The sequence below is a fragment of the Heloderma suspectum genome, chromosome 3 (assembly GCF_057233095.1).
Source record: "Heloderma suspectum isolate Gila_16-S chromosome 3, 16-S_ref, whole genome shotgun sequence".
Classification (NCBI taxonomy): domain Eukaryota; kingdom Metazoa; phylum Chordata; class Lepidosauria; order Squamata; family Helodermatidae; genus Heloderma; species Heloderma suspectum.
Genome location: NC_139460.1, coordinates 124730268 through 124874446, shown reverse-complemented (window position 1 = coordinate 124874446; position 144179 = coordinate 124730268). Strand labels below are relative to the sequence as shown.

At 43.5% G+C, this 144179-nt stretch overlaps 2 protein-coding genes across 4 annotated transcripts; both read left to right on the top strand.

The window, feature by feature from the left end:
• The first annotated feature begins 10269 nt into the window (after nt 1–10269).
• On the top strand, nt 10270–45023 carry CHST10 (carbohydrate sulfotransferase 10). Of its 2 annotated transcripts, none has more exons than XM_084844416.1 (6): nt 10270–10984; nt 21303–21441; nt 34555–34652; nt 37720–37954; nt 39244–39349; nt 41963–45023. In XM_084844416.1, the coding sequence occupies exons 2-6, from the start codon at nt 21342–21344 to the stop codon at nt 42498–42500; spliced, it is 1077 nt and encodes a 358-aa protein (XP_084700542.1). In that variant the 5' UTR covers nt 10270–10984; nt 21303–21341; the 3' UTR covers nt 42501–45023. The 2 variants fall into 2 exon arrangements, with proteins under 2 accessions (XP_084700542.1, XP_084700541.1); XM_084844415.1 differs by having other exon boundaries at nt 10277–10984; nt 21306–21441; nt 41963–45013.
• Nucleotides 45024–64553: 19530 nt separating this feature from the next.
• LONRF2 (LON peptidase N-terminal domain and ring finger 2) lies at nt 64554–124612 on the top strand. Of its 2 annotated transcripts, none has more exons than XM_084844413.1 (12): nt 64554–65746; nt 99955–100073; nt 101434–101556; nt 102900–103061; nt 103976–104201; nt 105200–105299; nt 105938–106052; nt 109380–109501; nt 110793–110951; nt 113766–113928; nt 117814–117963; nt 120859–124612. In XM_084844413.1, the coding sequence occupies exons 1-12, from the start codon at nt 64978–64980 to the stop codon at nt 121015–121017; spliced, it is 2367 nt and encodes a 788-aa protein (XP_084700539.1). In that variant the 5' UTR covers nt 64554–64977; the 3' UTR covers nt 121018–124612. The 2 variants fall into 2 exon arrangements, with proteins under 2 accessions (XP_084700539.1, XP_084700540.1); XM_084844414.1 differs by lacking the exon at nt 120859–124612 and adding an exon at nt 119558–119768.
• Nucleotides 124613–144179: the final 19567 nt, after the last annotated feature.

The window sequence follows — 144179 nt, the reverse complement described above, 5'->3', positions numbered from 1 at the left end:
TGAGGAGTGCCTTTGGTGCCCTGCCCCCCTTGGTCAAATTTGCAGGGCCACCTAGAGGGTTTATGGGGCTTGCTCAATGACATTGCTCAAAATGTTGATCTCTCAGCCACTGTGCTTCAGTTTGCACAAGCCAAAGTTCGAAAAGCCACATGCTGAACAGTGGAAGTGCGCTATGACACACAGCATAACTATCATGGGTTTTGCTTACAATATGTTTTGTTTTGTAGTAGTTCCTATCTTTTGATAAGCATTCCTTATTTTAGAATATCTATTATTTTTATCTTTAAAAATAATAAAGAACAATTATAAATAAAAAAGGTATCCACCTTACACCTTACAGCTTTATTTTAGTATTATAGTGTTTATAGTGTTTACAGTATTTGAAGAGATAAGTGCTTGGTAGTGTTGCCACAAACTAAAGCTGTGTTCCACTGATTCTGACCTGGCGCAAATGACATCAAAGTGGAAATGGGAAAAGAAACATAATTGAAAGTTAAGTGAAAGACAATAATTTTTGTAGTTAGTACCCAAACAATCTGTAGAACCTTGAAAGGAGGGTTACAGACACTTGCTTTTTGCCACCCTAGCTCACTGCAGTTGGTACATTAAAAAAACACAGCTACTTGAGCTCAACTTGGCACCCCCTTCAGCTTAGCTTGGTGCTCCGGGCAACTGCCCAGCTCACCCAACCATAAGGCTGGCCTTGGTGATGATGATGACGACTAAAAAATTGCTGAAGACACCTCTGGAAGGCGCGATACATTTTTGAACCCCTCTGGGGTTACACAGATGGCCATGCCTCTTTCCCCTTGATCACCAATTGTTTGGTGGTTTCTTGGCTTTTGTGCAGTTTTTCCCCCATTCTGAACGCTTGAAATATCTCTCATAAGTTACTGGCACTAAGAACTTTAAACTACAATATGAGTGTATTTTTGGTATTTTGGCCTGTCCCTTTTGTCTTTGTCCCTGCCTAGCGCTGGCATACAGCCCCCAAAAGCTTCTCCAAAATGGAATTTGGCCCTCAGGCTGAAAGTGGTTCAACACCCTTGCTGTAAAGGAACAATGGAGACAGACTGCAGTTTTGGGGTAAGACAGACTGGGGGAGGCAGAGAGAGAGAGAGAGGAGCTGAACGCATTTGGGGGATGGGTATTGGTTGCCTTTCTGGAGATCTCAGATGGAGCACTGGCTGTCTGTTGGAGTGTTAAGCTGTGCATAGGTAGAAACATATGCTCAACCTGAACATTTGTAATTAAACTGAAATATTAGAAAACAGCATAAGCCTCCTGTTACCTCTTTCCAAAGGAAACCAAACCTGGGTAAGAGTTGGGCTCCTGGAACTTCTGATTGCTCAGGGAAGTAAGGCATGTATATTGGTATTGTCACAGGCAGTGGTAGCTTGCAGTCACTTAGTATAAAGTCCATCTGGAAGTCCCTAATACACACAAAGAGTAGATGAGGTGATAAAATTGTTTCTGGACTATTGGACTAATTCAGTCTGCAGATAGGAGATGGCATGAATGCATCACCATGTTTAAACCAACAAACTTCTCTGCACAAGATGGAAGATGTTGCTGAGTCTTGGACAGAGTCTAGAAGGATGTGGATAAGAAGGAGAAGGTGACTGTGGAGGATTACTCTGGGCACCTGAGGGTTAGAGGCCTAAGGAGAATGGATGGGGCTTAAGGGAGAAGCTGGTGGGCTAGATGGGGATCCCCCCCATGGGCCATATTTAGCCCATGGTTTGGAGGTTCCCTTCCCCTGTACTAGAAGATGGGTGAGCAGCCCTGGGACAGTGGGGAATGGAATGGACTGTAGCAGAATGGTCTTCCACTTATTGGGGCCCTCTGGAGGGTTTGGATTATTTCCATTCCACAAATTAAAGGGAAGTGGATTGAAGAGGAATGTTCACCTAAGTCATACTATAGATTTCATGTAAGGAGTTCTTGCTACACTAGTGCCATGGTTGAGGTTGCGTTCCATTGCTGGCACAAGGGGGTAGTTGTGCCTTTCCATAGCCTGATTCAATGAGGTGCTGTGATTGTGCGGTAGGACTGAGCCCTCCTTGGAAGTTTAGTTTCTTCAAGTTAAAGCAGGTACTTCTTCAGTATTTCAGCTTAAGCTGAGACTGCTATGGGACTGAACAATTAATTCTCTTATAGTTACTGGTTGATATATTTACTATCAAATTCTTGATTAAATTCTAGAAGAAAATGCTTTAGTACAAGTGCAAGTGAAAATACATATCTTTACTAACTGCACTCACAGGCTAAATGGATATTGAATACGCTGTCATGTTTTTCTTTAATTTTCTTTCTATGATGGATGATTGCAGTCTCCCCTTCAGACTGTTCCTCCTGCAGCAACACTGAGGTCATAATTTTTCTGCATCACCAAAAGCCTTGTAGAAGCTCTGCATGTTCTTAGAAATATGTGGTGGTTAAATTCAAGTATCAAGTACCATTCAGGTATCCATTTTGTTAATAGTCTACAGGATAGGGAAAAATGAAACAAAACATTACATTAATGCTTTAATGTAACCTAACCTTATTAATGCAATGAATATGAACTTGAGCACACTCCGGGAGAGAGCGGAGGTCAGGAAGGCCTGGCGTGCTATGGTCCATGGGGTCACGAAGAGCCGTACACAACTTAACGACTGAACAACAACCTTATTAATATCTTAAGTCACAGTGTGACTTCTTTGAGGGATTTCATCACAGGCAAAGGCAGAGCAGCACAACTGAGAAATCCAAAATAAAAACAGCAGAAGGGAATTCAGGAGTCCAGGTTTCACAGATGATCAGATCAAGGAGAGCCTAATGTAGAAAAATATTACCATTCTCAAATCAATGGTGTCTTTTGTATGATTGAGTACATAAATTTAACAATGACAACTGATGGGAGTTAAAAGCCAAACAGGTGCAAAATGCAGTAATATTATGCAAAATGCCCCAGATGCTTTCCCTCTAGCGTAGCTGCTGTGGACTCTCCCTTTGCTTTTGTGACTCCTAGATCACAGGAGTCCCTCTAGCACTTTCGCAAGCATATTATTTGGAACTTGAACCTAAAAGGCCACTTTATTATTTACTTTTAAATTCAGTTTTACAATATATGATACCACACCTCTGTTGCATCATACCCTCCTACCACTACCTACAAGTACTTCAAACAAGAACAATTGCATGCACTTGGGAAACTAATGTGGATGAACACAATAAGGAGAATTGTGGTACCAAAAAAACTAATTGATGTATTGTAACATAAGCTTTCAAGGACTTGGGTCCACAAATAAGATTCATGAAGTGATATTTGCAGTTGGAAGGTATATGCATATATGGTATAATGGAAAATTTGTAAACAGTGGCATCAAGAGGCCATGAAGTGCAAGAGATATAGTTTCTGATACTTCTATTCAGGACCAGTGTCAAAGGCCGGCATAGTTGGGCACCCTCTGAAGGCCCATACCCCAGCAGGGGGTCCATTGACAAAAGCCCCTGGATCTGCTGCTCCTCTTCACCACTGCAGCCTGCTTGTTCGCCCACCTCTCACTCTGGCCCAGTCAACAGTGGTGGTGTGAAGGACGAGCAGTGGATGCCACTGCCTGCCTGCTCAGTGGCTCTCTCTCTGGTAAGCAAGCAAGTGGTAGCAATGATGAGGACGAGGAGCAGCCGGCGATGCTGTTGCTGCCTGAGGCAAAGATCCCCATCCCCAATTCCATGTACAAAAGTGAACTGGACTGGCAATTGAATTTTACTTCAGAATTGGCAATGAGCAATGTCTTCCACCATGCCGGAGGGCAGCAGACTAGTTTAGGGAGTGCTGGACAGGCTGGGTGGCAGCCACAGCTCTGCCTCCAATGGAGGGGAATGGTCAGGGGACTCAGGAGAACTGCCCAGGGGCCTGCCACTGCTGCCGCCCAGCACCTGCTGCCTCAGGCAGTTGCCTCACTCTGCCTCATGGTACGGCCTGCCCTGCCATCTGGCTACTATGAAATCACCCAATTCTATTTGAATCTGGATAGCTTCAGCTATTGGGTGGTAAAGAAATGAAATAATAAATAAATAAACAGATTGAAGATCGGAAATTCTACAAATTTCATCTCCCAAATTAGGAGTGTGTGGGAATGGTGGATTAATTTGTTTAATTTTATCACGGGGATTCCCATAATGGAATTCTGTTAGGATGCAAAATCTTTGGAGAGAAAAAAAGCTTCAATTACTTTTGAAATTTCTGTGAAGGTCTACATTTCAGTAGTTTGTTGCTGAGATAAGTCAAACACAATGTCGTACTTGAGCAAGGGAGAAGTCTGAATGGTGCAGTGGCAGCTAAAAAATGTCAATTGAAATTTTGGAAAAGCAAATTGATTCTATTCAGCCATGAATTGTTATAGAGAATCTTTAGGTTAATGCCATGTGCAAGCTTGTGTAGTTCACGGAGGGAACAATCCTACTGGGATAGGTGGACGCCTCTGAACTCGGAGGCAACTGCCTATTCAATGCAGGGCAGGAGAAGCGTGGAGGGGATCGTCCCCTCCCCGCTTCAGCTGCCCTGCATTTGCGGCTAGACAGCCGATTTCAGCTGTCTAGCTGCAGGAAGGCAGAGCAGAGGAAGCGGCTGCTGAACGACATGTAGGATGTGTCGTACTAGCATTTCCGCCCTCCCCGCCCTGGAACGCCCTATTTTCACCGCTCCGCACTCGTATTCCGAGTGCGGGGCCGTTCCAAGCTGCCTGCGAGGCAGCATGGCGGGGGGGAGGTCAGTTCTCAGGGAACTGACCTCCGAGTGTGGGCTCTGAGGTCGGTTCCCGGAAACTGACGTATCTTATGGCTGTCTAGCCGCTGACTAGTGGCCATAGGGTTGCTCCCTAAATGAGGGTGATTATTTCTAACACAGTGAAGTTTCTAAGTCATTATCTTTTGCTGAGAAATTCAGTCCTAACACTTTTGGTCCTGTCATTGAAAGACTTGTCTATATTTCTACAAATCCTTCCCATCAATCTTTCATAGATCCTAAGGAATGCAATTGTAAAGGAAGATTATTGTAATGAAGAGAGGCATTATCTGAGGTATCTGGTGCAATACCACAGAGTATTGTCTGGATTATTGAGGAACCTTATATTTTATCCTATATTTTTGTGTTGTTATGTTGAAGGACCAGGCCAGTCCTTGAGGGAATAGGGCCAAATGTTCCCAGGAGTGACTGAAAAATTTTGGCTGCAACATTCCACTACAGAATACATCTAAAATATATTTATTATATTTTATATACTATATATACACGTGTTAAAATATTAAGACTAAAATCCATTGCACCCTGGTAGTTACAGTAGAGTCCTACGCATGGCTACTCAGAGGTAAGACCCATTAAGTTCAGTGAGACTTAATGGAAACGGTATAGGATTGTAGCTCAGTAAGTATGCAGTAAGTTGAACTCAGTAAGTATGCATAGAAACCACTTAGAATTCACAAAGTGATATTATTGAAGAGTGAGGGGGGAAATTGTCACAAATTGTCCTTAGTCATCCATCTTACTGCACAGCAGCAAGTAGTTTCTAGACAGTGGCCAAACTTTCCAGCTAGGAAGATTTAAAGAAGTCTGTAACTTCCAATTCACTGCACAGGGAGAGCTAATATAATATGTGCATGCATGCAGTGAACCTAATGTAATTGCACAGATGCTGCCTATTTCAACAATTTTCCATTTCAGCCTAAAAACGGACTTTTCTGTCTTGTAAATACTTATTGTAGTCTGATTTCAGATGAAACTGTGAAGTGCCCTGCTGATATCTGTGAATTTAAATGTTTTTATTTATGTATTTATGTTTAAACAGTGGCTGGAAGCGCTTCAAGTGCTGGACTTCAGCCACCTGCTGTCTTTATTCCACTGAATGCCTGTGTTTTTTGGGTGTATGGCATGTGTTTATGCATGTGAGAGGGGTGTGAGTGTGGTGGGGAATGATCTTGAAAAAAAGAAATCCGTGACTGGGTTGAGTGGATCTTGTGTGATGGGGGTCAGGCTGTGTTTGGGGGAGATCCAGAATGAGGATCCAAAGCAGTGGGTTTATGTTTTGGGACTCAGAGCCCACCTCTGCTATGTATTCAGGTTCTTGGGCTAGTTACTTGTCTTTTAGTCTCACCAGTTTGTTGTTGTTGTTGTTCAGTCGTTAAGTCGTGTCCAACTCTTCGTGACCCCATGGACCAAAGCAAGCCAGCCCTTCCTGTCCTCCGCTCTCTCCCGGAGTGTGCTCAAATTCATATTCATTGCATCAGTGATGCTATCTAGCCACCTCATCCTCTGCCGTCCCCTTCTCCTTTTGCCTTCAATCTTTCCCAGCATCAGGGTATTTTCCAGGGAGTTTTCTCTTCGCATTAGATGGCCAAAATATTTGAGCTTCAGCTTCAGTATCTGTCCTTCCAATGAGCACTCAGGGTTGATTTCCTTTAGGATGGACTGATTTGACCTCCTTGCAGTCCAGGGGACTCGTAAGAGTCTTCTCCAGCACCACAGTTCGAAGGCATCAATTCTTCGGCACTCAGCCTTCCTTATAGTCCAGCTCTCGCACCCATACGTTGCTACTGGGAAAACCATAGCTCTGATTATACGAATCTTTGTTGGCAAGGTGATGTCTCTGCTTCTTACTATGCTGTCTAGCTTTGCCATAGCTTTCCTCCCAAGGAGCAAGCGTCTTTTAATTTCATGGCTACAGTCACCATCTGCGGTGATCTTGAAGCCCAAGAAAATAAGATCTGTCAGTGCTTCCATTTCTTCCGCTTCTATATGCCAGGAAGTGATGGGGCCTGATGCCATGATCTTAGTTTTTTTAATGTTGAGTTTCAACCCAGCTTTTGTACTCTCCTCTTTCACCCTCAACAAGAGGCTCTTTAGATCCCCTTCACTTTCTGCCATTAGGGTGGTATCATCTGCGTATCTGAGGTTGTTGATAATTCTCCCAGCAATCTTAATTCAGACCTGTGATTCATCCAACCTGGCATTTCTCATGATGTACTCTGCATATACATTAAATAAGCAGGGTGACAATATACAGCCTTGTTGTACTCCTTTCCCAATTTTGAACCAATTGGTTGTTCCATGTCTGGTTCTTACTGTTTTTATTTATTTATTATTAAAAAAAATTATTAAATTTATTAATCGCCCATCTGGCTGGTCACCCAGCCACTCTGGGTGATGTACAGCGTATAATAAAATAGTTTAAAACAATAAAATTCTACAATAAAAACGTTTTCTAAAATACCCTAACCCACCCCAAATGCCTGCCTGAACAACCACGTTTTTAATGCATGATGGAAGCTCATTAAAGCTGTTTAATGAGATGGCAAGACTGAACATCGAAATCTAATACTGTTGCTTCTTGTCCCTCGTACAGGTTTCTCAGGAGACAGGTAAGGAGGTCCCTAGTTTGATCCCTAGTTCCTCTGCCTCTTCGAAACCCAGCTTGTACTTCTGGTAGTTCTCGGTTCACATGCTGCTGAAGCCTAGCTTGTAGGATTTTGAGCATCACCTTGCTGGCATGGGAAATGAGCGCAATTGTATGGTAGTTTGAACACTCTTTGGTATTGCCCTTCTTTGGAATTGGAATGTAAATTGACCTTTCCCAGTCTTGTGGCCACTGTTGAGTGTTCCAAATTTGTTGGCATATTAAGTGCAGCACTTTAACAGCATCATCTTTTAGGATTTTAAATAGCTCAGCTGGAATACTGTCATCTCTGCTAGCTTTGTTGTTAGTAATGCTTCCTAAGGCCCACTTGATTTCACTCTCTAAGATGTCCGGCTCAAGTTCAGTGACCGCACTATCATGGTTATCAGGGACATTCAGATCTTTCCTGTATAGTTCTTCTGTGTATTCTTTCCACCTCTTCTTAATCGCATCTGCTTCTGTTAGGTTCCTGCCTTCTTTGTCCTTTATCATGCCCGTCTTCACACAAAACGTTCCCTTGATATCTCCGATTTTCTTGAAGAGATCTCTAGTCTTTCCCATTCTGTTGTTTTCCTCGGTTTCTTTGCATTTTTCATTTAAGAAGGCCTTCTTGTCTCTCCTTGCTATTCTCTGGAACTCTGCATTCAGTTGGATATATCTTCCCCTTTCTCCCTTGCTTTTCGCTTCCCTTCTTTCCTCAGCTACTTGTAAAGCCTCCTCAGACAGCCACTTGGCTTTCTTGCATTTCTTTTTCTTGGGGATGGATTGAGTTGCTGCCTCCTGAACAATGTTACAGACCTCCGTCCATAGTTCCTCATGCACTCTGTCAATCAGGTCTAATCCCTGAAATCTATTCCTCACCTCCACTGTATATTCATCAGGGATATGATTTAGGTCATACCTGAATGGTTTAGTGGTTTCCCCTACGTTCTTCAATTTAAGCCAAAATTTTGCAAGAAGCAGCTCATGATCTGAGCCACAGTCAGCTCCAGGTCTTGTTTTTACTGACTGTATGGAGCTTCTCCATCTTTGGCTGCAAAGGACATAATCAATCTGATTTCGATATTGACCATCTGGTGATGTCCATGTGTAGAGTCGCCTCTTGTGCTGTTGGAAAAGAGTGTTTGCTATGATCAGCGTGTTCTCTTGGCAAAATTCTATTAGCCTTTGTTCTGCTTCATTTTGTACACCAAGGCCATGCTTGCCTGTTATCCTGGTGATTTCTTGACTTCCTACTTTAGCATTCCAATCCCCTATGATGAAAAGGACATCTTTTTTGGGTGTTAGTTCTAGAAGGTGTTGTTGGTCTTCATAGAACCGATCATCCTCAGCTTCTTCGGCATCAGTGGTTGGGGCATAGACTTGAATTACTGTGATGTTGAATGGTTTGCCTTGGATTCTTACTGAGATCATTCTGTCGTTTTTGAGATTGTACCCCAGTACTGCTTTTCCCACCCTTTTCTTGACTATGAGTGCTGCTACTCCATTTCTTCTAAGGGATTCTTGCCCACAGTAGTAGATATGATGGTCACCTGAATTAAATTCGCCCATGCTTGTCCATTCTAGTTCACTGATTCCCAAGATGTCGATGTTCAGTCTTGCCATCTCATGTTTGACCACCTCCAGCTTACCTTGATTCATTGATCTTACATTCCAGGTTCCTAAACAATATTGTTCTTTACAGCATCGGACTTTCTTTTCACCACCAGACACATCCACAGCTGAGTGTCCTTTCAGCTTTGGTCCAGCCGCTTCACTCTTTCTGGCGCTACTTGGAAATTCCGTCTGCTCTTCCCCAGTAGTATATCGGACACCTTCCGACCTGAGGGGCTCATCTTCCGGCGTCATATCTTTTAGTCTTGTGATACGTTCCATGGGGTTTTCTTGGCAAGAATACTGGAGTGGGTTGCCATTTCCTTCTCCAGTGGACCACATTTTGTCAGAACTCTCCACCATGACCTGTCCGTCTTGGGTGGCCCTGCACAGCATAGCTTATGGCTTCACTGAGTTACACAAGCCCCTTCACCACAACAAGGCAGTGAGTGTTTTGTGACTATCTGTGCCCACTACAGCAGCCATTGTATGAATGGGTACCCCATGACAGCCATTTTGGGATGGCAGCTATGACACTTCCTCAAAATTCCAAATGTACCCTATGGCCTCTAAAGGTTGGAGACCCTAAATGTATATAGGGCTGAGTGGCCTAGTCAGTGTTAGCTACAGAGGTGGTGGTGATGGGAGGAAGCTGAGGGGAAACCCCCCCACACCCCACCTTGGAAGAGTTACTAATGAAGGCTATGGGGGCAGGATGCCCCCTTATTATTGTGGCACCTGAAGGGCGCAATCCTATGCATGTTTAGGCAGAAAACGTCCTATGACTCCTGAGGCACACTGGGAGTTCTGGGACATTTTTCTGACTAAAGACGCATAGGATAGTGCCTTCAATGTTGCAACCACTTTTGTGGGCTAGATCCTGGTCTGTTAGACATAGTGCTTCATCAAAGAGAGAGAGAGAGAGAGACGTTTTCACTTCACTTAAAGACATACACATTTAGGCTATAATCTTATACACACTTACTTGGGAATAAACCCATTGAACTCAAGGGGGCTTGTTTTTAAATAGACTTACGTAGGATTGCACACGCTGTTATTGTAGCATAAGCTTTGGCTGGCCAAAGCTCACTTCGCAGTCCACCAGACAAAGCCGAGGCCACAATAAATCTGTCGGGCTTTCTGGCGTCGCAAGGCGCTCGCCCGCGCCCGACTCCCTCTCTGGGATTTGCAAGCAATGACTGAGGCGCCCATCGCCTTTTCTCCCTCGGCCGCCCCCTTTTGGGACTGAGTCCGCATTGCGCCCGGGAGGCGTTTGTCGTCGTCCCCCCGCTGCGCCGCGTGTGTGGCGGGCAAACGCCGCTCGCTCGCCCGGCCGCCCGCCCGCCCCGCCGCTTCTCTTCCATTCCCGCCTCCTGCCCGGGGAGGCAGCGCAGCTTGCGAGCCGCGGTGGAGCTGCCTGTGGGCCGGTGAGGAAATGGAGGCAGAGGCCGCCCGTGCTTCCGCGGGGCCTGGTAACGAAAGCTGAAGAGAAAGCGCGGCTGGGCGGTCCCGCTGCAGCTTGTCGCCGCGGAGGCAGGGGGAGAAAGGGGTAATGCAGCTGCCGCCGCCGCCGCCGAGCCTGGGTGCCTCCTCCTGAGGGAAGACGCTTTTCCGGCTCACGCTGCACCAGCAGGGCCCAGCGGGGCGGCCCCGGGGGCAGCAGGCTCGGCAGGCAATGCATGGGGCGGACGCGACTCTGGGTTGCTGAGCAACACGGGCCCGGGAAAGGAAAGGCTTCTCAGCGGGGCTTTCCCCTCGTCTCTCCGCGGACGGGGGAGGCGAAGGCGGCCTGCCCAGCGGCCCAGCGGGGATGTAACCAGTGAGCGGCGGATGATAGGACGCCTGCGCCTGCAGGAGCGCCGGTCTTTGGCCCTGTGGGCGTGCATGGCTTGTCCCCTCGCCCAGAGAGGCTTGCTCCTGTGACAAGCGAAGTACCCCTGGGCACTTATTACGGAGTAAGTACCTCGCTCTTCGAGCTGCATTTGCTGACGGGGGTTTAATCGGGGGCGGGGGGATAAGCCTGAGATTCAAGTCCCTGCGCGGGGTGGGAGGCTGGGCTGCTTCGAGCGTGACAAAATTCGCACAGGGAAAGCACCTTTGCCGAAGTGTGGGATCCGTCTGTACATTGTGGCATTCATCCATTGGACACACGTGTGCATTTTGCTGCATGTAGGATGCTGTCAACCGGGTGACTGGACAAGAGAATGGCAGATGGAGGAGGGCATCATAGCTAAGTGCGCACTCTGCCAAGTGATAAAAAGTGCTCGCTTCACCTTGGGAGGGCCAAACGTGCCTTTGGTTACTCCGGAGAAAAATCTCGAGGTCGTAGTGGAAGGTACAGTATATTTGTCAGCTCAGTGTGCTGCCGTAGTGGAAAAAGGCAAACCAAATATTAGGAAAGGTTAGGAAAACAAAACTGCAAGTGCTGAAATGCCATTTTATATAAACTGATAATATTGTCCTGTTTAGCGCAGCCACTGTGTGCATTTTTGTCATCCAAACTGAAGAGAGCAATGTGCTGTGCAAACATATGCATGTTTACTTGGAAATCAATCCTACTGTTTTCAGTGGGGTTGTCTTCCTAGTATGCGTGTTTAGAATGGCAGCCTAACGTGATTGGAAACAAAGGGTCCTGTGACACCTTAAAGACTAACAAATGTATTATGGTATAGGTTTTTGTGGATTGTAGTGCACTTTATCAGATGTATGAAGTTTGTCCTGAGACATCAGTACATTTTGCATGGAAAGCTTATATGCCATAATACATGTCTTAACCTTTAAGGTGCCACAAGTCTTTGTAGTTTTTGCTGCAACAGACTAAGATAACTACCCCACTGGAAATTGTTAAATGATCAGAGTATTGGAATATCTATATTATGGGTAACACTAAAGAGATTGGGAGCTTTTTATTTAGTTCTTTAAAAAAAAACAGCTAGGGGGAGGCATGAATAACTAGAGAGGGCAGACTAACTAGACATTTTTCTCTTGCATAGTGCTAGAACTTGGGATCATACAATGAAACTGACTGGTAGCAGGGTTGACACAGAGGAAAGGAAACATTTAATACAGTGCATAATTAACCACTGGAATTAATTAGATGTGGTGATGGCTACTTGCCAAATAGCTTTAAAAATATTTGACAAAAATCTATCCATTGTTATTAGCCATAGTAGCCAAATGGACCTTCCATGTTAAGGAACAGAATGTGAGTGGCAGATGTTTAGAACAAATAGTGGTGGCTGTTTGTCACCATTGTATGCTGCTTTGAGCTTTTGGAGGCATATGGCTGGCCGGTATTGGGTGGGAATTATGGGAATTGCAGACATCTAGAAGGCACCAGGTTGGGGAAAGCTGATCTAGATGAACCTTAGTTTGATCCAGCAAGGCAAATCTTATGTATGTACTGTTGTCAGATGTCACACTCTACATGTAGTTCCGTGATATTTCTGTATAGGAAATATGCTTACCATATGGGAGTTTTGTCACCCTTGAAATGTTCCTCAGCCAGAGGCTCAGAAGAATAGCATTGAGGAAGTCTGCTACTCTTTCTCTTCATTCCCTATTTGTAAAATAGGAATAGAAGGATCAAGGGTGGCTGTGATGAGGATGTAAGAGGGGCTTGGAAATCACTTTTCACATTTGAAAACACTGTAAGTACTATAAAAATAGAAACCTGCGAGGATACTGGTTTGGATGCAGAGAAAGTTAGTCGCAGTTTAGGTCCATTGAAATTAATGGGACTTGAGTTAGTCCTAGTCATGACTAACTGCTCTCTTGATTTCAGTGGGACTAAAGCACGACTTAACTTCCGCTGTATCCATCCTTCTATGTTGGAACTATGGATGCTTGAATTCAAGCCTTGGTTTATCCTTAGAAGTTTCGATGTGAAAGTCAGATTATATATTCACTTTTGATTCCTTCCTGTTAAAATGGAAGTTGGGGGGCGGAGGGAAAAAGCTGAATTTGAATCAATCTAGCTTCACACAAATACATGCAAAAAATTGAAGTTTAATGTTGGGGAACTTGGTTTACAAGAATGTGTAAGGGTGCAATCCTATGCATGTTTAGACAGAAAAAAGTCCTACAACACCCAGCATTTCCCAGCCAGCCATGGGGAATGCTGGCTGGGGAATGGTGGGAGTTGTAGGACTTTTTTCTGTCTAAACGTGCATAGGATTGCGCCCTAAGTGTCTTTGGCTCTTTGTGACTATCCAGGGGCATAATCTCTGAAGGCCTGTTGTTTCTTACCAAACTATGGAAGCAATCCTATACCCTCTTACCTAGGAATAAGCCCCATTAAACACAGATTGTGCTGTAAATGAAACAACCTCCTGATAGTCCAGGCAGCTGTCAAACCGTAGGTTGCGATTTCCAGAAAGTAGCTCTCTTGCAGCAACAACAACAAAAATCTGTCATAAGCTTTTGTGGACTAAAGTGCACTTCATCAGATGCATGGGGTATTATGGAGAGTTTCAGTTTTTTATACAGTACATATGGCGCTGGTGGGGAGCAGATTGTAAACAGTGAGGTCAGAAGGAAATTAAATGCAGAAAGTGATTGCATATGAAAACTTTAAACTCTCTATAATACCCCATGGATCTGAGGAAGTGGACTATAGTCCACAAAAGTTTATGCCAAAATAAATGTGTTAGTCTTAAAGTTGCCACAAGACTCTTTGTTGTTTAAGCCATAGGTAGTGAGGATTCAGTGGAATAAAGTGAAATGAGTCAAATGTTCTTCCCAATAACTGTAGGAGTTCTGAATCTGACATTACTGGGAGGGGTCACCGTTTGTTCTTTAAATGTCTGTGCTGGTTTCACACAGCTTGCTAGTTTCACATTATGATCCCTTCACCATAGGCTTCATTTTTTCAGTTTTATACCAATTAGAGGACTCAAAAATGTGGGCCTACGGTGGAGGGATCATAACGTGAAACCAATGAACAATATGTCACATTTGTGCAAATCCCAGTTAATTAGTATCTTATACCAATTAGAGAATTGAAAAATTTGGGCCTATGGTGCAGATTTTATTTTGAAAAACTTTTGTAGAATGTAGTTGTAAACTTTTGTAATTAACCCCATTCCCTTGCTATCGAGTTGCATTTGCTTTTATTTGTAATTATTTTTAGGGTGCTTTTAAGGGTACAACCTTTTCAAGGCAGCTTACATATTAAAGCCCAATACTATACTAGAGCAACAGTAATCAAACTAGTAAACACCAATAATAATAATAAACAGACATCCAGCCCAGAAAATACTAAGGCAATTGCAGCTAAAACAATTGAATGTGGCTAAAAGCTGATCAACATAAAACACAGCTCAAGAGAAAGCAAAAGAAAACAAATGGGTCTCCAGAGCTTTCAAAGGCCTGCAAAAATGGGGTCTGATGGACCCCAGATGTAACTCATCCTACAGGCTTTAACGCTGCCCCCTTGCATGGCTTGCCACTGGTTTTATTTACATGTTATACTATTAAATACAACTTGCATTCTAGAAATATGGTAAGCAGTATCCAGTACTGCTCGCACCCTAATGGGCCCTACTGCCAACACAGTGGGAACCTAGGGCTCTTCGAATCTATCAGAAACGAGAGGAAACTTTCGTTTCTGGAATGGCGTGGGTCAGTGGAGCTCGCAGAAGGGCTCTGCTGAGTTGTCCCATTCCAGAAACTAGAGTTCCTGCTTGCTTCTGGGGTTGCTTTTGAAAGTGCTAGTTCCTGCTGCACTAGTGGTAGTTCTCGTTAGCGCAATTGAACCAGTGGAGGCAGAGTGGCAGTACTGGATACTGCTCAGTATTTCCTGGCTGATTCTGAAAACGCCTCCCTGTTTAGTCTGACAGTTGCTAAGGTGTGCAAAAGGGGAAATTCCACACGTGTGTGATTTTTCAGACTTATATTCTTGGCTGCCCCTGTAGTTCCCCTTCCTTCATGAAGACTGTTCATCCCTTTTAATTGTTGCCTTAGCTTGTTCTCTACTAGAATACCTGCTGCTGTTAACGAGGCAGACTTTGTATCCTGTGTTTTGAGAAAAAAAAGAATAAAATGTCTAAAATAAAAATAAAATGACAGCCCACCATGGCTTAATTTACCCACAGGGCTGTTGTGTCATGTGAGGTGCCCATGGGTGCCACTTTTTTGTGGCGACTGTGGATTCCTGGCTTGAGTTGTTTGAGGGTTAGACAATCCTCAATAACTCATGGCTTATTTTAGGGTTATTAGAGGGCTGTCCAGCCCTCAAACAACCCCTGCTACCTGGGTTGGGACTACACTCCAAGCCACAGCAAGCCGGGTGCCCAACATGATGCAATACCCGTGTGGGTAAATTAAGCCACATTGGGCTCTCGTGTCATGCGAACCAGGCCAGAGAGCTCTTTGAGACTTTACAAGAAGGAAAGACACAGTAGCTGCATCTTTTGTAACATTTAGGTAGATTCCTAGTTTCTTTATATATACTGTCGAGGCATGGTGTGGGATTACATCATGGGGGGAGTGGTTTGCATGTTGCTACATGTAAATGTGAATTGGTCCTTTGGCCCAAGCAAAGAGCTGTTGAAAAATAGAAGTGGGTTAAATATTTATGTTTTGATGGCTCCATAGTCTCATAAAAACTGGCTTAGACAAAAGAAGGCAGTTAATCTTGCTGGATCCTATCACTTTAAAGAAAAGATTCCTTGAAGGGAGACATGTAATTTAGATTGATGATAAAATGTATTTTCCAGACCCAACAAAGAAACCACAATATGGTAGATTCTGGTCTCCTTATTCTTGACTATATTAGAGTAATTCTATTGCATGGAGCAGAGTGTAAGGCAAATCTAAGACCAGAAATTTAATAAAAGACATTAGGGGTCCTCTATTCTACCTGTCTCAGGTTATTAAAGATCTAAGGCAGCTCCATGCATTATGTGACAAACTTACGTAATGTGTATACACAGATTTTACACTAGTGTTTCCCCCAGCACTCATGTAACGTGTGGATGAATAATGTATGTGCATCTGTCTCTGGGCTGGAGTCCCCAGATGTATTTACTTGGGCACCTAAAGATGTGTGCATGCATATAATCTAAAGTGCAGAACTCGCATAGCCACAGCAAACAAGTTTGAAATAAAAATTGTGGAGCTTCCCTTACATTTTGAGTTGTGGTATAAGTAGGGATGAGAACAATGAGTTGCTTTTGAAGGCTGGGTAGAATTCCAAAGACTAAAAAACAATTAAATTAAATCTACTTCTGTGATGTAGAGATATTTAGTAAAAGGACTGTGAATGGTTTGTTTTGTTACAATTTTAAGTATGCAGGGGACATAACTGTTTTTCTTCCTTGAACTGGCACTGATCTAAGACTGGCAAAAGTATTTTAGAAGTTTGAAAGAGAGTTCAGGTCCAAGCTTTTGTGATGCTGTCTTGTTCATGGCTTCTGTGTGCTCAGGCGTGATTCTTAAAAGCTCACACAAAATGTGTTATGGCATCTTGGAGTGTAACTGGTTTATTGTGGCATGACTGAGCTTTCATAGCCTACTGCCCACTTTATCAGATGTTTAAGGCAGTTTACAGCCTTTGCTTACATAGCAAAAAGTCTTGCACAGCCAAGTAAATGTAATAACAATATACAATATTCCTAACAAACAGATTATCTTTTGCCTTTTACTGTTACAGATTAGCATGGCTCCTCTTCTTTACTTTTATTTTACTACATCAAATCTAGTAGTTCTGAACCAGGGTATTTTATGCTAAAAAGTCTGCAAGGCTGTTTGACAGAAAAATTACTGAGAGTATAGACCACTGGGAATTTCCCCTGTGAAATCCCCATAAAATTAATGAATGAGAGTTGCTGCATAATTGTTGTGCAAGTTCCACTTATTTCAGTGGTGTCTGCTCAGGAGAAATTCATTGTGGAAATGTTCCCTGAGGCTCTACTGCCTTCCTTGCCCTAAATGCACAGCACTGTTGTACTATTACTTCTTTTTTTTTTTAGTTAAAGTTGCTTTGTGTACTTATTTGCTTCCTGAGAATATGTTGACGTTAGTACCTCTACACTCTTTCAGTGGCAGCTTTTGGATATCACGATAAGCTGTGGTTTATCATGATGGGAACAACCCTAGGTTCCTATCATGTATGATAAATCTTGACTTGAACTGACGCTTGTCAGTGCCCTATTCCCATTCAACACTTCCCCGAGTGTCCAGCAAGTCCAGAAAGGGGAGATACTGGTCCCCCCCTTTTGTGGCTCCATTTCAGTGCAGTTACTGCTGCAGCTAGTGTTAAATGGGAGAAGGAGACTGACCGGTGTCAGGTTAACACTTAAAAGTGAGAGGATTACATTGCCAAGTAGGAGACATTGTCCTCCCTACTTCTTCTCTCACTTGGGAGCTTCCTTTGATAGCTGAAACATACAAGGAAATTAACCAGGCAAGGCTACACATATTGCACAGGCGAAAGTAAAATGACCCCATTTGTGTACTTCTGAAGCAGAGAGGGGAAAAAAAGCTGGGAAATGAAAAGGGGTAGCGATTGGAACAGGGAGGGGATCAGGATGAGGAGACAAGACAGGTCTCTGGCACCTGGGACACATGCCAGAGCTGGCTGGAGGACTGAGGGGAAAAGAGGGGGAGAAAAAGCCACAGCAAGCTCAGTCATCAGCAAACAACCAACCCACTGTGGCTTATTCGCAGCGTGTCTTAGTCTGATGTGCGAACCTGCCCAATAACACTGTCCAATAGGCTATATGCTTCTCCTGGTCAGATAGTAAATCTTACCAGGAGGCATTCCTCACAAGGCATTTGCTGTGAATTGGAAGCATTTCAAGGTCATTGGCAGCAGATGACATCATGGCCAATCTGCAGCCACCTCAGAGATTTCCAGTGGAAAAGCTGGATTTTCTGAAACTACTTTTACTCTGTTTTATTTCTTTAATTCGCATTCTCTGCGCTTCTGATGCTGTGTGCCCCTATCCTCTGCATTTACTTTGGCATGATAGCTCTGCCGGGGGGGGGGGGGGCTCTCACCTGGCTGTGACCTCACTGAGCCTTTCCAGCTTTCAGAATCACCCTGCACTCCCATTTTGCCAGTCATTAGCCTTCGTGATGATGGACTTCTCTAATGTTTGCATTACTTTGCTTTTCCATTATTGTGTTAAATTGCATCTCTGATATTGTGTAAAGTCGCTTCTCCGATCTGGTGAGGTCCTGGGAGCCTGTCATTGCAAGTGGGGAGAAAGTGCCAAGAGAAAGGCGGGGGTGGGGTGGTGGTGGAAATAATAACTCTGCAACAATTTGCTGGAATGAGGTGAAATTGTTGTGACTCCTCTCAGAGGGAGCCTTCAGATGCTGCACTCGAGAACTGGGGCTTTTGGCTTCTCAAGTGCGCACATCAAGAAAAATGGGGTGGGAGCAATAACTCCATGGCAGATTGCTGGAATGTGGTGAAATGGGGTGGGGGCGGGGGCGGAGAGATGCTCTCTGGGGGAGTCTTCGGATGCTGCACTCAAGAGCCAGGGATTTTGGCTTCTCAAGGCAAAATTGCACACATTGGGGAACAGGGGAGAGAGGAATGATGCCTCGGTAGATTGCTGGAATGTGGCGAAATTGGGGGGAGGGATGCTCTCATATGGGAGTGTATTAATTGCTCTCCAGTCATCATAATGTAGTAGCAGGGGGGAGCCTGGACATAGGCTAGGAAACAAGCCTCTCTCATTGGTTGAGCAGCCCTGGCAGTTTGATGACATTCAGTTCTACTCCTCCCCCCCAACCTGGAAGTATGTTCCTTTCAAGTGCTTTGTGACCCCATAAAACTGGATTTTAAAGGTGTGGTACATTTGGCTTATCTTGCTTCATGTGTTCCTAATGGACCAAAGCTGATTCTGTGAAAATCCAGATAATATTGCAATGCACTTCTCAGTCCGTTGTCATGAAGATTCCCCCCCCCCCCCCCGGATCCATGACTCAGAAAATTGCAATATAGACCTGATACAAATCTCTCTCCAGGTGCCTTGTACAAAGGGCAGAATAAGATGAAATGATTACATTGTCACATTCTGGCCACCTGCGTCAAAGATGTCTCAAGCCATAGATTTACCAAGATTCTTATCTATTATCCAAATATGGTGTAGGCATAATTCGAAATCCCTGCTGTGTAAATAATTTTCCTCAGGATGTGAAATGTAAGTTCATTAAAAATACAGTTGTTTGAACACGATACATCATACTAAGCAGTACCCTTGCAGACAGTGAGTTTTTTGTATAATTTCTATGTCCGAAATCCTTGTTTATAATCAGGTTATTTTGTGGCCCCAGGATCTGCTCCAATCATCATATCCGCAGTTCAGTTGTAATATGATTTCAGAGCTTTAAATTGCAAGTATTTTACAGCTTTACCTTACTGGCAGTCCAGGAAGGCCATTCTTGTAAGGCGGAGCCCTGATGTACTTACTGGGCTAAGCCATAAACAGGTGATCTTTTCTTGGCTCACTTGTTCTGCCTGTGAAATTTGCTGTGAGGCCCTGGCACATGTTCGTGTCACACTGTGGACTTTGTTTCTAGCACTTTTGCTAATTCACTGTCTGGTCACTGGTTCATCACATATATTCTGTAGAAGAAGTCAATCCTAGGTGATACACAGACAGCTTCCATGGAAGTGGCATGTGATTGATGTTCCCAGAGTTAATTTGTTCCTCTGACTTAGTTTCTCTTCAGATAATAGAAATTGATCTGACAAGAACTCTGTGAAGCTTTAATAATTAAAGTCAGAAAAATGTGTGAATCAGGAAATGTATCAATATTGATTATATTCATCATCTGAATAAGGAGGCTCTGTTTAAAAATGAGTGGCTGTGTTGTCAGGGACCTCAGCTCTGCATATGACTTGAAACAGCAGCAGTAGCAATTAAACCAGTGCTATTCCGATGTGGTGTGTTTAGAAAAAAATGTAGTGTGTACCATTTTGAAAAGAAAAAGAGCTCATTAACAGTGCAATCCTATGAATGTGTATGCAGAACTAAGCCCCATTGGGTTTAGTGGGATGTTATCCAGGTAGCTGTGTATAATAAGTAAACTACCTGGGAGTAAGTCCCATTGAACTCAATGGGGGCTTACTTCTGATTGCAGTGTGATTGCACTTGGATGTTGTCAGTTAAAGAATACGATATTAAGTTCTGTAGATTTGTTCTGAGTGGGCTTGGTGAAAACAGCAGTGTTGATGGGTAACTCTAAAATTGGTGTATTCAGTGTCAGATTGAAAAGCTCACCCTACAAACACAGCACATTTATATGTGTTTTCAAATCTGACTGATAGTTCCAAGCAGTCTGTCGTCCCCTACCCCCAATTAATTGCAAAGTTGTAGTCCAGCTCATCTTGAGGGTACCATGTTGGGGAAGGCTGTTTTCGTGGTTTGATCACTTAATATCATAATTTCACATCTGGTAGATTAAAAAAACACAAACTACATCTGTACAGTAGGGGTAAGCAATGTTTTTAGACCCATGGCCACATTTCACATTTTGAAAAAGTGTCCTGGGCACTACCACAAATTGCCATGGGAGCCATGGCCAATCACAAAATGTGGGGAGCATCCCCCCCCCCCGGATTCTGGCTTTTCTTGCTATGCTTTCCTGTGGCTTCTGGTGTTCTTGTCTTCTTTCTCTTCCCTCCTCCCCAAGCTGTTTTTGGGGAGGGGACCTTTCCTCACCAATGGAGCAATATTGTTCCATTGACTTGAATAGAGGTGGGGAAAAGGGTGCCCTGCCCCAAAAAACAGTTGGGGGTAGGGAAGCTCACCACTGCCAAGGAGTTTGTTGCCCCAAGGGTCCTTGGTGGTGGGTGCCTTTCTCTCCTCAAGCCATTTTTTGTAGGACATTTTTTCTTCCACCTCTACTCAAATCAAATGGAGCAATATCGCTCAATTGATGAACAGAGGTGGGAAAAAGGGTGCCACCCCATCCTGTTCATCTTCCTTAACCTTCCAGATCAGGAAAAGAATGGTGAGTGGAGAGGAGGGCAAGGGGCCTCATGGGCACGCTTGGGGGTCTTGGCACTTGTGGGTGCCATGTTGCTGACCACTGACATAAGGTGGGATGAGGTCTATCTGTATTTGAACCTAGAGTTTTATTATTTTTACGGAGATATGAACACTATAGATTAGGTAGTTCAGAGTCTGCACTGTTAATCCTCGTAACCAAGTATTCTGCAATTGAAAGATGTTTCATTAGTTATAAACTCAGAAAATAGTAAAACAGTATGTATGTATGTATGTATGTATTTATTTATTGTATTTTGAAAAGCAGGAACCAACAGAAGCTATATGGCTCACATCTGACATCATGCACCACCGGTGGCTGCTGTTAGCTGCATGTTTTTGGGTAATATTCATGTTCATGGTTGCTAGCAAGTTCATCACATTGACCTTCAAAGATCCTGATGGTAAGTTTGACCTAATTTATTCTTTACTAATGCAAGTTACTGCAGTCTTAAAAAAAAAGAAAAAGGTCAGTGTCATGTCCAGAGCACTTCTTGGAATGCTACCCCTACCCTTGTTACAAACATAACAGAATGGAAAAGTGCACTGTATAAAGAATTGGTGAATGACAGTGCTTTGACTCTTACAATAACCCTTCTCACTTATAAATCATATGGTGAAAAATGACCTGCCTTCTCTTGTTAAGGACAGGCATAATTTTCTACGACTACTTTTTTTCCCTTTCTTCTTTCTTTTTAAGATAAAGGAATTTAATATGCTGCAATTCAGCATCTGGTTCTACATAAATTAGAGGTATGTGAGAGAAATAATATGAATCTTCCTGACTTTGCTTTCTTTTCCCCTTTCCCCATTGTATATGTTGATTTCAGAATGAGTAACCGCTTGTCTACATGAAAGATCGTTATGAAGCAGCACGCCTCTGGCTTGCAACAGTGTTTTGCAAAAAGAAGTTCGTGTCTAGTTGGCTACTACTTTATTTTGGGAAATTCTTTTAAAGCCATTGCTACGGAATGAATATTCCAACTCTTCCTTGCTTCTTTTTAATGCTGACGTGGGGCAGTGGGATCTCGTTGGTTGAAGGTTTTGGGGGATGGGAGGCTAATCTCCCCCAAAGGGCATCTCTTCACCAGCCTAGAATCCTGCATTTAAAACAGGGCTTTCTGCTTTCATTTTAAATGCAGGATCATGACTCCCTTTTTCACCCGCTTCCTTTCCCCCGTCCCCTTTCCCCTTCCTTCTCCCTGTATCTGAGTCTTCCATTATCTTTCATTGATCTCGCGCCTCTTCTTGCCGCTTTTCCTCTTTTCACTGAGGGAACTCAAGTGGAACACAAGGGTAATTTGATAGTTCATTATCTGTGATCCATTTAAAAATGGAACAAAGGGCATTTAGTGCAGGAGACGCCTTGGAGGTTCACGGCGTCATGTAAAGAGCCCGCAAACTTCCTTGAAGGATCTCAGTCACAGGATAAAAGCTCTGTGTGAAGAAAGCTTTAATCTACATGTGACAAGGAGAGTTGGGTACAAAGATTTTATATACATCATGGAATGTAAAAAAGGAATGTTAAAATAAGGAAGTACAAATTCTCTAACACAGCACTAAACATTTTGTGTAGCAATTTAAAGTGCTTCCTTTTCAAGGTAATTTGTAATGTATTGTTTGTGCTTAAAATTCCCTGTCTTGTTCCTTATTCATTTCTGTCCTCTGCTGTTTGATTGACAAATAACATATAGGTTTTTGCTTAGCTTAAGTAACCCAGATGTTATTAAACTGAGAATGAGTTGAAATCTACTTGATGATACTGCAGTGTCTCTGTTTTCTTTATCTGCTGATGTCTTTTGAGAGTAGGTTGAAGTCTTTCATGCGATGTGTAGTGTAGATAGTGTTGGGGTGGTCGTAGACATCATGATATCAGTTTTTTCATTTTCCTGTAATATAAAAAAAGCCTTTAAGCATAGTAATGACCGAGTTGATAAAAGACATATCACAAATCTGTCTTGCAATCTCTTTGGAGGTGGGTCAAAGAGGAAGACTAGCGCTGGTTAACTTGGGGCCTTTCTGCATGATTTTGGGGTTTTTTTACATACTAAATACAAATCCTCCTCCTCTCCCCCTTTCCTACTTAAAGTTCAATCACCTTCGCTTAAACTAGTCTTAATTGTTGAGGGAACTACATTTTATTTATTTATTAAATTTATTAATCGCCCATCTGGCTGGTCACCCAGCCACTCTGGGCGAAGTACAACACACCATAAAACAATTTAAAACAATAAAATTCTACCATAATTTTTTTTTTTTTAAATACCCTAACCCACCCCAAATGCCTGCCTGAACAACCACGTTTTTAATGCACGACGGAAGCTCATTAAAGAGGGGGCATGATGGAGTTCCCTAGGGAGGGAGTTCCACAGAGTGGGGGCCACCACAGAAAAGGCCCTCTCCCTCGTCCCCACCAGTCTAGCTGTCCTGGCTGATGGGACAGAGAGAAGGCCATCCAAGGCTGATCTTGTTAAGCGGCCTGTCTGGTGCTGCTGGAGGCGCTCCTTAAGATAGGCTGGGCCGGAACCATATAGGGTTTTAAAGGTCAAAACCAACACCTTGAATTTGGCCCGGAAAACAACTGGTAACCAGTGCAACTCCTTCAGCACTGGAGTGATGTGATCTCGCCGGCGGCTGCCTTTAATCAGACGAGCCGCCGCGTTCTGTACCAGCTGCAGCTTCCGAACCGTCTTCAAGGGTAACCCCACGTAGAGCGCATTACAGTAGTCTAAACGAGAGGAGACCAGGGCATGTACTACCGATGGGAGCAGATGGTCGGGAAGGAAGGGGCACAGCCGCCGTATCAGATGGAGTTGATACAGCGCTGTCCGGCTCACAGCTGACACCTGAGCCTCCATGGACAGCTGGGAGTCCAAAATGACCCCCAGGCTGCGGACCTGGTCTTTCAAGGGTAGCCGTACCCCATTCAACACCAGGTCAACATCCCCCAGCCTCCTCTTGTCTCCCACCAAAAGTACCTCGGTCTTGTTAGGGTTCAGCTTCAGCTTATTCCTCCCCATCCAGCCACTCACCGTCTTCAGACATTTGGACAGGGATTCTACGGCCAACCTTGGTGAAGATTTGAATGAGAGGTATAGCTGCGTGTCATCCGCATATTGATGACACTGCACCCCAAACCTCCTGATGATAGCCCCCAGCGGCTTCACATAGATGTTAAATAGCATCGGGGAGAGGATGGAACCCTGTGGCATCCCACAAGTAAGTGGCCACGGGTCTGAAACCTCCTCTCCCAGTGCTACCCTCTGGTACCTGCCGGAGAGGAAGGACCGGAACCACCGCAATACAGTGTCTCCAGTGCCCAACCCCTCCAGGCGATCCAGGAGGATACCGTGGTCAATGGTATCAAAAGCTGCTGAGAGGTCGAGGAGAACAAGGAAGGAGCATTCACCCCTATCCAGAGCCCTCCTCATATCATCCACCAAGGCGACCAAGGCCGTTTCTGTCCCATGCCCAGGCCTGAAGCCCGACTGAAATGGGTCTAGAGAATCAGTTTCTTCCAAGTGTGCCTTCAACTGCACCGCCACCACCCGCTCAATCACCTTGCCCAAAAATGGCAGATTTGAGACTGGACGAAAGTTGTTCAGAACTTGAGGATCCAAGGAGGGCTTCTTTAAGAGCGGTCTTATCACTGCCTCCTTGAGGGCTGATGGCATCACTCCCTCCTCAAGGGAGGCGTTCACCACCGCCTTGATCCCCTCACCCAGTCTCTCTCTGCAGCTCATAATAAGCCAAGATGGGCAAGGATCAAGTAAGCAGGTGGTCAGCCTTACAGATGAAAGCACCTTGTCCACTTCATCAGGAGGAAGAAGCTGGAACCGATCCCACAAAACCAGTTTGCCACAGGCCGCCTCTTGCTCACTAACTGTATCCACAGCGTGCAGAGTAACACACCTAATCTGATCAATTTTATCTGCAAAATGCCTTGCCAAAGCCTCACAGGAGGCCTTAGAATGCTCCAGTGGTTCCGGAGCCACAGGACCGACCAGGCTCCGGACCACTTGGAACAGCCTCCTGGGACAGCACTCTGCAGACGCGATGGAGGCAGCATAATATTCCTTTTTTGCTGCCTTCACCGCCACGTGATAGGCTGAAGATACAGCTCTAGCCCGTGTCTGATCGTCTTTGGAGCGAGACTTCCGCCACCGGCGCTCTAGCCGTCTCACCTCCTGTTTCAGAGCTCGTAACCGCGGATTGAACCATGGTGCAGTCCGAGCCCTGTTCAGGGGGAGAGGGCGTTTCGGAGCCACCCGATCTAATGCCCCAGTGATTGCGGCATTCCAGCCACCCACCAGGGTCTCGACCGAGTGGCTGTTGGCATGCCCCAGAGAATCCCCAAGCGCGTTCAGGAATCCATTTGGATCCATAAGACGCCTGGGGCGGACCATTTTAATGGGTCCTCCACCCCTGCGGAGGGGTTGTGGAACCGAGAAGTCCAACATCACCAGATAGTGATCTGACCATGACAAGGGGGTGGTGGATATACCCCCGACTTCCAGATCACTCCCCGCTTCTCCAGAAACAAACACAAGGTCTAGTGCATGACCGGCTACATGGGTGGGCCCAGTTAGAATATGGTGCAGCTCCCAGGAGGCCATGGTCTCCATGAAGTCCCGAGGTGCTCCTGTGAGGATGGCCTCCGAATGTACGTTGAAGTCCCCCAACACCAGTAAGTTAGGGGACTGTACACGCACATCAGAGACCACCTCAAGCACCTCGGCCAGGGAGTCAGTCGTGCAGCGGGGTGGACGGTACACGAGCAGAATCCCCAGACTGCCCTTCGGGCCCAACCTCCAGTACATGCACTCAGCAACCTTGGTCTCCCGGAGAGGGGGTCTGGTGAAGACCAAGGACTCGCGGTAGATAACAGCCACTCCCCCTCCCCGATCCCCAGCCCTCGGCTGCTGTGCATACGAAAATCCGGCTGGACACATGGCTGCAAGGGTTGGAGCAGCAGCCTCAGCCAGCCAGGTCTCCGTAATACATGCCAGGTCTGCACCCTCATCCAGGATCATGTCATGGATGAGGGAGGTTTTCTGGGTAACAGACCTGGCATTGCAGAGCAGCAAACGAAGGCCAGAAGATGGTTTCCATGCACTCAAAACACATTCATTGCTATTAATTTTTTAAACTAATTATCGATGTGTCAGAACGCCTCACTCCGGTACCTGTTCTATTTTGTTAACTTAAAAAAAAGTTTTATTGTGAGTGATTTAATTCTTTGAAAGCTGTGTACCAGGTTGTCCCCCTTCCAACCAGCCTTGCAGCAATGTCTTGTGATTTAGTGAGGCTTTATTTTTGTTTGCGTTCTTATGCCTAGGGCATTGTGCTCCCTTCCCTCACCTACAGTACAACCGTCTTCGTGAAATGACATCTTGCCAGACTTAGTTTAAAGACTTAGTTTATGGCACATGGCAGCTGAACTGTCTGTCCCTATAGCAAGGCTGTTTCCCTCACCCTCCTTATATATGTGCAGATGGAATATCACACGAATGTCTCTATTTCACAGTGGCTAAAATGAGCTTTTTAGGAACTGATTGTCATCACCTTCTGGAAATTACCAGTAAATCCACACTCTGTGAATTTGCTTGTAAAAATGGAGTGATGTATTTGGGTATTTATACAAGACTATGGATTGGATCCAAACCTGTCTTCCATTCATGGAAGAGGTTCAGTCCAACAGAGGCATCTGTGAACTAAAGTGGGGGAGGCAATTTTTCACCATTTCCTTCGGCAGCACCCAGCACCACCTCCCACACTGTTCTTGAGGGCCCTCCAACCCTCTGGAGCAGATTTTCAGGGACTGCAGGGAAAAGAGGAGAATTGGTGAAAATGGCCTCCTCACAGGAGGCAAGAGTGGCCCATTCATTCTGTGAGAGCTGGACTATAAGGAAGGCTGAGTGCCGAAGAATTGATGCCTTCGAACTGTGATGCTGGAAAAGACTCTTACGAGTCCCCTGGACTGCAAGGAGGTCAAATCAGTCAGTCTTAAAGGAAATCAACCCTGAGTGCTCATTGGAAGGACAGATACTGAAGCTGAAGCTCAAATATTTTGGCCACCTAATGCGAAGAGAAAACTCCCTGGAAAAGACCCGGATGCTGGGAAAGATTAAAGGCAAAAGAAGGGGACGGCAGAGGATGAGATGGCTAGATAGCATCACCGATGCAAGAACATGAACTTGAGCACACTCCGGAAGAGAGCGGAGGACAGGAAGGCCTGGCGTGCTATGGTCCATGGGGTCACGAAGAGTCGGACACGACTTAACGACTGGACAACAGCAACAACATGGGTTAATTAAGAGCAAACCATGGGTTTAACCCACAACCCAAGTTCTTGGGTTTGGATATCATGGTAACCTACAAGCGTGGCATTCATAGGTTGTTGCTGGAAACTGGAATCATAGAATAGTAGGGTTGGAAGGGGCCTACAAGGCCATCGAGTCCAACCCCCTGCTCAATGCAGGAATCCAAGTCAGAGCATCCCTGACAGATGGCTGTCCAGCCTCGTCTTGAACACCTCCAGTGTGGGAGAGCCCACCACCTCCCTAGGTAATTGGTTCCATTGTCGTATTGCTCTAACAGTCAGGAAGTTTTTCCTGATGTTCAGCCGGAATCTGGCTTCCTGTAACTTGAGCCCATTATTCCGTGTCCTGCACTCTGGGATGATCAAGAAGAGATCCTGGCCTTCCTCTCTGTGACAACCTTTCAAGTACTTGAAGAGTGCTATCATATCTCCCCTCAGTCTTCTCTTCTCAAAACTAAAATTGCCCAGTTCTTTCAGTCTCTCTTCATAGGGCTTTGTTTCCAGTCCCCTGATCATCTTTGTTGCCCTCCTCTGAACCTTCTCCAGTTTGTCTGCATCCTTCTTAAAATGTGGTGCCCAGAACTGGACACAGTACTCCAGATGAGGCCTAACCAGTGCTGAGTAGAGGGGAGCTAGTACTTCCTGGGATTTGGAAGCTATGCTTCTATTAATGCAGCCCAAAAGAGCATGTGCCTTTTTTGCAGCCACATCACATTGTTGGCTCATATTCAGCTTGTGATCGACAACAATTCCAAGATCCTTCTCGCTTGTGGTGTTGTTGAGCCACGTATCCCCCATATTGTAACTGTGCATTTGGTTTCTTTTTCCTAGGTGCAGAACTTGGCCTTTATCCCTATTAAATGTCATTCGGTTGTTTTCTGCCCAGCGCTCCAGTCTATCCAGATCACTTTGAATTTTGTTTCTGTCTTCCAAAGTATTAGCTATCCCGCCCAATTTTGTGTCATCTGCAAATTTGATCAGCATTCCCTGCACCCCCTCCTCCAAGTCATTAATAAAAGAGCACTGGGCCCAGGACTGAGCCCTGCGGTACCCCACTCATTACCTCTCCCCAGTTTGAGAAGATCCCATTGATAAGCACTCTTTGAGTCCGATTCTGTAGCCAACTGTGGATCCACTGGATCGTTGTTTCATCTAGCCCACTTTGAGCTAGTTTGCTCATCAGGATATCATGGGGCACTTTGTCAAAAGCTTTGCTGAAGTCGAGGTATATGATGTCTACAGCATTCCCATGGTCCACAAGGGAGGTGACTTGATCAAGAAATGAGATCAGATTCGTCTGGCAGGATTTGTTCTTGACAAATCCATGTTGGCTGCGAGTAATCACTGTATTGTTTTCAAGGTGCTTCCAGATGGATTGCTTTATGATCTGCTCCAGAATTTTCCCAGGGATTGATGTCAGACTGACTGGTCTGTAGTTCCCAGGTTCCTCCTTTTTGCCCTTTTTGAAGATAGGGACAACGTTAGCCCTCCTCCAGTCATCTGGCACTTCCCCCGTCCTCCATGATTTCTCAAAGAGAATAGACAGTGGTTCTGAGAGTTCTTCTGCCAGTTCCTTTATTACTCTAGGATGCAGTTCATCTGGCCCTGGAGATTTGAACTCATTCAAAGTAATTCGGTGTTCCTTGACCATATGCCTATCGATCTCAAGCTGCAATCCTGCCCCTTCAGCCTGTACTTCGCCTTGGCCAGGGGGGTCATAGACCCTCTTTTGGGAGAAGACTGAGCCAAAGTAGGAATTGAGTACCTCTGCCTTTTCTTTGTCATCTGCTATCATTTTGCCATCCTTATTTAATAGCTGAACCACCATTTCTTTCCTCTGTCTTTTACTATGCACGTAGCTGAAGAAAGCCTTTTTGTTGCTTTTAACATCCCTCGCTAACCTCAGCTCGTTCTCAGCTTTAGCCTTCCTGACACCATCCCTGCAATTCTGTGCTACCTGCCTGTACTCTTCCTTTGTTACTTGGCCTTCTTTCCACTTCCTATATGTGTCCTTTTTTGTTTTCAGGTCATCCCTAAGCTTTTTGTGAAGCCACATTGGCTTCTTCTGTTGTCTTCCACCTTTTCTTCTTGTTGGAATTGTTTGTGATTGTGCCTTGAGAATTTTCTTTTTTAAAAGCTCCCACCCATCTTGGACTCCTTTTCTCGTTAGCGTCACTTGCTATGGGACCTTACTGATCATTGTTCTGAGTTTGTTAAAATCAGCTTTCCTAAAATCCAGGGTACGCGTTTGACTAAACTCAGCTTTTGCTTCCCTTAGAACCAAGAACTCAAGTACAACATAGTTGCTTTCCCCCAGAGTTCCTGTAACTGCTACTTTATCCACTAAGCCATCTCTGTTGGTTAGGATCAAGTCAAGGACAGCCGATCCTCTAGTTCCTTCCTCTACTTTCTGTAGGAGGAAGTTATCTGCTACACAAGTCAGGAATTTCCTGGAGGGGCCATGTTTGGCAGAATTTGTCTCCCAACAAGTATCGGGGAAATTGAAGTCTCCCGTTACTACTACATCATGCTTCCTTAAAACGTTGGCTATTTGCTTTTCAAAAGTTTCGTCTTCTCCTTGATTGGGTGGCTGGTAGTAGACCACCAGGTTCCTTTTATTCTTTGCTCCATTTATTTTGATCCAGATGCTCTCGATGGGGCTACCAAGCTCATCCTCCTGTATTTCTTTGCAGAGATATGCAGTGCAACCCCACCTTCCTTTTTGTTCCTCCTGTTCTTTTTGAACAAGTTATATCCTTCAATTACTGTATTCCAGTCATGAGAGTCATCCCACCAAAACTCAGTTATACCTATCAAGTCATAATTTCCCTCCTGTATTAAGAGTTCAAGTTTGTTCTGTTTGTTTCCCATACTCTGGGCATTAGTATATAGACATCGAAGACCATGTGCTTCATAGTCTGGCTTTCTTCCTACATGTGTCTGAAGACTATTATTGGGTGCTATCAGAGCTGTTCTCTCCGTTGCACTGCATGCACCTACGTCCATTGTTACCCCCAACATTACATCTCCCTTCCCCGTAGGATTCAGTTTAAAGCCCTCCTGATGAAGTTCTTCATGCTGTGGCCAAACACATTCTTCCCATCCTTTGTGAGGTGCAACCCGTCCCTTGCCAACAGCCCATCTCCCAGGAAGTATAGCCCGTGGTCCCAGAATCCAAATCTCTCTCGTTGGCACCACCTTCGTAGCCAGTCATTCACCTGGAGTATTTTTCGTTCCCTTTCTATCCCTCTTCTAACTACTGGAAGGATGGATGAGAAAACTATCTGGGCCCCAAAGTTCTTGAGTTTCCTTCCCAAAGCTTCAAAGTCTGACGTGATTTCTTCGTAGCTCCGCTTGGCGGTATCGTTTGTTCCCCCATGGATGAGAAGAAAGGGATACCTGTCAGTGGGCTTTATGAGTGCAGGCAACCTTTCAGTCATGTCTCTAATCCTTCCTCCTGGGAGACAACATACCTGGCGAGTCCACAGATCTTCGCGACATACTTGGGTCTCGATCCCACGCAGCAAGGAGTCTCCCACTACTACTACTCTTCTCTTCTTGTTGTTGTAGGCCTGGGTTTCATCACCTCTGTTTGACTGACCTTCAGCCTCTTGCTCACTTTCATGCAGGTTCCCCTGTGATTCTTCCTCTGCAGGCTGTCCTCCAGTCTCATCCGCAAGTACCTGGAATCACTTCCACAGCTCCACTGCTTCCACTGGTGCAGAGTGGCGTCTAGTTCTTCTTCTCCTGTCACCCTTTTCCAAGGAGTATCCTCTACTTCATTTTTCCTCTTCTCTCTCAGCATTTTCCTCTTCTGCCTCAGCTTGCTGTTGCTCTTCTAGCTTCTGTTCTTCACTTTGCTGCTGTAGTTCCACTGTTCGTGTTCTCTTATTCCGTGGAGGGTCGGCAGTTGCCACTCCAGTCCTCTTACTTTTTCTTCCAGCAGTGTGATCAACTTGCACTTGTTGCACGTGTAGGCCATGTTGATCTCAGGCAAGAAAACAAACATTGCGCACACCTTGTAGGTCACCACCACTGGAGAGTCTTTTCCTTCCATAGTCTCTATTGCCTTTTTGTTTCTAGCTTTCTGATTGTACTGGAATAGCCTGTGCTTTGTCCTCTATTCAGTGGAGGTTAAAAACAAAGTCCCACTGGTATGGAAGTGTGTTACAAGTAAAAGAAATTAAAAAATAAAATAAAATAAATGTTAGGGGCCGCCCCCTTGTCCTCCCCTGCTGAACTCCCCCAGCCAGCTCTTGTTTGCTCTCCCTGTTCACTCGCTCTGATCGCTCTCTCTTTAGGAGGTTGCTTGCTTGTATAGCCCCTAGACCAGCTGGAGCAGCTTCCTCTGCTCTGCTCACATAGGAGGCGAGAAATAGACCTTCTCAATTACCTTGCCCAAAAATGGTAAATTACTTACTGGCCTATAATTATTGAAGTCTAGGGGGTCAAGGGACGGCTTCTTCAGAAGCAGTCTAACAATTGCTTCTTTCAGACACGATGGAAAATTACCTTCCCTTAGGGAGGCATTAACAATATTCAGCAAAAATTGCTTTACCACCTCCCCTCCCTGGACTACAAGCCAGGATGGGCAGAGAGTAAAGGGCAAGTTGTCTTTTTGACCAAATCAAGCAGCTTGTCCACATCATCAGGAGACACAAGCTGAAAATTATCTAGTTTAATCATGCAAGCAGAGTTGCTGGACACCCTACTGTTGATTTCTGTGTCTACAACAGCATCCAAGTCGGCTCATATCTGAGAGATTTTATCTGCAAAAAACTAATTAAAGATGTCATAGCGAGTACTGAAGGCTCTTAAGATTGGAGGGGGCAGGGGAGAGAGGCTGACTCAGTTCCCAAGCACCCTGAACAGTTCAGCTAGGCACAGGTTTCCAGACGCGATATGTGTAGAGTAGAAAGGTCTCTTCACTGCACATACTGCCACCTCATAGGTCTTCACATGATCCCTTTGACATGTCTTGTCAGATTCAAGGAGCATACTGAAGTCGCCCAGGACTAAAAGCCTGGGCGACTCCGAGACCAGCTCTTTGAGCTCAGTTAGGGACTATGCTAGGTAGCGAGGTGGCCGGTCCACTAACAGAATTTGCTAGTCCCAAGGCTGAGGTATACACACTTGATGTGAGCCAGTTCCTTCACAGTGAGTCTGGTCAGTGGATGTTATCTTTGTGGACCACTGCTACGCCACCTCCCTGTCCGCTTCTCCTTACCTGCTCTACCACGGAGTACCCAACCGGGAGAAGCTGTGTCCATACAGGCCCGCTTATCTCCCCCAGCCAAGTCTCCATAATGCATACCAGGTCAGCTTTTTCATCCAAGAGTAAATCATGGATTATTTCAATCTTACTCTGGACTGACCTGGCATTGCAAAGGAGCAGGCAAAGATTCTGCGGGTGGCTTGGCCCACTCCCCAAGGTACCTGGGCTTGACAGGGCAACCAGAAGGCTGGATAGGTTAAAATACCTGCCCTCCCTTCTATGAGTTTTTGCTGTGCCAGCACCTTATCTCCTCATGCCCCCCACCACTGTTATTGCCTCCCCTATACACATAATGCTGACTTTGTCTCAAAAAAGACGTCAAACTCAGCAACATTCAGCCGAATAAAACACAGTCAAGCCCAACTTCACATCTCTCACCTGGAATGCACACCTAACACTCCTCTCCCAACTATTACTGGGTGGGGGAGGGGGCACAATTCAATACCAGCAGGCTCTCACCCTAGGGTATAAAATCACTTCCATCTCACCTTCAATACTTAGGCCATAAAAATAATAAAGAGCCTAACTGGAAAAACAAATTCAAAGGCCACATACCCCCAACCTCCAGACAACCCCCCAAATCCCCTCCTCTCTCCCCATAAGGGGAAGGGAAAGAAGGGAAAAACAGAGAGAAGAGAGAACAACCAAGGGATATGACCCTTGCCCTCACTGGCCCCCCAAAGTGGCTCCTCCAAAGGGGTGATCCCCCTTTGGTGTCTCCCCCTTTGGGGGTGCTGCTACCCACATCGGCTTGCCTTAAGTCCAGGCCCCCTGGAGGGACAGCCCATGGCTGGATGCCAAACACTCCAAGGGAACCGGGTCCTCAGCTGTTTCAGGGAGCCAGAAATAATGAGCCCTTCCCAAGGCCAGACAGGCTGCTGTAGCAGCTGTGAAGGAGCAGGGAGCTGATGCTGGTCAGAGGAAACATTTTGTTTCACCCTGTATGGAATGGGGAAACACTTCCTTAAAAAAATGAGCACAGGAAACAAGTAGTTTTCCCCATTTGGCACGTTTTGGTTGGATTCACTGAAAAATACATTCTTCCACTGCAAACTCCCATTATTGTATTCTTCTGTTGAGTATAATTTAAGTTCATTAGTTTCTGCAATAATGTATAATTTGTCAGTTGGATTACATTGCATTCAAGTTGCTAAATTTGTGATTTATTTATTTTATTTTCTCTTTCAAGTACAGTTTGTTAATACAGGAATTTAACTGTTGGCTGGATTCAGATTAGGTATATGCAGCTGGACTGGTGGAAGCAGACTTCCCCGTCCCTCCTCCCAATGGCAGCCCCTCCAGCCCACCCACCCAAATGCTACACAGAGGGTTGGAAGACCCTGCTGAAAGGGTAGACTGTGGTGTGGGGGTATCCTGTAAAGTTGGGCAGAGGCATTTTCCTGATTTAAGAGGCTTCCCCATCCCCCCTTTTTATAGCTAGACCCTCTTCCTTTCCTCCTATATATAATCAAGGAACTAACAATGCCAAATCATTACCACAGTGGGGGGTCATTTCTCCTGTTGTTCTACAGCAGCTTTCCCCAACATGGTGCCTTCCAGATGTTATGGACTATATTCCCATAAGCCCCAGCCACAATGGCCAATGGTCAAGGATGATGGGAGTTGTAGATGGCACCACACTGGGGAAGGCTGTTTTTCAGAAATCATTGTCTGCACATAGTCTTTGAGAACCATGGTAACTATAGGTTTGTATTGTATTATTTTAAATATTTGCATTGTATTTTATATGTTTAACTGTATTACATTTTAGTCTTTTAAGTGTTTGTAATCTACCCAGAGAATGTTTGTTATTGGGCGGATTAAAAATATAAGAAAATAAATACATGTTACCAGAGATTGGTGATATTGCATGATAAAAAATAGTTGCCTTTTGTTCAATTCTTTTTTCTTCTTGTCTAGTTTATGTTGCCAAGCAAGAGCCATTAATACTGACAGCTATAACTGAAGTAGAAAAAATTCAAGTGATGAAAGAGAAGAGGCTACCTGGAGAGTTTCAGGTATGTGTTGCTGACACAGAATTGAAGCGGTAAAATGATGATCGATGGTATGGCTGTACCAGCACTTCCTATCACATTTCATTACCACAATACTTAAAAACAGTAAAAAAAAAAAAAATTAAGTGCGAGTGGTCGTTGGGATAATCCAAGAAACCTGCTATCCCTGGAATGCTTTCCTTGTATTTAGTGGGAAATGACTATTGCATAGCTTAATAGCAGAGCTGGGAACATATGGCCCTCCAGATGCTGCTGGACTGCAATGCCCATCAGCCATAGCCAGAATAGTCAGTGGTGAGGGATAATGGGAGTTGCAGTCCAACAACATCTGGGGGGGGACACATTCCCCATCCCTGTTTTATGGTGTAGCACTGTTTCAGGTGACAGTCTTTGCTTCAGAACAGTGAACTTCCTTGGGCCTGTAGATTCACTTCTAAACTGAAGTTGAATAAGAGGGGGTAAATGTGGAATAACTTAAAACTGCCTTGCCAGATCAGGCCAAGGGGTCCACCTCATCTAGCATTCTCTTTCTGGCATCAGCTATCCAGATGCTTCCAGAGGTTCACAAGCAAGGCATGGTGGTGATGGTCTTCCCCTGTCTCAAGCATCTACTATTCAGAAGCGCACCCCCTTTGAAACAAAAGCTTCCCTTTAGCTATCATGGCTGATACCCATAGATTAATGGAGGATCAATCCATTTCGGCTGCAATCCTATACCCACTTATCTGGGGGTAAGACCTATTGAACACAATGGTACTTACTTCTGAGTGGACATGTACAGGATTGCACAGTTAATCTTTTTTTAAAGCCATCTAAATTAGTGGCCATCAGCACATCTTTTGTGAATTCAAATCATAAGTCAAATTATACATTCTGTGAAGAATTACTTGGTATTTTTTGGCCTGAGTATACTGCCAATTAATTTCATTTGGTGGTGACTACAAGTTCCAGCCCAATGAAAAATGAGAGAAGTATCTTTTTCCATGCCATTATTTAAAAAAACGCACACACCAAGTTCCACTCCTTGTTTTTTATTTATTTTGTATTACTTTGCTAAAAGAAAAAGCTCTAAGTGATCCAAACATTTTGAGTCCCTTCTCTTTCATCTTATATATCCATTTTGAGGTGTGTCACTAGAACTGTAAGCAGTATTCCAAATCTTTCTTCCTTTTTTTTTTAGTTTTTGAAATGTGGCCTCACCATGAGACTCTGATACTTGCCATTTACACTCTTAGGATTTCTCTCTCAATGGGCTAGTTTGGATGATCAAACACACCACTGTAGTTTAAATAAGCCACAGTGGCTTGTTCTAATCCCTGGTGTGTGCTGGTAAATGCTGGGCACATTTTCTCTAATTACCTGCCTGGGTGCAACTTTGTCATCGAAACCTGGGTGGCATGGCTTGTTTGACAGGGAAAAAATCCTCAAATAACCTCAAACAAACCATGCTGCTTGGGTTCAGACAACACAAGCCATGCCTGAGTAAGTAATTAGGGAAATGGCCCCTGGCACACATGGGGGATTAAAACAAATCACCATGGCTTGTTTTGATGGTGCAAACTGGGTCTGTGTGTTTATTATTGCGATGAGTTTTTGTTGTGCAGGAGCTTAGCTTTATATACAAATAAATCTTTAAAATGGGTAATGCTGAATTATTAGAAGGCTAGGCTGAGAAGACTGAAGAACCAATTACAGAACTACTGATAGGAACATGGATCTAACAGCTCACTTTCTAATGCATGTGTTAAATACCATTTATTTAAAGGTCACTTGCATTTAAGCAAGTATACTCAGGATGGCAGCTTTTATGAGAGGATTGTGACAAACTTTCCACCTTGAAAAATAGCATTTTGCCTAAATTAATGTAGTGTTTCATATGCATACACAGTTGGTGTAAGTAACCATATGAAAGCAAAGAGAAATGCATTAGGTCATCACTATTTAGAAGTAAAGTACCTTTTCATTCATTCCATTTATTACATTTCTATACTGCCTAATAGCTGAAGCTCTCTGGGTGGTTTACAAAGATTAAAAACCATTATAATACATTATACAAAGTGTAAAAACCATTTACATACTAACATATAGACAGACAGCACAGACACACATATATCTAAAACCATTTTAAACAATCAACTATAAGAAAACTTCATATGTTCCCAGATGCCTGAGAGAAGAGAAGGGTCTTAACCTGCCACCGAAAAGATAACAATGTTGACACCAGGTGGGCTTTATCGAGGATATCGTTCCATAAAGGGGGGGGGGATGACCACCAAGAAGGCCCTCACAACTTCTTTGCAGTAAGGTATACAGCAGGGGGATGGTGGGATTGTACATTGGCTTAACCTATATGATCTGACAAAGGCAACAAGGGAGAGAGAACAAAAATGTTCTTTTTGTTTTAATGTTGTTGTGATTTTATTAGGTTTTATTGTACATTGCTTTGAGGGCCTTTGTGGGCAGAAAAGCGAGATATAAATACATTTTAATAATAAAACATAAATACAACAATAATGCATATTATTTTTCTAAAAATGTTGGTGTCAAATTCAAAACTACACATCCATAGCTTCATTGTACAATTGTACTTCACAGTGTACAATTGTATCGTAGAAATATTGTACACGTTAAGGGAAGAGGAAGATAAGAAGCTAGGATAATTTTTTTTAAAAAAGATGGAACTTTTACAAATCTAAAACTGTTCTCTTTCAACAGTTTTATTTGTTGTAATAATCTCATTTGTAATTTTGAAGCAAAAGCAAACCCCATTTGTGTTTCATGGTGCAGATAAAGAACATTAATTTTGGTCAGCCAACAATTAAAATGCAATTTGGTATGTATTTGTGTTTCTATTTCATTGTCAAAGCTATAAATTTGAATATCGGATGAGGATGTGTTTCATGTAACGCTTAGTTTTATTTCTGTACCATTAAGATCAAGCTACTTTGCATCACGTTGAAAGATATTGATATGCCTAATTTGTTTTAAAATGTGAACTGGAAAGTAAAATTTCCCCTTTTGCTCTTGTCTTCTCCTCCCTGCTCCCCCCTTTTTCCCATTTTATACTAAGATGATAGGAAGAGGTCTGTCTGATGACCTTGTACATCAACCTCTGGTCCATATGGAAAGGCTTGAGCTACTCAGGAACGTGTGCCAAGATGCATCACTGAAAAACCTCACCCACACTACTCTTTCAAAATTTGTTTTGGACCGAATATTTGTATGTGACAAGCAAAAGATCCTCTTCTGTCAAACTCCAAAAGTTGGCAATACTCAGTGGAAGAAAGTCTTGATTGTTTTAAATGGTACCTGTTCACTTTTAAAGTCTGAAGTATGTACTTGCTTGGATAGAAAAGCTTCAACCAGCAAAGTTTAAAGATCAATTGTTGCTGTAGCCTGATTTATTTTAATGCCAGTATTTCATTCCTTGTAATTTTATATTCTGTATTTTTTGGACATGTTCTTAAAAAATTCTACAAACTTTCAGTTCTCACTGTTCTACTTATATGAACTGTGCCAATAAAGGACAACTTGGCATGTATTGTGGGACTTGCTGCCAAGGTTATTGGAAATGATTCTTAGTTGGGTTTTAAACAAGGGAAAATTTAAGTGTCTGCTAAAGCAAAATGATCAAGTTACTCCTACTTGGTAAAATAAGACCCCCCCCCACTGCCCCCATGTTTAACTGAAATTACATCACATTGCCATACCTTTAACATTCCAGTTTGATTGGATTTGATTTCTAACATTCAGATCTTGCACCTTCAGAGCCACTACCCAGGACAGATTACAATCAAGAATAAAATCACAGTTACAAACATACTACTACTACTAATAACAACATACTAGAAACCACAATCGAACACAAGGGTAAAATTATAATTTATTTGAATGGCATTTTGGAAATCAATACAAGACAAAATAGAAAACAACAGAGAAGACTCAGTATTGTGTGTATTAAATTAGCTAAATACAGTGTAAACATCTTTTGTTTCAGTGCTTTGCTTGAAAGGGCAGTATTGCTTAGTAGTGGTGTGTGTCAGGGAATATGGGCTAGGACCTCACCTGGGATGTTTGTACTCAGAGTTATCTTTGGACACAGAAGGGTATGAGGAACTGCAATACCTGACTATGTGATGGGCAGATTGCATGAATTCTCTAGATTGGCTAGATAGCAATGCTAGGGCAGATATCAATGTCTTCTGTCCACATCTGGTCAACAAAACAGTATCTTCTACCCATTGTACTTCAGGCACCAACTGTTCCAGCTTCAGTAACTGATCTCCGGGATTCTCTGATTTTGAGAACACCTTCCAAGTCTAGAATCTGGTACAGCTGCCTATAGCCCTGGCAGTATGGATAACTGCCAGAGAAGATATTACATGTGGAGTCTGAATGTCTTTGTGTAGAACTCTTTGAGTTGCCAGGGGAAAGAGATTTTGCTAGAATCCACAGCTTTTTCTTTTTTAAAGTAACTTGTTTGTCGTCATGCTAGCAGAGATAAGCAATTATATGACAGCCACCAGTACAGAAGAGAGAATGGGACAATCGGAAAGGTTTCTTTCTAAAAACATGTCCTAACTTATTTCCTCAGGAGCTTTTTCTTCCATAGGGGACATCCCGGAGAACATTGTGCATGACCATGAGAAGAATGGTTTACCACGCTTATCTTCCTTCAGTGACTCTGAAATCCAAAAACGGTAAGAAGTAATTAATGTATTACTTTAAATTTCTGTCTTGCCTTTCCATCAAAAATGGTGCTCAAGGTGACTGTAATGTGTCTGAACCAAAGAGGAAACTTGTTTTGAAAACCCACACTTGACCAAATAAGAACTATGGTGTATTTTGTGTCTTCAAGATAGGCCACATGGAACCCTTGCAAATGAAGTGAATTCATATTAACTTTGTTTAAATTAATTAAGATGTTACAATGCTCCAGCCAAATGTGCTGGGGGTTGGGGAGAATGGAGAACAACCTTGAAATAAGTGGGGGTGTTGATGGGGGAAATAGGTTAACAGAATAATGGTAGGATGAAAGAGAAACTAGAGAAGAGGCTTCCTTTAGCACAGTTGTTAAAACAAGCATTTTTCATTTGAGCTGCAGTGTTAGTAAATAAAGGAAATGTGTGTTTAGGAAGCTATGTAGGAAGCGGCTAGACGGCCATAGGATAAGTCGGTTCCTTGAGAACCAACCTCCACCCCCTCCTGTGCTTCCAGTGGCCCCGTGCTCCGAAGAGGAGCGCAGAGTGGCAAAACTGGGGCGTTCCTGGGGGCGTGTTGGGGCGGGGAAGTAGGAAATGCCAGAACAACACATCCTAAGTGTTGTCCGGCTGCTGCTTCCTGCGCTGAGGTCCCATGGCTAGATGGCCAAAATCAGTTGTCTAGCCATAAATGCAGGGCAGCTCAAGCGTGGAGAGGACAATCCCCTCCACGCTTCTCCTGCCCTGCATTGGATAGGCTGTCGCCTCTGAGTTCAGAGGCGGTCTCATACCCCGATAGGTTTGCACCCTTAGTTATGTTATTTGTATATTATTTATAATATGTTAAAAAATATTCCAATAGCCAAAAGTAATTTTACTGAAATACCTGATTAGGAAGAATATTCAATGAAGTGTATTTAATGTGATTTAATGTTAAAAGCTGTACTTGGAAATTATTTTCATTGAAATAGCTGTAATCATTTTAAGACGTGATTACTCAATAGCATGCCCTTCCCCTACATGGTTCAATTATAAAGAAAAAAAATGAAGGCACTGAAAACAGTTAACATACTGATTTTTGCACACCCAAAGAACTGTGCATGCTGTATGCATTCATTATGTTACTAATTTTGAAATATTTATTCAGGAATTTTATATCCTACCTTCTGGTATCACCACTCCCAGGGCAGCTCACAAAATTAAGTAATAAAGACACCAACATGCCATAAAAAACCATTTTTAGAAATAGAATTTTTCCCAACCCACATCATGACTACACCAAGGAGAGGTGTACAATATAGCTGCTGGTGCTGTTAAAGTGTTTCTAAGAACCCATGAGGAACCTGCTTCCTTGAACACCATCTTCCCTCTGGTTTCCCCAGTATTAATATTTCAGGAAAATCCAGGAGAAGAAAAATCTAGATAGATGAACTATTATCTTTGTCACCTCTTTAAATAGGCTGTTTAAAGATCACATACAATTTTTAGTGTTTTAATAATTCGGTGTTTTGAAACGGTTCAGAAACTCCAGCTTGTGCAGAATGCGGCTGCCTGAGTATTCGTGGGGGCGAGGTGATTCAATCACGTAATGCCTATACTGCGCCAGCTGCACTGGTTACTGGTGTGTTTCCGAGCCCAATTCAAAGTGCTGGTGTTGACCTTTAAAGCCTTAAAAAGGTTTGGTACCAAGTTACTTGAAGAACCACCTTCACCCATATCAGCGTGCCCGCACTTTAAGATCAGAAAGAGAGACCCTTCTCATTTGCCCACCCGTGAGAGCAGTCAGGTGGGTGATCAACATGTGAGAGGGCCTTCTCTGCAGTGGCCCCACACCTTTGGAACAAGCTGCCATTGGAGGTCTGCCATGCTCCATCATTGCAGACTTTTAAGAAGGCCTTGAAAACATATTATTTCACCTTGGCCTTCTCTTGATATGACTGCTACTGTTGCTGCTACTGCTGTTAATGTTGTTGCTGGTTTTATTGTTTTTATCACTTTTAATATTTTAATTGTTTTTATAGAATTTATTGCTGTAAGCCACCTTGGGAGGGCTTCTGCCCTGAAAGGTGGCGAAGAAACATTTTAAATAAATATATGCATACATACATACTTAAGCCACTCTGGGAGCCTTATCAGCTAAAGAGGGAGGTAAAATGCTTAAAAATAAGATCAATAAATGCTACATATTTTTCCAAAACAAATATGGTCATTTAACTTTTGTGTCTGGAATAATTAAATAATTAAAAACGGTTTTTTCTTCCAGATGTTTGTGTGTTGTGTGTTTTTTAGAGAGACTTAGGGCTGGTTAATGGGTGCAGGTGTATCGCTTGATTACTAATTGCTTAGTGATTGGAGCGGAGTGTGTGAATGGATACCACTGAAAAGCTCGTTGTGGTATTGCATGAAAATGTAGTAGAGAAGTTTTCTGTGCTTATGACCACTACCACTGTGATGCCTCATTCACAGGTGCAAGTCACCATTTGCAGTCATCAAGTGAGGAACATGCATATGTGGACCAGCACTTATTTTATATCAGCATTGTGAATTCCAGTAGATAACAAATTCTTAACATTGCCATGTACAATGTCTTCTCTGTTTTTCTTTTCCATTCAGACTGAAATTATACTTCAAGTTTTTTATCGTGAGAGATCCATTTGAGAGGCTTATTTCTGCATTTAAGGATAAGTTTGTCCACAACCCTCGATTTGAACCTTGGTATAGGCATGAAATTGCTCCTGGCATCATTAGAAAATACAGAAAGAATCGCACTGAGACCAGGGGGCTGCAGTTTGAGGACTTTGTGCGCTACTTGGGTGATCCAAATCATCGATGGCTAGATATACAATTTGGAGACCACATAATTCATTGGGTAACTTATGTGGAACTTTGTGCCCCCTGTGAAATAACATACAGTGTAATTGGACATCATGAAACACTGGAGAAGGATGCACCATACATCTTGAAGGAAGCAGGAATAGACCATCTGGTGTCTTATCCCACAATTCCACCTGGCATAACAGTATACAACAAAACCAAGGTGGAGCGCTATTTCTCAGGAATTAGCAAGAGAGACATACGACGCCTTTATGCCCGGTTTGAAGGAGATTTTAATCTTTTTGGCTATCAAGAGCCAGATTTCTTACTAAACTGACAACTAGAAGCTGTGGATAAATGAGTCTAATAGATTAAACTAAAGTGTACAAATAATCTTCTGCATAACCGAAGCTCATGGTACTGTACCTTTTCTAGGTTTCAGAAGTTGTTCCCTATATCTGTTGAACATTTGCTATAGGAGCAACTAGGGATTGCAAATTGTTAGCTACTGAAAATAGTTTTAATATATGGCATTGCAATATGTTACAAGCAAAACCTATTAAGATAGAAAACGTCAAACATTCCTCTTTCCCTTTGTAATAGATAATGGACCAATAATCTATAAATGAACTTGAAAGTGAATGCATTATAAAGAACATACAGAAAGGGTGGCAACTTTCTCTAGTGTACATTGGCTAAGGACCTGAATATGAAAATTAGAGGTCAACACAGGACCAAAAATTGGTAAGTACTTTATAGTTAAGGAGAAGACTTCCAGATTCTAATGTGGATTCAATCTGAAGGTCTTTTTCTTGGTTCTTTGCCATAGCCTTGTGATAGTTACTGCTATTCATTCAGGCCATACTGTTGTGCATTTTTAACTGATAACCTCTGAGTTCATATGAGATCATAAATCTTCTGCAAGTGAAGCTGTAGATTCAACTTTTAAAAACAGACTGTTGGGAAAACTAAAAAGGTAATAATTTCTTGTATTTACTTGAGTGGCTTTAGACGCTAGCATCTACTGTACATTTTACCAGAGATTGGTAAATTGCATTTTGCCATGAGTTACTCTTTTTTTTCCAATGGTGCTGGTTATCCCAATGATCAGACAAGCCATGAAGTGATATGAGTTTAAGAGTTGCCATAATAAATTTGATCAATCTTCTATTCAAATAGGTCTTGGGACTGATTTTTAATCATAGAAATACCCATGCATGCAATGGGACAGTGGGACTCCATTCATATCTCCACTGCATGTGCAACACTAAGATGTTATGCAAGACATATGCCTCATTCCTATGATCCCTACATTGTAAAAAGAGGTGGAAAGATTGCAAAAAGCAGGCGCCTATGGATATATGCATATATATGCCATGTTGCATTATATGCACAATGCGGCATAAGTGGCTCCCTACCTGATAGCATGCATGGTAATTCATGACTGAATGTGTAAACTGGTCCTTCCATTGGGCAGAATCTGTCAGTATGGTCCCTCAGCTTTTATACACAAGATTTTCTCCATTATTCCACAATGTGATTGTTTGCCATATAAAACCATCAATGAATAAATGACCAATTCACCAGGAGTACCAAGACATGTTGTGTCTGTATGTATACATTTACTAAAGTTTAATAGCAGTCTTTAAATGCCCAGAACAATAATCTAATTTGTGCTTGTGTTATCTTTGTCAGATAAAGACAACTTTTCGTTTTAGTTCACCAGCAATAAAAACCTCCTGTCGATCAGCTTTGCTCCACTGTGCTGCCAGGAGGAAGGAATGGTTGCATTTTAGCTGTCAGTAGGTCAAAGGTTGTTTTTGGACAACATTTTTGACATTTGATGTAAATGCTGGAATCATAGTAGCGTCTTAACCTGCTTGGCCAAAAGTAGTCAGAATGGTAAGAAAATTAAAAAGAGTTTAATCTCTTGAATCTGGCTACTGTATAATTCTCAAGGACATGTTTTATATTTGTAAACTTGAAAAAAAAAGAATAGAAAATTAGTGCCAAAACTGCTGCTTCTCACAAAAATAAAGCCTATATGAGCCAGATCCAATTCCAGAAGGATCTTCAAAGACTAAGAGCCATTCTACCCATTATACAGGCATAGCTGATAGATTTCTAGACTGTACTACCACTTCAGACTGCTGGTGGGGAATGGTTATATTACTGAATGCTCATATACATAAAAACCTTCCTGAATGTAGCACATCAGGTAGAACGGTTTAGTTTAACCTCTTCCTGGTGATAGTTTTCTAGGTGACAGAAGTGCATTAAAAATAGGTGTCAGCACATTAACAATAGTCTCCTCCCAGCCATTGTCCAGATTTCTAGCACTTCATTCAGCATAAGGTGTAGAATGGCTCTAATTCATGTAAGGGAGAAGTACAAGCTGTTTCTCACATGGCAGTTTCCCTGACACATCTCCCGTCTGTGTAGGAAAAACATGTATAAATAGCTGTATATGCGGAGGGCAAATATGTCTGTATTGCCATGTGCACATGTACTTGCAATTTTCCTACAAAGAAATAATATCCATGCAAGGAAATCATTACATGTGAAGCTACACTTAGTTACTGTTGTTAGCAAGAGATATGTCCAAGGTGGCAAAGCTTGAAGTGCTTTTGTCATTCTTTTTGGGGAGGGGGTGCATTTACAGTATCCGGTATGTTTAAAAGATGTAACAGCTCCATTATTTTTATATGAAGTGTTAGAAAAGTATATTGTTTAATGCATTTCAGGACTAATGAGCTGATCAAGTTACCTCTCTGCTGAATTAAAATGTAACAATGTGAGAAATGTATAGCAAATTAAGGCCTTAAAAAGCGAATTCTAATAAAAAAGTTGAATATTTGCCCTCCCTTCTCTCTGTAATCTGATTGTCCATAATACTATTGGTGTTTCTCTGTGTTCTTGGTATAGAATCTAGGTGATCAAATTTATATTGGAAATTCCATGGTAAATTGTCTTTGTCTTTTGCTGATCCTCCTTCTTCTAATCTACTTATACCTTTTGATAGACTTCAGCGTAATGTTATGCTAAATGCAATTAGACTATCGTTTTCTACAATAATATTGTGATATAGCGTGTGGACACCAGGCACTCTTAACACATGGAACTCAATATAGTACATTTTGGTGGGTGTTTGTTTCTTGGTTTGAGAATTCTTGACTTACATATATAGGGAATAATTGATACATTCTCATCATTTCAGACTTTGGATTGTTGTGTTTTTGCTCTTATTGCCTTGACTTATGTATTGCTTAACACTGTTCATCATATATTTTGATATTTTTATTTTATGTATTTATTTGCTGCATTTGTATATTACCTTTCTGTCAAAGCACAGGGCAATTTACAATTGAAAAAAATGGCTAAGAGACATGATACAAAAGGAGAAAGGGAAGACGAGAATAAGCACATTCAGGGCACCAACTTTCATAGTGTTTATAGAATCAAGTTATAATGGAACTACAGGCGATAGTTCTGGGAGAGGAGGAGCTAAATATTGGTTCCAGCAAGGCCAGTGGAGAGGGTATCACTGTCTCGGAGGCAGCCAGGATTAGGTGCTAACACTGGGCTAAGGAATCATGTTTAAAAGTCCATTTCCAGTCTTCAAAAGTCTCCTGCAAGAAACCTTCAAAGGCAAGAGTAAGTTTTGTGTGCCTAATCAAACAGTGCGTGACCACTTAGATACCTTGACATTTTTATTCTTTAAACATCTGCCACTTGAACAACTTACACAGCTCTAAAAACTCCTACGTTGGTGTTGGCTGAATACTGTCTATGACAGCGATTACTGGTTCCTGCATGGCCTTCTGCCTTTATTGCCTTTTGAGAGCTTGTACTCTAAATATGGCTAACTCTTAAAGTCTAGATTAACCTTTTTGACAAGCTCCTTATTGGCATGAGAACAGCAGCATAATATAGGGAGAGGGAGCAAGTTTATATGTCTCCAGTGAGGTGACTGGAATGCCAATGGAAGCCCAGATGGGAAGCAGAAGTGGCACTGGGTGATAGCCAGAGATGGAGTGAGTCACAGTTTTATTCCCTGGAGATCCATTATATATTAAGCACAGAGTGTCATGGTAACCTCTGCACAAGCCCCTCATTCTGCCCTTCAAAGAGGCAGCTAGGCGCCACTTGGGCAAAGTGCAGAGAGAGTGATGGGGGGAAGGAACGCCAGCTTGTGTATGTTGAGAGAGGGGGCTTTTTCTCTTTCTAGCAGAGTCCTCTCTCGGGATGTTGACGTTAGAAAATCTGGCTCTTTTGGGGCCCAACTGATACCCGTTGCTTGCCCAGCTCGGCTTGTATTCACGAGCTGAGGTGTGTGGGTTTTTCCCGGAATCCGGGAATTTTTCTCAAGGGTTTTCCCCCTTAAAAAGCCACTTGCAGAAATTGCAGCAGTAATTTGTGCAAATTAAGCAATTTACGGCTGCAATTTGTGCAAATGTCTTTTTAACGAAAAAACAAACCAGAAAATCCATGAGCTGGCCCAGCTCAATGTACATCGAGTTGGGGAAGCGAGCTGAAGTCCAGGGGTGTGAGCTGCTGAAAGCTCAGCGTGCTTCACCCCCTGCACAGATTTCTCCAGCATCCCTAGGCCAATCTAATTTAAGAGCAGACCAGGCCTTAACAGCTACTGGATCATTCCTGCGGAAATCATTTGGAAAATTGGAATATAAATCTAATAACAGTGTATCTGTCAGTGCTTTACAGCACTACATCCTGGCAAGCACTCTTATTGGTTCCATGCCCCAGGAAGGCATTCCACAATCTTTTGATCTTTCTGGCCCATCATGTTTGGATAGGAGTCTGCACTGCGCCAGAACTGTGTATAAGCATCTTTCCTATATACAAGTTGCAATCCATCTGTTTAACTCATTGAATCCAATGGGTCTGAAGAGTGTTTGGTTTTCATCTCTACCTATTACGACAACTGATTTAACACATTTATATAACTTAATGAGAAACAGTGTGGTGTAGTGGTTAAGAGTGTTGGGCTGGGACTTGGGAGATCCAGGTTCTCGTCCCTACTCAGCCACTGAAGCTCACTGGGTGACTTTGGGCAAGCCTAAACCCACCTCTCAGCCAAACCTACCTCACAGGGTTGTTGTGTGAATAAAATGAAGAGCAGGAGGAGGCCTTCAGTTTGTAGCAAGAGGAAAAAAGGTGGGATATAAATGTAGTAATAAATAAATTTCAAAAAACTTACAACAACCAGTGCTAGCGGATGACTAGAAGACAATTATGTGTGTCCAACATACTGTACAAATGTTTGTATTTTTAAGATGGTTGGAAGTGCAATGTTTTTGTATATTATTATGCTAGCATCCACAACAGAACTTATTCAGAGTACTTGAAAAACCGATGAAACTAGAATATTTGCATTCTTGAAATGTCGTCTTAATGTTTTCAACCTGTCTTATTCCATGTTAGCCAGATTTAATGTTTTAAACATGTGCAGTCTTGTCAGGCCCATTTCCTGACTCACCTGATAATAATCTGTTGTAACTGCTCAAGGCACTGTCTCCCTGTTGCCACCAAAGTCAGACATATAGCTATGACTCCATCCTAGTAGCAGTTTGCCTTGTGGTGAAGGAGCTATCCTCTCATGGCAGACATTTAAGCAGCTGAACTGCTCATGTCAACAAGACTACGAAGTATTTTCTCTAGTTGCTTGCCAACAGAAATGATGCTGCAAAGTGCTCAGTAAGCTTCAGTCCTAATTTCTCTATATTGAGCGAAGCAAAGAGGAATAGAGAATTGTTCGGACCAAAATACTGACACAGGGTGGAGAAATTCTGGTGATGAACTGCAACACTTCAGTAGACCTGGAGATAATGGATTGGATCTAAATGTAGTCATACTTGAAATAGAACCCATTAAAATCAGTGGAACTGAAATTAGTGATAGTTCCATTGCTTTAAATGGGTTTACTCTAAATATGATTAAGTCTGGATCCAACCCATTATTCAGCACTTTCAAGCATGATATTCTTGCTCAAGGAACAGTTAAATTAAGTCACAAGAAAGTGCAGTCAGGTCATGCCTACTCCATCTGCAAGCTGTTTCTATCAGCAGTTCTCTATGAGGTTCTGGTGATTTTTTTTTTACCATGCCATTACAACCCTTTATTACAAACTGCAGATAGGCACCTATTGGTTGTAGGCAGTAAAAATCTCCAACACATCCAGGCAGGGAAGCTTTTGAAAACTGGATCAGAGTCATATTCTTGCTTACATTCTGGTCATTACTACAAATGACTAAGGCTCCAGTCCTATATCTACTTCTCCAGGTAAGACTGTTGAACTTATTAGAACTTTTAAGAAGCCATGTATAGGAGTGTACTGTGGGCTAATAACCTACACATTCTCTCTTGCTCTCATTGTGAGTTGTTACATTTTGTAAACATATGAGGCTGAGATTTCAAACTACTTTGAGTGCCAATTTGAGCAGAAAGCCAGGATTTTTAAAATTATATTTTAAAATAAAGTTTTCTCTTTTTGCACTTGCCAATTGTGAGGGTAGGTTCAATCATTTTCAAGTGCCAACCAGTGCCTTGCCTGTGTGAATTGGACCTAAAAGTATATCACCAGGTCGGAGCTAAGCTATTATTATTTTAGTACTTTGTTTCTAGAGGATTTTCCTTTTTTCTGCATAAAATGTGTACTTTCTAAATGAGACACAAACCTAACTCAAATTGGCTTGAATGGAACTCTTGTACTGTTCCTCACCATTATCTTACCCTTTCACCTTCATTATCACAGGCCTTTTATTTATTTTTTAAGAAAAATTAAAATATGGGATTTTCACTGAATATGCACCATTGCTGTAAGCATGTTTCTAATATCTTTTAGCAGATTCCCATCTCAAGGCCCTCTCCCCGGTTTTAGGCACAGTGTGTTTTTGATACACATCATTGATTGTGTGCAATTGTACACAGTTCTGAATTTAGTCTGATAGAAAAGTATAGTTCATTACAATCCTGCCTGCTGATTCCAGACTCAGCCTTGATGACCAATGTTTTCCAGGTTAGTAACTTCACTTTTTGTAGCATGAATTGCTGGTTGCAAAAATACGACATTCATGCCCTCCAATGTGGACAAGCGCTGCAGCACCCACCAGTGGCCAAAATGTGATGAGATTTTAATATCTAATTTTCAGAGAATGCTTCCATTTTATTTCTGTTTAATTTGTTGCTGTTTTTAATAGTGTATTTATGATTTATTTGGGGTGGGATGGTGTTGTGGAATGCCTGTATATTGAAAGGCAGTATATGTATTTATGAAATAAAATGAAGTGGCATTAAATCTTGTCAGTGGCATACAGTCAATTTAAGTATGGAAAGATAGATTTAGGGTGCAATCCTATGAATGTTTAGACCAAAAACAGCCCTACAACTTCCAGCATGCCCTACTGGATTTTCCATATCCATACTGCCAGCCATACTGGCCAGGGAATGCTGGGAGTTGTAGTGCTTTTTTCAGTCTAAACATGCATAGGATTGCACCCTCAGCAACCTTTATAAAAATCACAGGGTATCACTTTAAGCAATGATGATTCTCTTTTCCCTTTCTCTGTCTAGTATCTCTCATTCCTTTATCTAGTTCCTTTCCTTTCCTAGTATCTCTCATTCCTTTAACCCATGATGGTCATTCCAGATTAATTGCCCAGTTCAAGTATGCACACTGATGAGAGACCCCTTCCCCATCATTCAGGATTTTGGAAACTATAGTATGTGCTATGGATGAGAAGGTTAGAAGGTACATCTGCATGGTGTTTTTTTTTATGTTCTTGTTGGAATGCACATCAGTGTCAGTCAAGATTCCAACATCAACATGACCATGATCTTGAGAACACATATTGTAGGACTATGCCTTAGAAATGTTGCCTAGGTCTGTATTTCTTAGTGTCAACTGAACTGAATTTGCATGTTTATTTAGGTTCCAAACAAGTCCTTACTCTGTCCTTATTTGCTTCCTATTATGATAGTGTTGAAGCTGGTACAGTATTAGTCATTAAGGAAATTATTGAGGGGTACAGTATTTTATTTTTACTTATTTCCTTTCTTTTTTGCAAAATGTAGAGGCAACCGAGGTTTTCTAGGAACCCAAAAGGAAAAGCTACCTGCTTCCTAACCAGCAACCCAGGTGCTGGTTAGGAAGCAAATGTAATGTATTTATTACATTTTTATACCACCCTTCCTCCAGGGAGCTTAGAGGTATATACATGTTCTTCACTCTCCTCCCTCATTTTATTCTCACAACAATCCTGTGATGTAATTAGACTGAGAGATGGTGACTGGACCAAGGATCCGAGACCTTCATGCTTGAGCAGATATTTGAACCCAAGTTTCCCCTAGTCTGACACTATGACCCAGCCTTCCCCAACCTCATGGCCTCCAGATGTTTTGAACTACAGGTCCCAGAAGTCCTGGACAACCTGGCCTATGGTCAGCGATGATAGGAGGTGCAGTCTAAAACTTGTGGAGGTGACCAGATTGGGGAAGACTGTTCTAACCACTATACAAGGGGTGGGGAACCTCAGACCCACAGGCCAAACCCAGCCCTGCTGGGGTTCCAATCCAGCCCTCAGGGTGTCCCAGATGGACCCACCCCTGGCCCACTCCCTTCCACCTGACTGATTTTGGGGTGGCTTCCTGGCTTTTGCATTTTTTTTTTTTTTCGCATTCTGAAAAATTAAATGCCTCTCTTAAGGCTTAGTTACTGGCAGTAAGCCCAGTAGTAACGTATGGCTGTGAGAGCTAGACTATAAGGAAGGCTGAGCGCCGAAGAATTGATGCTTTCGAACTGTGGTGCTGGAGAAGACTCTTACGAGTCCCCTGGACTGCAAGGAGGTCAAATCAGTCCATCCTAAAGGAAATCAACCCTGAGTGCTCATTGGAAGGACAGATACTGAAGCTGAGGCTCAAATATTTTGGCCACCTAATGCAAAGAGAAAACTCTCTGGAAAAGACCCTGATGCTGGGAAAGACTGAGGGCAAAAGGAGAAGGGGACGGCAGAGGATGAGATGGCTAGATAGCATCACCGATGCAATGAATATGAACTTGAGCACGGTCCGGGAGAGAGCAGAGGACAGGAAGGCCTGGCGTGCTATGGTCCATGGGGTCACGAAGAGTCGGACACGACTGAACGACTGAACAACAACAACTGGCAGGAAGAGCTTTAAGCTACAATACGCTGGCATTTTAGCCCCACTTCTTTTGCCTTTGGCTCCACCCACCACTGGAACGCGGCCCCCAAGATTGTGTCCAAAATGGAATTCAGCCCCTTGGCTGAAAGAGGTTCTCCACCCTGCACTACACCACACTAGCTGGTGGGGCTACTGGCTACAGAGTACTTGGATTTTTCGCACTTCTGGTATGCCCCATGAGCTATTTCAGACCTCAGTTTAATCTTTAATTCACTGGTGGGCTTACTTTCTCTCCACCTTAACGCCCCATAATTAATGTGGGGATAATACTAATATTGGCCTACTTTACAGGGCTGCAATAAGAATTGTTATGGTAATGTATGAAAACAGCTATGAAAACTGAACAAAAGTGGTATATGAATAAATACTTATTATGGTGACTTTTGCACTCTTTTTCCAAGAAGAGAAGTGTATTCCATGCAAAGTATCTTGCTGTTCAAATGAGTAGGCATTACAGAAAATTTGTACCCCATAAATGTTGCTTTCTATCTCCAAAACAGTAGCAATTATAACAGAATCTTGGGCAACACAAGAGACACTACTCTTGATGTTTATGAAGAATTAAGAAGTAATGACTAACTTATGTTTTTGTTTCACCAGCCAAAAAACCCTTTAATTAATCTATGTCAGCATCCATTTTATTCCTTATATAGCCTAAGGAGGTTAACAGCTGTAGCACCCTACTTACGAATCAGCAAGGGTGTGAAATCTCAATTTGTCTCTTGCCTGTAGCACAATGCCAGCTTAGACACATCATCGGACAAATGCTCAGTGTTATATATGTTGGGTGATTCACCAGAATTAGCTGTTGTGTCTGATGGATTTCTTGGGCAAGTGAATTTGTTGCTGATGTTCCACCCTGTGAGTAAAATCCAAATTGCAGCCTCCTATGTTGGAGAGCCGTGTGTGTGAGTGAGAGATCACGTTTTTGGCTTTGAAGGAAGTGAAAAGAAATCCTAAATGTCAGGGTCATGCTAAACAATACTGTTTCTTCTGCTCAGCTTCTTCATATGAGTCATGATTCAAGAGGGTAAAAGCAAACAGGCAGCAGAAGCTATTTGGTTCACAGAGGGGAAAATAGATGAAGGAAAATAGATTAAATGATCCAAGTAAAATGAGTTGAATATTTGAGAGAGAAGAAAACCCAGTCACGACGGGGTGGGTGAGTGGGCACAGAGCAGGTGTCAGCAGTCCTGGCTACTGGTTTGAAGGACCCTGGTCATACTGTTCCTGATGGGTACATCCATCAGCACTGCCACCCCTCATTTACTAGTCCCTGATGTCACCCTAGCTGAACCACGTCAGCTGCAGTAGTGATGGCAGCAGAAATAAAACCTGCCAGGAAATGGTGCAGTTAGGGCTGGACCTCAGGACTAAGGCCCTGGGCCCTTCAGCCCTCACCCCTAGTGACCACCCAGAGAGCAGCACGTGGTTCTGGGCTTGTGTGCTGCTGCTCCCATCAGTACCTGGGCTGGCATGTGCAGGCTGGTCACCACCGGGGCTGATGTTGGTCACCACAGTGTCCTTACTTTTAAAAACATTTTGTAGTTGCGGGTCAACCGACTAGGCATCAGATGCTCATTTTATTACTTTCACTTTTAAAATAAACCATCCTTTTCTACAACAAAATGGTGCTTATTCCCAAGCAAATGTTTTTAGCGTCAGGGCAGCAGAGGCAAACTCCATTTTATTCCTGTAATCAAGATGGTGCTATGATTTAAGTGAGTTTAAAATATGAAACTGCAATGCTCAGGTATTCTTTTACCAGGGTTGGTCAATAGTTTTGTGTATGTGTGTGCTCTTAACGTATCAGGAATGTGGAAGCAGTTGTAAAGCATGGAATGACGGTAGCAGGGGAAGAAATGTGAGTTCTGTGCTTCACAACGGAAGTAATACACATGGCAGTCTAAATCCCCCTGCCCTACTGAATAAGACCATTATGTCCAGGACCTAAAATTACCTAGCCACACCACTACTGCCAGGATATGCGCTGGCCCTGGTGCTGGACATCAGCATTGGTGCGCCCTGCTGCAAGCCCAGTAGCTGCCTGAGGGTGGTAAGAGCTCAGGCAGTGCTCTTTTCTGGTCTGCCTTCCTAATATTTTGGACTTTCTTTTACTGGCAATAACTGAGATTGAACGTTAAACTTAATGTATTCAAAGCCTGTGCTCTATCAGTCTCCTTCTGCTAAAAATTACAGAACTGTACCATTTGATCCAGATTGCCATGTGCAACAAAAAGAAATTCAGTTGGCTACACAGTTTCATGCACAACAGGCTGTTTGAAAAACCTACATGCTACCATAGAAGCAGACATGGATTCTGCTGCTTCGAGACACTACAGTTCTGTTCACATTGCCTTGTGTCTTTTATGCTCAACCATCTATAATTCATTTATTTATGATGAGATGTCTACAGGCAAGGACTATAAAAGCAAATACTCAAGATCACTCAACATGCATTCTTTGCTCCTTAAGGTGCCTCCTTCATATATCTGTATTCATAATCATGATAATGAAAGGATTCATTCCCCTGCCCCACTGGGTTTCCAGTGCATCCTGAAGGACATCAGTCCTTCAATCAATCTAGATTAGAGATCCTGCATACAAAACTAAGTGGTGGTAATTAGTCAAAGGGTATGACTTGGTTATGGACACAAAAACTAAAATGTATTTTGCAGTTGTTTTGCATATAATCTTTTTTTCTTACTCTGCAAGGGATTGTAACTTTAACCACCGCTTTCTATTGCTGTGGTCTGGGGGCTTGTGAGCTGGACATGGATTTGGAAGTTTGGTTTTAAGTATCATGTCTACCATTGACACATTATGGGGCCTCTGACAAGCCACCATTTCATGCCTTCAGTTTTCATCTGTAAAATGGGAATAATGGTAACTGAATGCTGTGAAAATTGGTAGGATTAAGCTCATAACACAGGGAAAATTGTAAATAATGTAACATTCCTGTTTAGACACCTAGATTCATGTTTTTTGTCATGTAAGTATGCTGTGGGTGGAAGAGAGTCTACAGAGCCAGCAACCTTCTAAACCCATTTTCTAGAATGGGATGTAAGTACTTCCCATTCTGAACAAGGCAGTAATAGTGTAACACATTCTGGTTTCACCTCCGTGACCTCCTTGCTTGTCTTATGTACCTGTTCAAGTATGTAAGACCTGTTCATCTTGTGGGCAGGCAGGACATTTTAAAAAAACAATGTAATACTACAGCCAGGCTAGCCTCAAGAACAACATAAACGTACGATCATTGTTATTTGGAGCTTTAGAGAAGTTGCACCACACCATCTGGTCCAGAGAACTTTACTAGGCTGTAATTTACAGTGACACTGTTCTTTGTTCTGGGAGCAAGGTAGGCAAAACACAACTTTTTTTTTTTCGACCATAGGTATAACCACCAGAGGGTGAAGAGGACAGATTCTCTTATAAGCAGACAATTCTCATTCTATTAGCAGCTCTTTCCATTCTCTTTGCAGCAAGAGAACAGCTCTGGTGAATAACAGAAACAATACTAATCCTCCGTTCATACTGAAATATAATTTTCTGTTTCCATGAAGACAGTCCCTCTTGAATGCTGGTTATTTCTTCTCCCTTTACAAATCTTGACAAATTCGGGGTTAGAGCGTGCTTCAAATCCTCCCCCCGCCCTCCTCAAGTAACATCAACAGGGGCAACAGATACGCATTTTTGATGGTAGGTCTGGCCCTATTATGGACCACCCATTGGCACCCTCCTGATAAAAAGCCACTGATGTCAGACCCATTTGAACTTCTGTAAGGCGAATGAAGGACGGTGGGGTGTTGTTTTTTGCAAGCATTCAATTGACTGCTCTCCTAATCTTATATATTTTTCTTACATTGTTTTCTTAGTAATCATTGTTTGTTTGGGTTCTTTGTGGTGTATTTGGGTGGAGGGATTAATGCTATGGGAGAATTTCCCCCCTTCCTCGGTTTGATTTGATATTAGGCATGACAGACTGAGAAATTTCCCCCCAAACTGGAAAATAGCTTGATTTATTTGATGCCCGATACAGACCTCATTAGGAATGCAACTGGGGCTGAACATCTCAACCTCCAAGCCCCACTGTGCCCATCTCACTCACCTGGCATGGTGCTAGTAGTTGCAAAAGCAGCAGGGAGGCCTCCTTCCTTGAACTCTGCTAGGATGCTGCTATGTCCTCTGGGACCAGATCTTCTTTGTAGGAACTACATCTGAGATGCTGTTATAGCCAAACCTACTATCTCCACCGCTGCCCCCACCACCAAGTAAATCCGGGGTGGACAAATTGTGGCCCTCCAGATGTTTTGGCCTAGAACTCCCGTCAGCCCTAGCCTGCATAGCCAATGGTGACAAATCATGGAAGTTGTACATTTGGAGGGTCACAAGTTGCCCACCTGTGAGGTAAACGAACTAGAGAAAAACTTAAGAGACTATGATGCTCGTCTTGTATTTATGGTTAGTATTCACTAATCACTGAGGTTGTGTTCTGAAGCACGGAATTACAAACTTCAACAACACTATTGTAAACCTACTCGCTTGTCATCTTAGAGGTGGGACTGTACTTTATTATATAAATAAAAAATAAGATTGTTTTCAGTGTGCAAGGAAGTGCTGTGTGGGAGTTAACTGGGTCTGCATTATACACTGACTAATATCTGCAAAGTTCCTTGGCTTCATGGAAGCAGACCTACAAGTCTATTAGAGACAAACAAGCAACTTACCTAGCATTCTGGCTCGCGTGGAGCATCTCCACGGACAGAGCAGGTTGTCTTCTTCAGACAGTGGCCCTCCAAGAGTTCCGGGCAACAAACATGACAGAAGAGGGCAGGGCAAGGCAGGGCTGGAGTAGTTCTTCTCTTCAAACATTTGCCCTATTCAGGTTCAGAATATAATTTATCATTATATATGTATGAGCCTCAGGCTCGTCAGTTTCTCCCCTGGTGTGGCCATAAGGAAATCAGTAGCTTTCATTTCCATTTTTATCTAACCACAGTTTAGCATGATGTCTAACCCTGGACAAACCATGGTTTATGAACTGGGCCCTTTCAATAAACTCAAATTAAGACTAGCCACAGTTTAGGGTTCATACATTTCATACATTTTCAATAAACTGGTTTATTTAAAATGTATGAAAAACCTTCTGATCATCTCCTGGCAGCTACACTGGAGGACAGGGGAGCACATGAGCCCAAGGTTTGTTTACGTAACACTAAACATGGGGTCTCCAACGTGTCTCAGACATCTCTTGGTAACCAACAGGCTCCCTGCCCTTCCCGATTTTCCCTTTTGTTTTTATTTTTTTAAACTGGGAGGCTGGCATGCTGCAAAAGGACTGCCTTCCAGTACCATCTTTATTTGGCTTCAAAAGACTGATTTTGTGTTTTAGAACTCAGACTTCACCCTTGCTTTGCACATGGATTCCTGGTCAAGTTACTTTTTTTTTTAGTCTCACCAGTTTGCCTTCTGGGAAATGAGTATTTTGTCAACAGTCATGCACGTCATGGAAGCCATTTTATGAGTGGGCAAGCCCGCATGGCAGCCACTTTATGAGAGCACCCACAACACCCTCAAAATTCCAAATGTGCTCACTGACCCTAAAAGGTTGAGGGCTCCTGCACTAAACCATATGTCCGAATGCCGTCTGAGTGGCAAGCCCTTGCCTCCCACTAGCCGACCAAGAATATACAAGAGAACAACTGAAAAGAGTCAGGAAGCTATCTTAACAAGCAGAAAAGGTCTTTGAATTGGTCATGGTGACTAATCGGCTAGGGAGACTTGACTAAGGTCCTGTCATAGCTCTTGCAGCCTAACATAATCAGTCCATAAAACAGAGTAGCCCAAAATATGTTGGAAGGAATCCTTTTTGCCGACATTGGCCACTTCACCAATTTGAAAATGGAGATGAAAATTATACATGCTCAAGGAATAAATTCTGAAATACTATTCCGTACTCCTCAGTTGCAACTATTATTGAAATGCATGATACTATTGGGTAGAAATTATAATTACAATATTACTCTTTTTATAAACAGCTAATGTAACTAATATATTTCCAAAGATTTACATCCCAAATTGACAAGCTATTTTCCCCCAAGAATATTTTGATCCACCACTAGATGTCCCCAGCAAATAACTCTTATTAAAACAAAGTCATAATCATAGATCATAGGGTTGGAAGGGACCTACAAGACCATCAAGTCCAACCCCCTGCTCAATGCAGGAAGCCTGATCCCCAGGCGGTTCCCCATCCAAGTACTACTAACCAGAGCTGACCCTGCTTAGCTTCCGAGATCAGATAAGATCAGGCACACGTTTCTGCCTGTCATAATCAACATCTACTGGTCAATTTTGTACTCATATATATTAATGGAGTGCTTACATACAAGAGAAAATACATTACATGATTTGGTAGCACACATTACTATGCAGTACAAGAACAGCTAAAGTCACAAATATGCGTTGATATGCATTCTAGTAGTTTTAACTACTTCTAATAAATATAGTGGTTGGTGGTATGTATCAATAGAAGTAAAAAGAAAAGAAAAATACTGGTGGAATAACAGCAGTATTACAACTAGTGTCTGAAAATGGTTGTGTATATAAGGCTACTGACTGTTATACTGAGATATAAGGAAGTATTTCCCTCTGGCTTAGACTAGCTGCTGTATCTCTTTGATCAAACCTCAGTAGGGTTATATCAGTGTAAATATTTTAAAAATTCACATGTGCTATCTTCACACCAACACTACATATGTGTATAAATAACTAAAAACTATAAAAATAGAGCATGCTTTGACTGGAAAAAAATAAAGAACTTTTATAAAAAGGGAACCTGAGGATGCTATTTTATTACACCAGAGAAAACCCACATTCCATCTAAGATACTATTCTGCTCTCACCTCCATGCTAAAAAATACAATAACGGGTATGGTGGGAAGGAGAGACAAAGAGCTTTTTTTTTAATAGGATCCCTGAAGTCCTAACCCAATTAAAGTCAGTTACTTCTACAGGGCCATGATTTCACTCATGCAGAGATTATAGCAGATCCATGTATCCTACGCTTATAGCAGACAAGAGCCCACAGTGATCTTTTTGCCTTAGATTGCCAAAGGCCACAATCGTAAGCATACGGATATGTGTTTAGCTCAGTGATGGGAACACGTGTAGCCCTCCGGATATTGTTGGACTGCAACTACCACCAGCCCTAAGCCAGCATAGCCAATGGTGAGGAATGATGTGAGTTGTAGTCCAACAATATCTGGAGGGCCACATGTTACCTACCCCTGGTTTAGCTGAAGCCAGTGAAGCTTACTGTCAAGTCAATGTGTATCATACTGGGTGAGGCATAAAGCTAGAGTCTTGTTGTTCACACCAAAGTCAAATCATATAGTGTTTGCACCACATTTAGGCCAATAACTTGATAAAGAGTTCCTGGGACTGTATATTTTCAGACTGCAAGTGGAAAGGATCGTATTTTTCAGTTATTCCCACAAATCCAAATATTCTTGCTTATAGAAAGGTAGTTTGTTATTCCTGAAAAACTTCTAGCCTAATCCTCTTAATATGGCTATTTTTCTATGTGTGAAGAGGTTTTTTTGAAAAAATTAAGACATGCAGTTCCCAGCCCATTATCTGAAATGGTATAGCATCCCGGACATGATACGTCTTAATTTATGTGCACATGAAAATTGGATTTAAGATAAATATACTGAAGCTAGACTGACAGATTTTTATTTCAAAGTTTACCCACATGCAGCGCAATCATCTGCATATTTACTTGGAAGGTGTCCCATTGCATCCAGTTTTGGAAGTTGTACAACTGTGTTCAGTTTGGCTTACTCCATAGTAAAGGTGTGTAGAATTGCAGCAATAGTGATCAGGCAGTGCTTCTAAACACTTGCACAATTACAGTATGGAATTTTATGCCCATGGCACAGTAGGAAATGAGGTGACCAGCGCTAATCCTATCACTTCCCCAACTCTGTGAATCAGAGGCTCGCTTTTGCAAGACAGTAGGAGAACCCGCTCTGGGAATGGGTTGCAGTGTTTTTACTTCCCATGTAAGTAAAGCAAGAAAGACAAAGGGTGTTTTTAGACCTGGAAGATAAAGGCTCAAATCCCAAATTAGCAATAAAGGGCTTACTAGCAAATTGTTATTCATCTGATTAACCCACCTCAGAGAACTGGAGTGGGGCCAACAGTTCTGCCTGTGGTGGCATTTTTTGTATGTCCATGGGGCAACCCACTGTTTATGATGAAGCGATCATGTCTTGTTTGCTACAGACATAACCTGTAATTTTGCGAGTCACCACTCAACATCCTCATGTTTGTAATGACAAACAAAATTGCTTGTTCAGCTTGTGGTCACTGAGACAAACACTCCATATGCTGAAAGAGGGGAGAAGCAACCAATGGCTTAAGAAAAAAGGGGTTGCCATACAGGAAATACATGTTCAGCACTCCTTAGAGATTATTATACTGTAACTCAAGCTTCCCCAACCTGGTGCCTTCCAGATATTCTGGACTACAACTTCCCTCAGCACCAGCAAGCATGGCCAACTGGCAAAGATGGGAGTTGCAGTCCAAAACATCTGGAGGGCACCAGGTTGGGGAAAGGTACTGTAACCTATTCTTAGCAAAGGACAGGAAAGAAGACTAACAGTGCAATCATAGGCGTGTCTATTAAATGTGAGCCCCAAATCTGAACAATTCTAGAGTTTGCTTTAGCCTGTTTAATGGTGTGTATAAATAATCTTTTGATTAAAATAATGAAGTTAGTTTTTTAAATATTGTTATTGTTTTCGGTTAACGTAACACAAGTAGACTTTTTATACTGAGACCTTGTTTTGGGTAATAACTAGGCCCCAATGGAACTTACTTCTGAACAAACATGCACAAGATTATGCTACAAAGCTGAAATCCTAAACGTGCTTACTGGCTTGAGTAGATGAAACTCAGTGGGGCATACTTCTAAATATACATGCCTAGGATTACGCTAGAAAGGTGCACTCCTATGCATGTTGGAAGAAACTGATTATCTAGACCCATTTCAGTCGGGCTTCAGGCTTGGGCATGGGACAGAAACGGCCTTGGTTGCCTTGATGGATGATATGAGGAGGGCTCTGGATAGGGGTGAATGCTCCTTCTTTGTTCTCCTCGACCTCTCAGCAGCTTTTGATACCGTTGACCACGGTATCCTCCTGGACCGCCTGGAGGGGTTGGGCATTGGAGACACTGTATTGCGGTGGTTCCGGTCCTTCCTCTCCGGCAGGTACCAGAGGGTAGCACTGGGAGAGGACGTTTCGGACCTGTGGCCACTCATTTGTGGGGTGCCACAGGGTTCCATCCTCTCCTCGATGCTATTTAACATCTATGTGAAGCCGCTGGGGGCTATCATCAGGAGGTTTGGGGTGCAGTGTCATCAATATGCAGATGACACGCAGCTCTACCTCTCGTTCTTCATCTTCACCAAGGTTGGCCGTAGAATCCCTGTCCAAATGTCTGGAGACGGTGAGTGGCTGGACGGGGAGGAATAAGCTGAACCCTGACAAGACCGAGGTACTTTTGGTGGGAGACAAGAGGAGGCTGGGAGATGTTGACCTGGTGTTGAATGGGGTACGGCTACCCTTGAAAGACCAGGTCCGCAGCCTGGGGGTCATTTTGGACTCCCAGCTGTCCATGGAGGCTCAGGTGTCAGCTGTGAGCCGGACAGCGCTGTATCAACTCCATCTGATACAGCGGCTGCGCCCCTTCCTTCCCAACCATCTGCTCCCAGCGGTAGTACATGCCCTGGTCTCCTCTCGTTTAGACTACTGTAATGCGCTCTATGTGGGGTTACTGTCAGGATGGAAACTGAGCCAATAGAGCCCCAGAGCAGTTTTGATTCTGAGGAGGAACAGCAATCCGTGGGAGAGGAGCTCACTCATCTCTCACAAGCACAGCAGCTGGCAGAGATTCCTCCTGCTAGCATTCCTGGGATAGATAGTGACCCTGGCAGGGAGAGAGCGCTGGGGGGGGGCTTGCTGGACGCTTGGTGCAGACGCAGGGAGCGATGACAGATGGATGGCGCGGAAAGGAGGCGTAGCGCTCGTTTGGCGCGCAAACAACGGTCGCGTCCCGAGGACCCAAGGGAAAGAGGAAGGATCTCTCCCTAGCCCATAAGTTCAGGGTCTTCCCGTGATTCTCCTTCAAATGGGGACCAACTGCCTTACCTGGAGCTTAGGCTACTCAGCTATCTTTCCCCAGTGCTGTTCCTTGCTTTGGCGCTAGCAACTAGTATTCTGAAAGAGTCACAAAGTAATAAAAGAATAAAGTCTTGGAAAGAATTCCTCATCATCTGTGTCCTGAGTTGGCTATTGGTGGGGACTGCAAGAGATAGCTAGGGCACTCCTGCCAGTTACCCTTGAAGACGGTTCGGTACAGAGCGCGGCAGCTTGCCTGATTAAAGGCAGCCGCTGGCGAGATCACATCACCCCAGTGCTGAAGGCGTTGCACTGGTTACCAGTTGTTTTCCGGGCCAAATTCAAGGTGTTGGTTTTGACCTTTAAAACCCTATATGGTTCTGGCCCAGCCTATCACAAGGAGCGCCTCCAGAACACCAGACAGGCTGCTTAACAAGATCAGCCTCGGATGGCCTTCTCTCTGTTCCACCAGCCAGGACAGCTAGACTGGTGGGGACGAGGGAGAGGACCTTTTCTGTGGTGGCCCCCACTCTGTGGAACTCCCTCCCTAGGGAACTCTGCCATGCCCCCTCTTTAATGAGCTTCCGCCGTGCATTAAAAATGTGGTTGTTCAGGCAGGCATTTGGGGTGGGTTAGGGTATTTTAGAAAATGTTTTTATTGTAGAATTTTATTGTTTTAAACTGTTTTATTATATGCTATACATCACCCAGAGTGGCTGGGTGACCAGCCAGATGGGCGATTAATAAATTTAATAAATAAATAAATAATGTTTAGACAGAAAAAAGTCCCACAATTCCCAGCATTCCCCAGCCACCATGGCTGGTTGGGGAATGCTAGGAGTTGTAGGACTTTTTTCTGTCCAAACATGCATAGGATTGCACCCTAAGGGCATAACTATATGGATAGTTGCCAGCTTCCGAAATCAGAGGCTGCTGACTATCCTATGCAGGGCGACTGGAGTACAGGATCCTCTCCTTTGTGCTCGGGCCACCCTGCATTTTTGCCTAGATAGGCAATTTCACCTGTCTAGGCACAGCTTCAAGGAGGAGGGGAAGGGGCCTGGGGACCCAACTGGAAGCTGTGCAAAACAACTTCCACAGTCCCCTCTCCCTTTTCCCTGTTCCGTTCCTGAGCATGGAGATATAGCCAGTGCAGAGAGAACAGCGCTGACTCCAAGAGGGAGGGGAGCACCGTTTCTGGGCTCCGAGGGGGCGGGGAAAGGGAGCCCTGGTTCTGACCTCAGATCCCAGAAACCAAACAATCCTACATCCGCCCAGACGCTGTCTAGGGGGCAAAGGATTGCTCTCAAAATCATCAGCCACCCAATCGCATGTAGATGCCACATTAAATTACCAGCAAGAGTCTAAAGCACAGTTTCCGGGTTGTTTCAAAGTTGAGTTCACAGAATTGCTGAAAAATTACACAGGAGCCCAAACTGTCAACTGTATTCAATAACCCTCATGCCCAGATGTTACAACAAAACGACTGTGTGTGTAAAAAACAAGAATAAAATCCCATCAATGATTACACTGTGAAGTTAGTCATTTCTGCAATTTGGCAGGAAGGAGCCAACTGAAATGTGGGTGTGTCACATGCAGCCCAGAGCTTCTGGCTCCCAGCCCTCCACTCCTTTGTTGCAGTCTCTCCCTCACCCCCATTTCTTCTGGTGGTACTCTCTAGAACTTCAGTGGCTGCAGGCTCCTTAGCAAAAGGAAGCTAAAGAAGCTGTCTGCTTTGGCAATAGTGCTTCGCCTGAAGGCTAGTTCTCATTTTAGCAGTGTGGTGGCCGCTCCCATAGATGGTCACTTCCCTAAACTGATGTAGGGGAGAGAAGCAGTGTCAGGGCCTGCCCTACCATTGGGCAAAGTGAGCTTGGCAGATACTGGGGAAACAGCTGTAAGGTGTTGGAGAGCATTATGGATGCTCCACAGCCTGCCCTGCACCTAGCCTAGGCTACCTTGCTGACCTCGGGTGTGGTGGAGGGCACTGTCCCATCACCAGTGTTGAAGATTCAACTATAGCTGATTTCAAATTAAGGCTGCCAGTTTATTCTTCACTTTAGGCAGAAACATGTCTTGGGCCAGCCCTGAGCTGCATGACAGAACTGATGCCATTTTAAGACTGAAGGAGGTATGTGCCCAGCCATTTACACTGCCCCTTCTAATTTTGAAAAACTGGTTTCAAATACATGGTATTAAGTGCAGGTTATAAGAAAAGATGGATTAATGGCTTCTGTTTATAATGTTGATTAAAAAGGAAAGTGGTCTAGGGTGTGTGATCGTGTGTAGATGAACTAATCCTGTCTTAGTTTATAAAGCTGGTAATGAGAAAAATAGCTTATGGTGCAAACCTATATCCACGTACCTTTAAGTAAGGTACTTACTGAACTAAACAGATCTTACTTATGATTAGACCTGTATAGGTCTGCGCAGTAACTAATACTGTTGAAATTACGTTCCGCCGTACTTGGAAGCTATATAGCTGCCCCAACAGCGAGAGAGAAGGAGGAACGAATTTGGATTAGCATGTTTCCTCCCAAAACTTATCTTAAACTTTTTTAAAGGCCTCCACTTGTAAATGAAGTTCTTGTTTAAAACAAACAAACCCAAACGCGCACACAAGGTCCGTGGAATTTTACCTAACAAATTACCACGTATTTGGATCGGATTGCATCCTTATAGAAATGAGCGTTATATCATCACAGTTCGCCCTATTTATCTTTTACAAATAAATAAAACCCACCCAACTCTGCGCAATACCACGCTGAGCCTTTTCGGGTGAAGCAAGCACAGCGAGGATGGAGACGGAAGAAAAAGGAACCGGCGCGATGGCGCTTGCCTCCTTCCGTCCATGCGCCCACCCCGCTTGCCTGCCTGCCTGCCTGCGAGGAAGCGTCTAAACCGCCGGCCGACCTCTCTCCGGCCACACACGTGCGCGGCGGGCGGAGCGGCGGCCTGCGGGCATGTGCGCTCCGCTCACCAGGCCGGGGACTGGGCGGGCTCAGGAGGGCGGTGCTGCCCTCAGCCGGGGAGAATGAGTTATACAACTGCTTGGCGTTGCGTAAGCGCCCGAGCCCAGAATAGTCTCCGCCGCCTGCTCGCTCCAGGAGGGGAGCGACCGAGCGAGCGCCGCCCCGTTCTCCTCCCACTGACCCCGACGCTGTCTTCTCCGGGGACGCCCGAGAGAGAGGTGGCCGCGCTGCGGGCTCGCGCAAGCCCCGCTCGGAACGGGGTCCGAGCCCTGGCGGCGCGCAGGCTGAGGATGGGGGCGATGTAAGGCTGCTGGGGTGACCCCCCCTTCCTCCTCCTCCGCCTGCCCACGGAGAGACGGAGCTCGACCATGGAGCAGTAGCGGCAGCGGCGCCCACCGCCACCACACCCACCTAAGCCCGTCTCCCAGCGAAAATGGAGCTGGGGCCCGCCATCGGGCAACAGGCGCAGCAGCGCGCCCACCCCCAGGCCTCGTCGGGCGGCGGCGGCCCCTGCCCGGAGATGCTGCAAGTGGCCGAGGAGGCTTTCCGAGGCGGGCAGTTCGCGCTGGCGGCGGAGATCCTGAGCTCGCAGCTGGCCGAGCTGCCGCAGCCCGAGCGGGGCCTTTGCCTTCGCCAAGGGGACGCGCTGGCTCGCGCGGGGCGCCTCGCCGAGGCTCTGGATTCGTACAGCGCCGCCGCCAGGTTGGCCCGGCTGCGGCCCGAGGAGCTGCGCGAGCTGGCCGAGGGCTTCGCCCTAATCATCCGCGACAAAGAGCTGCGGCTGCCCCCCTGGCAGGGGTCTGGCGGAGATGGAGGCGGCGCCGGGGGCTCTCCGGAGGGAGCGGACCCGCTGGGGGACCCCACCTACTGCCGCCCTCCAGAGCCGCTGGGCTGCCCTTTGTGCTTGCGCCTGCTGTACGAGCCGGTGACTCTGCACTGCGGGCACACCCACTGCAAGCGCTGCGCCCAGAACAGCGGCGGGGAGTGTGTCCGCTGCGCCGCCCGGCGTCCTGCCCCCGTCGCCAGCCCGGCGGCACAGCCCCCCGCCTGTCTCCGCGTTAACGTGGTCCTGGGCAGCCTGCTGGAGAAATGGTTCCCGGCCGAGAGCAGGGCGCGCCGGCTGTGCGTCGAAGGGGACACCCTGTGGGAGAGGCAGGAGCTGGCGGCTGCTCTCGAGAAGTACAACCAGGCCCTCGAACTCGGTGAGTGCTCGCCTGCCTCGCCCCCGTGTTCTTAAGGATTTCCTTGTGTTAGCCAAAGGCCAGTAGCAGCAAGCATCAAAATGACATTAGCAGTACAATCCTATCCATGTCTACTCAGAAGTAAAGCTTACTGAATTCAGTTGGGTCTTACTTCCAAGTAAATGGGTAGAGGATTGTAGCCTAAAACTCTCTGATACTGACATAGCTGCGACATGGCGTGCGTGCGGGCCGTGTTTGGCTCACAAAGGAATAACAGACCAAGTTGGATTCTTGCATCCCTGTTCTTGCCTAGGAAGCGGATTAGAGACTGCCTGATGGGGAGGCCCTTGTGTAATGTTGTGTAATGCGGGGGGGGGGGAGGGGTTCTACCCAGACAACACGAGGTCCAGGCATTTTCGAAATACTTTTAATGGGCGGTTTTATGGTATGAAATACATCTCCAGGTTGTTAAAAACAACTGATAACACTAAGTCTTGTGCATGCACTACTTGCTTCTGATGATGATTTTCAGACATAATTTCAGATCTTGGAATTGGTCTGTTGTGGAGTGAAGTGTTCTGACACAGTACCCCCCCCTTTTTTTTTTTACATGGAAATGAGAAGGAGTTCTTCAGTAACGGGCCTTCTTGGAAAACATGGGTGTTTCTCCAGATGGCAGCTTTCTACACTATCTAGTGGTATTGCACTACATGGGAAATGCTGAAAGTGGGAGGAAGTGTGGCGATTTCTAAAATGAAGCACAAATGTATTTGTGGGCTTCGGGCATTATCTCTCCCAATGTGAGCAGGTGGGGATTCCTCATGTGAATGAATGTGTGGCCATTGCAAACTGTGGGACTGGGTAAGCATTGGATAAATATCTGTTCTCTTCCCCAACTGCAGTGTGATCATGCTTGGGATATGTGACAGCCCAAAGGTGAAATAATGTGTAAGTCAGAAGAGGGAACATGAGAAGTGGATGCCATCACAGTTCAAGATTTCATGGCATAGGCACAGTTGTGATTGAACTTTGGAGGGGATGTGATATTGGAAGAATGGAATGTATTGGGTAAAGGGTTAATTTGCCTCCTCAGTTTTGTGTTGCTGGGCTCCATCCATCTTCATGCCTTGACTAGCCAGAACAAATTGGGTTATTGGACCCACACAGTACACGGCAGAAGCAGGCTAGGAATTGCCTACAATGTATAGCATTTTTAGGTCTGGCAGATGCAACCCCAGGATGCTTCACTGCTAAGTGACTCCAGAAGAAGTAGACCAGGAACATGTCTAGTGTTTTGTGAGGAATGTTAACGTTCAGTGTATAATACTGACGACAAGGAATTAACTCTCAGTCTTGATTGGCACTTGGAAGGATGCATTTGGTTTTTTAAAAACAGTTTTTTCAAAATTTTACATTTTTTGAAACATAGCGGAAATGATTTCATTTTCTTTACAAATTCAAGACAATTGAAGAACTTAAGAATATATATATATATATATATATATATATACTAAATAAATAATTGCAGGTGACAAAATCAGAATCAAATAATGTTATCCACCTAATATTAATACTGATCGTAACACAATGACCCAGTTCACATGTAATGACAACCCATGGGTTGTTTAAACTATGGCTTGTCAGGGCTGAGCAGCAGCAAGCAAGTGCGCTGCCTCCTATGCGCTTGTTGCTTCTGCTTTAAATTAACAATACAGGAATGCCTGCTCTTGGGCTGTTATTGTGATGTCCAAATCCAAAAACTCTTGAGTTGTTTAGGATTAAACAATCCAGACTTAACCCGTGGTTTGTGGTTGGATTAACTTCATTGTTTAACCTGTAAACAACCCAGAGTTTCCAGGTTCAAACGTCACAATAACAACTGAATTCAAATAATTGAATAATTATTGAATTGAAAGAATAATTGAAAGCAGAAGCCACGTGTGTGCGGGAAGCAGTGAGCTTTCTTGCTCCTGCTAGATATTGGCAATTCTTAGGTTAAACAACCCAGAAATGGCCATTATGTGAGAACCAGGTGAAACATGAGAGAGTGAAACATGCATTAAGATAGTTTGGAAGGGCACAGTTCAAGAAGCTTTGGAACAGCTTATCAGAAGAGAATCAGCAGTGTTTCTACCTGTTGGCATTTCAAAAGGTCAGACTGACCTGTGAAAGTTTTAAAGTACAATAAGCATACTCCCAAGCCTGGAACCCTATACCTAGAATATCAAGGTCCTTACTGTAAAGACTAGACTACTAGAACTGATTACAAAATATAGTGAGATCTCCAATATTCTGGCCTTAAGTATCTTTGAGACCTTTTTAGAGTCTTTAAAAAATTAAGGGTGGAATCCTATGTATGTTTAGACAGAAAAAACAGTCCTACGACTCCCAGCATTCCCCACCAACCATGTTGGCTGTGGAATGCTGGGAATTGTAGAACTTTTTTTCTGTCTAAACATGCATAGGATTGCACCCTAAGAAAAGGAAACCTATTGAACAGAATGCATTTGGACTGGCAGAGTGAAATTCCAATAATCTGGTTGCTGCATGTATTACAGAGTCAGGACCATTCTGGAATGCCATGCTTCCGGGCTTGGGAGGATGCTTATTGTACTCCAAAACTTTCACAGGTCAGCCTGACCTTTTGAAATGCCAGCAGGTAGGAACGCTCCTGGTTCTCTTCTGATAAGCTGTTCCAAAGCTTCTTGAACCGTACCCTTCTGAACTATCTGAACTAGGTGATATTCAGCCTGTTCTGGAGGGGGTTGCACTCCCCCTAAAGGATCAGGTTCGTAGTTTGGGGGTGCTCTTGGATCCAGAACTGTCACTTGAGGCACAGGTGAACTCAGTGGCATGGAGCACTTTTTATCAGCTTAGGCTGGTATACCAACTACGCCCTTATCTGGACAGAGATAGCCTAGCTACAGTTATCCATGCTCTGATAACATCTCATCTGGATTACTGCAATGCGTTATACGTGGGGCTGCCTTTGAAAACGGTCCGGAAACTTCAGCTGGTCCAAAATAGGGCAGCAAGATTGTTAACAGGGACTGGCCTGCGAGCTCATATTACGCCAGTACTTTTCCAGCTGCACTGGCTGCCAGTCCATTTCCGGGCCCGATTCAAAGTGCTGGTGTTAACATTCAAAGCCCTTAACGGCTTGGGGCCAGGTTACCTGAAGGATCGCCTCCTCCCATATGTGCCTGCCCGGACCTTAAGATCATCATCAGCGGCCCTTCTCCATGAGCCCCTGCCAAAGGAAGTGAGGCGGGTGGCTACTAGGAGGAGGGCTTTTTCTGCTGCGGCACCCCGGCTCTGGAATGAGCTCCCTAGTGAGGTTCGCCTGGCGCCTACGTTGTACTCCTTTCGGCGCCAGGTGAAGACCTTTTTATTTTCCCAGGCATTCTAGCATTTTAGCTTTCTAAATATTTATCTTTGCTGTTTTAAATCTGTATTTTAAACTCCTGCACTGCTGCTAGGTTTTATTGTGGTTGTATTGTTATATTGTGGTTTTAATGTTCTATATATTTTAAATAGTTTTATTGTGTGTTGTTTGGTTTTAATTTTTGTGAACCGCCCAGAGAGCTTTGGCTATAGGGCAGTATAGAAATAAATAAATAAATAATAAATCTTAATAGACGAAGAAGGTGACTTATATGGGGAAGGCATTTTTGCCATCTTTCAGTAGCTTATTTTTATATTTTATATGTACAACTCCTCAGATGTAACAAAGGAAAACCTTCCTAATAGAGAGAATTGTTAGAGCTGAAGTTGTCTTTGAGCTGTCCTGTTGACTTTAGCCAAACCACTACTTTCCCCCAATTTCATAGTATTTACCATTTGTGTTATTGTGCAATGTATACAGCAGGGGTGGGCAACTTGTGGCCCTCCAGATGCTTTGGTCTACAACTCCCATCAGCACTACCCAGCATAGCCAGTGGTGAGGGATGATGGGAGTTGTGGGCCAATCAGCTGGAGGGCCACAGGCTGCCCACCCCTGGTATGCAGGTACTTTGGAAACTGGATTTGCATAGAAAACACAAGTTCTGATACAAGAAAATTTTCTTTAATCGGACGTCTCTGTGAGATGAACATCAAAATGACTTAAAGCTGACGCCCCCAAACAAAAGGAAGGAGAGAGTTCATCTCTGTAAACCCAGTAAAGGCAACTAGTATAATTGATTTACCTCCTTCAGCATTGTCAACCCACTGTGGAATAGTATTTAACAACAAACAAACGCTGCACTTGGCAGTTTTGTAATCAGATGTAGATTTTTTTTTGCAGTAACAACTTTTGGTATAAAATTTAAGAAAGCACTTAGTTAAAATCCAGCAGAAAACCGTTATCTATGAAATCCCTAGAAACTTATTTTAAAAGGAAGTTTCCCCCTGCCCCCCCTCCTGCAAAACTCACTTGATTAGGCCTGTCTCTCTTTAGCAATTGATTCTTTGATCAGTCTGTTACTGGAAAGCCGTTAGCTCAGGTTAGGGTGACTGTTCCATTGTTCAGAAGAATTGTGTTTTAACAGGCTTCTGAACAATGAATGGTGCTTAAATATTAGCAGTCCCAATGGACGGCAGGTTGTTAAAAGCTTTTAAAATGCTGTTGTGGCAAAGTGCTGATATATGAATGAGGTTACTCAATTCATAAACTTGCATCTGTTTTTGTACTGTTAAGTGGCATGTCCAGAAAATGTAATGCAGCTGAAAAATGTATTTCTGGAACTATAAATTGCTTTGGTCACTCTTGTTTTAGCCGTTCTTACTGTGGTTGAGGTCATATTGGAAATGTGTGGAAAAATTATAGATAATTTTGGAAGAGATTCACTAGTTAATCATAGAAGATGAAATGGCCAACTAAGCTGCTTCCAAGATGGCAGGGTCCAGAATCCAAGCTGGATGGTGTTCCTTCATCCCAGGATCCCTCCCGTCCATTCCTGAATATGACCAGGCAAGGTTAAAAGATTAGGTTCTTTGCATTTATACCAGGCCTGGCCCTTCCAGAGGCATCATAGGGGTCTGCCAGTTGCAGAAGCTGATGTTCGCTCTTTCCTTCTTTTGGCCTGGAGAGAGCTCTGGGGCCTGATCGGTCATGGCCCTAGATAGCTCTGTAGGTCAGACTAAACTTTAATTATAATATGTAGCACACAGCTATGCCTGTCCTTTTCCTGTACTAGAGAAGTTATGAATTGGGACCCTAGTGGGTGTGTGGGAAGGCAGTAGGGCTTTTTTTAACCCTTTGCCCTCACACGGTATCTTCAGGTAGGTGTTGTTGGACTTTCTGAGGCAGGCAATTTGCCCTGGTGGCTCAGATCCATCAGCAGCAGCTTTTTCTCCTATGCAGATTGTAGTGTGCAGTGGTGGTGATCTAAATTGGGCCTCCTGCGCTTGCTTTTGAGAAAGGAAAAAGGAACAGATGTAGCAGCATGCTATGTATGAACAGTAACATGCAGTTTGGCTTGAAGCCCCAGTCCCAACACTCCTGAGGCAAGAGTGGCTGCTTGTTAGATGAATGAAAACAGAGTCCTTCCTCAGTAGCAAGAACTGCAAACGGAATTGCTTGCCAATGGGAGAGATCTCCTCCAAGGCACAAGCTATATATAAATATTTGCAGAGGTTAGATGGTCAAACAGAGGAAGTTAGTCATTTGATCACTAGTGGTGGGAAAAGATGGGTCCCTGCCTAGCTGGTGAGATGCAAATCCCTGCCTGAAGCATTCAGGCACGTGCAAAGGCAACACCATACTTAAGCATGTGTCATTTAGACAAGGCGAATAAGCCTTGCACAGCATTATCCAACATTTGTTTAAACATTGAGCTTAGAACTGCCTTTTGTACATAAGGTAGGTGACATGAGGAGAGACACACAGAGCTTCTTACTTGTTAACCTGCCTCATAGATGAGCCTGTACTTTAAAAAGTGTGTGGCAGGAGTCTGGTAAATGGAATAAAATGGAAAACAAGGGCTGGCTTAATTCCATCACATCAGTTATCAACAGTGAAATGCTTTACTGCCTTGCAGTTTATGACTCATCCTGCAGCATTTCGAGAAAAGCCTTTTCTGGTCTGTGACGAAAAGGGCCTTATGTAAAATGCACTGGTGTTCCTGCTTTGAGACAGTAGACAGTCAGAGACACATTAGAACTGTTATCTCTAACCTCTCTTGTGGCAAAATATCCCCTGTGATTTAAACCACTAAAATTGCTTGGTATGGTGTAATTCAAAGCTACGAACCTTTGCTGGCTTATGGGCAGCACATTGCCATGCAGAGCAAGCAACAGCCAGCTAGGATTCACTAACAACAATCATACAAGGGTCAAACTCTGTGTGTATAGAGGGGCTCCACACATTATGCGCAGGCAAAACTCAGCTTGCCACCAAGTACATGGTCAACAGGGAGCTGCAGGTAATCACAGCCCCCCGACAAGTGAACATGTACAATGCCTGTGTGTTTGCATAGATGTGCCTGTTACATTCCTCACTGTACATCTTTAGATGAACACTTAAAACACTTCAGGGATACATCTAGAGATGTAATATGATATCTAGTGAAGTGCTCAAAATAAAACCCAAATGAATGTGCAGAAGTGGTATTTTCTTAATCCTGCTTTCTCGTAAGCTTAGAATATAGAGAAGACTCTTCAGTTGAAAAATAAAGCCAGTTTCTAGTGTGGTTCAGGATTCACTTAAGCTGTAGATAAGGGTATGTGCTGCTTGCAAGTGACGTGACCTATGTGATACATAACTAAGACTTTTATGGTGAATTGCCAAATCTGCATTTTGATGCATTGAACGCATTTCTAAAATGCTTCGTTGCTTCTGTTTTACTATAATTCCATTACAATGTATGCTTAGTTAAACAATATTTTGCAAACATGTCTCACTAAAGACTTCAACAAGCTTTGCTAATACCTTGTACTCTCTGCGTTGTCTCAAATTATCCTGTGGAAAAATCTTTTAATGAAAGGGGATACAGACAACCATTTTACTAAGTAGCCATTTTCCACAGTGTGTGTACAATCCTTTAATAAGCTGGTCGTTTGTATTGTTTCACCCAGTGGTGAGCAGAAACTTTCTACTCTCCTCCTGTATCCCTGTATTTCTGATCTCATACAGAAATGTAGTAGGAATTTCCTCTGCACTTGGCAGGACAGTTCAGGCTTACTAAGTGGTTATAGGCACACACCCTAGGAAATAAATGGTCATCTGTATGGGCCATTTATAGTAGTTTTGTATGGGGCTGTACAAGCAGAGGTAAAGTCAGAAGAAGGTTTCCTGATGGAAAACGTTTAAATAAAACTGGTGATAAGTGGAAGCCCAAGAAAAATCCATCAGCGCACATCTCCAAGGCTGTTCCTCTGCCCTCCCCCCCTTTTTTTTTTACTAAGTCAGTCTGCCTAGTTAAGGCTGCTTTTCTGTTAATAGTAATCAGTCGGGTTACAAAAAGGTACTACCAGGGTTCTGTATTGAGAGGGACAAAAAGAGCTTTAGGGAAAGCCATTCATTAAAAAAAAAAAATCACAGAAGTAATCTGTAACTTGGGGCAGTGTTTTTCCATATTTATTTAACTCTTCCTTAGGCTCTAGCATTGCCCTTGTTGCAATTTTGAACACAAAAGTGATGAGATCCAGCCCTAGCTGAGTTTTGTTAGGGGATTTAGAGGAAGAGAGAGAGAGTGAGTTAGTTTAATACATAGAGGTGGGTTCTGTTATAGTGTAACAGCAGATACCAAAGTTGGAAGGGGAAAGGGGTGTGTGTGAGAGAAGGAGAAGAAGTGAAGATGGTAAAATCCAACTGGAATTAAGGGTCTGGGGGTTCTATCCAATTATGATCACTTGATGATGCAGTGAGTTTGCCAGAGGAATGAGGAGGGAGGCAAGTTTTGGTAATTCCCCCACAGCATTGCCAGGATACCCTCTGGAACAGATTTAGGGGATGAAGATGCAGGAGGAATCACCGAAAACCTCCTCCTCCCTGTTCCATTGGTAGGTGTGATCCATTGGCCAGGAGACCACCATTGATGGAAGGCGCCTGTCCAATGGGAAGGAGACATTTTGGGGGTGATTCCCCCCGCCAGTCCGCCCGATGCTTCCCAATCTGCTGGGGAGTTCTGGGGACCATCCGCAGCAGATTTGGTGATGAAATGGGAGTGAAGAAGGGAAATCACTGCAAATTACCCCACTCCCTGTTTGCTGTCAAACACCATCTCAGAGGAGTGACACTGGATACAACCCAGGATCTTGAAAATTATATTGAGTGTGATGGAGAAACAGTAAAAAAAGAGCTAGAGAGAAGACATATGCTGATAGGTTCAGAAGCATTCTGAAATGACTGATGAAGAGAGACTGCAAGGGAATTTCAACAACCAATTGCATACTGGTCACAACTTTTGAAGAGGTTATTAAATATAATTAATGACTCTCTCTAAGTGTGGTTCTAGATTGGTCCAGAAACAGCAGCTCTGCCTTTAGCTTCTCCTCATATGTAATTTGAGAGGGTACTGTTGTACCATGACTGATTCTACAGCAGAGTTCCCAAATGACATTTCCTTCCAATGTTAAGCTATGTGTAATCATGAGTAACGTGGGCCAGTAGAGAGAACAGATTTTTAGGAAATAAGTATCAGGCACTTGATTGAGGCCGCGGTGGCCTAGTGGTTAAGACGCTGAACTGCAGACCGGAAGGGCGGCAGGACAGCAGTTCATGACCCGAGTGCTGCGTGATGGAGTGAGCTCCCATCTTCAGTCCCAGCTCATGCCAACCTAGCAGTTTGAAAGCAAGAAATTGCAAGTAGATAAATAGGTACCGCTTCGGCGGGAAAGGTAACAGCATTCCGCGCACCTCGGTGTTCAGTCATGCCGGCCACATGACCACGGAAGCGTCTTCGGACAGCGCTGGCTCTTCGGCTTAGAAATGGGGATGAGCACCGCACCCTAGAGTTGGCTACGACTGGCTGGGGACACCTTTACCTTACTTGATTGAGGACAGTTCTGGATGGCGGATTTCAAATCTAAATGGAAAAGAGAAAGTCTGGTGTAACGAAAAGAAAAAAAAAAAGATTTCAGTACTCTTGCTTTTGTGTGTATGCAAGACAATAAAAGAGAAATAGACTGTGTTTTGAGAGTGCTGAATTTGCAAAAAGAGAATTCCAGTTACACTGGGATATTCCCACTGTTGTAACTGGCATGATTCACAGGAGCTGATTGAATGGAAAAGTGTACCAGGATTGCCTGATAGTACTAGGGAATGCTGAGTAGGCTTTAAAATATTTTTTTCCACGTAAATTGCTATAAATAGGCCCCCTGCTAGCTACCGAATTCCTAGACAGCTTTGTGTACTTTGGACCTTTATTGTGTCTCCCAGCAGGCACTCCTGTTGCTGGAATAGCAAGCAGCTCTCTTCTCTCAGATCCCCCCCCCCCTTGCTTTAAGTGTCTCAGTATGTGAACTACTTTAGGAGCTGACAGTCACTGCAGCTTTGCTTTATATTGTTGACACTGTTGTTTGAGGTAAGAACAGTATTGGAGTGTCAAAATGGGCAAGGAACATGCACAGCCAAATTAATTATACCATCCAGAAGCTCTGAAATATATTGGAATAAGGATATGTGCCTAGTAGTCCAGAAACAACATATCCCTCCTGTCATCCTGTTTATTTTTGGGAAGATTATGTGGGTGGATTATGCCTTACTTGGAATGCTGTTGCCCAAGAAAAGTATGTGGATATATAAAAATAAGATACGGGCAGGTGGTTAGTTTTTGTTCTTAAATCCGGTTTCCTTTCCTTAGTGGGAATAAAGAGACATTCAAGGAAAGGTATTTTTCATTGGAATGCCTATCAGTTTTGCTCAGATCTTGAAGGTTGTGCTAAAATTGCACACTGGTGGTAGTGGGCACTGTTGCTGTTATGGACTCACTGACCCTCCCAGTTCAGATGCCACTTTATTACCATACATGCTAGAAGTAAAAACAAATAAAATGGCTTCTCTGTGTAATTGTGCATGATGGTATCCATACAGTTACCATCATATGCAATATAGTTAGTTTGTCTCCATGTAGTGGCCATTAAAATAATAAAAAAAACACTATGCAATTGGAGTTACTACATAACATTGCTGTGCCAGCTTTACTTTTACAAAGAGAGAAAATCTGATATTTCATTCTTCAGGGGCTGCTATTGGAGAGAGCCCTTTGCTTTGATTTGGAATGGTGATTTCCACAAGCCTTTCATGCATACTGCATTGGGATGGGGAGATACTGGTATTGCAAATGAATTATTTAAAAGGCAAAGGTAAAATGGCTTTGCCACGTAAGTTTACAGAGACAGGCATGAGGCTGTCCTTCAGCATGCAAGACCAGTCATCTCTATTATATAGTCAGAAAAGATATATTGGTAAAACAATTTCAATATAATACTTGGTGGTGCTTCCTTCTTTTTATCAACTTTCAAGTGCAAGAACTAACCATCAGCAGCCTTTGGTCATAGCATCATAGTTCTGTGGTAAAGCACATGGGTTGCATTGCGGAAAGTCCCAGGTTCAGTCCCTGACATCCCAAGTCACATCCAGAGATCTTGGGGAGCAGATGATGGGCAAGAGTCCTCTGCCTGAAGCCCTGGAATGCTGCTGGCAGAGTAAACAGTACTAGACTAGACCGACAAAAAGTCTGACCTTGTATAATGCAGTTTCCTAGGTTTGGTTTGAATCTGAGTCTTTTTCTCCAATATATATGACTGTGCCTCAACTTCTGGCATTTTGTCAGGTCAGAAACTTATTTGGCACATGTTAAAGGTTGAAAAAGCATATCGTTACTCAGGCGTAGACTTTGAACTCTTGCGTCTAGACATTGGGGCTCAGGAGTTGTCCCAACTCTCTCTGCTGCTGGCAGCAGGACTCTGCTTCACAATCAGCAAAGGAGAAGGGCTGTAGTTCAGTGGTAGAGCACCTGCTTTGCATGCAGAAGGTCCTAGGATCAGCCCCCCTCATCTCCAGGCAGGGCTGAAAAACAACTGTTTGAAAGCCTGGAGAGCTGCTGCCAGTCAGTGTCAACAGTACTGGGCTAGATGGAACAAATGTCGGAATGCAGCTAAGGCAGTTTCCTGTGTTCCTAAGGGAAGAAGATTGGAATACAGCCTCCACCATCACCCCTCTCATCTGCGTGGTTTGGGTTACTTCATGGTTGGGGTAGGGAATACATTTTTTCATCATCTGAAATAAGTAGCTTGGCTCCCAGTATTTTAAATCTGGCTCTGTCCTCACTTCCTTTCTATTCTTTGCCTCGTTTTCACAAGAAAAAAAGGAAATGGATAAACAAAAGAGTCCCCCCCCCCAAAGTCTTGGTTAATATATAACCCAGAAGCTAAAAGTGCTTATATAATTTTGTTTTTTCTTCGCTTGTTTGCCTTGATATACTTGTATGTAAACAGTGTTCATGTGGCAATGGCAAAATGCCCTACATGCCTTCTGGACTAAGGACTATTGGTATTCTTTGACCTAGTAAGCATGTCTTATCTTATTATAGGTCTTAGTTGAGGTTTTAATAACATTTCAAGGCATGCACATGCCATCTTTCCTAGTGCTGTTTGTTCACCTGAGAGGAACAAACAACTTTGAACAAGATTGGTTCAGGTAGCCAAGGGGATCTGTTCTGTATATACTAATTCTTTGCCTTCTGTGCTGCTCCCCCATCCAAAGCAAGACAGCTGTGGGAAAAAAAGCAGGAGTCTATCCACCACTCTCAGTAAAATTTGACAGTCAGAGCTTTAAAATTATTGTTGTCCTGGCTAAACGTGACTGAGAAGCAAACAAATATGTTTGGTGCTTTGAAATGGGATGATGAGACCTTTAGAAAGGAAGTGATCATCCCACTCCTTTTCAAAAGCATCACATTTGCCATCTCTAAAACCAGCTGTTCTAGTTTAGTACACGTGCGCAGAAGAATATCATGCAGTGGGAGTTATGGTTACCTAGAGACTGTCAGTAGCTCTCATCTTTATGAGGCAGTGTGAAAAAATTTCATGTGTTGGCTTATTTTTTTACCATTTTACTATATCTGTGTTAACTACCTAGGCACTTCTGTTGCTGAGCTGACTGCTACTAGGGACATCCTGGAGAGTGGGGGAGCACCAGCCCTCTTTCTCTGCCCCAATCCCCAATGCACCGCACAGTACCACCTACCTTCTTAGCGGTTCCCTCTTTCCAGGCATCAGGTGTTGCCAAATCCCAGTGTTGGGGACACTCTGACATCATTGCTCCAGGAAAAGGGAGCTACTGGGAAGGTGAGTGTACAGAGCTTGGGCCTACCTTCTCTCGTGCCTCTTCCCAGGTATATTGGGGTTGGAATATTCAGCCCTAGCATGCTTGGAAAGAAGGAATCATTGAGAAGGTAGGCAATGCAGTACAGTACTCAGCACCCCCTGCCCTTGCCACTTCTTTCTCAATGTCCAGATTCTGGCCTCATTGTGCCAAAGAAGAGCAGGCCTCCAGCCATTCCTCCACTCTGTCATTCTTGATCAAGACATACACATCGGAGTGTAGTGGAAGTAGAAGAACTGGCCATTAAGATATGTAAACATTTCTAGATGTTGTAAGCTGCAGTTTGATACATCCTTACATGGGAGTAAGTCCCACTGAATTCTGTGGGACTTATTTTTGAGTAGATTTGCATAAGAAGACACTGCTAATTTGTTAAGTGCATTACAGCCTCCCCTGATCCCCACCCCTCCAGTAACTTTATTTATTTATTACATGTATACCTTTCTTCCATCATGGAACGCAAGGTGGCTACATGTGGTTCCCAGGTGGTCTGCCCTCCAAGCACTGACCAGATCCAAACCTGCTTAGCTTCAGCAAGGTGGCTGCCTCATGTGCCTTCAGACTATGCCCTGGGACTTGGTATGGTAGGTTGTCATTTTGCAGGCAGTGGCTGAAAGTGAGACTGGCAATTGGTACGTAATGGAGGTGGGATTTGAATCCAGGCATCCCAGGCCTGGACTACACTACTAAATCATTGGACTACACTACTGAAGAAGAGCATCCCAAAATTATTGTATTGTTTCACAATGGGAATAAAGACTACGGAAGATAGTAGAGTGGAGTTCTGTTGGAAGTTATTTTGCTGACTCCTTGGAAAATGAATTTTCCTTTGTTTTTATCTGCTTTTCTCCTGTCTCTTGTCATTTTTTATTGTTGAGACACTTGTTGTTTTTTAATATGTTGTAAGCTGCCTTACCAATTTTTAATGGAAAGGCAATATATCAATACTGCTTGTTCTTGGGCTGACTAAAAATATAATAATAATAATAGAAGACAAGCTGAGGTTGCATTATTGACCCATTTTTATATGAATGCTAACAGTGTATCCAGTTGCATACCTTTGGGTTCTATTGATTTCTATAGCATTAAAGCATGTATAATTGAACACAAAGGTTTCAAGCATATGGCTCACCCCTCAACTATTAAAGGCAAATAGGAATTTTACAACTGAGTTAAAAGGGAAGTAAATTCCATGCTTGATAAATCGACTAGTAATTTTTATATAGGACATGTTTATGAGAAAACTGGACTGTTTCATCCCAAACGTCGACACACGTTCAACGCATTCCAGGTGAAAATGTTTATCTTCTTGATAATGGAATGTCAGCCATTTCCTAATGTACTTCCTGAAAGTTCCCTATCCTGCAGTAAATGATAGTCCTGCTTCCTGCTAGGCAAACAAAGCATACTCAACCGAGATTGCCAGTGTGGTGGTATTTGGCAGATACGGAGTATTACAAAATTGTGCGGTGGCTTGGCTTGCCAGTTTATTTTACTGCTTCTGGATAAAATATTGTTGTCTAGTCTACCCTGCCTGTTGTGTTGCATTTGTTAGATTGTAAACACTCTGGCAGGGAACTTTTTATTTAAATCTTTTTACTTTATAGCATTTAGTAGAATTTTAAGCCCTGGAAAAATAATAATAAAAACATAGAAGTATTGTTATATTAGACAGTTTTTGTGTGGTTGAATAAAGGATTTATGAAACAAAGACGGGAATGGACTATACAGAATGAACTTTGAGAGTGGCTGTGGAACAGTTGTTGATGAGCTTTCTCAATTTACCTCAGACAGTGAGAATGCAGCATATAATTAAGAGGCTCTCAATGTAGCTTAATCACAATGTAGCTTAATCACAAGCAAATACTACAGGTGAAGTATTTCTGGACTGGTTACATGGTTGTATTTTTATATTTGCGAACTATGGCTTGGGTTCAGATGTCATGACAACCCATGTTTAAACCATGGGTTGTCAGGAGCAAGCACGCTGCCTCCCATGCACTCATTGCTTCCGCTTTTAATTAATAAACCAGGAACTCGCCTTTCCTGGGTTGTTATTGTGATGTCCAAACCTGGAAACTCTGCATTATTTAGGGTTAAACAACCCAGATTTCTTGTTGGGTTAACTCTGGGCTGTTTAATCCCTAAGTAACCCAGAGTTTTCAGGTTCAGACGTCACAATAACAACTCAGGAATGGGTTGTTTCTAGGTTGTTGATTGAAAGCAGAAGCAATGAATGTGCAGGAGGCACCATGCTTGCTTGCTCCCTCTAGACTTTGGCAATTCCTGGTTAAAAGACCCAGGGGTTATTTATTTATTTATTAATTCATTAAATTTATTAATCGCCCATCTGGCCGGTAACCCAGCCACTCTGGGCGATGCACAACAACAAAACAGCCAAAACAATAAAATTCTACATTAAAAACACCATAAAAAATACCCTAACCCACCCCAAATGCCTGCCTGAACCACCAAGTTTTTAATGTGCGGCGGAAGCTCATTAAAGGGGGGGCATGGCGGAGTTCCCTAGGGAGGGAGTTCCACAGAGTGGGGGCCACCACAGAGAAGGCCCTCTCCCTCGTCCCCACCAGTCTAGCTGTCCTGGCTGGTGGAACAGAGAGAAGGCCATCTGAGGCTGATCTTGTTAAGCAGCCTATCTGGTGTTGCTGGAGGCGCTCTTAAGATAGGCTGGGCGAGAACCATATCGGGTTTTAAAGGTCAAAACCAACACCTTGAATTTGGCTCAGAAAACAACTGGTAACCAGTGCAACTCCTTCAGCACTGGAGTAATGTGATCTCGCCGACGGCTGCCTGCAACGAGGCGAGCCGCCGCGTTCTGTACCAGCTGCAGCTTCCGAACTGTCTTCAAGGGTAACCCCACATAGAGCGCATTACAGTAGTCTAAACAAGAGAAGACTAGGGCATGTACTACCGCTGGGAGCAGATGGTCGGGAAGGTAGGGCTGCAGCCGCCGTATCAGATGGAGTTGGTACAGTGCTGTCGGGCTCACAGCTGACACCTGAGCCTCCATGGACAGCTGGGAGTCTAAAATGACCCCCAGGCTGCGGACCTGGTCTTTCAAGGGTAGCCGTACCCCATTCAACACCAGGTCAACATCCCCCAACCTCCTCTTGTCTCCCACCAAAAGTACCTTGGTCTTGTCAGGGTTCAGCTTCAGCTTATTCCTCCCCATCCAGCCACTCACCGTCTCCAGACATTTGGACAGGGATTCTACGGCCAACCTTGGTGAAGATTTGAACAAGAGGTAGAGCTGCGTGTCATCTGCATATTGATGACACCGCACCCCAAACCTCCTGATGATAGCCCCCAGCGGCTTCACATAGATGTTAAATAGCATCGAGGAGAGGATGGAACCTTGTGGCACCCCACAAGTGAGTGGCCACGGGTCCGAAACCTCCTCTCCCAGTGCTACCCTCTGGTACCTGCCAGAGAGGAAGGACCAGAACCACCGCAATACCCGGTGTCTCCAATGCCCAACCCCTCCAGGCGGTCCAGGAGGATACCATGGTCAACAGTATCAAAAGCTGCTGAGAGGTCGAGGAGAACAAGGAAGGAGCATTCGCCCCTGTCCAGAGCCTTCCCCATATCATCCACCAAGGTGACCAAGGCCGTTTCTGTCCCATGCCCAGGCCTGAAGCCCGACTGAAAAGGATCTAGATAATCGGCTTCTTCCAAGTGTGCCCTCAACTGCATCGCCACCACCCGCTCAATTACCTTGCTCAAAAATGGCAGATTCGAGACTGGGCAAAATTTGTTCAGAACGTGGGGATCCAAGGAGGGCTTCTTTAAGAGTGGTCTTATCACTGCCTCCTTGAGGGCTGATGGCATCACTCCCTCCTCAAGGGAGGCATTCACCACCACCCTGATCCCTTCACCCAATCTCTCTCTGCAGACCATAATGAGCCAAGATGGGCAAGGATCAAGTAAGCAGGTGGTCGTACAGATGAAAGCACCTTTCATTACCGTTTACCGTTATGTATGAACTAGGTCTATGAGTCTTTCCCGTTACAAAAAAAGACACACAATAAAGGAGTGAAAATTCCATTGATTATTTAAAAAAAAAGTTTGTATGCCGCTCTTTAAGTTTAACACCTCCCAGGATGCAACCCTACAGTGTTACGAGGATTGACCATTTTTACTAGTGAATCTCAGTGGAATTCTTAATGAGGAACTTCCAGCTCCTGAAAGAGAGCCCCAGGCCTTCTGGGGCATGGTGTATGTGTGTAATGATTGCCCAGTGCCATCAGGAGTGTGCAAGTCCTTGGCCATGGGTTTGGCATTTTTTATTTTGCTCATTTCCCTACTACTTTAGGGCTGAAGATGCAAGATATAGGATAGTATCCAATAGGGGCCTTGCATCCATGGCCAGTCAGCACATGGCTGCTACTGCTTGCAGCCATGATGTAGCGCTTCTAGGGCCAAGCCCCGAAATGAGCAGAAATGGGGCAGGTTGTTTCTCTTTGTTTCCGGGCTTGTCTCCAGAAGGACTACATTGTGGCCACAAGCAGTAGAGGTTGCACGCAGGCTGTGACCTGCAGGGTTGGGTGTGTGTGCAAGGCCTGTATTGGATATCGCCCATAGATGATTAATTACATTTCCCAGTCCCAGTATTTGAGATCTTTTTAACTGGAGATGTCCCCCACTGCCAATTCTTCTAATAGAAGCTTACTGAGGGAGGCACAAATTGCACCTGACTTTTTCCTAGTCCAATTCACATGTGTATATTGGGGGGATGGAGTATCCAAGGTGCACATCAGTAAAGGTTTAATATCTCAACACATTTTCAAAAATATCTTCCTTGGGCATTACAATTAAAAGTATATTTTTAAAAATCTAAGATACTTTTGAAATGTGTTGGATCACTAATCCTTATTGTTGTCACCTTTGAGTTTCCATCTCTCCTCTTCTCACCGGCCTTCCCTTCTTTCTTTGAGAACAAGAATAGGGGCAGATGCTTGCATTTTATTAATGAGTAGCTGTTATCCTATACCTTCCACCATTGCGTGCTAGATAGTGTAAGTCAGTGTAGTGGTATAGATTAAGTGTTGAGTTTTGATAACAGCCCGGGTTCAAATCCCACTCAGCCATGACTGCTGACTGGCTGACCTTAGAGAAGTTACACTTTTGATGGTTTTGAGGATAGATTGACTTATCCCTCTGTGTACTACCCTGATATTTTTGGAAGACGAATATGATGGTAATATATATGATAACACGTTTTAGCACACTTCTGTCACCTTTATAGGGCTTCTTCACACAGAGCTTTTATCCTGCTATTGAGATTAGTTACTCATGGAAGTTTGTGGGTCTTTTAGATGACGTCTTTAACCTCCACGGCATCTCCTGCATTAAATGACCTTTATTCCATTTTTAAATAGATTGGAGATAATGAGCTATCAAATTACAGCACTTGAGTTCCACTTGTGAAAAGAGGAAAAACAGCGATAAAAGGCACTAGATCACAGTGTCATGTAGTGGCTGTATAATGAAACATATGGAAGACTCAGATAAGGGGGAAAGGAGGGGGAACAGTTTGGGAGGAAGCGTGTGTAAAGGGAAGCCATCGTGATCCTACATTTAAAACAGAGGCATAAAGCCCCATTTTAAATGCAGGATTTTAGTCTGGGATAGAGATGTTCCTAGTCTTATAAGAAGAAATGTCATTGGCAGTATATCACTGCATAGATAGCTTGTGATTTAGTAGGTTAAGTAATCGAGATGGTTGTCATTATACTTGAGATAGTGTATATTACTACTTTAGTATGGGATAAACACAGCCCTAAAAAGAGAGGTCGTTACCTTGTCATGGTGCTGGAGCTTGAGCACCTCAATGACATCATGAGCTAAACCGTGAAGGGACACCCAAGACGGGAAGGTCATGACAGAGAGGTCAGACTAAATATAATTCCTGGGGAAGGAAACAGCAACCCACTTAGTGTACTTGCCATGAAAACTAAATGGATCAGTACAACCAGAGATATGTCGGCATAGCATCGGAAGATGGTCAAAATCTACTGGGGAGGAACAGAGGATAAGTTCAAAGGATAAGGACGGCTAGCAGCTGATGGTGCTGGTGGTGAACGACGAATCCGATGTTCTAAAGATCAACACACCATAGGAACCTGGAATATAAGATCTATGAGCCAGGGCAAATTGGATGTGGTTATTGGGGAGATGTCAAGATTAAATATAGACATTTTGAGTGTCAGTGAACTGAAATGGACTGGAATGGGCCACTTCACATCAAATGACCACCAGATCTACTACTGTGGACAAGAGGACCACAGAAGAAATGGAGTAGCCTTCATAATTAATAATAAAGTGGCTAAAGCAGTGCTTGGATACAATCCAAAAAATGACAGAATGATCTCAATTCGAATTCAGGGTAAGCCACTTAACATCACAGTGATCCATATATACGTCCCAACCACAAGTGCTGAAGAAGCAGAAGTAGATCAGTTCTATGAGGATCTGCAGCACCTACTGGATAGTACGCCAAAAAAAGATGTTATTTTCATTACAGGAGACTGGAATGCTAAGGTGGGTAGTCAAACGACACCTGGAATTACAGGCAAGCATGGTCTGGTAGAACAAAATGAAGCAGGACATAGGCTGATAGATAGAATTTTGCCAAGACAACTCACTGTGCATAACAAACACTCTCTTCCAACAACCTAAGAGACGACTTTATACATGGACTTCACCAGACGGTCGACACCGAAATCAGATTGACTACATCCTTTGTAGCCAAAGGTGGCGGACATCTATGCAGTTGGTAAAAACAAGACCTGGAGCTGATTGTAGTTCAGATCATGAACTTCTTATTGCACAATTTAGAATCAGACTAAAGAGAATAGGGAAGACCCACAGATCAGTTAGATATGAGCTCACTAATATTCCTAATGAATATGCAATGGAGGTGAAGAATAGATTTAAGGGACTAGATTTAGTAGATAGGGTCCCGGAAGAACTATGGACAGAAGTTCGCAACATTGTTCAGGAGGTGGCAACAAAAAATGTCCCAAAGAAAAAGGAAACCAAGAAGGCAAGATGGCTGTCTGCTGAGACACTGGAAGCAGCCCAAGAAAGAAGGAAAGCAAAAGGCAACAGTGATACGGGGAGATATGCCCAATTAAATGCAAAATTCCAATGGTTAGCCAGAAGAGATAAGGAATTATTTTTAAACAAGCAATGCACGGAAGCGGAAGAAGGTAATAGAATAGGAAGGACAAGAGACCTCTTCCAGAAAATCAGAAACATTGGAGGTAAATTCCAGGCAAAAATGGGTATGATCAAAAACAAAGATGGCAAGGACCTAACAGAAGCAGAAGAGATCAAGAAAAGGTGGCAAGAATATACAGAAGATCTGTGTAGGAAGGATAATAATATCGGGGATAGATTTGACAGTGTGGTCAGTGAGCTAGAGCCAGACATCCTGAAGAGTGAGGTTGAATGGGCCTTAAGAAGCATTGCTAATAACAAGGCAGCAGGAGATGACGGTATCCCAACTAAACTGTTTAAAATCTTGCAAGATGATGCTGTCAAGGTGATGCATGCCATATGCCAGCAAATTTGGAAAACACAAGAATGGCCAACATATTGGAAAAAATCAACTTATATCCCCATACCAAAAAAGGGAAGCACCAAAGAATGTTCAAACTATCAAACAGTGGCACTTATTTCACATGCCAGTAAGGTAATGCTCAAGATCTTGCAAGGTAGACTCCAGCAATTCATGGAACAAGAATTGCCAGATGTACACGCTGGGTTTAGAAAAGGCAGAGGAACTAGAGACCAAATTGCCAATATCTGCTGGATAATGGAGAAAGCCAGGGAGTTTCAGAAAAACATCTATTTCTGTTTTATTGACTATTCTAAAGCCTTTGACTGTGTGGATCATAACAAATTGTGGCAAGTTCTTGGTGGGATGGGGATACCAAGTCATCTTGTCTGCCTCCTGAGGAATCTGTATAACGACCAAGTAGCAACGGTAAGAACAGACCATGAAACAACGGACTGGTTTAAGATTGGGAAAGGAGTACGGCAGGGTTGTATACTCTCACCCTGCCTATTCAACCTGTACGCAGAACACATCATGTGACCTGCTGGGCTTGATGAAGCCAAGGCTGGAGTTAAAATCGCTGGAAGAAACATTAACAATCTCCGATATGCAGATGATACCACTTTGATGGCTGAAAGCGAGGACGAGCTGAGGAACCTCATGACAAAGGTGAAAGAAGAAAGTGCATAAGCTGGGTTGCAGTTAAACCTAAAAAAACCAAATTATGACAACCAGCTTGATAACTGGCAAATAGAGGGAGGAAACATGGAGGCAGTGACAGACTTTGTCTTTCTAGGCGCAAAGATTACTGCAGACGCTGACTGCAGCCAGGAAATCAGAAGACGTTTACTTCTTGGGAGGACAGCAATGACAAATCTTGATAAAATAGTTAAGAGCAGAGACATCACACTGACAACAAAGGTCCGCATAGTTCAAGCAGTGGTATTCCCCGTAGTAACCTATGGCTGCAAGAGCTGGACCATAAGGAAGGCTGAACGAAGGAAGGTAGATGCTTTTGAACTGTGGTGCTGGAGGAAAATTCTGAGAGTGCCTTGGACTGCAAGAAGATCAAACCAATCCATACTCCAGGAAATCAAGCCAGACTGCTCACTTGAGGGAATGATATGAAAGGCAAAACTGAAGTACTTTGGCCACATCACGAGAAGACAGGATACACTGGGGAAGATGCTGATGCTAGGGAAAGTGGAAGGCAAAAGGAAGAGGGGCCGACCAAGGGCAAGATGGATGAATGATATTCTGGAGGTGATGGACTCGACCTTGGGGGAGCTGGGGGTGGCGATGGCCAACAGGAAGCTCTGGCGTGGGCTGGTCCATGAAGTCACGAAGAGTCGGAAGTGACTGACCGAATAAACAACAACAACAAAAAGAGAGGAAGTTGAATCCGTCATACACTCTTAAATGTTAATAATGTCATCTTTCTGTTTGCTTCAGCACATCTGAGCCGAAAGTATTCTCTGTTTAGCTTCTAATGTAGCAAGCATTTTAATTTTCTTATATCTTCTACAATGAGAACAGTGTGATGCAATAGATGGATTGTTGTACTTGGACCTGAAGGCAAAACATCATGTCTTATTGACACGTTCTAAAACTTAGGGCACAATCCTATGGCTGCTGGACAGCAGCTAGACAGCCATAGGATTGGTTGGTTTCCGGGAGCTGCTTCCCCACTCCCTCCCCTGCCACCTCGTAAGCGGCGCGGATTGTCCCTGCGCTCTGCACTTGTAAGAGCAGTGCAGAGCAGGGGGGAGGGGGCATTCCTGGGAGCAGGGAGTTCATAAGTTCTGGTACGACACTTCCTGTGTGTCGTCCGGCCTCGCCACCCCACGCTCTGGTTTCCCGCGGCTAGACAGCTGAAATTGGCTATCTAGCCACGAATGCAGGGTGGCTGGAGTGCAGAGGAGAGGATCTCCTCCACGATCCATGCACGGTGCATTGGATAGGCGATCGCCTCCGAGGTGACCGTCTATCCGCATAGGATTTCTCCCTCCGAATCTAAGTGTTTTACTTTGCCACTGAGGAAGGTACTGTAACACATCGGTCATTTCATATGTTACTAAAAATTTCCAATATGTCTTAGCACTTCTTTGAGGCTATGCTCCCATTTTTTGGTCTCCCTACGTTCTGGTGCTGTTCCCTACTTTTTTTCTGCTCTGCCTTGGACTTGAGATATCAAATCCTGCGGCTTGAGAGAGCAAGGCACACATTTTCTCTGTCTTTCTTCCCCATCTGTTTAAGGGGATAATAATTTTGTGCCTCAAAGAGTGACTGTGAATTTGAATAAATAAGAAAGATTATAAGGCACCTTGCACGCTGAAAGTCCTTAAACAACGAATAACAGTAGTAGCAGCAACAACAAAAGGTTTCCTCAAAAATAATGTGCAAGAGTGCTCAGGTATCATATAATTGTGTCTTGGGCTACAAAACCAACCTCATCCTTGAACTTGACTTGAAATTGTGATTGGACGAATCTGTTGAGCTCTCTTTCCACCTTCTTGACTTGCAGTGTCTTGTAATTTTAAACTTGTTGGCCATATTGTGCAGGTCCAGTAACTAACTGATTAAGGGTGCAATCTCATACATGTTTAGAGAGAAAAAAGTCCTACAACTCCCAGAATGCCCCAACTAGCATGGCTGGCTGAGACATGCTGGGAGTTGTAGGACATTTTTCAGTCTAAACATGCGTAGGATTGTGCCCTAAATATGTTTTTAATTGAGGCTGAAACTACACATGACATGAAGTCAATGTATCTCCCCCCCCCCTTTTTTTTTAACCGGAATGAGCTTTTGGAGGCTTCCAGTTTCAATGGAGGGAGGAGCTGCTAACCTTTCCACCTGTAGCTGTATTTTCTGTTCAAAATCTCCTCTTTCAGTTGTTTTTCCCTGGCAGGGGAAAATATATGGGTACTCGTAATTTTTTCTCCCTGCATCGGGAAAAGCAGCTTGAAGAGAAAAGAGTTAAGCAGTCTATCCCCTCGTTCAGCCTTCTCCAACCTGATGCCCTCCATATGTCTTGGACCAAATGAAACCATTTGTCCATCTAGTTCAGTATTGCCTACATTGACTGGTTGTGGTTTTTCAGGGTTTCAGGCAAGAGTATTTCCCAGCTCTAGGTGGAGATGCCAGGAATTGAACCTGGGACCCTTTGCCTGCAATGCATGTGCTCTGTCCCTGAGTTACGGCCTCTTTTAGTTTAATAAACAAATGCTACCACTCACTGGCTCAATTCAGCATTACATGTGAGTAACGCATATCATGTGCAGTTTTAGCTTCTGTTCTAAGCACTTTTGCAGGCTTGCAGAAACTTGTCTGAAGTTTTGTGCAAAAATATTTACATGTTTATGTCTGTCACATAAGCCATCTTGGTAAATCACATGTTCCATATAAATTTTGGTAAGCTGTGTTTGTTCCATAGGTGTCATTAAAGAACATGTTGAAAACATGACACCACACCTTTCATAAGTGTGAGTCTTATTGAACCAGAACTGTAAGACTTCCCCAATAAGTTAGCCAGATCTTTCTTTCCTGATTCACCCTTGATTTCTATAAAATGCACAAAGGAAAAAGGAACTGAATTTCTTGTTTAAAAAAATGAATAAAAACATCAAAGTCTAGAATATGCAGTATTGATGCGAACTGCTGGTTCAAAATTGCTAGTTTGGGGAGGATATTATTATAAAATGTGGAATTTTCTGGCTGCTATTCTATGCAATGTTACCTGGAAGTAAGTCCTATGGAATGTGTAGGATTGCAGTCAGAGTTCCTTGTATGGTATACCTGGCTGTTGTGTCTAGGTTTGTTGTAGGGTGTGATGCATGATAGAAGCATAAAGGACTAGCACTTGATCCTGTAACATTATTAAGTAAAATATTGAATAATCGGTGGTGTCACTCAGTCTTCCTTCTGACTTCTGCCCAGCTTTTCATGAAGGGCTCTGAAAGCATATTCACAAGCTTACTTAATTCACTTCCAAACACCTTTATTCACAGAATTGGGATAGATAAATTTTCCTTCCTCTAGCTCTCATGTACCTGGTAGCTTATCCACTGTGCCCTCCTGTCTTGTGCTGCTGCTATTTAACACCAGGTCGGTTCGTAATAAGACCACACTCATCCACAACCTAATCGTGGATGAGAAGGCCGATCTGGTATGTATTGCTGAGACCTTGGTGGGTGACCTGGGTGGGGTTGACCTCACTCAGCTCTGCCTGTCTGAGTACTTGGTACAGCACCAATGTAGTTTGGAGGGCTGGGGTAGGGCGGGGGGGAGAGTTGCTGTGGTTCATAGAACCTCCATCTCTATCGCCAGAAAACCACTTCACCTTGGAGCAGGCCTTGCGGGGATGCACCTGGTGTTGGGTCATAGAGACGGATTGGGGATGCTGCTGGTGTACTGCCCACCCTGCTGCCCAGCAGCCTCCCTGACCAAGCTGGCAGAGGTGGTCTCAGGTGTGGTGCTGGACGAACCCAGGATGGTAGTTCTAGGTGACTTCAACTTCCACGCTGAGGCTGTCTCTGGAGCTCCAGCTCGGGACTTCATGGCCTCCATGGCAACCATGGAGCTGTCTCAGTTTGTCATCGGTCCAACACATGAAGCGGGGCATACCCTTGATTTGGGTTTTGCTCCAAGCTGTGAGATGAGTAATCTGAAAATTGTGGGGGGCGAGTAGACCCCCCTGTAGGGGTGGGGGGCCCATTCGGATGGTATATCCCAGGAGACTGATGGAATCCAATGGATATCTGACGGTTCTTGGGGATTTCCCAGTGGAGACAGCTGGTGATCCAGCCAAGGCCCTAGCCTCACTGTGGAACAGTGAGATGCGGAGGGCCATCGACTTGATTGCACCTGAGTGCTCTCTCCAGTGCTGTGGAACCCATTCTGCTCCCTGGTATACCGGGGAGCTACAGGCAGTGAAACAGGCTGGACGTCGGCTAGAGTGCGAATGGTGCAAGTCTCGAAGTGAAGATGACTGAGCATGCACTAGAGCACATAATTGTCAGGACTGCCCTAGCGGCCTCTTTCAGTAGACTTCAATAGCCAACTCAGGACACAGACGAAAACACAGACGAAAACACAGACGAAAGGATTCTTTTCAAGGCTTTAGTCCTTTTACAGCTTAATGACTCTTTCAGATGCTAATCACCAGCGACTAAGCAAGGAACAGCAGAGTGGCCTATGCTCCAAGTAGGCAGTTGATCCCCATTTGAAGGAGAGTCACTTGAAGACCCTGAACTTATGGGCTAGGGAGAGATCCTCCCTCTTTCCCTTGGGTTCACGGGAGGCGGCCGTTGATTGCGCACCAAATGGACGCTATGCCTCCTTTCTGCGCCCTCCATCGCTCCCTGCATCTGCGTCAAGCGTCTAGCAAGCCCCGTTCCAGTACTTTCTCACTGCTAGGATTACTATCTATCTCAGGAATGCCAGCAGGAGGAATCTGTGCCAGCTGCTGTGCCTGTGAGGGATGAGCTGGCTCCTCTCCCACGGATTGCTGATCCTCCTCAGAATCAGAACTGCTCTGGGGTTCTATTGGCTCAGTTTCCATCCTGACAATAATCGTGCCTATTGTGTAGCGGGGGGGGGGCAGCAAAGAAGGCATACTTTGCTGCCTCCATTGTGTCCTCAAATAGCCGTCCATCGGAGCTCTTTCGGGTGGTCTGGGGGCTGTTAACACCCTCCCCAGTGAATGGGGCCATGGTCCCCTCAAGGACCCGTTGTGACCTTTTTGCATCGCACTTTGAGGAAAAAATTGCTTGTCGCCGCAGCAAACTTGATGCTGTTGTTAGAGCAGTTCCAGTCGAGATGTCTGACACCACCATCTGCCTGATTTTGTGGGATCAGTTTCAGTTGTTGCGGCCTGATGATGTGGACAAGGTACTTGCAGCAGTGCGACTGACCACATGCCCTCTTGATCCTTACCCCTCCCAGCTAATAATAGCTAGCTGAGGGGATATGACTGGGTGGGTCCAGGGTGTGGTGAATGCTTCGCTTCGGGAAGGGGTGGTCCCTGCTTTTCTTAAGGAGGCAGTAGTGCAACCTATTCTGAAGAAGCCCACTCTGAACCCAGTGGTATTAGACAACTACTGCCCAGTTGCAAATACCCCTTTTCTAGGGAAGGTTCTGGAGAGGGTAGTGGCGGAACAACTGCAGGTACTCTTGGGGGATACTGATTATCTGGACCCATTCCAATCTGGGTTTCGCTGTGGTTACGGGACTGAATCAGCCTTGGTTGCCCTGATATATGACTTTTATCGAGAGAGGGACAGGGGGAGTGAACCCTGTTAATTCTGCTCGATCCCTCATCGGCTTTTGATACCATCGACCATGGTATCCTCCTGGATCGACTCCATGGGATGAGTATTGGAGGCATTGTGTTACAGTGGTTCTGGTCCTACCTGTGGGACCCATTTCAGAAAGTAACATTGGGTGACTGTTCCTCGGACCCTTTGCAATTGAGCTATGGGGTTCTGCAGGGCACCATCTTGGCCCCTGGCTAGATAGCATCACTGATGCAATGAATATGGACTTGAGCACGCTCCGGGAGAGAGCGGAGGACGGGAAGGCCTGGCCATGGGCCATGGGGTCACGAAGAGTCAGACACGACTGAACGACTGAACAACAACAAATCTTGGCCCCAATGTTATTTAACATCTATATGAAGCCACTGGGAGCAGCCATTAGGGAATTTGGAGCTAAATGCCATCAGTATACTCATGACACACAGCTCTATCTCCCTGTGACATTTGAATCAGGAGAGGCTGTGCAAGTCCTGGACCAGTGCCTGAACTCAGTAATGGGCTGGACGAAGGCCAATAAACTGAAACTGAATCCTGGCAAGACGGAAGACCTGTGGGTGAGTGGTTCCCGAGTGCAGGAGATAAGCTCATTGCCTGTTCTGGATGGGGTTGCACTCCCTCTGAAAGATCAGGTCTGTAGTTTGAGGGTACTCCTAGATCCATCACTGTCACTGACAGTGGCCATGGCAGCTCGGAGTGCCTTTTGCCAGCTTCGGCTGGTTCACCAACTACAGCCTCTCCTGGACAGGGATCGCTTGACCACAGTGGTACAGGTGCTAGTAACCTCAAGACTGGATTACTGCAATGCACCCTATGTGGGGCTGCCCTTAAGGCTCTTCTGGAAGCTGGAGCTAGTGCAGACCACAGTAGCTCAACTGTTATTGAGAGTTGCCCCTTTCTGGCATGTAACTCCTTTGCTGAGCAAACTGCACTGGCTGCCTATTTGCTACTGGGCCAGGTTTTAAGATTTTAGTACTCATGTACAACGCCCTAAACAACTGGGGACCAGGATACCTGAGAGAGCGCCTTCTCCCCTTACCAAGCTGCTCAATTACTGAGGTCATCAGAGGGCTTGGTCCTGGTGGTTCACCAGGAGAACAGCCTTCAGCGTGGCAACCCCCTTTCTTTGGAATTGCCTGGCCCTGGAAGTCAGGCAGGCACCAACACTGCTTTATTTCCGGCGTCTCCTGAAAACAGCACTCTTCCAGGAGGCATTCCTTAATTGACCAGTTACGCTTTTATTGGCATTGTGTTTTTAAACAAGTGTAATTTTAATGTGGTGTTTTCATCTTTCTATGCTCTTACTGTTTTATCCCTTGTGTTCACCACTCCGAAATCTGTTCTAGATATGAAAGAGTATATAAACATTGTAAATAAAAAAAATCAAAATAAAAAGATGGTATGAAGATGAGTTTCTGTTGTTCTCTCAAAACTAATGGACATAGTAACACAAAGAGAAAATGATCTTGAGACAGTGCTCCAAAATTCAAAGGTCTAAATCCATTGTAGTGATGTGAGGACAGAACCAGTCCTAGTTGTTCTAGAAGACGTAAATGTGAGTTTGTTAAATGTCCACCCCCAGTGTCATGGAAAAATTCAGGAGCTTGACAAATGGGCTTTTAGGGAGTGCTGGAAAAAAGGCTTCATGGTTTCATAGGTGGTAAAAACTTGCTCAAGAACATATTAAGACTCTAGGCAACAACTACTTTTGTTGGAGGCCGTATTGGTAATGGGGTGGGGGATCAGTGGCCAAGACTTTAATCACTCCCCCCAAAGTGGACTGCTAGCCAGTGGCTGTGGCTTCTACTGTTTCCACACCTTTCTCTATCCTCTGCTGTAGGTATAGTAGCTATTGTTCCTCAAGGGCACAGGCCCTCCTCTTGTTCATCCCTACATTAGGGTAGTGCTATTTATACATTTATGTTTTACATTTTTAACTGTGTTGTTTTAAAATGTGGGAATCAGAGGCCTTCTGCAACACTGAGGAAATAAAGACAAATGAAAGGGTACTGTAAGCCATATTGTGAACAGAGACACCATTTAATGCTAAGAAGAAGGGGAGGATAGGATGTAGTGAGGAAGCTACTGAAAAGCAAAGAGGACCCGGGGGTTTGGAAAAGAGAAGATAAAGTTTAAGAGACAAAATAAGTACGTTACTAGATAGTTGGTGAAGTGGCTTTTAATTTTACCTGTGTCTTGTTGCTTAATTGAGGAGGACAGTATATAAAGTGAATTCGTTCTGTATTGGAGAGGAAGCAGTGGGGCAAGGTAGTGTTCACAGAAAAGCAGTTAAGCCACCTGGTTATGGCATGAATCCCTTAAAAACTGAATTATTTTCAGTCGAGCAGATGACTGGGGATGTTGTCTGCTTTGGTTAGTTGAAAGCACAGTTGAAGTTCTCCAAAAGCATCCTCTATGCCGTGCTTTCCTGTGAAAAATGTGACTGCTTCGTGGGTCTACATTTGGACTAGCTTGGTTGCTTGACAAGGCCGGCCCATTATACTGCCTTCAAAAGCTGCCTTGTACCCTGGAAACTTTCAGAAGGTTTACGGTAGTGCAGAGTAGTCATAGCAGGCTTTGTTCTCTTCTGTTCCGTTTTAGCTTTTGGCAGTTGAACATACTAGGGACACTGGGTTCATTCTGCTTTTAGTCACTGTTTTCCCTGTAGTTGGGGAATGCTGTGTTATGCACTCTGCCTAGAACCCTATACACCTGTGTATTCAAGTTAAAGGACTTGATTCCTTGGGGCTGGTGATCCTTGAATCAGAAGCTTCCTTGCAGTAGAATTAAGTAAAGCAGGGTTGGACAACTTATGGCCCTCCAGGTATTTTAACTTACAACTTCCATCAACCCTTAGTATTGGCTATGCTGGCTAGAGCTGATGGGAGACGTAGGCCAAAATATCTAGAGGGTCACAAGTTGCCCACCCCTGAAGTAAAGCAATAGCTCTACCTGTTTACAGCAAAACTAGCATATGGTATACTTTCAAGGCAATTCTTAAAAACTCTTTTCTCCCCTAATGAGTGGAAAATGTGCTGCAGGAGGGCTTTTAGGGCTGCAGATCCAGCAACAGTCAAAGCTATGCTATGGTGGTTGTGCAGTGACCTGGTTTGCACGATCTTAGCGTTTGCCGGATGCCATTTGCATAATTACCTACCTGCCCAGGTATGGCTTGTTATGTAGTCCGAGCCTGGGTGGTATAGCTTGTTTGAGGGGGAAACACCCCCCCAATAATCCATGGCCTGTTGCTGGGTTATTTGAGGTTTGTTTCCCCTTCAGGCAAGCTGTGCTGCCATGGTTCAGATGTCATGACAAACCTCGCCCTGGTAGGTAATTAGGCAAATGGCGCCCTGCACTTGTCGTGGCTTAATCAAGTCACCATGGCTTGTTTAAGCTGCAGTGATTGTGCAAACCAGGCCAGAGTCTTCTTTCTCCACATGATGTAATTCCACTATGTAGTTACAGTGGTGCCTTGCGCTGAAACTGGCTGCCCTGGTGCATTATTTGCTAAAGCACAAGGCTGCATTCAGAAAAAAGTTAAATGCCGTTTGGCTGCTTTTTGTGTACATTTTTTATTGTATCCCAGTGTCCATGGAAATGCATCTAGCTTAGACCAGAGAGAGGGACTTTTCTTACTAAGTGTGCCCAGCCTCTGGAAGGCCCTCCCAGGTTCGGCTCCCCCCCCCCCCACGGCACAATCCTATTGGGATAGGCAGCTGCCTCTGAACTCGGAGGCGACCATCTCCAATGCAGGGCAGGAGCAGCGCAGAGGGGATCTTCTCCGTGCTTCAGCCGCCCTGCGTTTGCAGCTAGACGCCAATTTCAGCTGTCTAGCTGCGGGAAGTTGGAGTAGGGGAGAAGAGGCTGGACGACACATAGGAATTGTTGGAAAGGCACTTCCGCCCTCCCTGCCCCAGCCTGCCCCCAAGAACGTCCTGTTTTTGCTGCTCCGTGCTGCTTCTACAAGCACCGGGCCGATCCACGCTGCCTTCTGGCAGCGTGGAAGAAGGTGGAGGTTGGTTCTCAGGGAACTGACCTATCCTATGGCCATCTAGCTGTTGACTAGCAGCATAGAATTGCGCTCTTAATGGCCCTCAATTGTATGTTCAAAACCTTCCTTTTTAGGAAGGCTTTTAGACTGTAAATGGTTGCTCCCTTTTTGAATCTGTTTTAATTGCTGTGGTTAAATTATTTTCGATGGGTTCTAATATTTTTATATCTTTTCTCTTTCACCGTTGTTAATGACTGCTTTATTATATGTATTCTTGTTGTCAGACTACTTTAAAAATTGTTAAGGACCGAATCCTATGCATGTTTAGACAGAAAAAAACGCTGTACGGTTCCCACCATTCACCAGTGCTGGGAGCTGTAGGACTTGTTTCTGTCTAAACATGGATGGGATTGCGCCCTAAATTATTGTTCTAACATGTTTGCTTCCTTGAGTTTGTTGAGGAAAGGCAATGTATAAAATGTTCTCAATAAATAAATAGTCTGAGTTAGCATAGAACAAAACTTGCTGCAAAGTGTTCCCGGAATCACAGGGTTTTTAATTTAAGAAATCTATTAGTATTTTTGATTTTCTGAACTAACATACCTTTATGGGGAAAGTGGTTATGCTAAAATGTGTTAGAAGTCTAAATTATATAATAGTAATAGCAATACAACAGTAATTACAGAAGTAGTAATTATATAAGGTATGAAAAGCAACACTAGACTGATGGCCTGGAATTCGCATAAATGTTCAAGAATCATGTTAATGATTTCAAAACTACTGCTGCTTCCAGCCTTCCTATTTCTGCAAAGTAATTTGAACCATGAACTAATATAACCAATTAATAAGCTTGCCAGCTACCAGAAACTACTTAAAGAGTTATGTGAGTTTATTTGTTATTTCAACCATCATGGTCATATCAACCACAAATGCATACACCAAAAACACATAAATTCTGGTATACATACACAAGCTCTACAATACAAAAGATTTAAAATAATTAAAAAGCCACTAATAGAATGATACATTAAGAGATATCCATAAGTATAAAACGTAAAACTACTGTTAGATTAAAACCTTTTAAGTTAAATTACATCATAGCAGTTCATACATTGGCCTTCACAAATCTTCTTCTCAACTTTTGGGCAGCTGCCGCGAATCTTGTAACTCTATTTGTCACAAATTTGTCGACATCAGAGAGCAAGTATATAACTTTAGCTTGATCCTCTGATATATACCGTAACAGGTTCAAAATAAATGTTGTCCTAGGTTCAGAATACAAAGAACAATCTAGTAAGTAATATTAGAGATCCTCTACTACATGAGCACCATATATACAGAGCCTCTGTTCAACTGGAATTTTACAATAGGGTCCCTCTAAATATTGTGAAGGCATAGTTTGGAAACGCAGTGCCAGGAATGCCTTTCTAAATGAAGTGACTGAAAACTCATGTAAATAATTCTCAAGTCCATGAGTTAATTTTACAAGATGCAACTGTGGGGAAAACAGTGATTTCTGAATTACCTCTAAATCTTGTTGGGAATAGGAACTCCCCCCCCCCTTTTATTCTTTATATGCCTCCAAATCTGATCTAGGGTCCATTTCTTGAGAACCTGGGGTATTAAATCAAAAGCGATCATTTGCTGTTCACAATTTACTACCCAAGTAGTCTGTCTATAAAATTTCAGTTATTTCAAAAAATTGGGGGGGGGGGGTAATCCTGGAATCATCTGTATTAAATGTTTAAAATAATACATAAATAAAGCTACAAAAACATAGAATCGGACTGGCATAGTCCCCGTCTCTGTCTTATTTATTTATTTATTTATTTATTTATTTCTATACTGCCCAATAGCCAAAGCTCTCTGGGCAGTTCACAAAAATTAAAACTACAAAGCGCAGCATAAAACAATATAAAATATGAACGCTTAAAGCCACAATATAACAGTACAACAAGAATAAAACCTAGCAGCAACACAGAGACTTAAAATACAGATTTAAAACACCAAAGCTAAACGACCAGGAAGCTAAAATGCTAAAATACTGGGAGAATAAAAAGGTTTTCACCTAGCACCGGAAGGAGTACAATGTAGGTGCCAGGTGAACCTCTCTAGGGAGCTCATTCCACTGCCTTTGGCAGGGGCTCATGGAGAAGGACCACTGAGGATGATCTTAGGGTCTGGGCAGGCACACATATAGGAGGAGGAGATCCTTCAGATAACCTGGCCCCAAGCTGTTAAGGTCTTTGAATATTAATACCAGCACTTTGAATCGGGCCTGAAAATAGACTGGCAGCCAGTGCAGCTGGAAAAGTACTACGTAGTACTACCTGCTGGAGTAGATGAGGGTAAACCAAATGGTGTTTTAAGGAATTTATTTTGGGTAATTTTCAAATGATTTATTTTTGCCAAGCCCGAAATTTCTCCCCCATAGGTCAGCTGTGGGAACACTTTACCTGTACATACTCTCAAACAGCAACCATCATATTACTCTCTTTAGCTCTAGTAAAGCCCAAGTAAAGCCTTGCGGGGATCTTGACACCTTCAAAGCTCAGGCCATCATAAGATGAGACCTCTATTGGTAAACCACATCCCAAAGTAATTGAAATGTCTCACTTGCTCATGGACTTATTTGTCCATCCAAATATCTTTTATGTTTTATCAGGGAGAGTCCCAAAGACAGCAACTTTTTGTATTAGTATAATTTGCACTAAGATGCTCATTGCGACAGATTGTCCCAAAATCTTTTAATAAACATCTCATACCAATCAGGTTATATGATAGTAACACTGTATCATCTGCATATAGCAGGATAGATAGCTTATGGGATAGAGCTGTAACTGGGTAATAATCTGGTTGTTTCAGCTCCAACATTACATCATTTGCATATAAGTTAAACAAGAGAGCAAATAAACAGCCCTGGCACGCTCCCTTCAGTGTTGAAATTAAGTCTAATAGCTGGCCATTCAATCTTACTCTCACTCTCTTATATGTATCAGAGTATAATATTCTGATAAGTATAAATAATCATCTATCATTATTTGAATTCCAGAGTTCCGGAGTTTTATTCACAGCCTTTCATGATTTATTCTGTCAAAGGCAGCTGTAAGATCTACAAATGCTGCATACAGATATTTCCTCGACCCCTTTGCATACTTATTAATAAGATGGTCCGAGACTTAACATTGGTCAATCACCTTCCTACCTAAAGGCTCCCTGCTCTTTTGCAATAATATTGTTGGGTTCAACCCAATCTTCCAATCAGCAAGTACCATGCATACAGTTGAGATGTCACATCTAACAAATGTATAGCTCTGTAATTGCTCGGATCACTTTTCCCCCCTTTCTTATAAACCGGTACTATTATGCTCATCTCCCAGTCTTTAGAGAGTTTACCATTTATGTTTATATGCGAAACAACTTAGCAAGCACTGGGCACCCCTAGTTAATGTTCTCAAGATACAATTCTGGTGGTAACATATCTTCCTCCGGGGCTTTGTTACACTTCAGTCCATTAATCAGTATTTTAATCTCTGAGGGTGTTACCGCTGGCCACTGAAGAGTTCTGTAAAGCCAAAGGTTCATGGTAAAATGCCATGCTCAAGTGTTCTCATGCTTGTAATGCTTACAAGACTTGATGTTATGTTGATCTCAGATAAACTAGCCACCACTCTTTTTTTAACTATCCTGGGAAGATCTGGCAATTAGCTATGCAGCCCTAAAAAATTGATATCTGCAATCTTTTAGTGTGTCTTAACCATCAAGATTGTAAATAAGAAAGAAATATACTTTGTAGAAAATGGCTATGTTTTAAATGTGCCTGTATAAAAATACAGTATTTATACTAGTCATTTGAATTTTGAGTATTGTTTGTCTTCATTCAGTGGGCTTTTTAAAATGTTTCATTTACTGTAAACTACTTTATTTGAAAAGATTTCAATTAGGAAACAGCAATTCATTAACCAACATTTCATTAACCACTCATTTCAAACCACCGGTTTTCACTTGTATATTCTCTTATGCTTTGTGTTCCAGCTTCTTGTAAATGTTTGTTAATAGCACAGCGGGCAGAACTGTGTACAGCTATGAAGAATTATCAGCAAGCCCTTTATGATGCAGAGGTGCTCTGCCGAAATAAACCCCATTGGCCTAAGGTATGCTGTTTGCAAGTTGCCAAAAAAAGAAAGAAAAACTGGCCATAAAGTAGAGATTTTGCTTGCATGTGAGGACACCCAGAATTGTTTCTAACATAAATGAATAATGAAGCATGTATTGGAACCATGCATTTCAATCAATGTAAATTCTCCTTGTTCTATTTTTCCTTTGGGCAAAATACTGTTTTGCTTAGCTTGAATGTCATTTAAGTCTCTTCTGCCAAAGCATTCACAAAGGCCTTGTTTGGTTGTAATGCTAAACTATGGTTTAGTGTTCACATGAATGAGCCTTGTGCATGTGCACTCCCTTTCCCCTCTCCTGATGTTCAGTTGGAACCATGAGGAGGAAATCGGGAAGCTTTTGGTTCCATTTTAATTAGCATCAGGTTAACGTTAGGTCCATGCCTGAACAAACTGTGGTTAGTCTTAACTATGGTTTATTGAAAGAAGCCAGCTTCATAAACCATGGCTTGAAGTTGACTTGTTTTAGTAAACCATTGAGGGTAACAGAGTTTGTGAAGGTTTGAACATAATGCCAAACTATGATCAGTTAAAAAAGAAAGCAAAAGCTTCCAATCTTTTCCTTGTAGCCTTACCAGAAAAGGAGAGGGAGCGTAAGGCATGTTCACAAAACTCTAAACCATAGTTTAGTGTTATGTCTAAAAGAGACCACTGTGCCCAGGATCTGTGGGTGTGGATGCATATCACAAAGATAATCCTACAATTTTGGTCAGGCCGGGCAAGATGATGTATCTAATAATAAAATAATACATCCTGCATTAGAATTAGTGTGGTCCAGCAGAGTGTTGGATTTTCACCTTGGAGAGCTTTATATCCCCACTCAACTGCTCTTAGTTGTGAACTATTTTGGTCACTGAAACAATACGCAAGTTAGAGATAAAATTTCTACATAGGTGTTTGCAGGATTCTCCATTATGAATGTTCAAGGTTTTAAGGAATCTTAAGTCTTTGAATTTCACAGTTATTTGTCAACATTTGATTTAGATCAGCCATCCCCAGCCTAGTGTTCTATGTTTTGAGCTACAGTTCCCATAGTCTCCTCGTATTGGCCATGCTGGCTGGGACTGATGGGAGTTGTAGGCCAAAGCATCTGGAGGGTGCCTAGTTGGGGAAGGATGACTTAGATGAGTTTCCTACAACTTGAATGTATTATGAAACACTATAGTCTGCATGCTACAACATTTGGTTTTCTTTCATCTGAATTTTCATATCCTCTTTTTTCTACTTTATTTTGAAAGAATGAAATGCTTGTAAGAAACAATACGTTGACTGGTAATACACTGTAGTCCACAGTTTTGGAAATTTTGATGCATTGAGTTTCTTATGTGTATACATGCAGGGTCATTATGTGAAAGCACAAGCTCTTTCTGGATTAGGAAGGATTGAAGAAGCATTGAAGGAGTTTCTTTATTGTGTTGCCTTAAATCCTGAATGGAGCTCAATGAAGACGGAAGCCCAAAAGGTAGACTAATTGTACAGAGTTTGCATCTGATCAGTTGGATATATCTTTATGTGTGTGTTTACTTTGGGACTCTCAAACTAAATACTGATGACTTAAATCATTTGATTGAAATCTAATTTGCCACTGATAGTTCTTCACATATTTCTTAAACAATAGTCCCTAAAACATGTTAATTTACAACAATAGCATGTTTACAACATAAAGGAAAGTATATTTCATGTAATATTTTTAGGTAGCTTGGTTTTTTATTAGTTTAGGAAAGAGTACATAATACTCATTATCTGTGCCAAGCTGCAGATGCTGTGGCAATACATTAGGAGTGGTAAAGACTAAAACACAATAGTACTTTTTCTTTCCAGTTCATCTACTGTTCCTTTCTATTCTGCCTCTGACCATCCTTTCCTATATTGTGTCTGTCTTAACTAATTCCTCTGCCTTGCATGGCCCAGCTCTAGCACCACTTAAGCAGAGAACAACAACAGTTCTGTCCAGTCTGTTTCTTTGGACATGTGACTTTAGTCAGAGAAGCAGAAACTGAAAGCCCAGATCTTTCAAGAAGCAAGACTTGGTAGTTAGACTGGACAGAGCCATTTTCATGAGATGAAAAACTTAAATGAATGCCAGTGTTTGATTGTTAGGTAGGTTTAGCATGTTTGTTGAGATTTAATTATAACCATGTTATTTTTCAAATGAGAGAGAAATTTAGTATTTTATTGATTTTTTAAAACTATCTGATTCAAAATTTAAAAATCCAGATTTTTTAAAACTGATTTTTGTTTCATTTTTTTAAAAAATAGCCATGGATTTTTATCCACCCTGACTTGTGCAGGGTAGATAAAGTACAGTTGTGATGTTAAAAGCCAACCACTAGTTAGATTATATTTTTGCCATGGGGATGGTTTTCCCTGTCAAATCAGCTCATGATACTTAGCTTATGGATTTGATAGCTCTAGTAACTTCATTAATTCTAATGAAACGATCACTATTGATTTGATTTGCCAACTTGTTGATCATTATTTTAAACTAGTGTTCTGCAACACTTGAAGCTACTGTCAACCCATCAATGTCCACCAATCAGGGAAGTGCCCATGCAGCCAGCCTCCATGGGCATGCAGAGCTTATTGTAGGAAATGAGACATTTCCTGGAATAAGCAGGGAACATGGGGGTGGATGCCCTTGTGGTTTCTCTTAAATCTTTGTCCTACTTTCAATGGCCTCTCTTTCTAGAAGCTTTAAAAATTATTATTGAAGGGGTAGGAGAGAGGACACCAGTTTGACATGCATAACATAAGCTGAATTATATAACAACATTCCTAAACTTGGGGGTGTTTTTCTTTGTCTAGATAATGTGCGAGATGTTTTTTCCAGCATTTGAAAATGTGCACGATGGTCTAACAACACCTTTTTGTAATCGGACGTCTTATACAAGGTTGAAACCTGCATTTTTAAGTAGCATAAATACACAGTCTTCTGGAGAAGATGGGTCAGCTGCAGAGAGCTCAAAGGTAAAACTTAGAATATGAATGCTCTAAAAATAAAAGTGGAGAATCTGAATGTAACCAACCTGTCTGAATACTCTTTACATCAGTGCTTGGAGTATAGTGTGCACCAAAGTGTATTGCATTCCTAGTTTTGCTGTAGATACATTAAGCCAATAACATGGCTTCTCAGAGGAAGCCCATTAATAATAGGATGAGACAAAGAAAAATAAATTGTTCACTAAAATGTGCAATTGTATTGTAGTCTGTTGTGATTAAATACTGATTGTGATGTAAAGTTTTGCATATTTGAAGTGCTCCAGTTATAGTTTGCTGTTTGTGCAAACTATAGTGAAGTTAAAAAAAAGTCTCAAAACACGAGCCAGACCTGTCCTGGATTCCAATAATTATGCATATAGAGCTCTGTATGAGCAGCTACTCCAGTGACTTAGAGAACGGGCCGGTTTGCAGGATCAAGGAGCCCACCGTGGCTTAGTTAAGCCACAGTGGGCTGTGGCGTGGGTGGATGGCCATTTTGAAGATGCAAGCTTGTTGTGTCATCTGAACCCAGCAAGCATGGGTTGTTGGGTGTGGTTAACAAACCAACAACAACCCTAAAACTGCCCATCGGCTGTGAGTGGTTAACCACGCAACACCCCACCCTCACCAGGTTTGGACAACATGATAAACCGCAGTTGCAGCTTGAATATTCAGAAGTAGCCCAGCATGCGCCACAACCCACTGTGGCTTAAATAAGCCACAGTGGACTGCAGTGATTGTGTGAACCTGGTCGATGATCCTCATAGTCCAATTTTATGTAACTGGCATAATGTGAAGATAGAAGCATTACTTGCATATGTTGCTGTAATCCCATTCCTGAATCACTGCGAAGGTGTTAATGCAGAAGAGAAATTTTGAAATATATTTCATGTCTGTTTCAGGAGACCATCTTGAGGTTAACAAAAAACCCATGCCAGGAGACTGATATATATCGAAGTCCTGATTCTTCTGTTTCTCATCCTATTCTGGATTCCTATTTTGAAGATAACAAAAAAACTTTGGGAACAGTTCTCTCCAGCCTACCTGGGGCAAGCTTAAAAAGAAAGTTTTCTAATGCTGTGGGGGATTTACAGAGCTTGGATGTCCCTAGCAAAATTCCTAGAAAAGGTCTGTTTCTGAATGTGAGCTCCCTACCCTCTGTTTTATTTTCTTGTTTTTCAAGGAAACACACCACTTTGTTTCTTTGGTTTATATGATATATGTCACTAAGATCAGTTCAGCAATTTCTGTTCTGAGAATAATAAGTTGAATTGCTCACATTTGTACAATATATAATATTTTGTGCGAGAAGAGACTGTTCCTACACTGTTGTGGAGTGGTGAGATTATGATGTGTTACAGCTTTAAACTAAATGAAAATGAATATGTATATGACATTATTATATGATGTATTTGTAGAGCAGGGGAAATGGAGTGATCTATCATTGTGATAAACTGCAATCTCTGTAATACAGTAAGTAATAACCTGTTCAAGGTATGGTCAGGGCCATGTTTCTTCTCTGAAGAGCAGATTTGATGTAACTTCCAGAGGGTTAACTGTATTCTGTTGCAGCAGAAAACAAAAACAAACAGCCTTGTGGAACCTTAAACAACTAACAGATTTATTGTTGCATAAGCTTTCATGGACTAGAATCCATCTCATTAGATGCATGAATTGCATATGTTTGTTGTAGAACACTTTTAATTCACTTGTATGCTTTAACTTTTCAAATCTGAAGCTGGTATTTATTCGTTTACTTTTCTGGAACTGGTAACAGCAGTTCAGATGTTTTAAACAAATCATTTGTGGTCTTGCCGTGCCTTAATTGAAAAATGATCATTGCTCTAGATCAGCTAGTGGCCTTCCTTCGACTGGGTTCTGCTTATGGGCCACCATTTGCCAACACCTCTTTTAGCCTGTACTTCTCTATATTTTAATATTTTAAACTTAGGTCTGCAGCAGTGCATCTTAGTCCAGCTGTTTTGTGTCCCATCATTAAAAAACTCTTTGGGAATTGCTGGTTTAGTTCAAACTTGAACAGTTTAAAGTGTTGCTGTTAATAATGGAGACCTTCAGTAAATGTTCTTCCTTTTTTTAATGTCCCTCTTTTTTTCTTTTTTTTTAAGATGGTGAAGCTACTTGTGGAAAATCTGCCTCCTTTCCATTAAGAATTATACCGTCAAACCTCGTGGATGCGTCTGACTTTGAGTGTTCCCTCTGCATGAGGTATTAGTGAGCTGCAAGAAACAGACTAAATTTGCAAAGCATTGCATGGCATTTTGCAGAGGGAAGGGGCGGGGTTCATAGGAAGAAGAAAAATATCCTCTGTAAACTTAATAGATATTGTAAATTAAATGCTTTTATACATTAAAACAAAACTTGCAGACTTTAATGTAACATAAGTATCAGTTAATACATTTTATATGAGGAATTTACAGGATGCTTAATATATGTGATACATAAATGTGCTCAAACATAGTTTTAAAAAATGAACTAGCCATCTATCAGCCATATATAACTTAGGGTGCAATCCTATGCATGTTTAGGCAGAAAAAAAGTCCTACAACTCCCAGTATGCCCCAGCCAGCCATAGTTGTCTGGGGCATGCTGGGAGTTGTAGGACTTTTTTCCTGTCTAAACATGCATAGGATTGTGCGTTTAAGAAATTAGCTGTGTCCAAATAAGAATGGGGTAATTGTGCAGTTGTATATGTTTGGGTGTGAGTTATTGCCCCTGATACTTCAGGAGCAATTATTTATGCCTCTCTTTCAATTGCATGTATGTGTATTACAGATACATGGAAAATCTCTTGGGGAAATATGAAGTAACCAGTTGTTTTTCAATGCTCACAATGTCTTGTTCAGGTTATTCTATGAGCCAGTCGCTACACCTTGTGGACATACATTCTGCCTCAAATGCCTTGAACGCTGTCTGGACCATAATCCGCACTGTCCACTTTGTAAGGAAAAGCTCTCTGAAGTAAGTCTCTTCCCCTCCCTACTCTGTGGGCTGCTTAAATGAAAAGCTTTTGGCTGTACAAAAGCTTACTATTTGAGCCAAAACAAACATTACCTTAAATCCATATCTAGCAGCTACGTCATCCTTCCATTTTTACTCTAGATTACGCACAGAGGGTTGGATCTGGATTGGGACCCTAGTGTGGGGGTAAGGGGCCTTTAGCATCCGGCTCAGGCTCACTGCACCTACTCTGCAGTAGGGGTGGGAGAAGCATGGCTTGACCTTGTGAAGGTTCTCCCGAGGTCCACCTTGAAGCTCTGTCTGCCTTGTTCTGGTTCCCAAATGCAAGCTTCGTCTTTTTTTGTCTGAATGGGAAAAGTGTGTGTTTAGATGCACATTTTTTAAAAGTGCACACCCAGATGCATACTTCCCCCTTCCCTGACTAAACTGTAGAAATGCATTTTTTTTCAAAACGTGCATTTTAAACGTGTGCATTTTTCTGGCAAATGTGTTTGGGATTGCAAGCTTGGGAATATGTGAGCTTCTCCCAAAAATGCACTAAACAGAAACAATTGTGATGTTAAGCTAACTGAAATGGAATTCTCGTACATCCCTACTCTATGAAAAATGCTAGATACAGATTTAAAGTAATGTGTTTTGACTAGGGAAGTTGCGAGCGCCCGAGAGGGGAGGGAGTCCAGTGGACTCCCCTCCCACACTCGGCCCCCTGGCCTTGCCTTGCCCCCACCTGCGCAAGCCCCCACAACTTACTGGACCTATCCGCGAGCACCTGGCAGCTGTCCACGCCTTCAGCAGCTCGTGTTTTTCATAATTAAAACTTGCGGAAATGACTGCAAAGAGGACAATTCTGCAAAATTACGAGCAGTGCAGGGCAGGAGGAAGATGAGAGGGACTTCCCTTCTCCTCCTCCCATCCTGGCTACTGCTTTCTTCTCCTTGGCGTGTGTGTGTGTGTGGATTTCACCCCCAGCCCCTGGTTTTCGCAAGGAGCGAAATGAGCAAGGAGCTACATTCACCTACTTTAGATTTTCAAAGTGCTCCTTGCAAAAATGGGGTGGGGGGAAATTTACACACACACGCGCGTGCGCACACACACACACACTCCACCAAGGACTGTGGGGGCAAGCCAGTGCTTGGTGAGGGAGGGGTGGATTTTGTCCCCCCAAAAGCATTTTCCCCCTGCTTGGCTGAAAGATCCCTCTTGCCAGTTGCGCTTTAAAAGGCAAGTGGCTAGAAGGATCCGCCACCCTGGCTGGAGGGAAATTCCTTTTTGGGGGTGAAGTCAGTATGTGGTGCGCGGGGGGGGGGGTGCCCCAGTGTTGGAGAAGCCCTTTAGGTCTCCCTCCAGCTCAGCATGATGTGCAGTCCTGCTCAGAACTGGGTCTTTCAAAGAGGGCTGGAGTTAAGATGCCCTCTGCTTTCCACCACTCCGCTTTGAAAGACCAGTTTCCCAGCAGGGTGGCACATTGTGCCATGGTTGGGGGACACCCTGGGGGTTCCTCAACACTGGGGCGCGCTCCTCCCATCACACACCATATTCTCCCCCCAAAAGGCATTTTTCCCCACCTGGGTGAAAGATCCCTTTTTGCTGTGTGTGTTTTAAAACCAAGCTGTGCGAGGGATCTTTCAGCCAGGCAGGGGGGAAAATTCTTTTGCGGGGAGGTGACAGCAGGGCAGAGGATGCCCCAGTGATAGGGACCCCTTTGGATGTCCCCCAAGCCCATTCCACCATGGCCCCCTGCTTTGCATATTTTTTTACTGTCTTTATTCCATTCTTGTGCAAGAATGGAACAAAGATACTTTAAAAATTGCTGCGCACTGTTTCTTCTGAGGAAGCGAGGGTGACAGGCACAGGGAGGGGGTGCCTGTGCCTGGCACCCTTGCTTCCTCAGAAGAAATGGAGTGCTTCCCCCAGCTCCCTGGAGGGATCACTCTCTCCACCTTGCTTTTGAGAGCTGTCGGGTTTTTTTGACAGCTCTCGAGAGCAACACTGGATCCGCTCGCCGGGCACAGGGCTGCTCGGCAAGCAGGTTCGGGCAAGTGCGGAGGCTCAGCGAGCGCGTCCAGGGGGGCAGGGGCGGCAGCTTGGCAGGCGCCCGAGGAAGCTGGGCTCAGGTGAGGTTGCAAAATGGGGGAAAGACAATAGAGGAGTAGGTATTTTTCAATGGCAGAGACCCCCAAGGTATGGATATGCAGGAAAATCTTCGCAGGCAGATCAGAGCGCCATGTACCTTCCTCTGAACCGTGTGAGGAAGACAGAGCTGGGCATCCACATTGCCAGCATTCACTGGCACAAGCCAGCCAGGAATTGGAGTTGGTCTGAAAGGAAGCAAGCAGCCTCTTTCTTGCTTCCCTTCATCATACATTTCTGGAGCAAGTTCAGAGGGTGAGCTCCAAACGTTGGCCCCAGAGTTATCGAGGGGGCTGGAATGCTTTGAGCTCAAGGGACGAATGAGGCTTGCTGCTTTGAGGACAAAATGAAGGGCGCAAGTTTGCATGCTCTAGCCTAGGCACCCTTGAAGTGGCTGGACAGCTATGGACACTCAGCTCCATGGGTGGATGGTGCTGCGGCGTCCAGCTCAAGTGGGCATGGAGGATATTTCTTGAGCTGGTTTAGGAACACAGGCAGCCGCCTTGTACCGAGTCAGACCAACGGTCCATCTAGCCCAGTATTGTCAGCACTGACTGGCAGCAGCGGCTCTCCAGGGTTTCAGGCAGGAGTTTTTCCAGCCCTGCTTGGAGATGCTGGAGCTCGAACCTGAGACCTTCTGCATGCAAAGCAGGAGCTCTGTCTCTGTTTGAACGGGACACTTCCTGGCTTGAACAGAGAGGCTCCCTTAGCTGACCATGAGGGTAGGTAGAGGAGGAGAAATCTCTTTGTGTGCTTTCTCTGCCTTTCTCTCCCTCTCTTTGCCTGCAGTTTTCCCACTTGCTAAAAATGTGTACCCCATTTTTTATAGCTTGACTTCTCAAAGTAGTTTAGATATACTTAGAAATAGATATTCAAAGATGCGTAATTTTAAATGTTTCCTCCAGTGCCTTTTTAACTCTTGGCTACAACTCTCTGCTATCCCAAGTGTCTGTCCTGGCTGTTTAAAACCAGGTTTAGTTGTTCACTGCTGTCTCCAGCCACTGAAATACAATGCAGGACTATGCTGATCCTGTGTACTTTGCACATCTTCTCTCCCGCTCTCCGGGCCTTAAAGTCTGGAGGGATTTGGTTTACCCCTACTAACTTCACTACTGGATTCTGCCCCCAAGCCAGTCTAGTTACTGACCACTGATATAGAACAAAATAACCTAAGTTCTTGAACTCGGTCTCTCATAGTTTTTAGCAAGCCGAACTTACAAAAAGACCGTCCTTACTGAAGAATTGATAGTTCGATACTTGCCAGAAGAATTGTCTGAAAGGAAGAAAGTGCATGAAGAAGAAATGAAGGAATTATCAAAGTAAGTAGCCTCCCTGTGGAAAAAGAGATTACTGATAAAAATTTAGCTGGCTAGTGGAAGCAAAACATTTACTTGTGCTGGAATTGAGCTGACCTCTTGAACTAATCCTCCGACTCTAGCATGTCTGTAGTTGAGTACAGTTTGTGTGGAAGAAATTAGCCAGTCTGGGTGATTTTACACAAGGACTCTTCACACATTTCCATTCTGCACGCATTCCCTGAAGGCATGAAGTGGGAGGGGGCTGTGTCCACCAGTCCTGACTGTTGGGCATATGGTGGAAGGTCTGAACGGGGTGTCTACAGGTTATTTGCACCACATGCATGGAGGCTGAAGGACACACTGGTGGAAGTGCTCCCCTTCCCCTTCATACATTTGGTCTACATGTGTGGTATGGGAACATCTACACAACACAACATTATTCTTAGGTGATATGGGTCCAGGTAAAGGCCTGCTTCACACAGAAGCCTATGAATCGGACCCTGTACAGAAAAACTCTCTGGCTTGTAGCCGCTGTACATTTTGATGGTTGCTAAAGGTACCAGTTGTAATAAATGGGCAACAATATGGATTTCGATGGGAATAAAAGTTATCATTGTGGTAGGGGAAGAGGTCTTACACAGAGTAGGCATTTGGGAGGAATAAAGTTAAGCTGGTAGATTTTGGAGGCTCTTGTATCTCAGAACTGTTACTCATTTGTTCATTGAAAATCCTATATTTACCCCCTCTCACCCCAATAAGTAATTACTGCAGAAGAAATCATACATGGTAGAAAGTTGCCATAAGGGTCTCTAAGCAGGGCCATTCCTCCAGCAGGCTGAGCTGAGGGAGAAGAGAGGGGGAAGCGGAGCCATTCCACCACCCCTGCTAAAATAATTTATTTTTTCTCCTTTTCTCCCCATTCCTTTTTCTTTCTGTGCGCAGAGACTGTCTTGTTTAATTGATTACATGTAAGCTGCTCTGAGAGCCCTTTTGGCTGAGGAGCGGGATACAAATACTCCAAAGAAATAAATAATATCATATGGTTTACTGATATTCTTGAAAAGCTATTTTTTCTGAACTCTGAATTATCATGCTCTTTCTGTGTTTTCAGTGCTGTAATGCTATTCAAAGGATGTGCAAGTGTGGGGGAAGGCCTAGGAAGGAAGGCCTGTGAGGTGTGTAGGGGCGGGGGGAGATCTCAACACCAGCCAAGCTTATTTCATGACAAATATCAAAGGTGGGTTTCAGTGATTTTTCCTGATGCTAATACTGAACTGCATGAATCTAAATGTGACTCTTTGTTCTCTTACAGTTTGAATAAAGATGTTCCCATCTTTGTATGTACCATGGCTTTCCCTACCATCCCTTGCCCTCTTCACGTCTTTGAACCCCGCTATCGGTTAATGATAAGAAGATGCATGGAAACTGGCACCAAACAATTTGGCATGTGCTTAGCTGATGAACTGAAAGGGTAAGCAAAGGATCTGGAAGTAAAGTTGTAAATGTTGAATTTCTAAAAGACGAGATGCAAGGGCTTAATTCCATCTGATTTGGAAGCCTCCTAATCCTTGGTGTGTGTGGTTCGGTTGTGGTTTCTTAATAGTGTGGGCAAAGCTGAAGCCGGGCATTGACACCGAGCATTGCAGGGCGGGGAATGCTGGCCCTAGAATGTCCACGGCCGCTGACATCAGCACCCCCTTTTTCTTTTATAATGTTTAAAAAGTTTGGGGGACAGTGCTGTGAAGAGAAGCATTACTCCAATACCTCTGGGCCCTGCCCCCACTGTACACTATGTCAGAGCATTCTGGGAAAAGAGAGAAGGTGGCTGTTGCATCAGCTTTGTCCAGTGCTCTTCTTCTCACTGCCCGTCCTCACTGCTGCAGCCCATCTCTATTCCTTCCTCCCAGTAAGCTTGGTTGGTAGGTGCTGACACCAGGGTGGCACTGGGATGTGTGTGTGGGGAGGATATTTTGCTCAGGGCCCCCTCAAACTTGGTGCCAGCTTTAGAAGAGCCTTCTGTTTGTGCACAGAGACATTTATTACTACTTACCCTTGGGCGGAGCTCTAATTTCAGAACTAATTATGTGGTTGACTCCAGCAATACTCCCAATTAAGGTAAATTCTGTCTGCTTTTTATAAGGTTTCCTGCAGTCCATGCTGTTCTGACTTCTTCAAAGATTTGGGATTGTATCTATTGTTGTTCCTACTTGGAGAAGTCCCATGGAATCGAGTGGGACAAGTTAGAACAACATTGGTTACAACCCTTGGTTCTTTAACACTCTCCTAACAAATCCAAACATTTGTGGGGCCTTGAGAATTGCTGTTTGGTAAGGTATCTAGAACACCACATTTTTATTATTTTTGTCTTTGCAAAAAGTGTACCTTCTTTTATAGGGACACATGGCTAATCTCCATGATGCAGCTACCATTCTTTCATCACCCTGTGAATGTTGTTATACACTTGGAGAATTGGCATGTAGAAGCATCACCTTATATGGAATTTAGTTCAGCATAGCAAGTTGGGATTCAGTAATGCTCTTCATGTGAATGGTTTCTTGTACTTCCCCAGTTTTTGCTGTTCACACCAATACAGTTTACAATACAATACAATACAATACACCAATACTGGAGGTACAGTTTACCTCCAGTGTGTAGAGAGTGAATCTATTTGCATGTATTTGTGTTATATGAGGGCTCCCTGTGATCTCCCACGCAAACAGGTCCACAACTACTTTGCTTCAGCAGTATTGCTGAAGATTGCTGAATGCCAAGAAGGAAATCTAGCAAAACAATGTTTTGCTGAGCAATTTGCCAAAGGCGGGTGGTCCCATTACTGGCTAACATGGCCACAGTTTTATTTTGGAGAGGCTTAGACTACCTTAGTTCATAAGGATAAATGGTTCATCAGAGACAGAATGTTTGAGGTAGATTGTCGTGAAAATGTATATGCCAGCCAACTTCAAGCATTTTCCCCATGGTTCAGCCTTCTTTAGAGAGAGCACTACTTTCAGCAGTATCTTCAGGAGTTGACTTGTGTTGCCCTTAGAAAGGCATTTACTGCCCTTTGTTTTCAGACAATGCCCTCAATGTACTTTTAGGTAAAGTATAAAAGGACGCCCTTTGTACAGTGGCTATGTATCTGTGGCACTGGGGAAGTAGAGGATGTAGTGCATTACCTGTTACATTGTCCCTGGGCTCGCTTTCTGGGGGATCTTTCGAAAATAAGAGCTAGATGGACTTGGGCTGACATTATCTGTGACTTGTTGGCAGATTATAATAATTCCATCACAAACAAGCTTGCTACCTTTGCAGTAGTAACACAGAAAATTTGTCTCAATTTTAAAAAGATGTCTGCAGTAGACTGTAAAGGAGATAGACCTTTGTAAATGTGTGTCACTGTTTGGTTTGATTTTACTGGTATTTTGTATTCTACGTTGCTATATTTTATCTAGTATTGTATTTTGCAATGGCCTTTGTGCCACAGACAAATAAATTCAATATTGCTGCCTCAGATGTTCCCAGTCCTTTCACTGCACCCCATTTATCTTGTCGAACAATACAGAAGCAGTTGGCTGACTAGTGACACAGAGTTGTCACAAAATTCCTTCATTAACCTCATAGGAAGGTTGCACAGTGCTCAAGAAAAGATCCAGCTGTCTGGACATAGCCTTAGAACTCAGACACCAGTGCATGTCTTTCCACAGTGCTGGGATAGGCAACATATTTACGCATGCATTGTATCTCTCATCTTGTGATATCATGCCAATTATTAGGGATGTACAGATTTTGTTCAATCCATTCCTTCCATGTTTCATGGATTGTCAAGCGTCTTTCATTCTGTTGTCCGCTCATTGTCGGAATTGGAATGTTTTTACCAGAAATTCGTTCTACTTGCGCTAATGCACATTTGTGCTCCTTCACACTAGTTAATGTGCATTACAGTAATGCGCATTAGTGCTGGTGCACACCTGTGCTAATGTGCATTAGCGTAACCCCCTCCCCCCCATAGAAAAAACTGGGCTGCAAAATCCGCATGACTCCCAAAAAGCTAGACTGCTGCGGAATCCACAGGTCAGATTCATAGAAACCCAAACTAATTTGCATCTGTTGCAGATTTCTGCAACATCCCTACCAATTCTGCGTTCAATTCCTGTAAGAAGTGCTTACAGTTTGATTCTAAATATGTTTATGTAGAAGTCAGCCATGTGGAGTCAAGGGGACCTATTCCCTAAGTACGCTTGGAATTGCAGCCTTAATATGGCTCACTCTCTCTTTGTCCCGTCAGGTTTGCTGATTACGGCTGCATGTTAGAGGTCAGGGATGTGAAGTTTTTCCCTGATGGCCGCTCAGTTGTTGATACAGTTGGTGTTCAGCGTTTCAGGGTCTTGAGCCATGGTCAGCGAGACGGGTATAATACTGCAAACATTGAATATCTGGAAGATAAAAAGGTAACTTTTTTGTCCAGTTTTGTAAGACTTGTTTCTCCACATGCCTTCTAAGTATGCATTTCTGTTGTTTCATCAGCTGTGAAATAAATTACATTGGTTTTTGTCTCATTCACCACCTGACAACCCCCTTGTATTTGTGTTTTTTCTCCTTCTCTAGTAACTTTGCCCCTCCCCCCATTGTAACCCAACACTAGAAACTTAGTATTTGATTATTTTGAATCAAAACAGTACCCTTAAGTCTGGGCATTGCCAAGCTTCACAGGGACTACTTGGAGATGTCCACCACATCATTGCATAGCATTCTTAGTCTATTTTAGAACAACATATCAAGTAAGGAAGTGTGAGTTTAAAGCACCAGGGACATATGGAAATAGGCATATGAGAAGTGGACATTCTGCTAAAACTGGTGATGTGTATATATGTATTAGTTGGGGTATTTAGTGGGCAAATACTAGGAATGGCATTTCTAATCTGCTTGTAGGTTGTATCCGGTCTCTTAAGTGAGTATCAGTGGCACTATTCTTGAGATAGATGCTAGAGCATTAGAAAGCTCTATCAGATCACATGTTTCCCAGGTATGCTTTGGTCACTGGCTTTTAATCTTGTTAATTGGAGGGAAAAGTAGACTGCATGGTGAATAGGATATCTTTTTTTGATCTTGAAGGCTAACATAGTCTGAGCTTCCATTTCAAGGGCTGGACAGAGGTTAAAAGATCAGATCTCTGTTATGTGAAGGCATACTCCAGAGTTGGCAGCTTGTTGTGATGCCACACAGAGTAGCAAAAACATTTGTTCAGTGAGTTCAAATATACTCGGATTTCATCTTGTCCTGTAAGGATCTTTTATCAGTTTATTTGCCATCATACCCACATGGCAAAAATACTAGCCTTCTGCACACTTCTACATCAATCACGGATATTGGGGGGTATACAGATAACTATTTACCAAGTGATAACTTGCCACAGAGTGCATGTAGTTACTTGGCAAACTCATTGGGTAGCATCCAGTGCTGTCACAGTGCTAGTGCTAATGACGTTGCACTGGCATAAACCAATGTTAGCACAATGTCATTAGTGCTTGTTAGACAAAGGGAAAAAGCGGCAATTTGTTGCCGGAATTCAGCAGCAAATCATGGCCTTCCCCCTTTGCCAAACAAGTGCTGGTTGTGTTGCTCTAGCATTGGTTTGCACTAGTGCTGGGACAGCACGGGATACTACCCATTGTTGGCATTGATCTGCCAAGTAGTAGGAAGAGCCTTTCCACCTCTGTGCTGCTTCCATGGAATTCTGAACGGGTGCAGAAGAATAGTAAGAATTTCCTTAACATTTGCACAGGATAATACAGATGACCAACTTATCAGGTAGTTAGATATACTGTGATGATGATGATGAATTACATTTCTATACTGCCCCATAGCCAAAGCTCTCGGGGTGGTTCACAAAAATTAAAAACGATTTCAAAATACATTATACACAGTGTAAACCCATTTACATAAAATGGTACATAAAAACGTATAAAGAGACAGCACACACAGCAACAACATATAACTAAAAACAGTTTATAAACACACAGTATTAATGGTAATTAATCTGCATAATGTTAGTTCAAAATAGCAACCCCGCCCAGCACACATTTTGAGATATAGCAGAAGGGAAGTAATACAGTTCTAAGCTGTAAGAAGACTGTCAGGAATGAATCTGAGCGTGTAGAAGTCTCTGGCAGCTCAAGATTCGGAATCAGAATGGGAAGAGCCAGAACAGAGGCTCTGGGCCCCCTAGCGAGCCCAGGTACGGTGAGACTTTATTCCCAAGACGTTGACACACAGATGGCCCAGCCTGAACGGCTTCCTCTTTCCTCCACCAGGTTACAGAGGAGGAGAGAGTGAGGGGTGTGACTTCAGGGATGCTAGGGTCTGCATCTCAGAGTGAAGCGGGAAAAGTTAGGGGCAGGGCTCAGGCGCTCTGCCAGGTTGGCCACTCGTGGAAGCTAATGTACGAGGGAGCCACCCTAAGGTAGGGACATCCCTGCGAAGCTAGTCTGGCCGTGAAGTTCATGCCCAGACTGCTGGCAACTTCTCTAACTTCCACTTTGCATCCTCCGTTGATATTCGTAGATGTGTGGATTAGCTGGTCTATGCAGTCTGAGAGTTTCCTAGAATCTGCATTTGTAAAGAAACTAGTGGTTTACTAATAAACATTGGCCTGAAGCTTTGTTTCCTGGAGTGTGTTGATTGTGAAGGGAGAGGACTAAGGAACGTGGCAAAGATGAGGCTTGGAGAATGTTCAAGATAACAAGAAGATGTTGGTCCCTCCCAGAATCAGGTTGCCTCCCACTTTAGTTCACACATTCAGCTACTTCAAAATATGGCGTGAACCTTCATTTATTCCAGCTTTCCTCAACCTGATGCCCTCCAGATATTTCTGACTCACACTCCTGTCATCCCCAGCAAACATGGCCAGTGGTCAGAGGTGATGGGAGTTGTAGTCAAAAACATCTGGGGGCACAAGGTTGAAGAAGGCTGCTTTATTGCAAGATACCATTTTGACAGCCATGTTAATGTCTGGGCAAAAGCCCTCATGATACATGCAGTGATTTAAGAGGTTTCCACTTGAGACAGGTGCATATGAAAGTGTCTTTACATTTTGTTTACTTCCTTGAACTCTGTTTGGTCTTCTCTTCCATAAGAACATCATGCTTGTAAATGACTGCCCCTTTTAAATACAGTGAAGTCTCTTTAATGCAGAAGCCCCATTGAGTGAATGGCATTTGATCCTTCTTAAGCACCCTATCCAACTAAGTAAAGGCCCTTAGCAGTGTTAGAGATGTAGCTGCTGTCAAATACGTTGTGCTCTTAGAAACAAATGCTGCATTGGAGGATCTTTGCGAGGAGATAAAAAGTGATATTGAGATGAAGTGTTGATCTTTGATAGCTGGCACAAGATCTAGCACGAATGAGTCAGCAGGGCTTGGGTAAACCATGTTCGATCTTGAATAATTGTGGAGGCACCACACATTTCAGTCAGTAGGTCACAGCAGTGTAACAATATATGGGTTTAAAAGTCATGGATCTCTAGTTCTGCTTTATTATTTTTTAAGGGCCAAACTAAACATTTTGCTAATCGCACATATAGCCAGTTTGCACGTCACGGCAGCAAATCATGGGTTAATTAACTATGCTGGTATCCACGCTGTGCATTAGTTGCTTCCAGTTTGCATAAAGAATCTATGAATGCCCCATTCGTAGGTTGTTAGGATATTGTCCAAACCTGGACACTCTGGGTTGCTTATAGGTTAAACAACCCAGAGTTAACCTAACAACAAATTGTAGGTTATCATAGGGTAACAAATCGTAGGTAATCATAGGTTCACACATTATGTGAAGATAGCTTGTTTGCTCTGCTACTGAATCATTTATTGTATTTTATCATATTCTGTTGAGTGAAATGGGGAACTAGCACTGTTTAATTGTAAAAGTTTTAATATTTCTTTATTTCTTACATTTCTATACCACCCAATAGCTGAACACATAATATAAAAAAAGAAGGTGGTGGATGTATGCACTGTGTTAAGGATCTCTGTTTTCACTTTGAAGGAGCACATTTGTAGCACTACTGCTTGCAGAGATACTTCTGGCAATTTCCACTGGTGGAGGCTGGTGGCTCCAATGTCGGGGGTGGGGAGCTTTCACTGTCCACTGCCCCCCTCCTTGTAGATCTCTTGCTCCAGATTCTTAGTGCAGAAATCAAGTACCATGCTTAAAACTTGTAAAAAGTAGCTAAACTGTTCTCCATTAAGTGAAACTAAAGTAATATTTGCATTGTTTTTGTCATGCCTGCTCCATGTGACATAAATCTAATTTTGAATCAATTTTCATCCACTGACCAGGTTGAAGGGGCAGAGTATGAAGAACTTGTCCACCTTCATGATTCTGTCTATGATCAAGCTGTTGCCTGGTTTACTTCTCTTAAAGACAACATGAAAGCACAAATTCTAAACCACTTTGGGCCAATGCCAGGGAAAGAACGTGAGCCACAGGTAAATATTACATCACATGTCTGCTTTTAAGAGATGTTCACGGATTAGGGCATGTAGGAATGCAGAGAAGGTGAAGTTGAGGGAATCCATTTTTTCCTGGTGGCTTGGCCATAAGTTCACTTCACCCATCTACTGGTGTGTATGGGACAAGTGGCAGATTTGGGGGCAAGTGGGGAATTAACTGGAGGGGTGGGGGATGTTCATGGGAATAGGGTCTATGAGAACTGCTTTCCCTGGGCCAAAACATTTCTTACAGTACAGGTATATATGGCTCTGAGCTGTTCTCTATGTGTGTTACTGAGCCCTTGGGAGTCTAGCCCATTTTTCCCCACCACCCAGGTGAGCAGCTGTCAGCTGGGCAGTGGTGGAAAGATCACTGTTCCCACAAAATGCTATTAGCAGTGTGTGGACAGCAATCTTAATTAGGATCACTGGAAATGGGAGTTTTTAACCCCTCTTCCCGGCAAGCAATCTGCATTGGGATTGCTGGGAAGGGGGGCGAGGAAGCTTTAACCTCACTTCCCCAGAGACTCTCATGCATCCAAAATTGCTGTCCCTGCCCACATGTAGACGCCACCTTCAAATGGATACTTATTTGGGTATCTGTTCTGTTTTTGTTGAAGCTTGTTGAAGCTTATATATAATTGCTAGAAAGTGGTATTTTCATATATATGAATTTCATATGTATTCATTGTTGTGGATATATACAAAACATGTATGTATATCAAAAACGCTGAAAAGAAGATTCGTGTCCCCGCCTTACTCTTAGCCCTCCCCAGCTATTCCATCCCAGGTAGATCATGCTCCCCCCACCCCACTTGGAAGAGTGCAGTCTCTCCCTGCTGGGGTGGGGAAGGGTCTGCACTTCTCCATCCCAGCAAGGAGACCCTTTGAAAGCTGAGAAAGCGCTGGCTTTCACTGGTGTGGTTTCCACTTTCAGAGGATTCTCAGCATGCAGGGAGGGGAAGTTTAAGCTTCCCTGTCCTTACACACCAAGATGCAGGGTAGGAATTGCCACACAATGTGCGTGTGTGCGCATGCATGTGCGTGGCTCCCAACCTTTTGCCACTTGTGGCCCTTGGGGGCAAAAAGGTTGCCCGCCCCTATCTTAAAGGGTCTGCCATAAACCCAATAGATATCTAGGGATGGTGCCATAGCATGGAATAGGACAAAATATGTCACTTCACCCCATGGGTAGGCAACCTTTTTGGGCCCGTGGGCACATTTGGCAAACTGAGAAAATGTCCTGGGCACCTCCACGAAATGGGCACGCTGCAGATGAAGGCATTGACTGCAGCCATCTCCATAGTCATTTCCTGAGGATGTCTCGGAGCGCCACATGTGGCCCAGGGGTGTTCATAGGAAAAGAAGGTGGGAGCTGCTAAAGGCCCTCACTTGCCTTTGAAGTGATCCCAGTTGCCAGTAAGAAACTGCTGCCCACGGGTGCCACATTGCCTGCCCTTGCTTTACCCTCTCTCAAAAAATTCAAAATTCTCAGAACTAAAATGTACAAATGATAAATTCAATAAATTTATCAAGGGGACAAGGAGATAGACATGGAACAAGCCTTTTCCACCTGCCTGTCCAATTACAGGGACTAAGCATACATAAAGTTGCCTTGGGAGGAGGTAATTTGGAATGGAAAAGCAGCAGAAGCATGGCTTATGCTTTCCCCAGCAGCCATTTTGAGACTCCCAAGTTTCTCTCACTACTGATGCTATGCTACATAATCTGTAGCCCCTGAGTTGATCAGGATTTCAGGGTGACAGCAGTATTGCTGTAAAGTTGAGGTAAGTGTTACCTCCAGTCTGTATTTTGATTTTTTTTTAAGATACTGCACCCTCATCCTGAAATATACATTAGTAGCTTTTATATTAAGCTGTACTCTGTTCTCAGTTGCCTCTAGGATTTATAAAAAATACACCAAACAACCTTGAAACACCAGAACTGTCTTTTGTTGTTGTTCAATTTCTTATTGCCACCCCCAAAAATCTCTGAGACTGCATTAAGATGTTAAAATTATTCCTCATTTGAGTCATAGTTGGACTTGCTCACATAGACTGATATATCAGATAGGCATTTGGGCATCTGTTTTTTGGTCTGTTTTTTGCATTACCATTTATAAGACTATAACCACAGTTTATGTGCCAGTACATGGTGAAATTACGGCCTTATCACCAAGCTGGACCACTCCATTAAAACAGTAACATAGATCTTACTTCAGTACTTGCATCTGCAACTTGAAATACTCATAGTAGCAGGTTAACCCAATATTAGTGTGAGCAAAAGACATTCCTGGAAATTGAAAAAGGAGCAAATCTGCCTGAAAAGGTCATTGTGTTCCTGCACTGGCTTTTATTGTTCAAAATTGCTCAAAGCCAGAGTGGAAAAAACAATTCCAATTAAAGGAGGGATAATACAGCCCAGGAAAAATCTGCTCCAGCAGTGTTCCTCCCCTTGTATGGACAGCAGCTGTGCAAGACTGCCCATTTCTACAGTGCCAAATACATGGACTCCCACATGGGCTAACAACCTAAACATGGTAGCTGATGGGACTTAGATCAACATTCAGTCCCTTAAAATAATGAAGCCATGTTCAAATGAATTGTTTAGTATTGCAATATACCAAAGGCTACTGGTATACTGTAGTTCTCAAACAAATCTTGAGTGCTTTCATCTGTTTCTGTTGTGGCCCCGTTATTTTTAGATATAATTTTGTCCGTGGTTTAAAGATCAAGCTAGTAGCAGAGAGCTTCCGAAAAGGCGGTACTGTTGGGGGGGGCGGGGTCTATTGTCAGCCTTGGCATTCAGGGAATAGTGCAGGGTGCCGTTCTTTTGGATTTTCCTATAAAAACATGTATAAATATATACTGTTTATGTTTATTTCCTTTGCAGAGTAATCCCAGTGGTCCAGCCTGGTACTGGTGGCTGTTGGCAGTATTGCCACTAGAGAACCGGGCCCAATTGGCCATTCTTGCCATGACTTCTCTTAAAGATCGTCTCATTGCCATACGACGTGTATTAATATTCGTGACACGCAAAAGACCCAGATGACACAGCCTTATTTATGAACAGATGCTGATAAAAACTGGTTGCAGATGCTCATAAGAAAGAAGTTGGGGACTGAACAATTCTTCCCTTTTAATGACACTGATCTCATCTAAGCTTTCACCATTCTTTGCACACACTCTACCCAGTAGTTAACCAAGTATTCTGTGCCTATTGTCCTGGAGAAATCTGAGCCTCTTGGAAGCTTTGCCACAATTGCAACATAACCAATAGTAGTTGCAGGCACTATGTGGAATTACTACTCGTAATCAACTGTCTATTTATCATGAGGAGACAACTGAGTCAGTAGCCCTAAAACATCCCCAATGTCCTAACTGAGGTGTTTTATTGTAGCAAGAACTACAGAACAGAACTCGGAACAGTGGATTAGAAACTGAGAATATGCATTATTGGAATATTCCTTAGAGGTAGCTGGATGAAGGGAAATTCTCCAATTTATCCTCTAAAAGAAGAATCCACAAAAGACAACAGGGACTGAAGGACAGGACAATCGTTTAACTGAAGCATGTTGACAAAACTATTGATCTGTGAAGCAAAATGGGTTTTCCTGGACAAAGTGTTCCCCTTCCGAGGATGTCGTGTCCAAAAGAGTAGCTGCCGAACAGCACCATGGCTGATTATAATGAATCAGTTTCTTGTGTTTGTTATGTGCATGTTGTGTGTAATGGGAAGAATATTTCAAAATATATCTGGGAAGGTTAGGTGTGCCTGCCCTGCCCCACCTCTCAAAAATATATCAGAATAACCTCAGGAAACTTGCATTACAATGGGAAAAGTTACCTATGGATGGCCCAATCCTCTGTGGTTATGACCTTGAGTCCTGTGCACATATGGATCCTATACCCTTCCATGGCAGATGGAATTTTGTGTGTGCATAGGATGCCTTTCTCTGCCATTGGAACACTTGGGCATGTTGAGCTGCGTTGTAGAACTCTGGTTCATTTCAAGCTATTCTGTGGTTAGATTACTAATGGCTGTTGTGATAATAGAATTGCCACTTCAAATTATCTTTCATGTTAATTCTGTAAAAACAGGTAAGATACAGTTTCCACCTCTACTCACAACTGCCATGCCAGCCTAACCTGTTATACTGGAACAATGTTTGTTAGCACATTTTTAAAAACCAAAACATTAATATTCCTCGTTATGTACCGACCACTGTCTGTGCTTGGAGTCTTTGTCCTTGGTGACAACATGAGAGGAGGCACAAATTGAACCCTGTAAAGGCAAATTTCAATGCAAGCTTAAACCAGGTGTTACCTTCAATTTGTTGTTGGTTTTGTAAATATATCTGTATTTTGATGTCTTAGTACCTGTTAACTTTTTAAAAATGGTAAGCCTATCAGAAAGAAACTTTGACAGTAAGCATGAAACAGTAAAACTGTGTTGCCAGTGCAAACTGCTGAGATCTTCAAGTTTTTAGAAATAATTGTCCTAACAGGAGGGGAAAATAACACTACTTCAAATCTCAGAATGTTGCACAGACAGAAGGGAAACTGAAAGACACTGATTCATGTGCAGATAATCTGGCAAGATGAAAATAGTGGCAATACTAAAATACTTTAAAAGTGCCTCCTTTTTAAATTATAAAAAGTGTGTCCTCTTTAGACACAGGTGTAAACACTTGCACATGAATTAAGGAAGAAATATCATCTAAAAGTTGATTGACTGAGTTATTTGGTAGTAGTAATTGTAGTCTGAGTGGTATTAGATGGTTGTCAAAAGTATCTTGTAAGAAGTTGCCAGTAGTGGTTTCCTAGGAACTGATCAACATGCCCTGAATGTACTGTAGTTGCCTCTACCTTGAATTCGCCTTTTGTAGTTAAATAATGACCCATGACTACTCTTTTAATTGTAAACTGCATAACTTGCAACAGATGATCTAATAATTTCTACCATAGCCTTCCTGCAGTTTCTACTACCTTTACCAGAGTTTGTAGATAGTATGTTTTTTCTTCAACTATTTATGAGAGAGGTAGCATAAAAGCCAGACAGAGGAGGGTCTTGGAGGGTCTCATTCCCTGGGTGCTATCATACTTTCCCCAACACAACTGTCTTCCTGTTAATCCACTGGACTTTAAAAGCTTCCAAGATGATCTAGTAAGTTTTTTCAAAATGTGCCCTCATTAATTTTTGGCAGGGAACTTGGACCATCTTCATCCTTTTTCACAATACCTTTGTCTGGACTGGCTTAATATTCCTCTTGCAGATTTTGAGTGCATCTAATGTTTTCTTCCTCTTTGTCTTTGTGTGTGTTTTTTCTTCTATTAATAGCTAAAGTAACACAGCTATTGGGGATAAACTATTTTTTTCCACTAAATTGCTGTTTCAGCACTATTCGTTGTTAGATTCTATTCTCTACAACAGGCATGGACAACTTGTGGCCCTCCAGATGTTTGGACCTACAGTTCCCATCTGCCATAGCCAGCATAGCCAATGGTGAGGGATGATGGGAGTTGTATGTCAAAACATCTAGAAGGCCACAAGTTACCCACCTCTGCTCTGTAATATCTCTGATATTCATATCTGGTGTTCTGTATTCAGTGGAGGACTTTTCTGGCAGTCTTCAGCATGGTACCCTTACACTTTAAAATTAAAGATCAGATTGTCTGCTCTTTTAACAATCCTAGTCTGTTAAGTGAGCAGACACATTAATTAAAAGTATATGATGAAAGCCAGAATTTTAAAACCTCTTTTCTTTCTCTTATGCAGATTGGTCTGGCAACTTAGAGAACTGGGGGTTAGGATATCTATAATTCAAAAAGTCTTGAAGAAAAATGTTCCAAGACCTGTTTTATTGAGTATAACAAGGAGAGGGCATCCCAGCCGCCTCTATAAAAAGCAAACATGCAAAAACCTTTATGCCTGCTATATAAGGCTTCTAAATAATAAATAGATTTTGCAGGTGAAGTTCAATCACTTCAGTTTTACAAACCATACCAGTTTGCTACTGTGGCCTTTTATCTGCTGCTTTTAAATGTCCTTCTTTTCAGTCACTGAGATTGCTTTGTGACTCCAGTGAGGTGATAATCAGCAGATTTCTGCTCCTATGGCTTGTGCTGCAGTTAATTTTCAAAGAAAATAAATGGCAAAGGTGTTCAGAAAGCTGTATGCGTTAGTCATACAATGCCTTGCATAACTGAAGGCCTCGTGTTTGGTAGCGCCTTAATTTTGCAGCTCTGGAATGATTGTATCAACAAAGCACCACAAAAACCAGATCTGGAGGTTATGACCAGTTGTGTTTCGTTTTTTTAAGCATATTTTATGTAGATAAAACTTGAAACAAAATCCTTCTGTTTTGAAGCTAGTTGAAGTGTGTGTGTGTGCGCGTGTGCGCATGGGTGTATGTGTACATATGTATAAATATAAATTATTAACCTGCGCCTTTTTGTACTTAGTAAAAGAAAACAAAAGACAGGTATGTGTTACAACCATGTTTGGCACTTCTTGTTGCATAAAACAAAGCCAAACCTTTTTTTTAAAATATTGCTGCAATGTTCATTTCATGTATATTTGGAATTTTCATGGGGAAATGTATTTATGTGACATTTGGAATAAATAAATTCAGTTTACAAGTGTCTTACGTCTTTTATGAACTCTTTATTTCAGATAACACTGAAGGCTTTGTCAGGAGTCAAATGCATGCACATCATTTGAAAGACCCACTAGCGTTAGGTTGTGCACCAAGTCACTGGCCAGATTTGCACGATCAGTGGGGGGGATCACCCCCACTGCACCACGTACTGGGTTCAGACAACACATTAACCAGCGGTTCAACAAACAACCCACAGTTCAAAACAACTCACACTCAACCACTGAGTGTGGGTTAGTGTGTTGTGTGAACCGTCCCTGAGTGTAGCGGAAGGAGCTATTTCATCCTTTCTCTTCCAAGCATTTTCTGCTGAAAATCACATTGGCCCCCTCCCCAGCTACTTTCTCTGCCATAATGGGGAAGGAAAGTACATAAAGGGGGAAGTGTTAAGCAGCCCACCCACCCACTGCTCTTTTTGCTCTCTAGGGCTGGCCTTACCAGTAGGTAGAGGGAAGCAGTTGTGTCAGGCAGCAGATGCAGCAAAGCACTGAAGGAGAGAGCAGTATGCCAAGCAACCTGCTCTTGTGTCCCCTAAGCTAGCCTGTTGTCTTCAGGTGCAGTGGAAGATGCTGTCCCATCAACAGTATTGAAGAAACAGTCCAGTCAGCTTTTGTACATGGAACAGGAGAGGGCACCATTTTGTTATTTGCCTTGGGCAGCAAAATGTCTTGGGCCAGCCCTCTAACTCTCTGTTGCATTAAAAGAACAAACTGGGGAAAGAATTGTGTATCTGAGTGTTACGTGAGTTTGGGCCTGAGAGTGGTTTTTGTTTAAGCATGTTTTTCTTCTTAATCTCTTAAGTACTTCTCAACCACTAGTTAAAACCTAAAGCCAGCTAGAAAGTGTGTTATCTTTCCCTTGCGTTGACTGCATCAAAATCTGTGTAATGCAAACACTTTTTGATTAGCAGTAATATTTTGGGAGGTCGTCTCAGACTTACTGCAGAAGGTATATTTCACGTACAGGTACTTCGCATAATTTATTGCAGAATGCGAGTTCTCCTGGTGCAGAATTTTAATCATTTTTTAAATTCAGATAATCCATAATTATGGGTATGCTGTAAATGGTCAGAATAAAGTACAAGGCAAAGTTGTAGGAGCAGGAGCGGGATCTTTGCAACTGTTTCCCCAGTTATATGAACCAATGGATAAGAGTTGTCATTCAGTGAATAGTGGGAGTAAGGGGTAAAAACCAGTGTGTGATTAGAGGTTTGATACAATAGGAAGAAAGATCACATGGCCAATTACAAATGGGTAGGAAAAATAAGGATTAGAATCCTCTCTTCATGCCTCCTAGGCAGCATGGTATTTACCAAGAAGAGAGAAAACTATCAGATCCATGAGAATCTTAAGTCTAGTCCAGCCTTACCCACCTTGTGCCCTCCAGATGTTTTGAACTTCAACTCCCAGCACCCTCAGCCAGCATGGCCAAAGTCAGGAGTGCAGGGAGTTGTAGTCCAAAACATCTCAAGCTTACCAGGTTGGGAAATGCTGGTCTAGAGCTGTCTTTATAAAATGTGGGACACAATAATATTTGAAAATAAGGTTATAAAAAATATTTCATCTCTTAGATTGAGGGATGTGCAGCTGTCAAAAGCTGTTCCCCCTCCCCCACTTCCTAACCTACTGTCAGCCATGGATGGGCAACCTCAAGCCTGGGGGCCAAATTCAGGCCTCCTGCATTCCCAAAGCATCTGGGATTCCCAAGATGGCCAGGACCCTGGCCCCATCCCCTTTCCCCCTAATCACCATCATTTGGTGGTTTCCCGGCTTTTGTGAAGGTTTTTCCCCCATTCTAAAGGGTTGAAATGCCTCTCGTAAGGTTCACTTACTGGCAGCAGGAGCTTTAAGCTAATACATGGACTAGACTTAAGATTCTCATGGATCTGATAGTTTTCTCTCTTCTTGGTAAATACCATGCTGCCTAGGAGGCATGAAGAGAGGATTCTAATCCTTATTTTTCCTACCCATTTGTAATTGGCTATGTGATCTTTCTTGCTATTGTATCAAACCTCTAATCACACACTGGTATTTTTTGTATTTTTGGCCCCACCTATCACTGGAATGTGACCCATGAGAGCTTCTCTGGAACTGAATGTGGCCCTTGGCTGATAATATGGCCCACCTCTGCTGTAAGGACTTGGTGACGTCAGTGCCCTGCCCATCTTTTTGCTGCATGTTGCAATTGCCTTGCAGAGGAAACCGTCACAGACTATCAATGTTACAGCTAATGGAAGAAGAGAGAACTCTTAGGGGAAGGTCAGCAAAAGGAAGGGCATGGCATGGCATGTTCCTATTTCTGGTGGCTTTACACAAAATGGGGCAACTTCCCCATAGAAAGATTCAATGGCTGGTCTCAAGTTGATGTTCTATATGTTTTTAACGATCAGAAACATGTTAGTTGACTTTATTTTTTTTTAAAGGGGGCTGTTATGCATATCCAGTAACCTGTGTGTCACTTAAATTATCCTGAAGATTTTTTTAGTATTTAGTGTTAATCCGCGTTTGCAGATTGAAGTCTCCTCTAAGCACCCACACATGTAGGAAAGCTGTAGTTTATGTGTCATGTCACTGAACTGCAGGGACCTCCACATGAAATCTTAACTAGTAGGCCTAATAGTTCTGTAGCTGTTCCTTCAACGGTGGCTTTGCAGGTCTAGAATTAATTACTCGTATGGAATATTAATACTTTTGCATCTTGTTTATATAATCTTTTAAGCAGCAAATACCATTGGCGTATTTTCATCAAAAAGTTCTAAAACTGCTCAAACAATTCGACACGCCCCCTCCCCTGTATCATTAAAATCTCTTGAAAATATACTTGGCTACAACTTCTAACTTCCTCTGGCCTTTTGTAACGGAATAGATCAGGTAACGGCATCAAGAGAAATAGGGCAGGTAGAGACATAGGTTGAAAATGCAGCCCGTTATTGGCCAATTTAGAGTGCAATCCTATGCATGTTTAGACACTGAAAAGTCCTACAACTCCCAGCATTCCCCACTCAGCATGACTGGCTGGGGAATGTTGGGAGTTGTAGACTTTCTTCTGTCTGAACATGCATAGGATTGCACCCTTAATATTTTAACTTCCTGAGTTTTGAGCATATAATACAATTGACTGTTCTGAAGTATAGAAACTGCCCTTCAGACAAGTACATCTTATCCAGTGGTCTGTGGAAATCATGATCAGTGTGAAATGTTTGATGGGACAGTGGAAGAAATTCCTATATATGGTATTTTTCAAAAATACCAGCATAGGTCAGAGGTATGTTCAGAGCCCCTTATCCTGATCCCTGAGTCGGAACACATGGCTACTCAATTCTAGAGGTTTAGAGCTCCAATTTAACACTGAAAACATGGGGCTGAGTCCAAATTTATGCCAAATCAACTGGGCTTGCAGAAGTGGACTTCCCTGTGACCTTCCCATGTTAGCCCCTCCAGTCCCTGAAAAGTTGTGCAAGCATCATGAGATCCTGCTGTGATGTGTGTGGGGGTTTAGGGGATCCCCCCAAATCAGGTAGAGGGACATGTAAAGGGCATGTAGAGACCTTTGTCTTGTAGAAGGTCCCTTTCTCTCATGGAAGGCAGAGTCTGGATCCACCCTGTGGTTTGGTCTGGATGCAACCCATGGTTATAATTTGGTCATGATGCCATGACTGATTCAGCATTGCAAATCCTGAAATGAAATGGCTAAGGAAGAGTCTGTGTTGCAGGTTGTCCTTTTTTTCTGTTCTGGGTATTTTTTGCTTCTGGTCCTTACAGAAATTTGTTACATGCCTGCTGTTCCTTGTCTTTCTGTAAGTCAGGGATAGGGATCTACTAGATGTTGTTGGAATTCCAACTCCCAGCTAGCCCAGCATGGCCAATGGTCAGGGATGATAGGGATTGTAATTAAATATTGGGAGGTTTCTCCCCCCTTCTGTAAGTAATAATGAGCATTGCCTTTTCCTTGTTCACATGCATTGGGGCAATACTGGGTCCACTTTGCATTTGAGGAGGGGTGGGGATAAAAACATGCACCCTTATTCTGAGTTCTTGTTTTATTTAATGACAATGGAGGTTCAAGGGAAAAAATAAAGTAAAAATGAAAATGGCACCTTCTGTGGAAGCTGTTTCAGGGTAAGGCCTGTAGGATATTTTGGTTTGGTTTGGTTTGGTTTTTCTTTGTCACCCTGGGTTGGGAGTTGATTTATCAGCACCTCTTCTTTTTAAAAAATTGCAGACAACTTATACTATTGCCATACCCTTGTGACTATAACCATAACCAACTGGAAAGGGAGAAGAAATAAAATAGGTCAATCTGAAGCAATCTGAAATGGGCCTCTAATGTTTCTGTAGCCCTTATGGTAGCCTCCCTCCAGATGTTTTGGACTACAACTCCCAGCATTCCTGACCATTGGTCATACTGGCTGGGGCTCATAGGTGTTGAAGTCCAAAATATCTGGAAGACACCAGGTTGAGGAAGGCTGCCTTATGGTATTGCTGGGTGTGTAACGGCCTATTGATTTACTGTGCCCTCCCCATACCAGTTGCTCCCACAGAGAATCTGGGGGGAAGGGCAAGGAGACTTCAGTATACACAGAAGAATAGAGTAGATGTGGCTTCTAAGAATAGTTGCTAATCCCAATCACACCCCAATGATGTTACCAGGTGCTAGGAATCCTTTGTCATTCCCATGTGCGTAGGATAGTGGTGGTATGCCTCAGATATCTGGGCATCATGGGGCACAGAGGCTGGGTGTGTACATACAGGGTGGGTGTACATAAATTTAAGATTATTTTATTGTCATTCATCTGAGAAAACTGAATTAATTTTCAAATGGCCAGTAGATGTCTTCATAATTGGTCCACGGTGCCTGGATTAATTATGAATTGGATCAGGATGGCAGTAGCAGTTATCTGCGCATCCCTAAGAAGCAGTAGAGAAAATACTAAAGCATATCAGATTAAGAGAACACTAAAGGGCGTGTGTTGTTCTGTCAGAAGGCTCTGCTCTTTTATTTATTTTATTCTTTATTATCACATTTATTTATTTATTCATTACATTTCTATACTGCCCAATAGCTGAAGCTCTTTGGGATGCTCACAAAAATTAAACCCATAGAATACAGCATAAAATACCATGTAAAATATAAAACTTTAACACTACAGTATAGAAAGTACAACCAGAATAAAACCTAGCAGCAAAGCAGAGATTTAAAATACAATAGCAGATTGAAAACAACAGAGCTAAAACTAAAATGTTATTCTCCCTATGCCTGGGAGAATACAAAGGTCTTCAACTTCACCTGGAATGGTGCCAGGTGAGCCTCTCTGGGAAGCTCATTCCACAAGTGGGGTGCCATAGTTGAAAAGGCCCTCTTCCTGGTAGTCACCCGCCTCACTTCCTTTAGCAGGGGCTCCTGGAGAAGGACCACTTTATATCTTGCCTTTTTTCCTCTCACAAGGGACCCATGGTTGTCCTTCTCTCCAAGTAATCCTCACAACAACCCTGTGAGGTAGGTTAGGCTGAGAGTCACTGACTGAAAGTCACCTACTGAGGTTCATGGCCAAGTGGGGACTAGAACTCAGATCTCCTGAGTCCCAGTCCAATACTCTGGTATCTAGTATTTCATTCTGAAGCAGGGGTATTTGCTCCTCTTCAAGTAGGAATCATCATCAGTGCAATGGCAGTAGGCCCACATAGATACCCATATATTTTCAGAACAAATGACGAAGATTAGTTTAGCATTTTAGGTACTAACCAACTAGTATGGCCAAGCTTCATGTGGCTGAGAATATCAGTCTTCCCTGCAAGAAGAAATCATGCAGTTTAACACCCAAGGCTCTCCCCAGCCCCCACTCTCGGCCAGATGGAACAGAAGCGAGAAGTTAAGCTCTAAGTGACTGGCTTTTCTCTTTGCATGCTCCCATATTGAGGGATTACCACAAGGTACAAAATAGGGCTCAAAGTTTAACTATGAGCCCAGGAGGAAAGTGGACAGGTCACTGCAGATTGAAGTCCATGAAAGCTTGTTATTTGTTCAGTCGCTTCCGACTCTTTGTGACTTCATGGACCAGCCCACACCAGAGCTTCCTGTCGGCCGTCGCCACCCCCAGCTCCCCCAAGGTCGAGTCCGTCACCTCCAGAATATCATCCATCCATCTTTCCCTTGGTCGGCCCCACTTCCTTTCGCCTTCCACTTTCCCTAGCATCAGCATCTTCTCCAGGGTGTCCTGTCTTCTCATGATGTGGCCAAAGTACTTCAGTTTTGCCTTTAATATCCTTCCCTCAAGTGAGCAGTCTGGCTTGATTTCCTGGAGTCTGGACTGGTTTGATCTTCTTGCAGTCCAAGGCACTCTCAGAATTTTCCTCCAGCACCACAGTTCGAAAGCATCTACCTTCCTTCGCTCAGCCTTCCTTATGGTCCAGCTCTCGCAGCCATAGGTCACTACGGGGAATACCATTGCTTTAACTATGCAGACCTTTGTTGTCAGTGTGATGTCTCCGCTCTTAACTATTTTATCAAGATTTGTCATTGCTGTCCTCCCAAGAAGTAAACGTCTTCTGATTTCCTGGGGTGGAGAAGGGATGGGACAATGGACAGAAAGGATACACGAGAGAGAAGTTTTCAATGTTGAGCAGGGGGTTGGACTTGATGGTCTTGCAGGCCCCGTCCAACCCTATGATTCTATGATTCTATGTATCGTTTGTGTGACAGTGTCTGTGGAAAGTTTGCCATGGTTACCACCAAGAAAAAGGGGGAGGGGGAGGGGAAGAGGAAAATTGCATGGCCTTAGCGCAGGCATGGGCCCCGGGAAGTAACCTGCACCTTAAAGACGAACCATTCCGGGATGTCATTCGAGCTTTTGTGGACCAGAGCGCGCTTGCTCGGAGATGACGCGCGCATCTGACGCAGCGGGCTCTAGCCCATACAGAGGACCATATGCCATCGCCAGTCTGTTAGTCTTCAAGGTGTCACAATGTACACCTCTTCGTTGTGTTCGCCGCTACAGCCCGTCGGGGCTGCCGCTCCGTGACTGTGGGAAAGCCGCCTGCTTCTTTCCCAGCCCAAACGCTCAGCGGGGGAGAGAAAAACATTCCCTTCTCCCACCTTGTCCCCACAATTCCTCGGCAGTCCTGTCTGCCTGGAACAGCACTGCTTCCTGCAGGGGCAGGGATGCTGGCGCGAAGGGGTTAAGAGCTGCCGAGCTTACTTGCGGCATGAGTCATCTGTCCCTCTGGCGGAGGCAGCCTGCTTTTCCTCACGTAGAAGGGCTGGAAAGGTTCCTGGAACACGAGCTCGCTGCTCACGTCTCACGTCTCACGAGCAGCAAGCAAGGCAGCCTGCAAGGACGAAGCAAACACCTTGGGCGCCCTCCGAAGCAGAGATACCCAACAGACTTTCTGGGTTAGGGCTGAGGGCAGAACGTTTGTTCCCTTGTTTCATTCGTTTTGCAGAAGGATTCTCCTTCTGCAAAACACACACACACACACGCAGCCTTTATCTATATCTATATCTATATCTATATATATTTTATATCATGGCCCAGTGTCTACCAATTTGTCCAGCATCCCATGCAGGAATGGGAAACAGCAAGCATCCAGCGGTAGGCAACAGAGCAGATGGTTTTTATGCCAGAAAACTCAGTTTTTAAGTGTTGCAGGAGGAAATGAAAGTGTATGCAACAGTGTGGGCTATAATTCCACAGATGTAAAGGTGGCGGTATTTTTTAGATGTGCTGTTGACACTTAATGGGTCAGAATAACTGTCTTCCACTTATCGGGTCAGAGTAACTCTAAAGGAAAACTAGACTCCTGTGGTTTTAAAAGAAAATGAAGATCAATCAGGAATTCAAGAGGTAGAGCTTTTCCTAGCACCACTTTGATGTGTTGGGGAAGTTGCACCACTTTAATTTCTGCCTGTCATGCAGCTGTTAAGTGTATAAGAGCCCTGCCAGGAAAAACTAAAAAATCAGTGAGAACTCTACCTCAATTTTTATGAAGAGGAAATGGGAAAGGGGAAATAGGGTCTGGCATTTGTCAATGGCAGTCTTGAAGATTCTTGTTCTCTGCTTTCTAATTAGAAGTTCTATACTTAGTTATGTATTTTAAATGTTTTATACTGATTTGAGGCAAAGCCTTTTATCTTTTACAAGATAAAATTTTACAGCAATAAAATGCTATTAATTAAAACAGCAACAGTTAAAACTCCCATTTATAAAACGAAAATGGGCATCCATTCATTTAAAAGCAGACTGGAACATCCAGCTCCTTAAGGCTCATTTCTAAACAGCCAGGGAAGGAACCACGTGCACATCTTGTAGTAGGGCATTCCACAAGGGTAGGGCCACCACAGAAAAGGCCTTGTCTCTTGTACTTGCCAACTTAATATCTTACCAGTGGGCATGTAAGTGTCAGGAGTGCCCTAGCTGCCTTTTGCAGTCCCTTCCAATAGCCAACTTAGGACACAGACGACGAGGATTCTTTCCAAGGCTTTATTTCTTTATTACTCTTTCAGATACTAATCACTAGTGACTAAGCAAGGAACTGCACTGGGGAAAGACAGCAGAGTAGCCTAAGCTCCAGGTAAGGTAGTTGGTCCCTGTTTGAGAACCCCTAAATTGTGCACTTGGTTCTTCAGGAGGAGTGCAGCACCATCCAACAGCAGTCTCACACCTGCATACAGATCTTCAGATTACCCCATCCGCAGTACTTCTGTCTTATCTGGATTAAGCCTCACCTGTGTGACCTCATCCATCCCAAAATTGCCACCAGACACCTGCTCAGGGGCTTCAGCACCAACCTGGGACTAGCTGGAAGAAACAAGAGGTAGAGCTGCATGTCATCTGCATATTGCTGACACATTAGCCCAAATGTCTGGATGACTTCTGCCAGTGGCTTCATGTAGATGTTACAAAGCTGTGGGGTGGGGGGGGGGAGAACTCCAAGGCACCAGAAAGGCCAATAGCCTTGGGGCGGAACAGACGTCCCCCAACACCACCTTCTCGGCACATCCTTCCAGAAAGGATTTGAATCACTGAAGCACCATGCTCCCCAGTTCTCCTCCAGCTAGGTAACCCAGAAGGATACCATAGCTGAGAATATCAAATGCCACTGAGAAGTCCAGGAGAACTAAAAGGGTTGCATTTCCCCTGTCCATTCCCTGGCATAAGTCATCCATTAGGGTGACCAAGACTGTTTCTGTCCCCAAAATAAGCCAGAAACCAGTTTGGAAGGGATCCAAATAATCAGTATATCATCCAAGACCACCTGGAGTTGAGAAGCCACTACCTTTTCCAGTCAGATACTAGATGTTAATTCTCCAGAATCATGGGATCCATGTTTGTTTGTTTTTTTCTTTTTCTTTTTTAATAAATAAGGGTTTAACCACTGCCGACTTAAGTACGGTGGGAATCACAACCTCCCTCCAGAGATTAACCGCCTCTGAGGTCCAGATCGTAAGCCCAGTCCTGGCAGATTTTAATATACAGGAAAGGCATGGATCCAAAGAGCAGGTGGTGGGTCTCAAACTGTCAAGTAACTTGCCCACGTCATGAGGCAGCACAAGCCCAAACCTGCTGAAAACAACATGATTAGATGGATCACTGGTTGCACACCTTACTCTATCAAAATGATTCAAGTTGGAATGAAAGTGGGTGATTTTGTCTGCAAAACGTAATGCAAATTGTATAGAGTGAGCCTTCAAGGTTCCTTCACGGAGTGAGCCCTAAGGTGGTTTCTCACCTGTGTTCAATCATGCAAAGGGTTCCCCCCCCCTTTTTGCACCTACCTTCTAGTTGTCAATCCAGCCATTTTATAGGCTTCAGCTCCTCAGAATACCAAGGTGCCAATAGGATTCTACAATTGGGTCGAGAATGCTTGGGAGCAATCGTATCGATGGCCTGGATCAGGTCTGCCCATTCCTAACAGAAGCCAAGGCCTTAGCAGAACTGCTGGCTAAAACCACAGGAAACTCCCCAAGAGTTGAAGCCATCTGGATTCATCAGTCTCCAGGGGTGGACCATTAAACTTGGTTCACCACCCCTGCAAGGGGTAAGAGTGGCCAATGGGTCAAACTTGATCAGATAATGATCCAGTGATGGCAATGGAGCTATTCCTACTTCCCCCTTCCATGGATCAATGCCCCTAAATCTGTACAAAAAAACAAGACCAGTGTATGTCCTGACACATGTATTGGGCTAGATCAGGGGTGGGCAAGTGTGTGTGGGGGATCTAGAGGCTATTTTCCCCTGATAGACCCAGGCCCATGGGCCACACTCTGAAGGGCATGTGCGGTTTGCAGGGTGGCCCCCAGTTTAAAAAGGGGGGAAACACAGTCTGTAGCGCTACAGCATGCAATTTATTTATTCACAATATTTCTATACTGTTCCACATCTAAACATCCTGTACCCATGAACAATAAAACATAAAATGATAAAAAGATAAAAGAAATAACACACCATATTAAAAATTATTATTTTGTAAACAGAGTACCAATAAAAACCATGGCTCGTCACTCAAGGAAGGCCTCCTGAAATAACAATGTATTCAGGAGGCACTGAAAGCAACACAACGTTAGCACCTGCCTGACTTCCAAAGGCAGGGAGTTCCACAGGAAAGGGACCACCACACTGAAGGCTCTTTTCCTGGTCGACTCCAACTGGGCGATGGGTCCATGTGGAACCACCAGGAACATGCCTTCTGATGACCTCAGTGACCAGGCAGGTTGGTAAGGGAGAAGGCGCTCTCTCAGGTATCCTGGTCCCCATTGTTTAGGGCTTTGTATGCAAGTACTAAAGTCTTAAACCTGGCAGGATAGCGAATAGGTAGCCAGCACGGTTCCCTCAGCGAAGGAGTTGCATGCTGAAAAGGGGCAACTCCTGACAACAGCCAAGCTGCTGCGTTCTGCACCAGTTCCAGTTTTGGGAGCAGGCTTAAGGGCAGCCCCAAATAAAGCACATTGCAGTAATCCAGCCTTGAGGTTACTAGCAGTTGTATCACTGTGTCCATGCTATCCCTGTCCAGGAAAGGCCATACTTGGTGAACCAGCCGAAGCAGGCAAAAGGCACTCCAAGCTGCCATGGCCACTTGGGCCTCCAGCAACAGTGATGGATCTAGGAGTACACCCCCCCCCCCCAGATGACGACTCCAAGCTAAATTTAACACTTTTGGTGTTCTGTAGCCACTATGGGTATCTTGTTTGTTGTTAAAATATTTTTTAAAAATGGGGGGGCTGCGCCAGGGGGCAGTGGAGGCCACATGCAGCCCTCAGGCTGCGTGTCGCTCACCCCTGGGCTAGATATTGTGATTGGCCCATGGTTGCCAGGGGCCAGGAAGTCTTGAGCTGCCCCAGACAAGGCAGTCTCTGTGTATATGTTGAAGATTACAAACCTTGGAGTCCTCCTTCAGCTTGTGCACAGAACCTGATAGGCAACAGGGTGGGTGATTAATCAACAGAATCCCTGTACTATCTTGAGTACTTAATTCCAGGTTCAGACATTCAAATCTGGCTGACTTTTGGACAGGGTATCTGTCCAGAAAGATGGAATTCTTTATAGATCAGGGGTGTTGAACCTCAGGCCTGGGGGACAAATCTGGTGCCTTCCCCACATCACCAGGTTGTTCCCCCTCTCATCCCCCTGCCCCAATTTTTTGGTGGTTTCCCAGATGTAGCATGTTTTTCCCAATTTTTTAAAGGGTTGAAATGTCTCTGTAACGGCTTAGACACTGGGCAGTAAGAGCTTTAAGTTACACTACCTGAGTATGTGTGTGTGTGTGTGTGTGTGTGTGTGTATTCTCCACAATTGCTTCACAGGAGCTTCTCCACAATTGAATTCAGCCCTTGTGCTCACATAGGTTCGGCACACCTCATATGGACTAAGGCCATTCTGCTGTCTCCTACCTTGATAAGTGTCCTACCTGGTGAGAGATTTATACCACCTCCTTCCTCCAACCAAGGTCACAGATTGTCACTGCCTTTGCATTGACCAATCTGGCATTTGCCAACAGCACCTTAACACCTGAGAGGACTCCAGTTAAGCCACCAGAGTTCTTGAGGCTGAGAGACCGGCTGCAAGTGGTGACGGTACATAATCTCCCCTTCACTCAGTCTCTCTGCCTCCCACAGCCAGAGCATCCTGTTCCTGTGCCCCTTACAACCATAACAGCGGCCCCTCTCTGCTCCCGGAACATGGTGGAGTTGGTACAAACAAGAATGGATGAAGTAGCTGGGAGCAGAGAACAGTTAAGACTGTCCTCTGCTCCCAGGCATTTAATGGCATACAATGGGGCATTTACACCAGTCGTCTAAACTGGTCTAGTATTGTATTGAAACTGTTTTTAGCTGTCTAAGGGCCCAATCCTATGCATGTTTAGACAGAGAAAAGGCCTACAACTCCCAGCATGCCCCAGCATTGCTGGCTGGGGCATGTTGGGAGTTGTAGGCCTTTTCTCTGTCTAAACATGCATAGGATTGGGCCCAAATCATTTTAAATTTTGTATATTTAAATTTTTATGCTGTACTTTTATGCTGTATTTTATTGTCCTATGAATTATTGTAAACCGCTCAGAGAGCTTCGGCTATAGGGCAATATAGAAATGAAATAATAATAATAATAATAATAATAATAATAATAATACTAGTAATGATAACAACAACAACAACAACAACAACAGCTGCTGCTAAATCACCCTTTCTGTTCTGATAATGTGGGAAAAATTGGTTTGCACAGACAGTACATCTCCAGATACCAAGAAACAGAGATGAGCAATAGTGGATGGCTATCACTGGCAGCTTTTGAGCTTCCAGAAATATCTGGCTGACCTGATATTGGAAACAGATTGCTGGGTGAGATAGACTAGAATGGTGGCTGCTGCTGTAGTATAGTGGCTGAACTGTGAACAAGGAAGGTCCTGGTTTAGATCTGGACTCAGCCTGGTTTAGATCTGGACTCAGCTGTCCCCAACCAGCATAGTGCCCTCCAGATGTGTTAGATTACAACTCCCATTATCCCCCAGGTAGCATGGCCATTGGCATCAGGTTGGGGAGGGCTGCCCTAAGTGCTGTCAGGTAAGCCACTTTTTCTTAGTCTACACACAGTGACCTGGTTTGCATGACACACCAGCCCACCATGGCTTAATTTACCTGTGGTGGCTGTTGTGTCATCCTGGGTGCCTGAGGGCACCATTTTTTCATGGCACCCATGGGTGCCTGGCTTGCCATGTTGCACAAACCCAGGTAGTAGGGGTTGTCTGAGGGTTAGACAACTCTCAAATAACCTAAACAAGCCATGGGTTATTTGAAGGTTGTCCAACCCTCAAACAACCCTGTTGCCTGGTTTCACACAATACAACAAGCCATGGCAAGCCAGGCACTCATGAACACCATGCAAAAATGACAGCCATGGGTGCCTGATTCAACACAACAGCCTCTGCAGGTAAATTAAGTCATAGTGGGCTGTTCTGTCATGCGAACCAGGTCCCTCTCTCTCACACACACACGTGGTGTAGTATGGGAGTAGTTTTAATATAGCGTATTACTTTTATCCTGCTTTTCAGTGAAAATATTCAAAGTGGCATGCAAACAAATAATAAGATACGTTACACCAGAATAAAAACAGGAGTGGCACAAATTAATAAATAGCAATAAATAATCAGGACTCCAAAGTTAAAAATTAAATTAAATTAAAAATAGCAACAATGCTAAAGCAGACAGCAATAAAAATGTCAAGGTCAGCAGCAGCAGCAGCTGTCATATTTTAAGAGCTGATTGGAACAGAAAGATCCTCACTAATCACGAGGAAGCAAGTAAAGCACAGTGGATACCTGCTGGCAAGGAATTCACACGATCTTGGATGATAATAATAGTCTATCTTACAGGGCTGTTGTAAGGACTGTGGAAAATACAACTGAAGCGCTCTGAAGACTCCAAAATGTTATATAAATGCAAAATATGCGTAGGGACCTGTGGTTTGATCCTGCAAGGATCTTACTTACACAAAATTAGTTGTCTGTGGCACTATATCTAGATTGGGTCTGAAAGGCGATCTGTGCTCTCCCTAGTGCATTGGCCGCTTAGTACTCTATCAATACACAGAAAATCTAATCTACGGGATAACTGTAGACAAGGCCTGGTTGAGGAGTTTAAATTGATATGTGAAATCCAACTTGCTCCTCTTAGCCTACCTGGCTCCACTTTAAAGCACGTTCCCTTTAAAGCAGTCTTGCCTGCCCCAGTGTTTTATGTTAACACTAGCATAAGTATTCACCCCCTTTGACTTTTCCACATTTTGTTGTGTTACAACCTGGAATTAAAACGGATTTAATTGGCATTTGTACCATTTGGTTTACACAACAAACTGAACACTTTGAAGGTGTAGAATATTTTTATTGTGGCACAAAAAGTAATTAAACAAAAACAAACTGGCATTTGTTAGTTGCGTAAGTATTCACCCCCTGAGTCAATACTTGGTAGAAGCCCCTTTCGCAGCAATTACAGCTGTGAGTCTTGGGGTAAGTCTCTACCAGCTTTGTGCATCTGGACCCTGCAATTCTTGCCCATTCTTGGCAAAATTGCTCAAGCTCTGACAGGTTGGATGGGGACCGTTGGTAAACAGCAATTTTCAAGTCTTGCCACACATTCTTAATCAGACTGAACTTTGGGCTTTGATTGGGTCATTCTAAGACATTCAGGTTCTTGCTTTCAAACCACGCCAGTGTAACTTTGGCAGTGTGTTTAGGGTCATGGTCCCGCTGGAAGGTGAACCTCCACCCCAGTCCCTGGTCCCTTGCAGACTGGAACGGGTTTTCCTCTAGAATTGCCCTGTAATTGGCTGCATCCATCTTGCCCTCAATCCTGACCAGTCTCCCAGTTCCTGCCAATGAAAAGCGTCCCCACAACATGATGCTGCCACCACCATGCTTCACTGTGGGGATGATGTGCTCAAAGTGATGAGCAGTGTTGCCTTTGCGCCACACATAGCGTTTTGTGGCGAGGCCTAAAAGTTCAGCTTTGGTCTCATCAGACCAGAGAACCTTTTCCCACGTGTTTGCTGTGTCTCCCACATGCCTTTTGGCAACATCCAAATGGGATTTGCTATGTATGTGTTTTCAGCAATGGCTTTCTTCTTGACACTCTTCAAGGACGGCTGACCAGCAGCACAGTGCGTGCCCCCCCCCACTCACTAGCTGTCTCCTCCTCCCAAGCAGGAGATGATTAGTGGTCCTTGACAGTGGAGCAGCAGCAGGAGGAGGCGGCGCAGGGCTGAGAGGTATAGTTCTTTGCTTTGAGTGTTTTTGTGGAAAAAATCAAGTTTCAGCTGCACCTAGCACAAACTGTACCAGGCCAAACTGTCTGTAATTTGGCAGGTGGGATCCCCTCCATGGGAGCAGAGAGAACCCCAGGTTTCATGTATTTATCATGAAAACTGAAAAAGTTATGGCCATTTGTGTTTTCCCATGAAAGTCAATGGGAAATGCCCAAACCGAGTGATCCAGATATCTGAATCTTGCTTTGGATCCAATCCAAGTTGAAGCAGAGGGGGTCTGAACAGGTCTGAGTCAAAGTGGGGCTGATTCGGAGGGTCCGAAGTGGCATCTGAAGTGAAGGGGGGGTCTGTGCACAGCCCTACAATAAATCATGAATTTGCTTCTGCAAAACTTGGGTGCTCCATGTCTACCAGCATACTAAGCACATGTCCACTCAATGCTTGCCTTTCATGTCTGATAATACTGAGTAGGGCAACTGACCTGCTGAATCGGGGATGGAGGTGGTATATTTCATATTTTGAGGGTTCCGTTCTCTCTACCCACTGGTAACACTACACAATTTGGCTCCAATTAACTTTGTTATCTACTGCAAAATCTTTGTTACCTACTGTTACCAATTAGCAAAATCTGTGGTTGTGCTAATATAAAGACTGTCATATTTCTCTTTACTTCTGCTCTCTGCCTTCTTAGGAACCAATGTGTTTCACCTAAGGCAAGAGCCGGATTTGAGTTATGGCTGGCCTTCTGTGGCGGTGCAAGATTGTGGGCCAACTGAGATGGGAGGACACCATCTTGGTCTGCGGGGTTTGTGGGTGAGGTGGCCCTGGGGACAACCTGTGCTGCCATGGCACACAATGCCTCACTCTGAGGAAGGACCCCTCAGGACAAGGTCTTTTGGCCTGGCAGCCACTCTAGAGAGTTGCACTGGCCACTTTCCTGAAGGGATCAAGCAAGGCAAGACTCTAGAGAGCCGTGTCAGCTATTCCCTTCCTACTGCTCCTCCTGGGCCTCACTCTGAGGGGTCTCAGAGCAAGGCATCAAGTGGGCAGCTGCTTCAGGGAGCCACGCTGCCTGGCCTCCTGCTGTGGCATCTGTTACAGTAAGAGAGTAACCGGCAGGGCTTTTGGAGCACCCATCACCTGGTGCTTCACGAAATAACCACGAGACCCTCCTAGTGTCATCCGCTGTCTCCTCCTTATCTGCCACCTGAAGCAGGGGATTCATCCTGCCTCATGGGAGGGCTAGCTCTGCCGGCCTTTCTGTTTTCAGAAATGGGAGCCAGCCATTGCTTCTTTGTCCCAGAATGCTCGGTGTAACCTGCTAGGTGTAATCAGACTTGAGAGTGAGTCTAAGCTGCAGACCTCATGGCCACAACATCTGACCTAATCTTTGTATTTTGTTGTTGTTCCTCCCCCCTCCCCTTGTGCTTTTTATACCATCTAGCCTGGTGAAATGAGTTCTAGAGAATTTGAAAGCCTGCACACGCTTTTGTGGCATTTTGGTTGGCCCTAATAAAGGTATTACTCAAGTGTGGGTTTTGAATTATCAGCTGCTTGCAAATATCCCCTTCTTGATCAGTGGTGGCCAGACAACTGCAGGTATTCTTGGATAACTATCTAGACCCATCTGAATCTGGCTTCAGGCCTGGTTTTTGAGATGGAAATTGCTCTGATGCCAGGAGAAGGACAGGGAATGTGATGCAGTTTATTCCCGTGAACCTCCAAGTGATTTTTGATACAATTGACCATGGTATTCTGCTAGATAAGTTCTCTGTGTTGTGAGCTGGAAGCACAGTGTTTCAGTGACTCCTGGTTGGGAGGCTGACTCCAAAGGTAGTGCTGGGAGATCGACGCTTGACTGTGTGGCACTAGTACTATGGTCCCTCAGGGTCTTGTCTCCCGTGCTCTTCAGCATCTACATGAAACTGCTAGGAGACGTTATCCAGGGTTTTTGGGGTGGGGGAGATATAATCAATATGCTGAAGAAACCCAGCTCTACTTCTCATTTAGATCTACAATAGGTGAGAAGTGGAAGTGCTGAGTTGGAGTCTGGAGCTGGTGATGGACTAGATGAGGGCTAATAAACGGAAACTCAGTCCTGATAAAACAAAAGTGCTGTGGGTTTATCTGTTCGGGGGCTTTTTTAAGGCTGCAAACCTATGCATACTTGGGAGTCAATCCCATTGAATCCAGTGAGATTTACATCTGAGTAAATACGGTTTGATTAAACTGTCAGGGTTTCTAGCTGTAGTTCTGTAAGAGAGCTTTATCCTTTAAAAACCTTTCCCCAAACTGGTGCTCTCCAGATGTTTTTTGTATTTCAGTTCCCATCAGCCTCAGCTAGTATGTCAGGAATGCTGGGAGTTGGAGGCCAAAACTCTGGAGGGCATCAGGTTGGGGAAGGCTGATTTCACAGTTATATGACAAGCAGAAATTCAAGTGAATCTTTCCTTATCACTCCATCTGCAAGCTATGAAAATGTACCTGCTCTATTTCTACTTGTCACACAGCTGTGAATGGCACTAGAGACCTGCCAGTAAACAAATAAGCAAACAATCCTGTATTCCTTTTATATCATTGTTATTGTTTCAGTCATTTCGGGGTAAGTTACGCAGGCATCTACCAATTTTGCCCCGATTTAAATTATGAAAATGACTGATACTAGCTGAGTATGAAACAAACTGCTGGTGGTGGAGGCTTCCTTGTGCCTCTGGGGGAAAAAATGTTTTGAGCCATGTGAAACTTGTACTGTAGAGGGAGACATATGTGGGGGGTGGACTTGTTGTATTTTCCACGTGAAATAGTAACATGATATAGACCCCTGATTAAGCATAACGGATTAAGTCCCTCATGTTCCAGATTCATAGCATACAGTATAAGATGTTCCTGATTGTTGGCTAGTTGTTAGTTTCCTTTCTGGGGAGCAAGAGATTATGTGCTATGAATATGCATTTGTGCACGTGTGTTATTTTCAGTAAGTGCTAGCTCTACAGTGAGTAATCCATTCTCTTTCAAGAGTGCTGCTTGAAGTAATGGAAAAGCCACACTATATAGTCATATGTGATAGTAATGCCAGTTTGGGAACATTATAGTCTTAGAAATGGCAAACATTACACATCAAACTATATATGGTACATCAGCATTGGCTCTACTAACAATTTGGGAAGAACAAAATGCAGAAGTGACATTAAGGAATGAACTGTGTTCACGTTGATGGCAGCTTTGCAAGTCAATAGCTTAAAGTTGGGAAAGTGCAGAACTTCTAACACTGAAGTCTTGATACATGGAGCTGTTGCAATTAGCCATGGCAGAAAAATTGACATACCTACTGAAAATAGCTTAAAGGCAAAGTTAAAGGCTGAATCTACACATAGCAGTTATACCATTATCATACCATTATCATAGCTATTGGTGCCCATTGGTGTCATGTGTACCAATAGTTATGATAACAGTATAATTGCTATGTGTAGATTCAGCCAAGATATCTGATATTTATAAAATATGGCATGATTTTATTTCATATACAAATCAGGGACATAGGCAGAAATATTTGTCAAAACCTTTTTCAGATTATAGAAAAGAGATGAAAGATCCAATCCTATGCAGTTTGACATTTTTCTTTCTATCTAAACATACATAGGATTGTGCCATAAGTATAACTGGTTATTATGAAGAAATATAAAGAAATCTCCAAACCACCAATGGATTCCATCTATATTTTTGTCTGTGAAGATAAGGACCTCAGAATGGACAGTAATGATTATAGGAGCCACTTTGCCTCATGTTTCAAAGGGTAGATTAATCTAGTTCAACCTAGTCAAGGTAGCCTTAGACCAGCCTTCCCCAACCTGATGTCCTCCAGATGTTTTGGCCTTCAACTCCCATCAGCCCTAACCAGCATGGCCATGGTCCATGGTCAGGAATGCTGGGAGTTGTAGGCCAAAACATGTGGCGAGCACCAGGTTGGGGAAGGCTGCCTTAGACACTTTAGGCCCCAATGATCCTGGCCTGTAGAGGAGACAAAAAGGGTTCCAGACCTCCTTGAAGCTATGGTTCTCTCAATATAAGTTTTAGGCATCATCTTCCATCCAGCTGATGTCACTTCCTTTCTACTTCATGCAGGGATTAGGGCAAAAGAAAGATAGAATGAGTTTTTGATAATTATGCGTTAGTTACTTCCTCATTTATAGTACATTATCCAGTACTTCACAGTGAGTAGTAGAACCCACAACCTATTGATGGAAGGCCAAACTATACTTTATGTTACCTCTCTTGATGCAAATGGCAGCTGGTGTGTGTGTGATTTTG

Coding starts and splice junctions, on each gene's coding strand:
- LONRF2 (XM_084844413.1), top strand. CDS start 64,978: ATGGAGCTGGGGCCCGCCATCGGGCAACAGGCGCAGCAGCGCGCCCAC. Junction 106,053..109,379: donor GTAAGGAAAAGCTCTCTGAA/GTAAGTCTCTTC, acceptor GGTCTCTCATAG/TTTTTAGCAAGCCGAACTTA. Junction 109,502..110,792: donor GAAATGAAGGAATTATCAAA/GTAAGTAGCCTC, acceptor GTTCTCTTACAG/TTTGAATAAAGATGTTCCCA.
- CHST10 (XM_084844416.1), top strand. CDS start 21,342: ATGCACCACCGGTGGCTGCTGTTAGCTGCATGTTTTTGGGTAATATTC. Junction 37,955..39,243: donor AGTCTTGATTGTTTTAAATG/GTACCTGTTCAC, acceptor TTATTTCCTCAG/GAGCTTTTTCTTCCATAGGG. Junction 39,350..41,962: donor GACTCTGAAATCCAAAAACG/GTAAGAAGTAAT, acceptor TTTTCCATTCAG/ACTGAAATTATACTTCAAGT.